The sequence below is a fragment of the Pseudophryne corroboree genome, chromosome 8 (genome assembly GCF_028390025.1).
Source record: "Pseudophryne corroboree isolate aPseCor3 chromosome 8, aPseCor3.hap2, whole genome shotgun sequence".
NCBI classification, from domain to species: domain Eukaryota; kingdom Metazoa; phylum Chordata; class Amphibia; order Anura; family Myobatrachidae; genus Pseudophryne; species Pseudophryne corroboree.
The window spans coordinates 169708746-169850794 of NC_086451.1; the positions used below are offsets into that span (position 1 = coordinate 169708746).

General features: G+C 46.0%; 1 long non-coding RNA gene, 36 other non-coding genes and 2 pseudogenes across 37 annotated transcripts in view; 18 read left to right on the top strand and 21 right to left on the bottom strand.

Annotated features, from left to right (window-relative positions):
• The first annotated feature begins 2801 nt into the window (after window positions 1-2801).
• On the top strand, window positions 2802-2965 carry LOC134951881 (U1 spliceosomal RNA). The gene has a single exon (XR_010184538.1). It is a non-coding gene; the product is annotated as a U1 spliceosomal RNA (small nuclear RNA).
• Window positions 2966-3117: 152 nt separating this feature from the next.
• LOC134952284 (U1 spliceosomal RNA) lies at window positions 3118-3280 on the top strand. The gene has a single exon (XR_010184842.1). It is a non-coding gene; the product is annotated as a U1 spliceosomal RNA (small nuclear RNA).
• A 10260-nt stretch (window positions 3281-13540) lies between these two features.
• On the top strand, window positions 13541-13697 carry LOC134953410 (U1 spliceosomal RNA). Its single transcript, XR_010185563.1, has one exon. It is a non-coding gene; the product is annotated as a U1 spliceosomal RNA (small nuclear RNA).
• Window positions 13698-13849: 152 nt separating this feature from the next.
• LOC134952533 (U1 spliceosomal RNA) lies at window positions 13850-14012 on the top strand. Its single transcript, XR_010185036.1, has one exon. It is a non-coding gene; the product is annotated as a U1 spliceosomal RNA (small nuclear RNA).
• A 670-nt stretch (window positions 14013-14682) lies between these two features.
• On the top strand, window positions 14683-14846 carry LOC134950801 (U1 spliceosomal RNA). The gene has a single exon (XR_010183656.1). It is a non-coding gene; the product is annotated as a U1 spliceosomal RNA (small nuclear RNA).
• Window positions 14847-21074: 6228 nt separating this feature from the next.
• LOC134952951 (U1 spliceosomal RNA) lies at window positions 21075-21237 on the top strand. Its single transcript, XR_010185315.1, has one exon. It is a non-coding gene; the product is annotated as a U1 spliceosomal RNA (small nuclear RNA).
• A 2605-nt stretch (window positions 21238-23842) lies between these two features.
• Window positions 23843-24006, top strand: LOC134950343 (U1 spliceosomal RNA). The gene has a single exon (XR_010183279.1). It is a non-coding gene; the product is annotated as a U1 spliceosomal RNA (small nuclear RNA).
• A 152-nt stretch (window positions 24007-24158) lies between these two features.
• Window positions 24159-24321, top strand: LOC134953498 (U1 spliceosomal RNA). Its single transcript, XR_010185601.1, has one exon. It is a non-coding gene; the product is annotated as a U1 spliceosomal RNA (small nuclear RNA).
• Window positions 24322-39397: 15076 nt separating this feature from the next.
• LOC134950524 (U1 spliceosomal RNA) lies at window positions 39398-39561 on the top strand. The gene has a single exon (XR_010183428.1). It is a non-coding gene; the product is annotated as a U1 spliceosomal RNA (small nuclear RNA).
• Window positions 39562-39713: 152 nt separating this feature from the next.
• On the top strand, window positions 39714-39876 carry LOC134952218 (U1 spliceosomal RNA). Its single transcript, XR_010184789.1, has one exon. It is a non-coding gene; the product is annotated as a U1 spliceosomal RNA (small nuclear RNA).
• Window positions 39877-40549: 673 nt separating this feature from the next.
• Window positions 40550-40713, top strand: LOC134951528 (U1 spliceosomal RNA). Its single transcript, XR_010184252.1, has one exon. It is a non-coding gene; the product is annotated as a U1 spliceosomal RNA (small nuclear RNA).
• A 152-nt stretch (window positions 40714-40865) lies between these two features.
• LOC134953185 (U1 spliceosomal RNA) lies at window positions 40866-41028 on the top strand. The gene has a single exon (XR_010185467.1). It is a non-coding gene; the product is annotated as a U1 spliceosomal RNA (small nuclear RNA).
• A 671-nt stretch (window positions 41029-41699) lies between these two features.
• Window positions 41700-41863, top strand: LOC134951258 (U1 spliceosomal RNA). The gene has a single exon (XR_010184032.1). It is a non-coding gene; the product is annotated as a U1 spliceosomal RNA (small nuclear RNA).
• A 152-nt stretch (window positions 41864-42015) lies between these two features.
• Window positions 42016-42178, top strand: LOC134952817 (U1 spliceosomal RNA). Its single transcript, XR_010185214.1, has one exon. It is a non-coding gene; the product is annotated as a U1 spliceosomal RNA (small nuclear RNA).
• A 2622-nt stretch (window positions 42179-44800) lies between these two features.
• LOC134950345 (U1 spliceosomal RNA) lies at window positions 44801-44964 on the top strand. Its single transcript, XR_010183280.1, has one exon. It is a non-coding gene; the product is annotated as a U1 spliceosomal RNA (small nuclear RNA).
• Window positions 44965-45116: 152 nt separating this feature from the next.
• LOC134953140 (U1 spliceosomal RNA) lies at window positions 45117-45279 on the top strand. The gene has a single exon (XR_010185451.1). It is a non-coding gene; the product is annotated as a U1 spliceosomal RNA (small nuclear RNA).
• A 15660-nt stretch (window positions 45280-60939) lies between these two features.
• On the top strand, window positions 60940-61103 carry LOC134950904 (U1 spliceosomal RNA). Its single transcript, XR_010183740.1, has one exon. It is a non-coding gene; the product is annotated as a U1 spliceosomal RNA (small nuclear RNA).
• A 403-nt stretch (window positions 61104-61506) lies between these two features.
• Window positions 61507-61667, bottom strand: LOC134952114 (U1 spliceosomal RNA). The gene has a single exon (XR_010184719.1). It is a non-coding gene; the product is annotated as a U1 spliceosomal RNA (small nuclear RNA).
• Window positions 61668-61819: 152 nt separating this feature from the next.
• LOC134951380 (U1 spliceosomal RNA) lies at window positions 61820-61983 on the bottom strand. The gene has a single exon (XR_010184131.1). It is a non-coding gene; the product is annotated as a U1 spliceosomal RNA (small nuclear RNA).
• Window positions 61984-62678: 695 nt separating this feature from the next.
• On the bottom strand, window positions 62679-62820 carry LOC134953626 (U1 spliceosomal RNA; annotated as a pseudogene).
• Window positions 62821-62953: 133 nt separating this feature from the next.
• LOC134952763 (U1 spliceosomal RNA) lies at window positions 62954-63120 on the bottom strand. The gene has a single exon (XR_010185194.1). It is a non-coding gene; the product is annotated as a U1 spliceosomal RNA (small nuclear RNA).
• Window positions 63121-63807: 687 nt separating this feature from the next.
• Window positions 63808-63970, bottom strand: LOC134953018 (U1 spliceosomal RNA). The gene has a single exon (XR_010185366.1). It is a non-coding gene; the product is annotated as a U1 spliceosomal RNA (small nuclear RNA).
• Window positions 63971-64122: 152 nt separating this feature from the next.
• On the bottom strand, window positions 64123-64286 carry LOC134951611 (U1 spliceosomal RNA). The gene has a single exon (XR_010184318.1). It is a non-coding gene; the product is annotated as a U1 spliceosomal RNA (small nuclear RNA).
• Window positions 64287-64959: 673 nt separating this feature from the next.
• On the bottom strand, window positions 64960-65122 carry LOC134952219 (U1 spliceosomal RNA). The gene has a single exon (XR_010184790.1). It is a non-coding gene; the product is annotated as a U1 spliceosomal RNA (small nuclear RNA).
• A 152-nt stretch (window positions 65123-65274) lies between these two features.
• Window positions 65275-65438, bottom strand: LOC134950526 (U1 spliceosomal RNA). Its single transcript, XR_010183429.1, has one exon. It is a non-coding gene; the product is annotated as a U1 spliceosomal RNA (small nuclear RNA).
• Window positions 65439-83714: 18276 nt separating this feature from the next.
• Window positions 83715-83877, bottom strand: LOC134952889 (U1 spliceosomal RNA). The gene has a single exon (XR_010185269.1). It is a non-coding gene; the product is annotated as a U1 spliceosomal RNA (small nuclear RNA).
• A 152-nt stretch (window positions 83878-84029) lies between these two features.
• On the bottom strand, window positions 84030-84193 carry LOC134950347 (U1 spliceosomal RNA). The gene has a single exon (XR_010183282.1). It is a non-coding gene; the product is annotated as a U1 spliceosomal RNA (small nuclear RNA).
• Window positions 84194-86803: 2610 nt separating this feature from the next.
• Window positions 86804-86966, bottom strand: LOC134953553 (U1 spliceosomal RNA). The gene has a single exon (XR_010185632.1). It is a non-coding gene; the product is annotated as a U1 spliceosomal RNA (small nuclear RNA).
• Window positions 86967-87118: 152 nt separating this feature from the next.
• LOC134951259 (U1 spliceosomal RNA) lies at window positions 87119-87282 on the bottom strand. Its single transcript, XR_010184033.1, has one exon. It is a non-coding gene; the product is annotated as a U1 spliceosomal RNA (small nuclear RNA).
• Window positions 87283-87953: 671 nt separating this feature from the next.
• Window positions 87954-88116, bottom strand: LOC134953019 (U1 spliceosomal RNA). The gene has a single exon (XR_010185367.1). It is a non-coding gene; the product is annotated as a U1 spliceosomal RNA (small nuclear RNA).
• Window positions 88117-88245: 129 nt separating this feature from the next.
• Window positions 88246-88399, bottom strand: LOC134953357 (U1 spliceosomal RNA; annotated as a pseudogene).
• A 7709-nt stretch (window positions 88400-96108) lies between these two features.
• On the bottom strand, window positions 96109-96272 carry LOC134953137 (U1 spliceosomal RNA). The gene has a single exon (XR_010185450.1). It is a non-coding gene; the product is annotated as a U1 spliceosomal RNA (small nuclear RNA).
• Window positions 96273-104089: 7817 nt separating this feature from the next.
• LOC134952534 (U1 spliceosomal RNA) lies at window positions 104090-104252 on the bottom strand. The gene has a single exon (XR_010185037.1). It is a non-coding gene; the product is annotated as a U1 spliceosomal RNA (small nuclear RNA).
• A 152-nt stretch (window positions 104253-104404) lies between these two features.
• LOC134951677 (U1 spliceosomal RNA) lies at window positions 104405-104568 on the bottom strand. Its single transcript, XR_010184373.1, has one exon. It is a non-coding gene; the product is annotated as a U1 spliceosomal RNA (small nuclear RNA).
• A 670-nt stretch (window positions 104569-105238) lies between these two features.
• LOC134952285 (U1 spliceosomal RNA) lies at window positions 105239-105401 on the bottom strand. The gene has a single exon (XR_010184843.1). It is a non-coding gene; the product is annotated as a U1 spliceosomal RNA (small nuclear RNA).
• A 152-nt stretch (window positions 105402-105553) lies between these two features.
• On the bottom strand, window positions 105554-105717 carry LOC134951882 (U1 spliceosomal RNA). The gene has a single exon (XR_010184539.1). It is a non-coding gene; the product is annotated as a U1 spliceosomal RNA (small nuclear RNA).
• A 674-nt stretch (window positions 105718-106391) lies between these two features.
• On the bottom strand, window positions 106392-106554 carry LOC134952638 (U1 spliceosomal RNA). Its single transcript, XR_010185120.1, has one exon. It is a non-coding gene; the product is annotated as a U1 spliceosomal RNA (small nuclear RNA).
• Window positions 106555-106706: 152 nt separating this feature from the next.
• On the bottom strand, window positions 106707-106870 carry LOC134950881 (U1 spliceosomal RNA). Its single transcript, XR_010183722.1, has one exon. It is a non-coding gene; the product is annotated as a U1 spliceosomal RNA (small nuclear RNA).
• A 29393-nt stretch (window positions 106871-136263) lies between these two features.
• LOC134947585 (uncharacterized) overlaps window positions 136264-142049 on the top strand; it is a 254924-nt gene continuing 249138 nt past the window's right edge. The window contains exon 1 of the long non-coding RNA XR_010182638.1: window positions 136264-136406. This is a non-coding gene — a long non-coding RNA (uncharacterized LOC134947585). The remainder of the gene's footprint in view (window positions 136407-142049) is intronic.

The following is a 142049-nucleotide window of genomic DNA, read 5'->3' on the forward strand; positions in this document are numbered from 1 at the left end:
TGCAAATTAAATCACGGAGCCAGTTGGTTTGTGGGTGGCTCTGGTGACTGGGTGGTTGGGTGGGTGGTGTGTCGGAGGTGGAGCACATGCAAATGATTGTGTATCATCCAGCTAGTGAGAGAGAAAACTCATGCAGGAGTGTGCCTGCTTGTCAGTGGGTTATGCACCTTGCCAGACGTCAAATCTACATAGAGCAGCTGGAGGGGACAAGAGCAGGTTTGCAAAATATAGATAGAAGAGCATATATGCTGGCACATTCTCCATGATTGTGTCAGCTTATGTTTTGGTGCACTGCACTTTCCTCCAATAAGTTTTAGCCATTTTTGTTAAGCTCAAGTGTAGTTGCTTCTCGGCCTTTTGGCTGTGATCTTGTATCGTGGTTGAAGGGTCTGCTGGAGGGAGGGATTGTTTTCTTCATTGGCGAAAGACCAAAGATATTCCAGGATGGAAGGCTTGGGAACACTATCCGTTTTTCAGTTGTGGAAGAGCACAGAGGTCGGATTGGACTACATTCTATAGTAAAGGATACCTTTCTATTTATTGCCCCTCCCCTTATATGTGTCTGTGTTACAATAAAGCTTCGGTCTTGTGATTCCCTCACCCTCTTACACTCCACACACATAGCCTTATTAACTGTTGTATTATTGTATAGTTTAAATGTATAGTGCAGTTCATGATTTATAGTGTAGGCTGGCCTGTGCTGTAGTTCTTGAACTGTACTATACCGACAGCATTTGTATTGTGTTTTGGCTGTGCTGCAACACAGTACTTATGTGTGTAATGTTTATGTATGTTTTTTTGCTTCTTTATGTCAATAAAGACTGCTTTTTCAATCCAATATCTGAAAACAATCAATGTTTATCTTTGATGGCAATAGAAGTGGTATGATATTTGCTGCTTTTGAAAGGCAATATCTGATATGTCCCCTATCTGGGAACCATATATTAAATGGCTTTTCAGAAAAGGAAGATGGTAGAAGAGCTTTCAGTACTTGTTGGACCGATGCACATTTCCTATTCTAGCCTCCAAAAACAGATTCAGTTGCATTTTCCAGTGTGTTTTAAATGCGCCTTTGCAAATGTCTTACATCGACAAACTTATTTAGTACTATTTTGCAAATAGGGTTACATTGTTGCAACATTGTGTTCCCTAATTGCTTGATTTTTTAAATGCAACAATTGATAAAGACACCTGATAACTGCTCTGTGGAGTCTTATTTTGCGTCTACTTCTTATCTACATTTAATTCCCTACCTCTAATCAAGGCATTTTTAAATGCTGGGGGCTGCCAGGACGTGAGGCCTACCTAGACTTTAGATCTGAATTTGAATGTACTTGTGAACTAACTTAATTTCCTACTTCTAAATTCATTCCTAAATTCACTACTTACATGAATCCTGTAGTTGGGCATTTTGGGACTTCGATTGTGGGCATTGTTTTGTGTCCAGACCAGCAGCAGGTGGTGTGCATTTGCTGGAAAGGCATCGAAGACCTCCGATATGCTGCATCTCCCTCAAGTGGCTGTCGGCAAATGCCTGCTAGACACCCCATTTCAAGCTGATTGTGACATCACGGTACATGCATCATAGAACAGGCATGCTAGAACATGGGTCTTCAACCTGCGACCCTCCAGCTGCTGTGGAACTACACATCCCAGCATGCCCTGCCTCAGTTTTAGCATACCTTAATAGCAAAACTGTGGCAGGGCATGCTGGGATGTGTAGTTTCACAGCAGCTGGAGGGCCACAGGATGAAGACCCATGTGCTAAAGCCAAGCCGCAGGTACATTGAATGCTAGCAAGCTGAATATTTAAATCCTTTTTATTCCGCAGCATTCGAATGTGGAAGATTCCATGGAACCAGAGATCCTTCCATTGAGAAGGACATGCTGCCTGGATGACTACACTGTGCAAATTAAATCACGGAGCCAGTTGGCTTGTGGGTGGCTCTGGTCACTGGGTGGTTGGGTGGGTGGAGTGTCGGAGGTGGAGCACATGCAAATGATTGTGTATCATCCAGCTAGTGAGAGAGAAAACTCATGCAGGAGTGTGCCTGCTTGTCAGTGGGTTATGCACCTTTCCAGACGTCAAATCTACATGGAGCAGCTGGAGAGGACAAGAGCAGGTTTGCAAAATATAGACAGAAGAGCTCTCCAGCCTAGTTTGCTGTCTGTTTCCACTTCTCTTTTCTTGAGCCGCTCCCTTCTATGCCCTAGCGCACTATCCTGACTTCTCCCATCTGCTTACTTTGTGCCTTCCAACGCACAATGCGAACTACAGGTAGTGCTGCAGGGCCCACACCCTTTTACTTGCCATACAGAGCAGCTCTGGAGCTGTTACAGTGCCCAGCTGCTGCAAGAAATCAGCTTGAATGCTTCAGGGGCTCGGGCATTGCCAACATGAGCCCCACACCGAAGGAGGGTGGGGGTGTTTAATGCGAACTAAGGGTCATCCAAGCGCCGCAAAAGGCCGCCATTCACTGCATACCCCTTTTCTCTTTTCATATGCAGATGAGGGTTCCAGCCAACTTTGGCCCACTGCTTGGATGACATCACTGTATGCAAATCCGTCTTCTGCAGACCTTCCCCCAGGAATGCTTGTACTAGTTGTTGCATTTGGTTTGTTGTTTGGGGGTGCTTCAGTATTAGGCAGCCTTCTGCCCTCCCATGTTCATCTGAAAATATGTGTTCTCCCTGCAGTTGTTGTCCCCAGATGAGAGTTCCCTTGTGCTGCCTCAGTTGAATCTCCTTTACTTGACAGAGATGTGCCTGAGCAGCGGCCCTCCCCAGCCCTATCCCAAATCATACTTATTTTGCATAGGAGATATCATGGTAATGAAGACTGTTATCCCAGGGTGAGGTTCATTCATTGCATTCTGGGTATGCTGACCCCTGTGATTTCCCCAAATGTGGGAAACTCGACTTCATTATTTGTGGTAGTGGGGGACTGTGTTTGTGCTTTCCTCTGGTCAGCTCTGGTAAAAGTCAGATTTATTTGTCTCAGATCTTCCTCTAGCCTTGTTCTTCTTTCGAGAGTTCCCTTGTGCTGACTCAGTTGGATCTCCTTCACTTGACAGGGAAGTGCCCGAGCAGTGACCCTACCCAGCTCTAGCCCAACTCCTACTTACCTGCCAGGTGAGATACTATGATCATGAAGGTGCTTCTCCCAGGGCAAGGCTCACCCATTGCACTCTGGGTGTGCTGCTCTTGCGATTTCCCCAAATGTGGGAAACTTGACTGCATAATTTGTGTTTCCCCTGGTCGGCTCTCGTATAATTCAGATCTCTTTGTCTCAGGTCTCTCTCCAGCCTAGTTTGCTGTCTGTTTCCACTTCTCTTTTCTTGAGCCGCTCCCTTCTATGCCCTTGCGCACTATTATGACCTCTCCTGTCTGCTTACTTTGTGCCTTCCAACGTCAATGCAAACTACAGGTAGTGCTGCAGGGCCCACACCCTTTTACATGCTTTACAGAGCAGCTCTGGAGCTGTTACAGTGCCCAGCTGCTGCAAGAAATCAGCTTGAATGCTTCAGGGGCTGGGGCATAGCCAACATGAGCCCCACACCGAAGGAGGGTGGAGGTGTTTAATGTGAATTAGGGGTCATCCAAGCGCCGCAAAAGGCCGCCATGCCCTGCACATCCCTTTTTTCTTTTCATATGCAGACGAGGGTTGAAGCCAACTTTGACCCACTGCTTGGATGACATCACCATATGCAAATCCATCTGCTGCAGGCCTTCCCCCAGGAATGCTTGCACTAGTTGTTGCATTTGGTTTGTTGTTTGGGGGTGCTTCAGTATTAGGCAGCCTTCTGCCCTCCCATGTTCATCTGAAAATATGTGTTCTCCCTGCAGTTGTTGTCCCCAGATGAGAGTTCCCTTGTGCTGCCTCAGTTGAATCTCCTTTACTTGACAGAGATGTGCCTGAGCAGCGGCCCTCCCCAGCTCTATCCCAAATCATACTTATTTTGCATAGGAGATACCACTGTCGAAGTCAGAAAAATGTCTTAATGCACACTGCCATATTTGCACCGCACACTGGTCCGTGCTGCGCATGCGTACGCTCTCCCGTGGAAGCGCATACCCGCAATAGCGTGCACTCGCACGCGCAGTATGCGCATTTACGGTAGAGTTTATGTGATCGTAGCGTGCGACTCATTCGTTACAAAAGTTCACAATTAATGTAGTTTATAGATCATGTTCCCCTCAATAGTTTCTGTAAGTTTGGTTTAGATACAATGTCCCAGAGCTGAGGAATCCCTCTTTGCATCGCACGAAGGGTCTAACAGGAATCATACTGCAGTGTTTGGTACCCATCGGAAGAGTATTTAATTAGCAATATTCCGGTGTTGGTTTGGAGAGTATTAATCGCTCGTGCGAATAGTTATGGACATAAGAAGTTTATGTCCATTTCTATGATTTGCACATACTCAGGTATGCGGCGGGAAACCCAGTTCCCCACCCACCTGAGCTGTTGGAAATTGTCACAGCCCACCTGTATGAATCACCCTATGACCTTTTGTTATGATACAGGGCCGAATTCCTTCGGCCAATGGACAATGGGATTGTAGGACCAGGAGATTGCATTGTGTGTGGGGCATAAATAGGCAGGCCGACCACATCCAGCTCTCACTCTCTCATCAACGGTTATCTGCTGATAATCGGGAGCTGGATATCGAGGCGCAGGCGATCATACCCTTTGTGCGTAAGTTCTCTCCGTAATCATTGTCTTTCTGTGAGCCAATTTCTCTCTCTCTCTCTCTCTGTGTCTATTTCTCTCTCTCTATTCTCTCTTTTCTCTCATATCTCCCCTAGACTAAACTTTATAGTATTGTATTGTATTGTGTTAGACCAGGATAGCATTGTAGTTTATCCCTTAGTTAGGTGTTTGGTTAGGAAGTCTTTGTTATATTGTAGTGTATCATTTGTACTGTGTTACTCTTTTACAAGTATACTAGATATAATACAGATAATAGGCTTTGGAACCCTAAACCAGTATCAGTGTATTTACTATAGTGTTAAGTGTTCACTTGAGCGTCGGTGACGCTCAAACAGCTTTGTAGATAGTCAGGTTACACAAGGTTGCATTTACACCCTGTACTCACATTAAGGTATTCTGTGTGTTTCATCGGTATAAGGTTTAACATCAAGGTATAGTGTTGTGAGCGTCTGCACCGCTGGTGACCTCCTCGTGGTCTCTAGCGTATGCTACGTTACAGCGAATCTTTCCCCTAGACATAACCAATAACGTGTCCTGTGATCGCTGGGCCGTGAGCGAACGTGACGCTTGAGCGTCTCGCCTACGGCTGAGCGATCTTTACGCAAATAGCGTATCATTACGGTATTTCTTAAGTAAACAGCGTACAGTGTTCTTAGCTTCATAAAGGGTTGTTTATACGACAAGGAATTTAGCATTGTCAATTGCGGGCTCGTCCTATACTTCTCATATCTGCACTAGGTAGATCAGCAGACATTATCCCTCCAGCAAAGGGTGGGAGGTTGTCTCACAGTGCTGACGGGATAAGCGTCTGCTTCGCTTAGATAAAGAGTGCTGAAGGAATCCGGTAACCGGAAGTAAGAACAAAACGCTTGTGTCTTTTTGAAACTGTTTATTTTTCTTTTGTCTTGCGTACGCATACATTTATCTGCATTTCTGTTTCATTTTCGTATATCACTATTCCTGTTTGCCAAATTTTATAGTTGATAGAAAGGGCTAAAAGGAGATTTGCTGTTATTTAATAAATAGAGGTAATAGTTAAAGTATAGAACAAACACACGGTTTGTCTGAGATACAAGGCAGTCAGTGTGGATTGCGGTAGATGATCAGGGATCATCTACATTGATAAATAAATATATTGTGTTACGGTGGATCCTTTGCATTGCGTACACGTGTCGCTAACAAAGACTAGCGTACGCAATCCAAAAGGCAGACGCACGCAGCGTACACTACGCAACGTAGCGTCTGGTTACGCCCACGTAGCCCAAGTCACGAAAAGTTGAATTAGCGCAAAGCGATAATTAGCGCAAAAGCGATAAGTAATGCACAGCGGTAAATAACGCGACGCGGTAAATAACGCAAATCTATTTTTGGAAAATCTGAAATTTAGTTTAACAGATCCTGCTCCTAATTGGTAACACTCTTGGCCTGAAGACAATTTCTGCGCAGAAATAGATATAGAAACAAAAGTGTACATGTGTTGAGTGAGTGTGTTTTGTATACAAAAGTTTATACAATTTTAAAGGTGGAACCAAAAGGAAAGTCGGGTACTCGTCAAGGAACATACGTGTAAGTGACATATACGGTGGCTAGGGAGGCATCTCTGGTTAAATAATATTTGAGCATTAGAGTATAGCGGACCATAAGGTAACAAGACCAGGAGGTCATAAGGAACAAGACCAGGAGGTCGTAAGGTAAAAGGTCCGCTATAAAAGTCCAGTGGCACAACGCCTGGGGTGTTGGTGCAGAACCCATATAGGCCATACAAGCTCTGGTTGAAGGAATCGCGGCCGGAAACATCGATTCCATTGGTCTTTCAGTACATGACAAATAGTGCTCGTGTACTGAACGATTGGACCGCACGTAATTGTGTGCAGTAGTTAGTAATCTGACCTAAATACCATTAGAGTAAAGTGGTCACAAACGCTATTTGTACACTCTGACGTGATTTGTGTAATTTTTTATTTTTTGGGAAGGGAAGTTCGCTGGTCACTCAGGAACTATCCAACAACCGATACTTGCTGGGGACTGGTAGGTCCAGCACGCCCCAGTAAGTAAAGGTTCACAGGGGCCCTGGGTTGGGTACCACAGCTCTGGTTTACAGTGATTGCGGCATAGGCCAACGTGGGCGAGAAGTAAGTGGGGTACTTGATAAACCACCACCGCCGGCCTGCCCAAGGACATCTTGGTTTGTTTGTAAGGGTGCGCTGAAAGCCTTGATATTCAAGGAGGAATAAGCAACGCCTGCAGATTATGGGGGCCATTTGTTCCGGTAGGGGGCGATCAACCCAGGTTCAGGTTGATTCAGAGAACCGATCCATCGGGTCGGCACGATATGTGATGTGTAAGAAATATGGAAATCACGCTGAAGTTTTTTGTGATGAATGGGAGAGAATGACTGTACAAGACAGGGACAAGTTCCCAAGAATAGGTAGCTTCAGTCCAGAGGTGTTACAAAATTTAAGGAGGAGGATAAGTCTCGTTGAACCAACGAAGAGACAAAATAAACATTATGAATATTTACAGTTATGGCAACAGGAAAGTGAATTACAAAGAGAGTCTATTGACTTTTCTGACTCTTATCTTGAGAGGAGAGACATGGCATCGGGAGAGGAGTTGATTGCGGAGAGAAAAGCACAAGGGTGGAACAATAAAAACGCTCTTAGCAACTGTAATATAGATTATAAGAATAAGTGTAATAAATGTAACAATGATTATTGTAATACTGTTGAATGTACAACTATTAACCTGTGCCAGTTGCACCCCATGTCAAACCTCCCTCAGGAATACAAACAAGACAGTGAGCCCAGAACGATGTCAGCACCTCTTCCAACAACCATCACAGAAGCCATCCAGGTGGACACGACCAAATGGGTAAAGGCAATAATCGAACCCCCTAACGGAGGGTCAGGTGAGGTCGTGTCCACAGGTACGTACAATGTTTCATATCACGCACAAACAGATGTACCCCATATTGTAAGGCCAACACAAGATGATGGAACTGAGCTCAATCTGGCCAGGGTGATCTCAGTCCCCAATGGGAAGACTGACGATCAGGGAATCATTCCCGTCAAGGACAGTGCAATGCGCTGTCTCTTGTCCCGGACCGAATTGAGATCAATTGTGTCTGAATTTCCTGATCCTAGGAAAAATCTAGCCAAATGTCAAAGTTTTATAAAAGAACTAGGAAACGCCACAGAACCCACCAACAAAGAGTGGCGGACAGTGCTGAGGGCATGTTTGCCCTCCAGGGTTGACCCTGAAAAGTTCATTGCTGATTGTAAATTAAACACAGAGGTACCTTGTACGGAGGAACACAATCAGGAATGTATTAGGCAGATTAACCGACAGTTAGGAATATATTTCCCAGCTGCTGTCAAGTGGAATGAAATTTTCTCCATAAGACAAAACGAAAGGGAAAATGTTTCTAATTATTTCAATCGAGCACTGCAAATAATGGCTGGAAACACTGGGATCACAGACATCAAGACAAATGCACAACATAGAGGAATAGCGGTTAAGGTATTAATGAATGGTTTAAAAGATGAATTAAAAACAAGGGTACAGACCACCAACCCAAACTGGAGAGATATCTCGGTGACTGCACTAAGAGAGGCCGTCATCAATCAGGATCAGAATATCACCAGATACAGAGAGTCACAAAGAGATAAGTTAATGGCAGCAAAAATACAGGCCCAAACCACAAGACCACCCCAACAAAAGCCCCACACCCCTGCGAGAAATCCAGATATGGTAGTCTGTTACCATTGTCATAGAAAGGGACACATTGCAAGAGATTGTAGATCACGAGAAAGACAACACCATAATCATAAAATCCAAGGAACCAGGGAAGTACAGGGGAAACGATTGATGATGATGAGCATCCGAGCGTTTGAGGAGGCATCAAATCAGCCAAGACCCCATTTCACTGACACTTGGAGGAAGCCCAGGATTTGTTACCATTGTAGGAGAGAAGGGCATTATGCCCACAACTGCAACAGCCCACATAAAGTTAGACCCCCTAGACCAAGAAATGAGCAAAATTACAACACACACCATTATAATCAAGAATCACATAGGCAGGAAAGGTGATTGTTAGGAATGGAGGCAAGCCTGAGGTAACGGTTAATGAAGTGGGAGGTCATTCACTGAAGACACAGGAATGACCAGGTTAAACGTTGTAAATGTATTTGTGAAAAAAATGTTTTTCTCTTTTCTCACTCTCTATCCCCATCTCTGACGATTATTGGTAAGAATTCAAACATTGCATATTCGCCTGGTCCTTGCAGAAGTCTACCAAACCCCAGCATGACCTATCCACCACAATGTATTCTGGCCAGATACAGACAATGGAATAATGCAAGTGCTGGTGGGGAGGGACTGCTCAAGGAGACCATTAGACACGTAGATACGACAGCCTGGTAGTCTGACAATGTTTTCTTAATGTTGACAAATGTTTAAAAATGCTTTGTTTCTCTTCTCTTATTGGTGGTTATTGTCGGGTTATGTAATGTATATATGCACATGAATTGTTCTCTATCTCTTTTGTTTTTTTTTGTTTTTGTGTTCTCTCTCTCCTCACTCATGTTTCCATGATTTAAAGATACTATGTCACCCCTCAGTTGGACCAATGGTAATGCCAGATTTTTTTTTCTCCTTACAGAAAGATCGCCGGTTAGGAAGGAATATTGCATCACCAGAATGTTCGTTTGGAAGACTGAGAGACAGCACCTTTTGAGAGGACAGCAGAACAAGAAGAACAACAAGACGAGAGAACTTATTATCGTAACGAGTTCTCCCCCCCCCTCAAATTGATTTTTTGTACCCCATTACAAATTTCTTCTTTTCTCCTCCTGTAAGATGGACTTGCCCCGAGAGACTGTGATATGGATTTTCCCGTTAACCATGATGTTGACCAGAGCAGTCTGTTTCGGTGAGAGTACCAGTGAGGTCGAGAAAGGATCCAGAAAGGTCCTGATGACTGAGACGGAGGTGTAAATTTCCAATAGCAACCCAATCACCAAGCAAAGGCGAGTACCGGGCACGATCTAACAACCATGTTATTTGTAAACAACTGTGAAGGAATGTTAGTTCAAAAAGAAAGTTGTATCTGTAGGCTCTGTAACAAAGAAATGCCAATCTAGTTTTAATATCCATATGGACCGGCATCCATTGAGTGACTATCACTCTCTAGTGGGTAACGTGTTGAACCAAACAGATTGTTGGGTATGCTCTCAAGTACCTCAGGGTCACAGCAAATCAGGGCTAGTACCATTTCCTTTAACGTTAGGGGAGGTACTTGAGCTAAGTGGTGGGAGACCGGTGGACCGGAGGTTTAACATCTTCAGCCCTCCTAGTTTGAAGCTCCACCAATACCATGTGGATAGGTCCCTCATATGTTTTAACATCTCCAATCCCCGTAAGCCGGGAAATTGGGAAGTGTCATGGAGCAACCTTACCATGACCTTTTCACACAGAGCAGATAGAATGCCTACAGATACAGAGCTCGTACGCCACATAGCCAGTAGAGGAAAATCTTTCCGGTATCGATATACCTTAGGGAATAGGATTACTAGAGTTGGAGAGGTATCACCAGGATACTGTGCACATATCGTACAAACTGATACGTGCATTAGACAGATGGAAGAATTAGGGTCAGGAGATTTCACCTGGAAGGTTTGTAACATGGTCATGTCCTTCTCCGTCCCTTATGTTCTCCCCGATGATGCATATTTCATATGCGGGAGAAAGGCGTACAAGTGGCTTGCCCCAAACTCTGAAGGATTGTGTTATATTGGAAAAGTATTGCCTGAAGTGATGACTGTTACACATGACAAAATGAAGGACATACACCGTGGTGCCCAAGCTCCTTATACTCACACTCATTACGAACACCGAGTTAAAAGACAACTGTCAGAAAGATTAGAGCATCCGGCCTCTGATCTTATCCATGAATCCACCGGGATTCAGGTTCTGGTAGCGTTAGATTTCACTCGCACCGCTCGAGGTGTGATGAATTATAAATACATTTCCGCACTCGCCAATTTGTTAGATAATATCACTGAAATGTATGATGACACGTTTAGATACACTGGAAGAGAACTTCAAGCTTACAAAACAGAACTAGTTCAGCATAGGATGGTTCTTAATTATCTTACAGCAGTAACAGGCGGATATTGTGTTACATTGGCAACACAGTACGGCATAAAGTGTTGCACGTATATCACAAATAGCACCGAGGATCCGGTAGAGGTCATAGACCAAAAGATGGACGATATTCTCCAATTGAAGCGGGAATTTCGTCGAAAACACAATCTCACCCTTGCTGCTGTAGGTAATGAGCTGACTGGTTGGGTGTCATGGTTGAACCCGCGAAATTGGTTCTCCGGTTTGGGAGACTGGGCTCAAGGAGTCATAATGGATGTTGGAAAGTTTCTCCTATGTATCTTGGGTGTCGTTATATCTATTGGATTGATATTTAGATGCGGGCAGGCTTTAATGAGGTGCAAACAAAGTACAAAAGTGATGAGCTTGAGGAGCGAGGAAACTGTAATTAACCTGGATTTGATTTATGACCCAATGCTAGAAACCATGACGTAATGATGTAATGAGTATACGGTCCGTCTTTCACCCATTTCTATGTTTTCCTCCGAGGTACAAAGACCCACGTAGACGAAAGATTTGATGAGCCAAGGGGCCGACAACGGAAAGATGGAAAGAAGAAGAGCAGACGACCCGATATACAAGATTTTGATGGACAATGCCATGGGTACCCCAGTTTCCCTAGGAACTTTAAAATCACGCTAGCCCAACATTTTTTGTAAATCCATGGACGTTGTTTGCTTTACTCACGATTTATGAGCAAAAGCACAAAGAAGAAGACTCCAATCAACCGACACCAATCAAGACCTCAATCAACGAACGTACATTAACCTGACATAGAATATCATTGCATTTTTCGTAAGTGTTCTTTATCTTCATCTCTGCAACCCTCAGGTAATAACACACATAGCCGATAGGGAATACAGGCACAGATAGCAGCAACCACATACCCCCCCAATTCATGTATCATCAACTAAAATGTGCATCCCCATTGTGTTACAACCACAGCCGAAATGAGCTCGGTAGAGTTTGACAGCCCATCCACAGACCTGTACCACAGGATAAGAAGGAATTCAAATGTATACTTCGCAATACCTCGAAGCTTGATTTACCACACGTACGGCACGATGATACATGACCCTCCAAACATGGACTCATACACACATGCTTCTACTTTCTCACTAGGTCATACCCTCTTCACACCTACTCCATTCTTCTTCCTTTCCCCACCATGGAAATCAATTAACCCCTGACTTACATTTTTCTCCTTAAATATTTTGTGGCAGTTATTATTGACTGCCAAAGGGTGGACTGTCGAAGTCAGAAAAATGTCTTAATGCACACTGCCATATTTGCACCGCACACTGGTCCGTGCTGCGCATGCGTACGCTCTCCCGTGGAAGCGCATACCCGCAATAGCGTGCACTCGCACGCGCAGTATGCGCATTTACGGTAGAGTTTATGTGATCGTAGCGTGCGACTCATTCGTTACAAAAGTTCACAATTAATGTAGTTTATAGATCATGTTCCCCTCAATAGTTTCTGTAAGTTTGGTTTAGATACAATGTCCCAGAGCTGAGGAATCCCTCTTTGCATTGCACGAAGGGTCTAACAGGAATCATACTGCAGTGTTTGGTACCCATCGGAAGAGTATTTAATTAGCAATATTCCGGTGTTGGTTTGGAGCGTATTAATCGCTCGTGCGAATAGTTATGGACATAAGAAGTTTATGTCCATTTCTATGATTTGCACATACTCAGGTATGCGGCGGGAAACCCAGTTCCCCACCCACCTGAGCTGTTGGAAATTGTCACAGCCCACCTGTATGAATCACCCTATGACCTTTTGTTATGATACAGGGCCGAATTCCTTCGGCCAATGGACAATGGGATTGTAGGACCAGGAGATTGCATTGTGTGTGGGGCATAAATAGGCAGGCCGACCACATCCAGCTCTCACTCTCTCATCAACGGTTATCTGCTGATAATCGGGAGCTGGATATCGAGGCGCAGGCGATCATACCCTTTGTGCGTAAGTTCCCTCCGTAATCATTTTCTTTCTGTGAGCCAATTTCTCTCTCTCTCTCTCTCTGTGTCTATTTCTCTCTCTCTATTCTCTCTTTTCTCTCATATCTCCCCTAGACTAAACTTTATAGTATTGTATTGTATTGTGTTAGACCAGGATAGCATTGTAGTTTATCCCTTAGTTAGGTGTTTGGTTAGGAAGTCTTTGTTATATTGTAGTGTATCATTTGTACTGTGTTACTCTTTTACAAGTATACTAGATATAATACAGATAATAGGCTTTGGAACCCTAAACCAGTATCAGTGTATTTACTATAGTGTTAAGTGTTCACTTGAGCGTCGGTGACGCTCAAACAGCTTTGTAGATAGTCAGGTTACACAAGGTTGCATTTACACCCTGTACTCACATTAAGGTATTCTGTGTGTTTCATCGGTATAAGGTTTAACATCAAGGTATAGTGTTGTGAGCGTCTGCACCGCTGGTGACCTCCTCGTGGTCTCTAGCGTATGCTACGTTACAGCGAATCTTTCCCCTAGACATAACCAATAACGTGTCCTGTGATCGCTGGGCCGTGAGCGAACGTGACGCTTGAGCGTCTCGCCTACGGCTGAGCGATCTTTACGCAAATAGCGTATCATTACGGTATTTCTTAAGTAAACAGCGTACAGTGTTCTTAGCTTCATAAAGGGTTGTTTATACGACAAGGAATTTAGCATTGTCACCATGGTCATGAAGATTGTTTTCCCAGGGTGAGGTTCATTCATTGCATTCTGGGTATGCTGACTCCTGTGATTTCCCCAAATGTGGGAAACTTGGTTGCATTATTTGTGGTAGTGGGGGACTGTGTTTGTGCTTTCCTCTGGTCAGCTCTGGTAAAAGTCAGATTTCTTTGTCTCAGATCTTCCTCTAGCCTTGTTCTTCTTTCGAGAGTTCCCTTGTGCTGACTCAGTTGGATCTCCTTCACTTGACAGGGGGGTGCCCGAGCTGCGACCCTCCCCAGCTCTAGCCCAACTCCTACTTACCTGCCAGGTGAGATACTATGATCATGTAGGTGCTTCTCCCAGGGCAAGGCTCACCCATTGCACTCTGGGTGTGCTGCCCCTGTGATTTCCCCAAATGTGGGAAACTTGACTGCATAATTTGTGTTTCCCCTGGTCGGCTCTCGTATAATTCAGATCTCTTTGTCTCAGGTCTCTCTCCAGCCTAGTTTGCTGTCTGTTTCCACTTCTCTTTTCTTGAGCCGCTCCCTTCTATGCCCTTGCGCACTATTCTGACCTCTCCTGTCTGCTTACTTTGTGCCTTCCAACGCACAATGCAAACTACAGGTAGTGCTGCAGGGCCCACACCCTTTTACATGCTTTACAGAGCAGCTCTGGAGCTGTTACAGTGCCCAGCTGCTGCAAGAAATCAGCTTGAATGCTTCAGGGGCTGGGGCATAGCCAACATGAGCCCCACACCGAAGGAGGGTGGAGATGTTTAATGCGAATTAGGGGTCATCCAAGCGCCGCAAAAGGCCGCCATTCCCTGCACATCCCTTTTTTCTTTTCATATGCAGACGAGGGTTGAAGCCAACTTTGACCCACTGCTTGGATGACATCACCATATGCAAATCCATCTGCTGCAGGCCTTCCCCAGGAATGCTTGCACTAGTTGTTGCATTTGGTTTGTTGTTTGGGGGTGCTTCAGTATTAGGCAGCCTTCTGCCCTCCCATGTTCATCTGAAAATATGTGTTCTCCCTGCAGTTGTTGTCCCAAGATGAGAGTTCCCTTGTGCTGCCTCAGTTGAATCGCCTTTACTTGACAGAGATGTGCCTGAGCAGCGGCCCTCCCCAGCCCTATCTCAAATCATACTTATTTTGCATAGGAGATACCATGGTCATGAAGATTGTTCTCCCAGGGTGAGGTTCATTCATTGCATTCTGGGTATGCTGACCCCTGTGATTTCCCCAAATGTTGGAAACTCGACTGCATTATTTGTGGTAGTGGGGGACTGTGTTTGTGCTTTCCTCTGGTCAGCTCTGGTAAAAGTCAGATTTCTTTGTCTCAGATCTTCCTCTAGCCTTGTTCTTCTTTCGAGAGTTCCCTTGTGCTGCCTCAGTTGGATCTGTTAGGGTCTCCTGCCCTGTGCTGCCACGTCGTCATGGCAACCGGGAGACAAGTGCTAGTGGAGTAACCTGAGCGCAGCTGATACTCCGGTTCGGGTCTTTTGCTGTGCAGTGGTTATAGGCTCTGTGCACGGCAGGGGATCCGGTGCTGGTTTTTGTGCTCACAGTCTGTGAGGTCTGAGTGGGGCGTGGACAGCACCTGCTTTATAAGGCCTCTTTTCAGGGTAAGCAGATGCTGCTGAATCTCTGTTGGTTAGTCAGTTCATGAAAGTTAGCCAGTACTGTGTAGCTTTGTATTGTTTGTTGCTTACTGCAAATAGGCCTGGGAATTTGGTATTACACTCTGCCAATCCAGACCTAGCAGTAAGACTGGAGTCAGTCGTTTAGCTTGCTGGGGTTCTGTTATTACTCTGTGAACTTAGCAAGTTTGCGGCTGTATTCTAACACTTGCCTGTCTAATCCTGTCTCACTGTGCTAGGTGTCAGGGGTCAGTTTAGTGGCAGTAAGCTTAAACCTGTGCACTGCAAGTGAGAATCAGGATTGTGGAGGCTCTCCTTGTGTCTATCATTCCATCTCTGACCAAGGAGTTTACTGCCACACCCGTTGGTAACCCTTTAGGGTTTTGCTGTTGCCCTTAGCAACAGCATTTCGGGTTCTCTACGTATTAAAACACAACATCTTGCTTTTTACATCTGAGCAGTTCTAATACAAGGGAGATACCCAGTTCCTTAGCCTCTGGGCTTCTCTGTTCACTGTGTGTGTATTTTGTTACCCTATCACCTTCTGTGTACGTTATGTCATATTCCCCAGTTTGTCTGTGAGTCCATTTGTGTTGCATAACAGTTCAAACACCAGTACATTCCTGCAGACACTGGAGTGCATAACAGTTCTGACACTAGTACTTTCCTGCAGGCACTGGTGTGCATAACATATTCAGCAGCCTAATACTCCTGTTGAAATTTTGTGGGAATATGGAGCATACCCCTCAAAATACGTTGCAACAGGTGGTCGATCAGGTGCAGGTCCTGACTCGACAATTTAATGATTTGTCCATTAAAATGCACACCTCCCAGGCTGCTGGCGGAGCTCCCGCAGCAGCAGCACCTGCAGGGGTTAAGGAGCCGAAAGTAAATCTCCCGGATCGTTTTTCTGGAGATCGCTCGCAGTTCTTTTGTTTCAAGGAGAGCTGCAAGCTATACTTCCGGCTTAGGCCTCAGTCTTCTGGGTCGGAGATTCAGCGGGTGGGCATAGTGATTTCCTTGCTACAAGGAGACCCACAGGTCTGGGCATATGGGTTGCAGCCTGACTGTCCGTCGCTTAAAAGTGTTGATGCTTTTTTTACGGCACTGGGCATGTTGTATGATGACCCTGACAAGACGGCCTCAGCCGAGGCTCAGATTTCGATCCTTAAGCAAGGGCGAAGGCCAGTTGAGGTTTACTGTACGGAGTTTCGGAGGTTGGCCCATGATACCCAGTGGAATGACCCAGCCCTGAGACACCAGTACCGAAGAGGTCTTTCTAACCAGATAAAGGACCAACTGGTACAATATCCCTTGCCTGATAGCTTGGATCAGCTCATGCAGTTATCCATCCGGGTGGATAGACGGCTGAGAGAGCGTAGGCTTGAAAGGGAGACTGAGATTTCCTTCCTTCCCAAGGGAACCTCAGACTCTGAGGAATTTTCTGAGGAGCCTATGCAGATTGGGGCTACCCGCCTCTCCTCGCATGAGAAGACGCGGAGGAGACAGCAGGGGTTGTGTTTGTACTGTGGGAATAAAGGTCATGTGGTAGTATCATGCCCAGAAAATCCGGAAAACTTCAGGGCCTGAGGGTGATGGGAAATATCCTGTCAGGCCAGAAGTCAGAATTTCCCAAGAAGACTTTTATCATTCCGGTGACCTTGAAGATCCTCGGTCAAACTGTCAAGACTGAGGCCTTTGTGGACAGTGGGGCCGACGGGGTTTTTATGGACCGCCAATTCGCCCTAAAACACTCTGTTCCCTTAGTACCCTTGGCATCGGAAATTGAGATTTGTGGGTTAAACGGGGAACCATTATCCCAAGGTAAAATTACCTCTTGCACTAGCCAGATTTCTTTGTTTATTGGAGCCACACACTCTGAAAAATTGTCCTTTTATGTGACTGTCTGTACTTTTGCCCCATTGCCCCATTGGTGTTGGGGTTACCCTGGTTAAGGGCCCACAATCCTCAATTTGACTGGGTCTCTGGGGAGATTCTTAGTTGGGGTACTGATTGTTTCAGGAGTTGCTTGAGCCTTCCAGTCAGGCTCTCGCAGCTAAGTTTGCCAGGATTGCCAGGGTGTTATGCAGATTTTGCGGACGTGTTCTCCAAAAAAGTTGCAGAGGTACTACCTCCCCATCGCCCCTATGACTGTGCCATTGATTTGTTGCCAAATGCTAAGCTTCCCAAGAGCAGGTTGTACTCCCTGTCACGTCCTGAGACTCAGGCTATGGCAGAGTACATTCAGGAGAACTTGGCTAAGGGATTTATCAGACCTTCACAGTCTCCAGTTGGGTCGGGGTTCTTCTTCGTGGGTAAAAAGGACGGTTCGTTGCGACCCTGCATCGACTTCAGGGAATTGAACCGTATCACGATTAAAAACTCATACCCACTGCCTCTCATTTCGGTCTTGTTTGACCAGCTTCGTACTGCCACCATTTTTTCTAAGATTGACCTACGCGGTGCGTACAATCTAATCCGAATAAGAGAGGGGGATGAATGGAAGACTGCCTTTAATACCCACTCAGGGCATTATGAATATTTGGTGATGCCTTTTGGGCTCTGTAATGCCCCGGCAGTCTTCCAGGATTTCATGAATGATGTGCTCAGGGAATATTTGGATAGATTCTTAGTTGTATACTTAGATGACATCCTAATCTTCTCCCATTCCCTGGAGGAACATCGGAAGCATGTACGCTTAGTCCTCCAGAAACTCAGAGACCACCGGCTTGGGGCGAAGCTGGAGAAGTGCGAATTTGAAGTTCAGCAAATCGCATTTCTAGGATATATTATCTCCCCAGAAGGTTTCCAAATGGAGGGTTCCAAGGTACAGGCAGTCCTGGATTGGGTGCAGCCCACTAGTTTGAAGGCGCTTCAGCGTTTCCTGGGCTTTGCGAATTTTTATAGACGATTTATCGCTGGATTTTCGTCTATAGTGGCGCCCTTGGTGGCACTCACTAAGAAAGGGGCGGATGTTGCTCACTGGTCTTGTGAGGCTAAAGCGGCTTTTGCCCGTCTCAAAAGGGCATTTGTTTCGGCCAAGGTGCTGCGACACCCAGATCCAGAGCGTCCTTTTGTGGTGGAGGTGGATGCCTCTGAGATGGGTATTGGGGCAGTGCTTTCTCAGATGGGAGTGTCTGATAATCGCCTTCATCCCTGTGCTTACTTTTCCCGTAAATTTTCGCCTGCCGAGATGAATTATGACGTGGGTAACCGGGAATTGTTGGCTATTAAGGATGCACTCGAGGAGTGGAGACACTGGCTTGAGGGGGCTAAGTTTGTGGTCTCAATTCTCACTGACCATAAGAATCTGGCATATTTAGAGTCAGCGAAGCGTCTCAATGCCAGGCAGGCACGATGGGCTTTGTTTTTTGCTCGCTTTAATTTTTTGATAACATATCGCCCTGGGTCAAAAAACATCAAGGCTGATGCGCTCTCGTGGAGTTTTGCTCCAATCCAGGAGACCACCGAGGAGCCGTTGCCCATTGTTTCCCCATCATGTATTAAAGTGGGCATTACCCAGGACCTCTTATCATTAGTCCTTAGAGCACAGGAGCAGGCTCCTCCAGACCTTCCGGTAGGTCTTTTGTTTGTGCCTCCTAGGTTAAGACAGCGAGTGTTCCTGGAATTCCATGCCAAGAAGTCGGCAGGTCACCCGGGTATTGCCAGAACTCGGGAGTTGCTATCTAGGGCGGTGTGGTGGCCCTCGGTGGCTAAGGATGTGGATCAGTGGGTTCGGGCATGTGACATCTGTGCCCGAAATAAGACTCCTAGAGGGGTTCCTGTTGGCCCATTACATCCACTCTCTATCCCATCTAAGCCATGGACCCACATTTCAATGGATTTTGTGGTGGACTTGCCCAAATCCTCGGGGATGACAGCCATCTGGGTTGTCGTTGACAGGTTTTCGAAGATGGCGCACTTCGTTCCACTGGTTGGGCTGCCATCAGCCAGACGCCTGTCTGAATTATTTATGCTGCATGTTGTGCGTCTCCACGGGTTGCCACTTGATGTGGTCTCTGACCGCGGATCCCAGTTTGTGGCCAAATTCTGGAGGGCATTTTGTTCCGATCTCCAGATTTCTGTCAGCTTGTCGTCAGGCTACCATCCGCAGTCTAATGGGCAGACTGAAAGGGTGAACCAGTCCTTGGAGCAGTTCCTCAGGTGTTATGTCTCCAAGTGTCAGACTGACTGGGTTGCTCATCTGTCCATGGCGGAGTTTGCCTATAACAACGCGGCTCACTCTGCTACAGGGATCTCTCCCTTCCTTTGTGTGTATGGGCATCATCCTAAGGCCAATTCTTTTGACCCCCTGGACTCCACGCCTGGTGGTTCCTCTGTGGTTTCGGTCCTTAGAGGTATTTGGCGGAAAGTGAAGAAAGCCCTTGTGTCTGTGTCATTAGTGACCAAAAGGGTTTTTGATAAGCGGAAAAGACCCTGCAGCTTCAAATTAGGAGACTTCGTCTGGTTGTCTACCAAGAATTTGAAGTTGAGACAGCCATCTCATAAGTTAGGGCCCCGGTTCATCGGCCCTTATAAGATCACCAGGGTTATCAATCCGGTGGCATTTCAGTTAGATCTGCCCCGTTCTTTGGGTATCAATAAAACATTTCATTGTTCCCTTTTAAAACGGGCGATTAGTAATCCTTCTTCCAGTGGAAGACCTTCCCCTCTTCTGATACGTGGCCAGAGGGAGTTTGTTGTTGAAAGGATTCTTGACTCCAAGGTGGTTCGGGGTCGGCTGTCATTTTTGGTGCACTGGAAGGGGTATGGCCCGGAGGAGCGGTCGTGGGTGCGCAGTTGTGATCTTCATGCCCCCAGACTGATACGCTCTTTCTTCTCGCAGTTCCCCGATAAACCCGGTGGTAGGGGTTCTTTTACCCCTCGTCAGAGGGGGGGTACTGTTAGGGTCTCCTGCCCTGTGCTGCCACGTCGTCATGGCAACCGGGAGACAAGTGCTAGTGGAGTAACCTGAGCGCAGCTGATACTCCGGTTCGGGTCTTTTGCTGTGCAGTGGTTATAGGCTCTGTGCACGGCAGGGGATCCGGTGCTGGTTTTTGTGCTCACAGTCTGTGAGGTCTGAGTGGGGCGTGGACAGCACCTGCTTTATAAGGCCTCTTTTCAGGGTAAGCAGATGCTGCTGAATCTCTGTTGGTTAGTCAGTTCATGAAAGTTAGCCAGTACTGTGTAGCTTTGTATTGTTTGTTGCTTACTGCAAATAGGCCTGGGAATTTGGTATTACACTCTGCCAATCCAGACCTAGCAGTAAGACTGGAGTCAGTCGTTTAGCTTGCTGGGGTTCTGTTATTACTCTGTGAACTTAGCAAGTTTGCGGCTGTATTCTAACACTTGCCTGTCTAATCCTGTCTCACTGTGCTAGGTGTCAGGGGTCAGTTTAGTGGCAGTAAGCTTAAACCTGTGCACTGCAAGTGAGAATCAGGATTGTGGAGGCTCTCCTTGTGTCTATCATTCCATCTCTGACCAAGGAGTTTACTGCCACACCCGTTGGTAACCCTTTAGGGTTTTGCTGTTGCCCTTAGCAACAGCATTTCGGGTTCTCTACGTATTAAAACACAACATCTTGCTTTTTACATCTGAGCAGTTCTAATACAAGGGAGATACCCAGTTCCTTAGCCTCTGGGCTTCTCTGTTCACTGTGTGTGTATTTTGTTACCCTATCACCTTCTGTGTACGTTATGTCATATTCCCCAGTTTGTCTGTGAGTCCATTCGTGTTGCATAACAGTTCAAACACCAGTACATTCCTGCAGACACTGGAGTGCATAACAGTTCTGACACTAGTACTTTCCTGCAGGCACTGGTGTGCATAACAGGATCTCCTTCACTTGACAGGGGGGTGCCTGAGCAGCGACCCTCCCCAGCTCTAGCCCAACTCCTACTTACCTGCCAGGTGAGATACTATGATCATGAAGGTGCTTCTCCCAGGGCAAGGCTCACCAATTGCACTCTGGGTGTGCTGCTCCTGCGATATCCCCAAATGTGGGAAACTTGACTGCATAATTTGTGTTTCCCCTGGTCGGCTCTCGTATAATTCAGATCTCTTTGTCTCATGTCTCTCTCCAGCCTAGTTTGCTGTCTGTTTACACTTCTCTTTTCTTGAGCCACTACCTTCTATGCCCTTGCGCACTATCTTGACTTCTCCCGTCTGCTTACTTTGTGCCTTCCAACGCACAATGCGAACTACAGGTAGTGCTGCAGGGCCCACACCCTTTTAGTTGCCTTACAGAGCAGCTCTGGAGCTATTACAGTGCCCAGCTGCTGCAAGTAATCAGCTTGAATGCTTCAGGGGCTGGGGCATAGCCAACATGAGCCCCACACCGAAGTAGGGTGGAGGTGTTTAATGCGAACTAGGGGTCATCCAAGCGCCGCAAAAGGCCGCCATGCCCTGCACGCCCCTTTTCTCTTTTCATATGCAGACGAGGGTTGAAGCCAACTTTGACCCACTGCTTGGATGACATCACCATATGCAAATCCATCTGCTGCAGGCCTTCCCCCAGGAATGCTTGTACTAGTTGTTGCATTTGGTTTGTTGTTTGGGGGTGCTTCAGTATTAGGCAGCCTTCTGCCCTCCCATGTTCATCTGAAAATATGTGTTCTCCCTGCAGTTGTTGTCCCCAGATGAGAGTTCCCTTGTGCTGCCTCAGTTGAATCTCCTTTACTTGACAAGGGAGGCATTTTGGATTTTTTCTTTGGGTACCCTTACACCTGATGGTCTGAATGAGAGCATCGAACTGAACAACATTGGCAGTCTCTGAAGATTTTATCTATTGATTTACCTAATATATTATTTATTGAATATCCATTTATTGTATGTTTAATAAATAAACAAAATTATTAGAAGTAGCTATTTTGGAAACAGCTTTCCTCTTAGGATGAAACTGTATAATCCTGTTGTGTGTGTTCCTTTAAAGTTCTTTAGTAAAATCCACTAGTAATGAACATCAGATTTCTTCCTCCATCCTCTTTTTACACTTTCTCTTGGTTCTATATATATATATTTTTTTTCTATTTTTTTTCCCTCCTTCTCCCAAAAGCCCCCCCCCCCCTGTTTTACATTTTAAAATCTTTAAATATTTAAATCTTCGAATCCTTAAATTATCTGTTTAATATTTATTTTTCTTCATTTCTTTTTGTTGTTTAAACAGCAATGTAATTATTCCAGGGGTTAAAATAATGAAATATAGAAATAATATTAACAAAAATTAAAGGTAAAAATGAATTGATAGAATGATCCCATTAAAAGTAAATAAATAATATGGATGTTAAGCTGAGCGGGTTGGATTCGAACATGGGACTAGCTGCATAGATTGCATTTGATGTTTCCCCTGCGCCACAAGAACTGCTTCAGTAGTGGCATGGATTTATGTTACCCTAAAAGGTTTTATATAAGTAAATGGGGATCCTTAGTGCTGAGTCTCTGAATTATTTATATGTGATTATAGATATGAGGTATTGATTGAAAGATTATAGGTTAATCTGTATATAGATTATATATTTTCTGTTATTTTTTAAACCACCTTGTTGCTTATTTTATTATTATTTTTAATCACCATGTTGCTTATTTTTATATTATGAAATGCCTTTATATGTGCAATTGCAATTAGAAAGTTGTTCCATATGTGGGTCATTACATGTATGCATCCAATTAGTACATGTATGTATCCAATCAACTAATTAGTAATGCTATTGGTCCGGTGCATTTTAAAAAGAGCCTGCTTGGCTGCTGATGTATCCTCTGACGAAACCGCTCTTGGATAACAGCGGAGAAACGCGTAAGGAAGGTGATTACCGGACACTCTGATTGCTGAGATATAAGCCCGTTCATGAACGAGCTACATCACGGCGGACGTCTGATGTAAAGACAGCGGTGAAGGGGAAAAAGCAATTTGAGACCGAGCAAAAGGAGGTCTCTACCCCACGGCAGGGAGAAATATCCCGACCGCGAGTGCCAATAAGATCCAGCCACGGTTAACGGGGGTCGTAGCATACCGCTGTGTTTCACCAACCATCACAGCGCTCTCCCCCTGTTTTCTTTCATTACTCACGTGAGTTACATATGAACTTTAACTGCAGTAAATAAGAGGCATTGGTTACAACTGTTGCTGTTCATCCACAAGAAGGAATTTAATGTATCAATTACAATTGGAAAGTAACGATTAAATTACAACAGCTGTATCCAGGAGGATTTTTTGGACACTTTAATAAACATTCCGTTGTCATCAAGGGCAATATGAAATAGATCCTGATTACATTTAGATATGGATAGTGGTGCCTATATATGTTGACTCCATTGTATTTTATTGAATGTGGGTTTCTTCTGTCTATATATATTTTTTAAAAATAAAGAGCTTGTACATTTTATTTTTTGCGCTCCCTTGATAACAAGTGTGATTATCTTTAAAATTTGGTTTATTATTGGTAGAACAGTACTACCTATGGGAGCAGCATTTTATAATATATGGTGAAAATTAATAGATGTATAAAGATTAAATAAGCAACAAATTGGTGAAATAGATACGTTTTGATAGGAGCGCTGGGTTCTATATATATATATTTACATTTGGTTATATATATGTATAGACTTTATAAATTCTTGACAGAGATGTGCCTGAGCAGCGGCCCTCCCCAGCCCTATCCCAAATCATACTTATTTTGCATAGGAGATACCATGGTCATGAAGATTGTTCTCCCAGGGTGAGGTTCATTCATTGCATTCTGGGTATGCTGACCCCTGTGATTTCCCCAAATGTGGGAAACTCGACTGCATTATTTGTGGTAGTGGGGGACTGTGTTTGTGCTTTCCTCTGGTCAGCTCTGGTAAAAGTCAGATTTATTTGTCTCAGATCTTCCTCTAGCCTTGTTCTTCTTTCGAGAGTTTCCATGTGCTGCCTCAGTTGGATCTCCTTCACTTGACAGGGGGGTGCCCGAGCAGCGACCCTCCCCAGCTCTAGCCCAACTCCTACTTACCTGCCAGGTGAGATACTATGATCATGAAGGTGCTTCTCCCAGGGCAAGGCTCACCAATTGCACTCTGGGTGTGCTGCTCCTGCGGTTTCCCCAAATGTTGGACACTTGACTGCATAATTTGTGTTTCCCCTGGTCGGCTCTCGTATAATTCAGATCTCTTTGTCTCAGGTCTCTCTCCAGCCTAGTTTGCTGTCTGTTTCCACTTCTCTTTTCTTGAGTTGCTCCCTTCTATGCCCTTGCGCACTATCCTGACTTCTCCCGTCTGCTTACTTTGTGCCTTCCAACGCACAATGCAAACTACAGGTAGTGCTGCAGGGCCCACACCCTTTTACTTGCCTTACAGAGCAGCTCTGGAGCTGTTACAGTGCCCAGCTGCTGCAAGAAATCAGCTTGAATGCTTCAGGGGCTGGGGCATAGCCCCACACCGAAGGAGGGTGGAGGTGTTTAATGCGAACTAGGGGTCATCCAAGCGCCGCAAAAGGCCGCCATGCCCTGCACGCCCCTTTTCTCTTTTCATATGCAGACGAGGGTTGAAGCCAACTTTGACCCACTGCTTGGATGACATCACCATATGCAAATCCATCTGCTGCAGGCCTTCCCCCTGGAATGCTTGCACTAGTTGTTGCATTTGGTTTGTTGTTTGGGGGTGCTTCAGTATTAGGCAGCCTTCTGCCCTCCCATGTTCATCTGAAAATATGTGTTCTCCCTGCAGTTGTTGTCCCCAGATGAGAGTTCCCTTGTGCTGCCTCAGTTGAATCTCCTTTACTTGACAGAGATGTGCCTGAGCAGCGGCCCTCCCCAGCTCTATCCCAAGTCATACTTATTTTGCATAGGAGATACCATGCATCTATACATACATGCGCTAACACCTGGGCATACACTGATGTACCCACACCTAATATCCATACATACACGCCCTGACACCTGGACATACACCAACATTCCCACACCTGCATCTATACATACACATGCTGACACCTGGACATACACCAACATACAAGCACCTGCATCTATATATACACGCGCTGACAAATGGACATACACCGACGTACCCACACTTGCATCTATACATACATGCACTGACATCTGGACATACAAGCACCTGCATCTATACATACACGCGCTGACACCTGAACCTACACTGACGTTCCCACACCTGCATCTATACATACACATTCTGACACCTGGACATACACAGACGTACCCACACCTGCATCTATACATACACGCGTTGACACCTGGACGTACACTGACGTACACACACCTACATCTATATATGCATGGATGCAAATGTGGGTACGTCTGTATACGTCCAGTTGTTAGCATGTGTATGTATAGATGTTAGGTGTGGGTACATCAGTGTATGTCCAGGTGTCAGCACATGTATGTATAGATTCACATGTGGGTACGTTGGTGTACGTTTAGGGGTCAGCGTGTTTATGTATAGATGTTGGTGTGTGTATGTCAGTGTACGTACAGATATAGGTGTGTGTATGTATGTATGTATGTATGTATGTATGTATATGTATAGAGGAAGGTGTGATACATACATATAACACATACATGATAGATACATACATATATCACACACACGATAGATAGATAGATAGATAGATAGATAGATAGATAGATAGATAGATAGATAGAACACATACATACATGATAGATACATATATACACACACATACGATAGATAGATAGATAGATAGATAGATAGATAGATAGATACATATATATATATATATATATATATCACAAACATATATGATTCATACATATATCACACTCACATACATGATACATACATGAGAAAGACCTGGGAAGGTGATGAGGCCCGGGCCCCCTGCTGATGTTGCGTTGAGGAAGGCAGTGTTCCAGGGCGGATGCCAGTCGGGGAGAGCGCCGCGCAGCCCGGGAAAAATACTGCTGAGGAGCTACATCTGGAAGAGCCCCAGGGAGGGAGAGTGTCACATGCCCCATCCTGCAGGCCTGCACATGGGAAGGGAGGTCTCTGGCCACACATACTCACCCTGCTGCTGAAGCCCCGCTGCTGTCCCCATCAGCGCTCTCCAGCGGGGAGCGGGGCCAGGATGAACCTCAACCTGTGAGAACTATCTTCATGATCAAGAGATCTCATATGCAAGATAAGTATGTGTTGGGAAAGGGCTGGGGAGGGCGGCTGCTCGGGCACACCCTCGTCAAGTTAAGGAGATTTAACTGAGGAAGCACAAGGGAACTCTCGTCTGGGGACAACAACTGCAGGGAGACCACATCTTTTCAGATGAACATGGGAGGGCGGAAGGCTGCCTAATACTGAAGCACCCTCAGACATTAAACCATATGCAACAACTATTGCAAGCATTCCTGGGGGAAGGTCTGCAGCAGACGGATTTGCATTCAGTGATGTCATCCAAGCAGTGGGCCAAAGTTGGCTGGAACCTTCATCTGTATATGAAAAGAGAAAAGGGGCATGCGGGGCATGGCGGTCTTTTGCGGCGCTTGGATAACCCCAAGTTTGCATTAAACACCCCCACCCTCCTTCGGTGTGGGGCTCATGTTGGCCATGCCCAAGCCCCTGAAGCATTCAAGCTGATTTCTTGCAGCAGCTGGGCTCTACAAGACAAGTAAAAGGGTGTGGGCCCTGCAGCACCACCGGTAGTTTGCATACACACATATATAGGACAGCATCTCTTATATGCCCCAGGGTCAATAAAATAGTATCCTTGTCTAGGCTATCCATCCCCTCAGATAAGGCATTTGTCCATGCCGCTACAGCACTACACACCCAGGTCGACGCAATTGCCGGTCTGAGTAAGGTACCTGAATGTGTATAAATGGACTTCAGGGTAATCTCCTGTTTGCGGTCAGCACACTCTTTGAGGGTAGCCGTATCCTGGGACGGGAGGGCTACCTTCTTGGATAAGCGTGTTAATGCTTTGTCCACCCTAGGGGAGGATTCCCATCGTAACCTATCCGTTGATGGGAAAGGATACGCCATAAGATTCCTTTTGGAAATCTGCAGTCTTTTATCTGGAGATTTCCAAGCTTTTTTACATAACTCGTTCAGCTCGTGTGAGGGGGGAAAGGTTACCTCAGGCTTCTTTCCCTTGTACATATGTACCCTCTTGTCAGCGACAGGGGGTTACTCTGTGATGTGCAAAACATCTTTTATTGCCATAATCATAAATCGAATGGATTTTGCCAATTTTGGCTGTAACTTTGCATCATCGTAATCGACACTGGAGTCAGAATCCGTGTCGGTATCTGTGTCAACAAACTGGGATAGTGGGCGCTTATGAGACCCTGACAGTCCCTGCAACATAGGATCAGGCATGGGTTGAGACCCTGACTGTCCCAAAGCTTCTGCCTTGTCTAATCTTTTGTGCAATGAGTTTACACTAGCATTTAAAACATTCCACATATCCATCCAATCAGCTGTCGGCAGAGAAACCACATTCATTTGCTCCCGCTCCTCTCTAATATAGCCTTCTTCCTCAGACATGTCGACACACGTGTACCGACACACCACACACACAGGGAATGCTTTTTCTGAAGACAGTTTCCCCACAAGGCCCTTTGGAGAGACAGAGAGGGAGTATGCCAGCACACACCCCAGCGCTATATAACCCAGGAATAAAACAGTAACTTAATGTTTGCCCAGTAGTGCTGCTGTATGTAATTTGCGAATTATGTGCCCCCCCCCCCCCTCTTTTCAACCCTCTTGTCTAACGTGGTATAAGCAGGGTAGAGTCCGGGGAGCTTCCTCTCAGCGGTGCTGTGGAGAAAAAATGGCGCTGGTGAGTGCTGAGGGAGAAGCCCTGCCCCCTTGGAGGCGGGCTTTTGTCCCGCTTAAACTGTAAAATTGGTGGGGGCTCATACATTTATACAGTGCCCAGCTGTATATATGTTATATTTTTGCGAAAGAGGTTTATATTGCTGCCCAGGGCGCCCCCCCTGCGCCCTGCACCCTTACAGTGACCGGAGTATGTGAGGTGTATGGGAGCAAAGGCACACAGCTGCAGTGCTGTGCGTTACCTCAGTGAAGATCATGAAGTCTTCTGCCGCCTCTGAAGTCTTCTTTTCTTCTCATACTCACCCGGCTTCTATCTTCCGGCTCTGCGAGGGGGACGGCGGCGCGGCTCTGGGACGGACGGCGAGGGTGAGATCCTGCGTACCAATCCCTCTGGAGCTAATGGTGTCCAGTAGCCTAAGAAGCAGGACCTTGCAACTCAGAGAGTAGGGCTGCTTCTCTCCCCTCAGTCCCTCGATGAGGGAGTCTGTTGCCAGCAGTGCTCCCTGAAAATTAAAAACCTAACAAAATACTTTCTGTCAGAAAGCTCAGGAGAGCTCCTGAAAAGCACCCAGTCTCCACTGGGCACAGTATCAAACTGAGGTCTGGAGGAGGGGCATAGAGGGAGGAGCCAGTGCACACCCAGAACTAAAGTCTTTCTTAAAGTGCCCATGTCTCCTGCGGAGCCCGTCTATCCCCATGGTCCTTACGGAGTCCCCAGCATCCTCTAGGACGTTAGAGAAAATAGGATTTTAATACCTACTGGTAAATCCTTTTCTCTTATTCCGTAGAGGATGCTGGGCACCCGTCCCAGTGCGTACTGTGTCTGCAGTTATTAAATGGCCCTTAACTCCAGAACATTTATGTGGAGACAACTTTCCTGACTTGACCATCTTCCTTTGATGTTTTCCCCCTGTGTGACTGCTCCCCAGCCTCGGAGGGTTGCATCCGTGGTCCCTAGGATCCCGTCCTGGATCCCAAACCATCGCCCCTCTAGGTGGTGAGAACTGTGCAGCCACCAATGGAGTGAGATTCTGGTCTTGGAAGACAGGATTATCCTCCGGTGCATGTGTAGGTGGGATCTGGACCACTTGTCCAACAGGTCCCACTGGAACACTCTGGCATGGAGCCTGCCAAACTGAATGGCCTCGTAGGCCGCAACCATCTTCCCCAGCAACCGAATGCATTGATGGATTAACACTCTTGCTGGTTTCAGAATTTGTTTGACCAGACTCTGGATCTCCAGAGCCATTCCACTAGAAGAAAACCTCTTCTGTGTCCAGTATCACTCCCAAAAACAACAACCGCGTCATTAGGACCAACTGCGATTTTGGCAAGTTTAGGAGCCAACCATGTTGTTAAAGAACTGTCAGGGAGAGTAGATGTTTTGCACCAACTGGTACCGGGATCTCGCCTTTATCAGGAGATCATCCAAGTACGGGATAATTGTGACTCCTTGCTTGCGAAGGAGAACCATCATTTCCGCCATCACCCTGGTGAAAATCCTCGGAGCCGTGGACAGACCAAACGGCAACGTCTGAAATTGGTAATGACAATCCTGAATTGCAAACCTCAGGTAGCTTGATGCAGTGGCTAAATGGGAACATGTAAGTAGGCATCCTTTATGTCTACCAAAACCATGAAATCTCCTTTATCCCCCGGACTGGAGATCACTACCCTGAGAGATTCCATCTTGAAATTGAATTTCTTTAGGTAGAAATTAAGGGATTTCAGATTTAAGATTGGTCTGACTGAGCCGTCCGGCTTCGGGACCACGAAGAGGCTTGAATAAAAACCTTCTCCCTGCTGACTAAGGCTGATTTGAACAATCGGTGAGGGGGAACTTCTTGAAACCCCAGTTTGTACCCTTGGGACACTATTTGTAAAACCCACGAGTCCAGGTCCGAATGAATCCAGAACTGACTGAAGAGTTTTAGACGTGCCCCCCAGTGGCTGAACTAGCGAGCAGTGGGCCCATGTGCGACAAAATGGCTTGGGCCCCCCCCCCCATCCCATCCCATCCAAGTCCACCCCCTCACCCCTGGAGAGGATCTGGTGAGGGGGCCTGCTCAGGGAAGTGGATACCTAGCAACAGTGCCGTAACTAGACATTTTAGCAGTGTGTGCAAGAAACGGCATTGGAGCCCCACCCCTGCATGCAAAACAGGGGCAGTGCGCGCCGTAGGCGCGCGCAAAAAACATAGTGGCGTGGCTTCGTGGTTAAGGGGTGTGGCCACAAAATAATACCAATTCATAAAACGGTGCACAGTAGTCTCCATTATTCAAATTACGCCGCACAGTAGCACCACTACACCAGGTAGAGACCCTTTTACACCTTACGGCGGACAGATTCCTCTTTTTACACATTACAGCAGACAGCGTCCTCTTTTTACACATTACAGCAGACAGCGTCCCCTTTTTACACATTACGGCAGACAGCATCCCCCTTTTTTACACAACGGCAGACAGTGTGCCCTTGTTACACATAGCGGCAGACAGCGTACATTTTTTTCACATAACGGCAGACAGCCTGCCCTTGTTAAACATAGCGGCAGACAGCGTACACTTTTTACACATAACGGCAGACAGCCTGCCCTTGTTAAACATAGCGGCAGACAGCGTACACTTTTTTCACATAACAGCAGTCAGCCTGCCCTTGTTACACATAATGGCAGACATCGTACACTTTTTACACATTACAGCAGACAGCTTGCCCTTGTTACACATTACAGCAGATAGCTTGCCCTTGTTACACATTATGGCAGACAGCGTGCCCTTGTTACACATTACGGCAGACAGCATCCCCCTTGTTACACATTGCGGCAAGCAGATTCCCCCTTTTTACACATTGCGGCAAGCAGCTTCCCCCTTTTTACACATTGCGGCAGGCAGATTCCCCCTTTTTACACATTGCGGCAGGCAGTCCCCCTTTTTACACATAGCTGCAGGCAGATTCCCCCTTTTTACACATAGCGGCAGGCAGATTCCCCCTTTTTACACATTGCGGCAGGCAGTCCCCCTTTTTACACATAGCTGCAGGCAGATTCCCCCTTTTAACACATAGCTGCAGGCAGATTCCCCCCTTTTACACATAGCTGCAGGCAGATTCCCCCTTTTTACACATAGCGGCAGGCAGATTCCCCCTTTTTACACATAGCGGCAGGCAGATTCCCCCTTTTTACACATAGCGGCAGGCAGATTCCCCCTTTTTACACATAGCGGCAGGCAGTCCCAACAAAGAAAGAAAGAGACGAAAGAAAGAAAGAAAGAAAGAAAGAAAGAAAGAAAGAAAGAAAGAAAGAAAGAAAGAAAGAAAGAAAGAAAGAAAGAAGAATTATACTTACCCTCTCCGCTGGCTCAGGCTCCTCGTGCAGCTTGACGATTCCCGGGCAGTAGAGAAGGAGGAGGAGGGAGGTGGAGGAGGGAGCCGCAGCAGCGCTGTGTTATTGGTGGAGGCGCTGCTGCTGCTGCCCCTCTGCTTCACTATAGGCTGTTCTCGGAAGACAGCCTATAGTGAAGCAGAGGGGCAGCAGCAGCGCCTCCACCAGTAACAAAGCGCTGCTGCGGCTCCTTCCTTCACCTCCCTCCTCCTCCTCCTTTCCCCCGTGCCGCTGCTCCTCTCATCTCCAAGCGACCCTCCTCCCTCTTCGTGTGTTACAGAGGTGGCAGCGTGTCTGGTGCTGCGGCTGCTGCCCGTAGTGCCCTGGCCTGATCTGTTCGTTACGACGGGCGGGCGGCGGGAGTCGCAGGACGCAGACCCGACGGGAGCGCTGGTGTGCGGCTGCGGCATGATACAATGAGTCATTGTGACTCATTGTAATGCCGGCGGCTGTGGGCCCTTGAGTGCGGCGGGGCCCCAGTGCAATGCACTGCCTGCCCTGCCAGTAGTTCCGCCCCTGGTGCCCCCCACTGGTGTGGGCTCCTGCAAGAGAGCCCCAGCGTCATGCAGTGGATTTGGCAGAAGCAGAGGACTCTGCTCCTGCGATCTTGAAGAGGCTTCTTGGAGTCAGCATCAGCATTCCCTTGGTGAATCCACAATGCCCTCCTATCCGAGACTGCCATGAAATTGGCCCGTGAGCACTTGTGCCCGGTGTAGGATTTTTAAATATGTGTAGTTTACTGTATGCAAGGGTTTAAAACCTTTTAGGAACTGATATCTAAGGTGTATTACATGTAGTTTAAAAAAAACAAAAAAGGTTTATTTTATGGCAGTAGTTTCCAAACTGGGGTTCTTGCACTGGTAGCATAGTTTGGTGGTCCAGGACCAATTAAAATTATTTATACTTTATTAAATTGCCAAAACCATTCCCTCACAACATAACTGAACCTGAGGATGACATGCTATAAACACAATTTACTTAATTTTATATTTTTTTCTGAATTTCTCAATAAAAAAAACTTTGGCCTAGGGGTGCCGTGAAACAAATTTTGATACTATTTATTTATATAGTGCTCTTTCTCCAACAGGACTCAAGGCGCTTGAGATATGGCTTCTGGAACTGAACACAGGATTCTAAATGTGGCTGTACCAAGGACCTATACAGTGGCATTACAGGTTGAGTATCCCTTATCCAAAATGCTTGGGACCAGAGGAATTTTGGATATCGGATTTTTCTGTATTTTGGAATAATTGCATACCATAACGAGATATTATGGTGATGGGACCTAAATCTAAGCACAGAATGCATTTATGTTTCATATATACCATATACACACAGCCTGAAGGTCATTTTAGCCAATATTTTTTATAACTTTGTGCATTAAACAAAGTGTGTGTACATTCACAGAATTCATTTATGTGTCATATACACCTTATACACACAGTCTGAAGTTCATTTAATACAATATTTTTAATAACTTTGAGTATTAAACAAAGTTTGTGTACACTGAGCCATCAAAAAACAAAGGTTTCACTATCTCAGTCTCACTCAAAAAAGTCCGTATTTCGGAATATTCCGTATTTCGGAATATTTGGATATGGGATACTCAACCTGTATTACTTTTTTCTGCTACTGGTTCTTTACCTATGCAAACAAGCATCTGACTTGCCTTTCCTATTGCTTTGTTACATTGCTCACCTGAAATAGTAATACTTAGATAGCTTTCCTCTTGCCATTATAATGCCCTTAATATTATAGTTAGCCTTTGTATTTTTGAGACGTGTATGATTTTGCATTTTTTGGCATTAAATGTTGCCATGTTCTTGACCATTCCTCTAGTCCAGGGGCGGAACTGCCAGAGACAACGGAGTCAGTTGCCGCCGGGCTCCAGCCCTAAAGGGGCTTCCTCCATTGCCCTCCGGCTGTTACGTGCCCTTCCTACTAAATAGACAAAGGCGCTACCAGCAGGGTCTCGCAGTTTGTACATTCCATGCCGTAACACCCTTCTTTCCACCTTTTTAAAGACCCAGCCCAGCAGCCTCGCCGCTGCCACCACCGCTAGCTGCAGCACTGCCAGCGGTGGGGTGCCCCTGCTTCTTCTCACACCACAGATAGCTGGGCAGCACTGCAACTGCCTGCCTGATTGCTCCGCCCCCTTCCGGCTCCCAAGCACCTCTGCTGCCCAGTGATACAGGAGCCTGCTGCTAGGAAGAAGTGGCCGAGCTTCAGCAAGCGAGTCTGGACACTGGCGGAGGAAGCCATGATAACCAGATAATGGGGAGTGGAGAGCCAGTTCCAAGGTAATACTTTATACAGCTGGTTGAGATCCTGGTCGGTGGATATGGATTCCAAGAAAACCCTGGAGGTGCTTCCTTTCAAGGGAGACACTCTCTTTGGAGAAGACCTCAATAAGATTGTAGCTGATCTGGCTACTGCTAAAACAGCTTGCCTACCTAGTATGACTCCTACCACGCAGAAGGCTAAAAGTACTTTCCCTTGGCCCTTTCATCCTCAAGGTAAAGCGTACCCAAGGTCAGGCATACCCAAAGCAAGCTCATGCTTCCAGACCTGCCAAGCCCAGACTGAAGCAAGCCTGGGCTGCCCATCAGCCTGCTTCCAAAACGGACAAGCCTGCCGCATGACGGTGCAGGCCTCCCTCTGGGGGATCCCAGGGTGGGGGGCCCGACTTCTAGGTTTGGCATAATTCTAAGCTAGAGAATTCTGTTTGGAGCTCACCTTGTACTTTGTGAAGAAATAATCAGCATTGTGGCTGAGCAGATACATGTAGTGTGTGGCTGCAAACTGCATGGATCTGCTGCGTTGTAATGCTGATACTTTTTTTTTCAAAGTACCAATAGCTTCATATAATGTTCACAATTTTTATGCAGGATCAAATAGCTCAATAGGTAGGGTGTTTGATTAGAATTCAACAGGTTATAGGTTTGAATCCTGGGTATGGTAGTTTGAGATGTGTTATTTAATAAAGTATGTTGTTCTGACTGCCGGCATCTTATCACCTGGGATATCATACTAAATAAATGGAGTTGATCAATTTTTTTTAATTTTTTTTTTAAACTAGGGACAATTTCCAGATACTTTTCTTTATAACTGAGATTGCCCCCTGGAACTTCACATCAGTTGACAACTATGCATGAGTGGGCAGTGCTTGCTCTGGATCTGCCCACCCATTTATGTGCCGTCATAAAAGAAAGCACAACTGACAGTTATCCTGGGCGTACACTACACAATTATCTGTCAGGCTATCTATCCAGTCTGGATGGATGGAATGAAAATCTGGTAATGTATAGGAGCAAATGTCAATTAACCATTTGCTCCCAAACACTAGAAAAGTGGTCAAAAATGGTCATTACACAAATTGGTTAAACCCAAAATTTAACCAATTTGTTTAGGGGACCATTTTTGTCCATTTTCTAGTGTTTGAGAGTAAATCGTTGATAGTCATTTGCTCACATAGATAACCGGATTTCTATTCCAACCAGCCAGTGTTGGAGATATGGTCTGCCAGATTACATAATGCATACCAGAGCCATAACTAGACTTTTTGGTGCCCTGTGACAGATAATTATATGCCCCCCCCCCCTCCCCATTTTTGCAATACGGACAAAAGGCGCATGCCTTGTGGGGAAGGGGCATAACAAGATTGGTCTCAGAGAAAGCACATGAGATATGAAGATATATCTAGTATACTTGACACTCAATGGTTTGTGGTATTGCCGGGGTGCCCTCCTTAAATGCATATACAGTCACACATGGCGTGTTTGTGCAAATGGCATATCAGCAGTCAGCACTAACTGGTGACATGCCATTTGTACAAGTAAGCCATGTGTGACTAGTATATAAACATACTTTATTAAATAACACCTCAAACTATCATACCCAGGATTCAAACCTATAACCTGTTGAATTCTAATCAAATACCCTACCCATTGAGCTACTTGATCCTGCATCTATTCTAACCTCCAAAAACAGATTCAGTTGCATTTTCCAGCGTGTTTTGTTTGCGCCTTTGCAAATGTCTTACATTGACAAACTTATTTAGTACTATTTTGCAAATAGGGTTACATTGTCGCAACATTGTGTTCCCTAATTGCTTGATTTTTTTAAATGCAACAATTGATAAAGACACCTGATAATTGCTCTGTGGAGTCTTATTTTGTGTCTACTTCTTATCTACATTTAATTCCCTACCTCTAATCAAGGCATTTTTAAATGCTGGGGGCTGCCAGGACGTGAGGCCTACCTAGACTTTAGATCTGAATTTGAATGTACTTGTGAACTAACTTAATTTCCTACTTCTAAATTCATTCCTAAATTCACTACTTATATTAATCCTGTAGTTGGGCATTTTGAGCCTTCAATTGTGGGCATTGTTTTGTGTCCAGACCAGCAGCTGGTGGTGTGCATTTTGCTGGAAAGGCATCGAAGACCTCCGATATGCTGCATCTCCTGATGTGTGTCTCCCTCAAGTGGCTGTCAGCAAATGCATGCTAGACACCCCATTCCAAGCTGATTGTGACATCACGGAACATGCATCATAGAACAGGCATGCTAGAATATGGGTCTTCAACCTGCGACCCTCCAGCTGCTGTGGAACTACATATACCAGCATGCCCTGCCTCAGTTTTAGCATACCTTAATAGCAAAACTGTGGCAGGGCATGCTGGGATGTGTAGTTTCACAGCAGCTGGAGGGCCACAGGATGAAGACCCATGTGCTAGAGCCAAGCCGCAGGTACATTGAATGCTAGCAAGCTGAATGTTTAAATCATTTTTGTTCCGCAGCATTCCAATGCGGAAGATTCCATGGAACCAGAGATTATTCCATTGAGAAGGACATGCTGCCTGGATGACTGCACTGTGCAAATTAAATCACGGAGCCAGTTGGCTTGTGGGTGGCTCTGGTGACTGGGTGGTTGGGTGGGCGGTGTGTCGGAGGTGGAGCACATGCAAATGAATGTGTATCATCCAGCTAGTGAGAGTGAAAACTCATGCAGGAGTGTGCCTGCTTGTCAGTGGGTTATGCACCTTGCCAGGCGTCAAATCTACATGGAGCAGCTGGAGGGGACAAGAGCAGGTTTGCAAAATATAGATAGAAGAGCATATATGCTGGCGCATTCTCCTATATTGTGTCAGCTTATGTTTTGGTGCACTGCACTTTCCTTCACTAAGTTTTAGCCATTTTGGTTAAACGCAAGTGTAGTTGCTTCTCGCCCTTTTGGCTGTGATCTTGTATCGTGGTTGTAGAGTCTGCTGGAGGGATTGTTTTCTTCATTGGCGAGAGACTGAAGATATTCCAGGATGGAAGGCTTGGGAACACTATCCGTTTTTCAGTTGTGGAAGAGTTGAAAGACCGGATTGGACTACATTCTATAGTAAAGGATATCTTTGTATTTATTAATCCTCCCTTTATATGTGTCTGTCTTTCAATAAAGCTTCGGGCTTGTGATTCCTTCACCCTCTTACACTCCACACCCATAGCCTTATTAACTGTTGTATTATTGTATTGTTTAAATGTATAGTGCAGTTCATGATTTATAGTGTAGGCTGGCCTGTGCTGTAGTTCTTGAACTGTACTATACCGACAGCATTTGTATTGTGTTTTGGCTGTGCTGCAACACGGTACTTATGTGTGTAATGTTTATGTATGTTTTTTTGCTTCTTTATGTCAATAAAGACTGCTTTTTCAATCCAATATCTGAAAACAATCAATGTTTATCTTTGATGGCAATAGAAGTGGTATGATATTTGCTGCTTTTGAAAGGCAATATCTGATATGTCCCCTATCTGGGAACCATATATTAAATGGCTTTTCAGAAAAGGGAGATGGGAGAAGAGCTTTCAGTACTTGTAGGACCAATGCTCATTTCCTATTCTAGCCTCCAAAAACAGATTCAGTTGCATTTTCCAGCAAGTTTTGGATGCGCCTTTGCAAATGTCTTACATCGACAAACTTATTTAGTACTATTTTGCAAATAGGGTTACATTGTTGCAACATTGTGTTCCCTAATTGCTTGATTTTTTAAATGCAACAATTGATAAAGACACCTGATAACTGCTCTGTGGAGTCTTATTTTGTTTCTACTTCTTATCTACATTTAATTCTCTACCTCTAATCAAGGCATTTTTAAATGCTGGGGGCTGCCAGGACGTGAGGCCTACCTAGACTTTAGATCTGAATTTGAATGTACAAAGGGAGATGGTAGAAGAGCTTTCAGTACTTGTAGGACCGATGCACATTTCCTATTCTAGCCTCCAAAAACAGATTCAGTTGCATTTTCCAGCGTGTTTTGGATGCGCCTTTGCAAATGTCTTACATCGACAAACTTATTTAGTACTATTTTGCAAATAGGGTTACATTGTTGCAACATTGTGTTCCCTAATTGCTTGATTTTTTAAATGCAACAATTGATAAAGACACCTGATAACTGCTCTGTGGAGTCTTATTTTGTGTCTACTTTTTATCTACATTTAATTCTCTACCTCTAATCAAGGCATTTTTAAGTGCTGGGGGCTGCCAGGACGTGAGGCCTACCTAGACTTTAGATCTGAATTTGAATGTACTTGTGAACTAACTTAATTTCCTACTTCTAAATTCATTCCTAAATTCACTACTTACATGAATCCTGTAGTTGGGCATTTTGGGACTTCGATTGTGGGCATTGTTTTGTGTCCAGACCAGCAGCAGGTGGTGTGCATTTGCTGGAAAGGCATCGAAGACCTCCGATATGCTGCATCTCCTGATGTGTGTCTCCCTCAAGTGGCTGTCAGCAAATGCCTGCTAGACACCCCATTCCAAGCTGATTGTGACATCACGGTACATGCATCATAGAACAGGCATGCTAGAACATGGGTCTTCAACCTGCGACCCTCCAGCTGCTGTGGAACTACACATCCCAGCATGCCCTGCCTCAGTTTTAGCATACCTTAATAGCAAAACTGTGGCAGGGCATGCTGGGATGTGTAGTTTCACAGCAGCTGGAGGGCCACAGGATGAAGACCCATGTGCTAAAGCCAAGCCGCAGGTACATTGAATGCTAGCAAGCTGAATATTTAAATCCTTTTTATTCCGCAGCATTCCAATGTGGAAGATTCCATGGAACCAGAGATCCTTCCATTGAGAAGGACATGCTGCCTTGATGACTACACTGTGCAAATTAAATCACGGAGCCAGTTGGCTTGTGGGTGGCTCTGGTCACTGGGTGGTTGGGTGGGTGGTGTGTCAGAGGTGGAGCACATGCAAATGATTGTGTATCATCCAGCTAGTGAGAGAGAAAACTCATGCAGGAGTGTGCCTGCTTGTCAGTGGGTTATGCACCTTTCCAGACGTCAAATCTACATGGAGCAGCTGGAGAGGACAAGAGCAGGTTTGCAAAATATAGACAGAAGAGCTCTCCAGCCTAGTTTGCTGTCTGTTTCCACTTCTCTTTTCTTGAGCCGCTCCCTTCTATGCCCTTGCGCACTATCCTGACTTCTCCCATCTGCTTACTTTGTGCCTTCCAACGCACAATGCGAACTACAGGTAGTGCTGCATGGCCCACACCCTTTTACTTGCCATACAGAGCAGCTCTGGAGCTGTTACAGTGCCCAGCTTCTGCAAGAAATCAGCTTGAATGCTTCAGGGGCTGGGGCATAGCCAACATGAGCCCCACACCGAAGGAGGGTGGAGGTGTTTAATGCGAACTAGGGGTCATCCAAGCGCCGCAAAAGGCCGCCATGCCCTGCACGCCCCTTTTCTCTTTTCATATGCAGACGAGGGTTGAAGCCAACTTTGACCCACTGCTTGGATGACATCACCATATGCAAATCCATCTGCTGCAGGCCTTCCCCCAGGAATGCTTGCACTAGTTGTTGCATTTGGTTTGTTGTTTGGGGGTGCTTCAGTATTAGGCAGCCTTCTGCCCTCCCATGTTCATCTGAAAATATGTGTTCTCCCTGCAGTTGTTGTCCCCAGATGAGAGTTCCCTTGTGCTGCCTCAGTTGAATCTTCTTAACTTGACAGAGATGTGCCTGAGCAGCGGCCCTCCCCAGCCCTATCCCAAATCATACTTATTTTGCATAGGAGATACCATGGTCATGAAGATTGTTCTCCCAGGGTGAGGTTCATTCATTGCATTCTGGGTATGCTGACCCCTGTGATTTCCCCAAATGTGGGAAACTTGACTGCATTATTTGTGGTAGTGGGGGACTGTGTTTGTGCTTTCCTCTGGTCAGCTCTGGTAAAAGTCAGATTTCTTTGTCTCAGATCTTCCTCTAGCCTTGTTCTTCTTTCGAGAGTTCCCTTGTGCTGCCTCAGTTGGATCTCCTTCACTTGACAGGGGGGTGCCCAAGCAGCGACCCTCCCCAGCTCTAGCCCAACTCCTACTTACCTGCCAGGTGAGATACTATGATCATGAAGGTGCTTCTCCCAGGGCAAGGCTCACCCATTGCACTCTGGGTGTGCTGCCCCTGTGATTTCCCCAAATGTGGGAAACTTGACTGCATAATTTGTGTTTCCACTGGTCGGCTTTCATATAATTCAGATCTCTTTGTCTCAGGTCTCTCTCCAGCCTAGTTTGCAGTCTGTTTCCACTTCTTTTTTTTTGAGCTCCTCCCTTCTATACCATTGTGCACTATCCTGATTTCTCCTCCTGTCTGCTTACTTTGTGCCTTCCAATGCACAATGCAAACTACAGGTAGTGCTGCAGGGCCCACAAACTTTTACTTGCATTACAGAGCAGCTCTGGAGCTGTTACAGTGCCAAGCTGCTGCAAGAAATCAGCTTGAATGCTTCAGGGGCTGGGGCATTGCCAACATGAGCCCCACACCGAAGGAGGGTGGGGTGTTTAATGCGAACTAAGGGTCATCCAAGCGCCGCAAAAGGCCGCCATTCCCTGCATACCCCTTTTCTCTTTTCATATGCAGATGAGGGTTCCAGCCAACTTTGGCCCACTGCTTGGATGACATCACTGTATGCAAATCCGTCTTCTGCAGACCTTCCCCCAGGAATGCTTGTACTAGTTGTTGCATTTGGTTTGTTGTTTGGGGGTGCTTCAGTATTAGGCAGCCTTCTGCCCTCCCATGTTCATCTGAAAATATGTGTTCTCCCTGCAGTTGTTGTCCCCAGATGAGAGTTCCCTTGTGCTGCCTCAGTTGAATCTCCTTTACTTGACAGAGATGTGCCTGAGCAGCGGCCCTCCCCAGCTCTATCCCAAATCATACTTATTTTGCATAGGAGATACCATGGTCATGAAGATTGTTCTCCCAGGTTGAGGATCATTCATTGCATTCTGGGTATGCTGACCCCTGTGATTTCCCCAAATGTGGGAAACTTGACTGCATTATTTGTGGTAGTGGGGGACTGTGTTTGTGCTTTCCTCTGGTCAGCTCTGGTAAAAGTCAGATTTCTTTGTCTCAGATCTTCCTCTAGCCTTGTTCTTCTTTCGAGAGTTCCCTTGTGCTGCCTCAGTTGGATCTCCTTCACTTGACAGGGGGGTGCCCGAGCTGCGACCCTCCCCAGCTCTAGCCCAACTCCTACTTACCTGCCAGGTGAGATACTATGATCATGTAGGTGCTTCTCCCAGGGCAAGGCTCACCCATTGCACTCTGGGTGTGCTGCCCCTGTGATTTCCCCAAATGTTGGACACTTGACTGCATAATTTGTGTTTCCCCTGGTCGGCTCTCGTATAATTCAGATCTCTTTGTCTCAGGTCTCTCTCCAGCCTAGTTTGCTGTCTGTTTCCACTTCTCTTTTCTTGAGCCGCTCCCTTCTATGCCCTTGCGCACTATTCTGACCTCTCCTGTCTGCTTACTTTGTGCCTTCCAACGCACAATGCAAACTACAGGTAGTGCTGCAGGGCCCACACCCTTTTACATGCTTTACAGAGCAGCTCTGGAGCTGTTACAGTGCCCAGCTGCTGCAAGAAATCAGCTTGAATGCTTCAGGGGCTGGGGCATAGCCAACATGAGCCCCACACCGAAGGAGGGTGGAGATGTTTAATGCGAATTAGGGGTCATCCAAGCGCCGCAAAAGGCCGCCATGCCCTGCACGCCCCTCTTCTCTATTCATATGCAGATGAGTGTTGAAGCCAACTTTGACCCACTGCTTGGATGACATCACCATATGCAAATCCATCTGCTGCAGGCCTTCCCCCAGGAATGCTTGCACTAGTTGTTGCATTTGGTTTGTTGTTTGGGGGTGCTTCAGTATTAGGCAGCCTTCTGCCCTCCCATGTTCATCTGAAAATATGTGTACCTCCTGCAGTTGTTGTCCCCAGATGAGAGTTCCCTTGTGCTGCCTCAGTTGAATCTCCTTTACTTGACAGAGATGTGCCTGAGCAGCGGCCCTCTCCAGCCCTATCCCAAATCATACTTATTTTGCATAGGAGATACCATGGTCATGAAGATTGTTCTCCCAGGGTGAGGTTCATTCATTGCATTCTGGGTATGCTGACCCCTGTTATTTCCCCAAATGTGGTAAACTTGACAGCATTATTTGTGGTAGTGGGGGACTGTGTTTGTGCTTTCCTCTGGTCAGCTCTGGTAAAAGTCAGATTTCTTTGTCTCAGATCTTCCTCTAGCCTTGTTCTTCTTTCGAGAGTTCCCTTGTGCTGCCTCAGTTGGATCTCCTTCACTTGACAGGGGGGTGCCCGAGCAGCGACCCTCCCCAGCTCTAGCCCAACTCCTACTTACCTGCCAGGTGAGATACTATGATCATGAAGGTGCTTCTCCCAGGGCAAGGCTCACCAATTGCACTCTGGGTGTGCTGCTCCTGCGATATCCCCAAATGTGGGAAACTTGACTGCATAATTTGTGTTTCCCCTGGTCGGCTCTCGTATTATTCAGATCTCTTTGTCTCATGTCTCTCTCCAGCCTAGTTTGCTGTCTGTTTACACTTCTCTTTTCTTGAGCCACTACCTTCTATGCCCTTGCGCACTATCTTGACTTCTCCCGTCTGCTTACTTTGTGCCTTCCAACGCACAATGCGAACTACAGGTAGTGCTGCAGGGCCCACACCCTTTTAGTTGCCTTACAGAGCAGCTCTGGAGCTATTACAGTGCCCAGCTGCTGCAAGTAATCAGCTTGAATGCTTCAGGGGCTGGGGCATAGCCAACATGAGCCCCACACCGAAGTAGGGTGGAGGTGTTTAATGCGAACTAGGGGTCATCCAAGCGCCGCAAAAGGCCGCCATGCCCTGCACGCCCCTTTTCTCTTTTCATATGCAGACGAGGGTTGAAGCCAACTTTGACCCACTGCTTGGATGACATCACCATATGCAAATCCATCTGCTGCAGGCCTTCCCCCAGGAATGCTTGTACTAGTTGTTGCATTTGGTTTGTTGTTTGGGGGTGCTTCAGTATTAGGCAGCCTTCTGCCCTCCCATGTTCATCTGAAAATATGTGTTCTCCCTGCAGTTGTTGTCCCCAGATGAGAGTTCCCTTGTGCTGCCTCAGTTGAATCTCCTTTACTTGACAAGGGAGGCATTTTGGATTTTTTCTTTGGGTACCCTTACACCTGATGGTCTGAATGAGAGCATCGAACTGAACAACATTGGCAGTCTCTGAAGATTTTATCTATTGATTTACCTAATATATTATTTATTGAATATCCATTTATTGTATGTTTAATAAATAAACAAAATTATTAGAAGTAGCTATTTTGGAAACAGCTTTCCTCTTAGGACGAAACTGTATAATCCTGTTGTGTGTGTTCCTTTAAAGTTCTTTAGTAAAATCCACTAGTAATGATGAACATCAGATTTCTTCCTCCATCCTCTTTTTACACTTTCTCTTGGTTCTATATATATATTTTTTTTTTCTATTTTTTTTCCCCCTCCTTCTCCCAAAAGGCCCCCCTCCCCCCCCCCCCTCCCTGTTTTAAATTTTAAAATCTTTAAATATTTAAATCTTCGAATCCTTAAATTGTCTGTTTAATATTTATTTTTTCTTCATTTCTTTTTGTTGTTTAAACAGCAATGTAATTATTCCAGGGGTTAAAATAATGAAATATAGAAAAAATATTAACAAAAATTAAAGGTAAAAATGAATTGATAGAATGATCCCATTAAAAGTAAATAAATAATATGGATGTTAAGCTGAGCGGGTTGGATTCGAACATGGGACTAGCTGCATAGAGTGCATTTGATGTTTCCCCTGCACCACAAGAACTGCTTTAGTAGTGGCATGGATTTATGTTACCCTAAAAGGTTTTATATAAGTAAATGGGGATCCTTAGTGCTGAGTCTCTGAATTATGTATATGTGATTATAGATATGAGGTATTGATTGAAAGATTATAGGTTAATCTGTATATAGATTATATATTTTCTGTTATTTTTTAAACCACCTTGTTGCTTATTTTATTATTATTTTTAATCACCATGTTGCTTATTTTTATATTATGAAATGCCTTTATATGTGCAATTGCAATTAGAAAGTTGTTCCATATGTGGGTCATTACATGTATGCATCCAATTAGTACATGTATGTATCCAATCAACTAATTAGTAATGCTATTGGTCCGGTGCATTTTAAAAAGAGCCTGCTAGGCTGCTGATGTATCCTCTGACGAAACCGCTCTTGGATAACAGCGGAGAAACGCGTAAGAAGGTGATTACCGGACACTCTGATTGCTGAGATATAAGCCCGTTCATGAACGAGCTACATCACAGCGGACGTCTGATGTAAAGACAGCGGTGAAGGGGAAAAAGCAATTTGAGACCGAGCAAAAGGAGGTCTCTACCCCACGGCAGGGAGAAATATCCCGACCGCGAGTGCCAATAAGATCCAGCCACGGTTAACGGGGGTCGTAGCATACCACTGTGTTTCACCAACCATCACAGCGCTCTCCCCCTGTTTTCTTTCATTACTCACGTGAGTTACATATGAACTTTAACTGCAGTAAATAAGAGGCGTTGGTTACAACTGTTGCTGTTCATCCACAAGAAGGAATTTAATGTATCAATTACAATTGGAAAGTAACGATTAAATTACAACAGCTGTATCCAGGAGGATTTTTTGGACACTTTAATAAACATTCCGTTGTCATCAAGGGCAATATGAAATAGATCCTGATTACATTTAGATATGGATAGTGGTGCCTATATATGTTGACTCCATTGTATTTTATTGAATGTGGGTTTCTTCTGTCTATATATATTTTTTAAAAATAAAGAGCTTGTACATTTTATTTTTTGCGCTCCCTTGATAACAAGTGTGATTATCTTTAAAATTTGGTTTATTATTGGTAGAACAGTACTACCTATGGGAGCAGCATTTTATAATATATGGTGAAAATTAATAGATGTATAAAGATTAAATAAGCAACAAATTGGTGAAATAGATACGTTTTGATAGGAGCGCTGGGTTCTATATATATATATTGACATTTGGTTATATATATGTATAGACTTTATAAATTCTTGACAGAGATGTGCCTGAGCAGCGGCCCTCCCCAGCCCTATCCCAAATCATACTTATTTTGCATAGGAGATACCATGGTCATGAAGATTGTTCTCCCAGGGTGAGGTTCATTCATTGCATTCTGGGTATGCTGACCCCTGTGATTTCCCCAAATGTGGGAAACTCGACTGCATTATTTGTGGTAGTGGGGGACTGTGTTTGTGCTTTCCTCTGGTCAGCTCTGGTAAAAGTCAGATTTATTTGTCTCAGATCTTCCTCTAGCCTTGTTCTTCTTTCGAGAGTTTCCTTGTGCTGCCTCAGTTGGATCTCCTTCACTTGACAGGGGGGTGCCCGAGCAGCGACCCTCCCCAGCTCTAGCCCAACTCCTACTTACCTGCCAGGTGAGATACTATGATCATGAAGGTGCTTCTCCCAGGGCAAGGCTCACCCATTGCACTCTGGGTGTGCTGCACCTGCGGTTTCCCCAAATGTTGGACACTTGACTGCATAATTTGTGTTTCCCCTGGTCGGCTCTCGTATAATTCAGATCTCTTTGTCTCAGGTCTCTCTCCAGCCTAGTTTGCTGTCTGTTTCCACTTCTCTTTTCTTGAGTTGCTCCCTTCTATGCCCTTGCGCACTATCCTGACTTCTCCCGTCTGCTTACTTTGTGCCTTCCAACGCACAATGCAAACTACAGGTAGTGCTGCAGGGCCCACACCTTTTTACTTGCCTTACAGAGCAGCTCTGGAGCTGTTACAGTGCCCAGCTGCTGCAAGAAATCAGCTTGAATGCTTCAGGGGCTGGGGCATAGCCCCACACCGAAGGAGGGTGGAGGTGTTTAATGCGAACTAGGGGTCTTCCAAGCGCCGCAAAAGGCCGCCATGCCCTGCACGCCCCTTTTCTCTTTTCATATGCAGACGAGGGTTGAAGCCAACTTTGACCCACTGCTTGGATGACATCACCATATGCAAATCCATCTGCTGCAGGCCTTCCCCCAGGAATGCTTGCACTAGTTGTTGCATTTGGTTTGTTGTTTGGGGGTGCTTCAGTATTAGGCAGCCTTCTGCCCTCCCATGTTCATCTGAAAATATGTGTTCTCCCTGCAGTTGTTGTCCCCAGATGAGAGTTCCCTTGTGCTGCCTCAGTTGAATCTCCTTTACTTGACAGAGATGTGCCTGAGCAGCGGCCCTCCCCAGCTCTATCCCAAGTCATACTTATTTTGCATAGGAGATACCATGCATCTATACATACATGCGCTAACACCTGGGCATACACTGATGTACCCACACCTAATATCCATACATACACGCCCTGACACCTGGACATACACCAACATTCCCACACCTGCATCTATACATACACATGCTGACACCTGGACATACACCAACATACAAGCACCTGCATCTATATATACACGCGCTGACAAATGGACATACACCGACGTACCCACACTTGCATCTATACATACATGCACTGACATCTGGACATACAAGCACCTGCATCTATACATACACGCGCTGACACCTGAACCTACACTGACGTTCCCACACCTGCATCTATACATACACATTCTGACACCTGGACATACACAGACGTACCCACACCTGCATCTATACATACACGCGTTGACACCTGGACGTACACTGACGTACACACACCTACATCTATATATGCATGGATGCAAATGTGGGTACGTCTGTATACGTCCAGTTGTTAGCATGTGTATGTATAGATGTTAGGTGTGGGTACATCAGTGTATGTCCAGGTGTCAGCACATGTATGTATAGATTCACATGTGGGTACGTTGGTGTACGTTTAGGGGTCAGCGTGTTTATGTATAGATGTTGGTGTGTGTATGTCAGTGTACGTACAGATATAGGTGTGTGTGTATGTATGTATGTATGTATGTATGTATGTATATGTATAGAGGAAGGTGTGATACATACATATAACACATACATGATAGATACATACATATATCACACACACGATAGATAGATAGATAGATAGATAGATAGAACACATACATACAAGATAGATACATACATACATACATGATAGATACATATATACACACACACACATACGATAGATAGATAGATAGATACATATATATATATATATATATATATATATCACAAACATATATGATTCATACATATATCACACTCACATACATGATACATACATGAGAAAGACCTGGGAAGGTGATGAGGCCCGGGCCCCCTGCTGATGTTGCGTTGAGGAAGGCAGTGTTCCAGGGCGGATGCCAGTCGGGGAGAGCGCCGCGCAGCCCGGGAAAAATACTGCTGAGGAGCTACATCTGGAAGAGCCCCAGGGAGGGAGAGTGTCACATGCCCCATCCTGCGCGGCACACTCTGCAGGCCTGCACATGGGAAGGGAGGTCTCTGGCCACACATACTCACCCTGCTGCTGAAGCCCCGCTGCTGTCCCCATCAGCGCTCTCCAGCGGGGAGCGGGGCCAGGATGAACCTCAACCTGTGAGAACTATCTTCATGATCAAGAGATCTCATATGCAAGATAAGTATGTGTTGGGAAAGGGCTGGGGAGGGCGGCTGCTCGGGCACACCCTCGTCAAGTTAAGGAGATTTAACTGAGGAAGCACAAGGGAACTCTCGTCTGGGGACAACAACTGCAGGGAGACCACATCTTTTCAGATGAACATGGGAGGGCGGAAGGCTGCCTAATACTGAAGCACCCTCAGACATTAAACCATATGCAACAACTATTGCAAGCATTCCTGGGGGAAGGTCTGCAGCAGACGGATTTGCATTCAGTGATGTCATCCAAGCAGTGGGCCAAAGTTGGCTGGAACCCTCATCTGTATATGAAAAGAGAAAAGGGGCATGCGGGGCATGGCGGTCTTTTGCGGCGCTTGGATAACCCCAAGTTTGCATTAAACACCCCCACCCTCCTTCGGTGTGGGGCTCATGTTGGCCATGCCCAAGCCCCTGAAGCATTCAAGCTGATTTCTTGCAGCAGCTGGGCTCTACAAGACAAGTAAAAGGGTGTGGGCCCTGCAGCACCACCGGTAGTTTGCATACACACATATATAGGACAGCATCTCTTATATGCCCCAGGGTCAATAAAATAGTATCCTTGTCTAGGCTATCCATCCCCTCAGATAAGGCATTTGTCCATGCCGCTACAGCACTACACACCCAGGTCGACGCAATTGCCGGTCTGAGTAAGGTACCTGAATGTGTATAAATGGACTTCAGGGTAATCTCCTGTTTGCGGTCAGCACACTCTTTGAGGGTAGCCGTATCCTGGGACGGGAGGGCTACCTTCTTGGATAAGCGTGTTAATGCTTTGTCCACCCTAGGGGAGGATTCCCATCGTAACCTATCCGTTGATGGGAAAGGATACGCCATAAGAATCCTTTTGGAAATCTGCAGTCTTTTATCTGGAGATTTCCAAGCTTTTTCACATAACTCGTTCAGCTCGTGTGAGGGGGGAAAGGTTACCTCAGGCTTCTTTCCCTTGTACATATGTACCCTCTTGTCAGCGACAGGGGGTTACTCTGTTATGTGCAAAACATTTTTTATTGCCATAATCATAAATCGAATGGATTTTGCCAATTTTGGCTGTAACTTTGCATCATCGTAATCGACACTGGAGTCAGAATCCGTGTCGGTATCTGTGTCAACAAACTGGGATAGTGGGCGCTTATGAGACCCTGACAGTCCCTGCAACATAGGATCAGGCATGGGTTGAGACCCTGACTGTCCCAAAGCTTCTGCCTTGTCTAATCTTTTGTGCAATGAGTTTACACTAGCATTTAAAACATTCCACATATCCATCCAATCAGCTGTCGGCAGAGAAACCACATTCATTTGCTCCCGCTCCTCTCTAATATAGCCTTCTTCCTCAGACATGTCGACACACGTGTACCGCCACACCACACACACAGGGAATGCTTTTTCTGAAGACAGTTTCCCCACAAGGCCCTTTGGAGAGACAGAGAGGGAGTATGCCAGCACACACCCCAGCGCTATATAACCAAGGAATAAAACAGTAACTTAATGTTTGCCCAGTAGTGCTGCTGTATGTAATTTGCGAATTATGTGCCCCCCCCCCCCTCTTTTCAACCCTCTTGTCTAACGTGGTATAAGCAGGGTAGAGTCCGGGGAGCTTCCTCTCAGCGGTGCTGTGGAGAAAAAATGGCGCTGGTGAGTGCTGAGGGAGAAGCCCCGCCCCCTCGGAGGCGGGCTTCTGTCCCGCTTAAACTGTAAAATTGGTGGGGGCTCATACATTTATACAGTGCCCAGCTGTATATATGTTATATTTTTGCGAAAGAGGTTTATATTGCTGCCCAGGGCGCCCCCCCTGCGCCCTGCACCCTTACAGTGACCGGAGTATGTGAGGTGTATGGGAGCAAAGGCACACAGCTGCAGTGCTGTGCGTTACCTCAGTGAAGATCATGAAGTCTTCTGCCGCCTCTGAAGTCTTCTTTTCTTCTCATACTCACCCGGCTTCTATCTTCCGGCTCTGCGAGGGGGACGGCGGCGCGGCTCTGGGACGGACGGCGAGGGTGAGATCCTGCGTACCAATCCCTCTGGAGCTAATGGTGTCCAGTAGCCTAAGAAGCAGGACCTTGCAACTCAGAGAGTAGGGCTGCTTCTCTCCCCTCAGTCCCTCGATGAGGGAGTCTGTTGCCAGCAGTGCTCCCTGAAAATTAAAAACCTAACAAAATACTTTCTGTCAGAAAGCTCAGGAGAGCTCCTGAAAAGCACCCAGTCTCCACTGGGCACAGTATCAAACTGAGGTCTGGAGGAGGGGCATAGAGGGAGGAGCCAGTGCACACCCAGAACTAAAGTCTTTCTTAAAGTGCCCATGTCTCCTGCGGAGCCCGTCTATCCCCATGGTCCTTACGGAGTCCCCAGCATCCTCTAGGACGTTAGAGAAAATAGGATTTTAATACCTACTGGTAAATCCTTTTCTCTTATTCCGTAGAGGATGCTGGGCACCCGTCCCAGTGCGTACTGTGTCTGCAGTTATTAAATGGCCCTTAACTCCAGAACATTTATGTGGAGACAACTTTCCTGACTTGACCATCTTCCTTGGATGTTTTCCCCCTGTGTGACTGCTCCCCAGCCTCGGAGGGTTGCATCCGTGGTCCCTAGGATCCCGTCCTGGATCCCAAACCATCGCCCCTCTAGGTGGTGAGAACTGTGCAGCCACCAATGGAGTGAGATTCTGGTCTTGGAAGACAGGATTATCCTCCGGTGCATGTGTAGGTGGGATCCGGACCACTTGTCCAACAGGTCCCACTGGAACACTCTGGCATGGAGCCTGCCAAACTGAATGGCCTCGTAGGCCGCAACCATCTTCCCCAGCAACCGAATGCATTGATGGATTAACACTCTTGCTGGTTTCAGAATTTGTTTGACCAGACTCTGGATCTCCAGAGCCATTCCACTAGAAGAAAACCTCTTCTGTGTCCAGTATCACTCCCAAAAACAACAACCGCGTCATTAGGACCAACTGCGATTTTGGCAAGTTTAGGAGCCAACCATGTTGTTAAAGAACTGTCAGGGAGAGTAGATGTTTTGCACCAACTGGTACCGGGATCTCGCCTTTATCAGGAGATCATCCAAGTACGGGATAATTGTGACTCCTTGCTTGCGAAGGAGAACCATCATTTCCGCCATCACCCTGGTGAAAATCCTCGGAGCCGTGGACAGACCAAACGGCAACGTCTGAAATTGGTAATGACAATCCTGAATTGCAAACCTCAGGTAGCTTGATGCAGTGGCTAAATGGGAACATGTAAGTAGGCATCCTTTATGTCTACCAAAACCATGAAATCTCCTTTATCCCCCGGACTGGAGATCACTACCCTGAGAGATTCCATCTTGAAATTGAATTTCTTTAGGTAGAAATTAAGGGATTTCAGATTTAAGATTGGTCTGACTGAGCCGTCCGGCTTCGGGACCACGAAGAGGCTTGAATAAAAACCTTCTCCCTGCTGACTAAGGCTGATTTGAACAATCGGTGAGGGGGAACTTCTTGAAACCCCAGTTTGTACCCTTGGGACACTATTTGTAAAACCCACGAGTCCAGGTCCGAATGAATCCAGAACTGACTGAAGAGTTTTAGACGTGCCCCCCAGTGGCTGAACTAGCGAGCAGTGGGCCCATGTGCGACAAAATGGCTTGGGCCCCCCCCCCCCATCCCATCCCATCCAAGTCCACCCCCTCACCCCTGGAGAGGATCTGGTGAGGGGGGCCTGCTCAGGGAAGTGGATACCTAGCAACAGTGCCGTAACTAGACATTTTAGCAGTGTGTGCAAGAAACGGCATTGGAGCCCCACCCCTGCATGCAAAACAGGGGCAGTGCGCGCCGTAGGCGCGCGCAAAAAAACATAGTGGCGTGGCTTCGTGGTTAAGGGGTGTGGCCACAAAATAATACCAATTCATAAAACGGTGCACAGTAGTCTCCATTATTCAAATTACGCCGCACAGTAGCACCAGGTAGAGACCCTTTTACACCTTACGGCGGACAGATTCCTCTTTTTACACATTACAGCAGACAGCGTCCTCTTTTTACACATTACAGCAGACAGCGTCCCCTTTTTACACATTACGGCAGACAGCATCCCCCTTTTTTACACAACGGCAGACAGTGTGCCCTTGTTACACATAGCGGCAGACAGCGTACATTTTTTTCACATAACGGCAGACAGCCTGCCCTTGTTAAACATAGCGGCAGACAGCGTACACTTTTTACACATAACGGCAGACAGCCTGCCCTTGTTAAACATAGCGGCAGACAGCGTACACTTTTTTCACATAACAGCAGTCAGCCTGCCCTTGTTACACATAATGGCAGACATCGTACACTTTTTACACATTACAGCAGACAGCTTGCCCTTGTTACACATTACAGCAGACAGCTTGCCCTTGTTACACATTATGGCAGACAGCGTGCCCTTGTTACACATTACGGCAGACAGCATCCCCCTTGTTACACATTACGGCAGGCAGATTCCCCCTTGTTACACATTGCGGCAAGCAGATTCCCCCTTTTTACACATTGCGGCAAGCAGCTTCCCCCTTTTTACACATTGCGGCAGGCAGATTCCCCCTTTTTACACATTGCGGCAGGCAGTCCCCCTTTTTACACATAGCTGCAGGCAGATTCCCCCTTTTTACACATAGCGGCAGGCAGATTCCCCCTTTTTACACATTGCGGCAGGCAGTCCCCCTTTTTACACATAGCTGCAGGCAGATTCCCCCTTTTAACACATAGCTGCAGGCAGATTCCCCCCTTTTACACATAGCTGCAGGCAGATTCCCCCTTTTTACACATAGCGGCAGGCAGATTCCCCCTTTTTACACATAGCGGCAGGCAGATTCCCCCTTTTTACACATAGCGGCAGGCAGATTCCCCCTTTTTACACATAGCGGCAGGCAGTCCCAAGAAAGAAAGAGAAGAAAGAAAGAAAGAAAGAAAGAAAGAAAGAAAGAAAGAAAGAAAGAAAGAAAGAAAGAAAGAAAGAAAGAAAGAAAGAAAGAAAGAAGAATTATACTTACCCTCTCCGCTGGCTCAGGCTCCTCGTGCAGCTTGACGATTCCCGGGCAGTAGAGAAGGAGGAGGAGGGAGGTGGAGGAGGGAGCCGCAGCAGCGCTGTGTTATTGGTGGAGGCGCTGCTGCTGCTGCCCCTCTGCTTCACTATAGGCTGTTCTCGGAAGACAGCCTATAGTGAAGCAGAGGGGCAGCAGCAGCGCCTCCACCAGTAACAAAGCGCTGCTGCGGCTCCTTCCTTCACCTCCCTCCTCCTCCTCCTCTCCCCCGTGCCGCTGCTCCTCTCATCTCCAAGCGACCCTCCTCCCTCTTCGTGTGTTACAGAGGTGGCAGCGTGTCTGGTGCTGCGGCTGCTGCCCGTAGTGCCCTGGCCTGATCTGTTCGTTACGACGGGCGGGCGGCGGGAGTCGCAGGACGCAGACCCGACGGGAGCGCTGGTGTGCGGCTGCGGCATGATACAATGAGTCATTGTGACTCATTGTAATGCCGGCGGCTGTGGGCCCTTGAGTGCGGCGGGGCCCCAGTGCAATGCACTGCCTGCCCTGCCAGTAGTTCCGCCCCTGGTGCCCCCCACTGGTGTGGGCTCCTGCAAGAGAGCCCCAGCGTCATGCAGTGGATTTGGCAGAAGCAGAGGACTCTGCTCCTGCGATCTTGAAGAGGCTTCTTGGAGTCAGCATCAGCATTCCCTTGGTGAATCCACAATGCCCTCCTATCCGAGACTGCCATGAAATTGGCCCGTGAGCACTTGTGCCCGGTGTAGGATTTTTAAATATGTGTAGTTTACTGTATGCAAGGGTTTAAAACCTTTTAGGAACTGATATCTAAGGTGTATTACATGTAGTTTAAAAAAAACAAAAAAGGTTTATTTTATGGCAGTAGTTTCCAAACTGGGGTTCTTGCACTGGTAGCATAGTTTGGTGGTCCAGGACCAATTAAAATTATTTATACTTTATTAAATTGCCAAAACCATTCCCTCACAACATAACTGAACCTGAGGATGACATGCTATAAACACAATTTACTTAATTTTATATTTTTTTCTGAATTTCTCAATAAAAAAAACTTTGGCCTAGGGGTGCCGTGAAACAAATTTTGATACTATTTATTTATATAGTGCTCTTTCTCCAACAGGACTCAAGGCGCTTGAGATATGGCTTCTGGAACTGAACACAGGATTCTAAATGTGGCTGTACCAAGGACCTATACAGTGGCATTACAGGTTGAGTATCCCTTATCCAAAATGCTTGGGACCAGAGGAATTTTGGATATTGGATTTTTCTGTATTTTGGAATAATTGCATACCATAACGAGATATTATGGTGATGGGACCTAAATCTAAGCACAGAATGCATTTATGTTTCATATATACCATATACACACAGCCTGAAGGTCATTTTAGCCAATATTTTTTATAACTTTGTGCATTAAACAAAGTGTGTGTACATTCACAGAATTCATTTATGTGTCATATACACCTTATACACACAGTCTGAAGTTCATTTAATACAATATTTTTAATAACTTTGAGTATTAAACAAAGTTTGTGTACACTGAGCCATCAAAAAACAAAGGTTTCACTATCTCAGTCTCACTCAAAAAAGTCCGTATTTCGGAATATTCCGTATTTCGGAATATTTGGATATGGGATACTCAACCTGTATTACTTTTTTCTGCTACTGGTTCTTTACCTATGCAAACAAGCATCTGACTTGCCTTTCCTATTGCTTTGTTACATTGCTCACCTGAAATAGTAATACTTAGATAGCTTTCCTCTTGCCATTATAATGCCCTTAATATTATAGTTAGCCTTTGTATTTTTGAGACGTGTATGATTTTGCATTTTTTGGCATTAAATGTTGCCATGTTCTTGACCATTCCTCTAGTCCAGGGGCGGAACTGCCAGAGACAACGGAGTCAGTTGCCGCCGGGCTCCAGCCCTAAAGGGGCTTCCTCCATTGCCCTCCGGCTGTTACGTGCCCTTCCTACTAAATAGACAAAGGCGCTACCAGCAGGGTCTCGCAGTTTGTACATTCCATGCCGTAACACCCTGCTTTCCACCTTTTTAAAGACCCAGCCCAGCAGCCTCGCCGCTGCCACCACCGCTAGCTGCAGCACTGCCAGCGGTGGGGTGCCCCTGCTTCTTCTCACACCACAGATAGCTGGGCAGCACTGCAACTGCCTGCCTGATTGCTCCGCCCCCTTCCGGCTCCCAAGCACCTCTGCTGCCCAGTGATCCAGGAGCCTGCTGCTAGGAAGAAGTGGCCGAGCTTCAGCAAGCGAGTCTGGACACTGGCGGAGGAAGCCATGATAACCAGATAATGGGGAGTGGAGAGCCAGTTCCAAGGTAATACTTTATACAGCTGGTTGAGATCCTGGTCGGTGGATATGGATTCCAAGAAAACCCTGGAGGTGCTTCCTTTCAAGGGAGACACTCTCTTTGGAGAAGACCTCAATAAGATTGTAGCTGATCTGGCTACTGCTAAAACAGCTTGCCTACCTAGTATGACTCCTACCACGCAGAAGGCTAAAAGTACTTTCCCTTGGCCCTTTCATCCTCAAGGTAAAGCGTACCCAAGGTCAGGCATACCCAAAGCAAGCTCATGCTTCCAGACCTGCCAAGCCCAGACTGAAGCAAGCCTGGGCTGCCCATCAGCCTGCTTCCAAAACAGACAAGCCTGCCGCATGACGGTGCAGGCCTCCCTCTGGGGGATCCCAGGGTGGGGGGCCCGACTTCTAGGTTTGGCATAATTCTAAGCTAGAGAATTCTGTTTGGAGCTCACCTTGTACTTTGTGAAGAAATAATCAGCATTGTGGCTGAGCAGATACATGTAGTGTGTGGCTGCAAACTGCATGGATCTGCTGCGTTGTAATGCTGATACTTTTTTTTTCAAAGTACCAATAGCTTCATATAATGTTCACAATTTTTATGCAGGATCAAATAGCTCAATAGGTAGGGTGTTTGATTAGAATTCAACAGGTTATAGGTTTGAATCCTGGGTATGGTAGTTTGAGATGTGTTATTTAATAAAGTATGTTGTTCTGACTGCCGGCATCCTATCACCTGGGATATCATACTAAATAAATGGAGTTGATCAATTTTTTTTTATTTTTTTTTTAAACTAGGGACAATTTCCAGATACTTTTCTTTATAACTGAGATTGCCCCCTGGAACTTCACATCAGTTGACAACTATGCATGAGTGGGCAGTGCTTGCTCTGGATCTGCCCACCCATTTATGTGCCGTCATAAAAGAAAGCACAACTGACAGTTATCCTGGGCGTACACTACACAATTATCTGTCAGGCTATCTATCCAGTCTGGATGGATGGAATGAAAATCTGGTAATGTATAGGAGCAAATGTCAATTAACCATTTGCTCCCAAACACTAGAAAAGTGGTCAAAAATGGTCATTACACAAATTGGTTAAACCCAAAATTTAACCAATTTGTTTAGGGGACCATTTTTGTCCATTTTCTAGTGTTTGAGAGTAAATCGTTGATAGTCATTTGCTCACATAGATAACCGGATTTCTATTCCAACCAGCCAGTGTTGGAGATATGGTCTGCCAGATTACATAATGCATACCAGAGCCATAACTAGACTTTTTGGTGCCCTGTGACAGATAATTATATGCCCCCCCCCCCCTCCCCATTTTTGCAATATGGACAAAAGGCGCATGCCTTGTGGGGAAGGGGCATAACAAGATTGGTCTCAGAGAAAGCACATGAGATATGAAGATATATCTAGTATACTTGACACTCAATGGTTTGTGGTATTGCCGGGGTGCCCTCCTTAAATGCATATACAGTCACACATGGCGTGTTTGTGCAAATGGCATATCAGCAGTCAGCACTAACTGGTGACATGCCATTTGTACAAGTAAGCCATGTGTGACTAGTATATAAACATACTTTATTAAATAACACCTCAAACTATCATACCCAGGATTCAAACCTATAACCTGTTGAATTCTAATCAAATACCCTACCCATTGAGCTACTTGATCCTGCATCTATTCTAACCTCCAAAAACAGATTCAGTTGCATTTTCCAACGTGTTTTGTTTGCGCCTTTGCAAATGTCTTACATCGACAAACTTATTTAGTACTATTTTGCAAATAGGGTTACATTGTCGCAACATTGTGTTCCCTAATTGCTTGATTTTTTTAAATGCAACAATTGATAAAGACACCTGATAATTGCTCTGTGGAGTCTTATTTTGTGTCTACTTCTTATCTACATTTAATTCCCTACCTCTAATCAAGGCATTTTTAAATGCTGGGGGCTGCCAGGACGTGAGGCCTACCTAGACTTTAGATCTGAATTTGAATGTACTTGTGAACTAACTTAATTTCCTACTTCTAAATTCATTCCTAAATTCACTACTTACATTTATCCTGTAGTTGGGCATTTTGAGCCTTCAATTGTGGGCATTGTTTTGTGTCCAAACCAGCAGCTGGTGGTGTGCATTTGCTGGAAAGGCATCGAAGACCTCCGATATGCTGCATCTCCTGATGTGTGTCTCCCTCAAGTGGCTGTCAGCAAATGCATGCTAGACACCCCATTCCAAGCTGATTGTGACATCACGGAACATGCATCATAGAACAGGCATGCTAGAATATGGGTCTTCAACCTGCGACCCTCCAGCTGCTGTGGAACTACATATACCAGCATGCCCTGCCTCAGTTTTAGCATACCTTAATAGCAAAACTGTGGCAGGGCATGCTGGGATGTGTAGTTTCACAGCAGCTGGAGGGCCACAGGATGAAGACCCATGTGCTAGAGCCAAGCCGCAGGTACATTGAATGCTAGCAAGCTGAATGTTTAAATCATTTTTGTTCCGCAGCATTCCAATGCGGAAGATTCCATGGAACCAGAGATTATTCCATTGAGAAGGACATGCTGCCTGGATGACTGCACTGTGCAAATTAAATCACGGAGCCAGTTGGCTTGTGGGTGGCTCTGGTGACTGGGTGGTTGGGTGGGCGGCGTGTCGGAGGTGGAGCACATGCAAATGAATGTGTATCATCCAGCTAGTGAGAGTGAAAACTCATGCAGGAGTGTGCCTGCTTGTCAGTGGGTTATGCACCTTGCCAGGCGTCAAATCTACATGGAGCAGCTGGAGGGGACAAGAGCAGGTTTGCAAAATATAGATAGAAGAGCATATATGCTGGCGCATTCTCCATGATTGTGTCAGCTTATGTTTTGGTGCACTGCACTTTCCTTCACTAAGTTTTAGCCATTTTGGTTAAATGCAAGTGTAGTTGCTTCTCGCCCTTTTGGCTGTGATCTTGTATCGTGGTTGAAGAGTCTGCTGGAGGGATTGTTTTCTTCATTGGCGAGAGACTGAAGATATTCCAGGATGGAAGGCTTGGGAACACTATCCGTTTTTCAGTTGTGGAAGAGTTGAAAGACCGGATTGGACTACATTCTATAGTAAAGGATATCTTTGTATTTATTAATCCTCCCTTTATATGTGTCTGTCTTTCAATAAAGCTTCGGGCTTGTGATTCCCTCACCCTCTTACACTCCACACACATAGCCTTATTAACTGTTGTATTATTGTATTGTTTAAATGTATAGTGCAGTTCATGATTTATAGTGTAGGCTGGCCTGTGCTGTAGTTCTTGAACTGTACTATACCGACAGCATTTGTATTGTGTTTTGGCTGTGCTGCAAAACGGTACTTATGTGTGTAATGTTTATGTATGTTTTTTTGCTTCTTTATGTCAATAAAGACTGCTTTTTCAATCCAATATCTGAAAACAATCAATGTTTATCTTTGATGGCAATAGAAGTGGTATGATATTTGCTGCTTTTGAAAGGCAATATCTGATATGTCCCCTATCTGGGAACCATATATTAAATGGCTTTTCAGAAAAGGGAGATGGGAGAAGAACTTTCAGTACTTGTAGGACCGATGCTCATTTCCTATTCTAGCCTCCAAAAACAGATTCAGTTGCATTTTCCAGCGTGTTTTGGATGCGCCTTTGCAAATGTCTTACATCGACAAACTTATTTAGTACTATTTTGCAAATAGGGTTACATTGTTGCAACATTGTGTTCCCTAATTGCTTGATTTTTTAAATGCAACAATTGATAAAGACACCTGATAACTGCTCTGTGGAGTCTTATTTTGTGTCTACTTCTTATCTACATTTAATTCTCTACCTCTAATCAAGGCATTTTTAAATGCTGGGGGCTGCCAGGACGTGAGGCCTACCTAGACTTTAGATCTGAATTTGAATGTACTTGTGAACTAACTTAATTTCCTACTTCTAAATTCATTCCTAAATTCACTACTTACATGAATCCTGTAGTTGGGCATTTTGGGACTTCGATTGTGGGCATTGTTTTGTGTCCAGACCAGCAGCAGGTGGTGTGCATTTGCTGGAAAGGCATCGAAGACCTCCGATATGCTGCATCTCCTGATGTGTGTCTCCCTCAAGTGTCTGTCAGCAAATGCCTGCTAGACACCCCATTCCAAGCTGATTGTGACATCACGGTACATGCATCATAGAACAGGCATGCTAGAACATGGGTCTTCAACCTGCGACCCTCCAGCTGCTGTGGAACTACACATCCCAGCATGCCCTGCCTCAGTTTTAGCATACCTTAATAGCAAAACTGTGGCAGGGCATGCTGGGATGTGTAGTTTCACAGCAGCTGGAGGGCCACAGGATGAAGACCCATGTGCTAGAGCCAAGCCGCAGGTACATTGAATGCTAGCAAGCTGAATGTTTAAATCCTTTTTGTTCCGCAGCATTCCAATGCGGAAGATTCCATGGAACCAGAGATTATTCCATTGAGAAGGACATGCTGCCTGGATGACTGCACTGTGCAAATTAAGTCACGGAGCCAGTTGGCTTGTGGGTGGCTCTGGTGACTGGGTGGTTGGGTGGGCGGTGTGTCGGAGGTGGAGCACATGCAAATGAATGTGTATCATCCAGCTAGTGAGAGTGAAAACTCATGCAGGAGTGTGCCTGCTTGTCAGTGGGTTATGCACCTTGCCAGACGTCAAATCTACATGGAGCAGCTGGAGGGGACAAGAGCAGGTTTGCAAAATATAGATAGAAGAGCATATATGCTGGCGCATTCTCCATGATTGTGTCAGCTTATGTTTTGGTGCACTGCACTTTCCTCCACTAAGTTTTAGCTATTTTGGTTAAACGCAAGTGTAGTTGCTTCTCGCCCTTTTGGCTGTGATCTTGTATCGTGGTTAAAGAGTCTGCTGAAGGGATTGTTTTCTTCATTGGCAAAAGACCAAAGATATTCCAGGATGGAAGGCTTGGGAACACTATCCGTTTTTCAGTTGTGGAAGAGTTGAAAGACCGGATTGAATTACATTCTATAGTAAAGGATATCTTTGTATTTATTAATCCTCCCTTTATATGTGTCTGTCTTTCAATAAAGCTTCGGGCTTGTGATTCCCTCACCCTCTTACACTCCACACCCATAGCCTTATTAACTGTTGTATTATTGTATTGTTTAAATGTATAGTGCAGTTCATGATTTATAGTGTAGGCTGGCCTGTGCTGTAGTTCTTGAACTGTACTATACCGACAGCATTTGTATTGTGTTTTGGCTGTGCTGCAACACGGTACTTATGTGTGTAATGTTTATGTATGTTTTTTTGCTTCTTTATGTCAATAAAGACTGCTTTTTCAATCCAATATCTGAAAACAATCAATGTTTATCTTTGATGGCAATAGAAGTGGTATGATATTTGCTGCTTTTGAAAGGCAATATCTGATATGTCCCCTATCTGGGAACCATATATTAAATGGCTTTTCAGAAAAGGGAGATGGGAGAAGAGCTTTCAGTACTTGTAGGACCAATGCTCATTTCCTATTCTAGCCTCCAAAAACAGATTCAGTTGCATTTTCCAGCGTGTTTTGGATGCGCCTTTGCAAATGTCTTACATCGACAAACTTATTTAGTACTATTTTGCAAATAGGGTTACATTGTTGCAACATTGTGTTCCCTAATTGCTTGATTTTTTAAATGCAACAATTGATAAAGACACCTGATAACTGCTCTGTGGAGTCTTATTTTGCGTCTACTTCTTATCTCCACTATTCTGACTTCTCCTGTCTGCTTACTTTGTGCCTTCCAACGCACAATGCGAACTACAGGTAGTGCTGCAGGGCCCACACCCTTTTAGTTGCCTTACAGAGCAGCTCTGGAGCTATTACAGTGCCCAGCTGCTGCAAGTAATCAGCTTGAATGCTTCAGGGGCTGGGGCATAGCCAACATGAGCCCCACACCGAAGTAGGGTGGAGGTGTTTAATGCGAACTAGGGGTCATCCAAGCGCCGCAAAAGGCCGCCATGCCCTGCACGCCCCTTTTCTCTTTTCATATGCAGACGAGGGTTGAAGCCAACTTTGACCCACTGCTTGGATGACATCACCATATGCAAATCCATCTGCTGCAGGCCTTCCCCCAGGAATGCTTGCACTAGTTGTTGCATTTTGTTTGTTGTTTGGGGGTGCTTCAGTATTAGGTAGCCTTCTGCCCTCCCATGTTCATCTGAAAATATGTGTTCTCCCTGCAGTTGTTGTCCCCAGATGAGAGTTCCCTTGTGCTGCCTCAGTTGAATCTCCTTTACTTGACAGAGATGTGCCTGAGCAGCGGCCCTCCCCAGCCCTATCCCAAATCATACTTATTTTGCATAGGAGATACCATGGTCATGAAGATTGTTCTCCCAGGGTGAGGTTCATTCATTGCATTCTGGGTATGCTGACCCCTGTGATTTCCACAAATGTGGGAAACTCGACTGCATTATTTGTGGTAGTGGGGGGCTGTGTTTGTGCTTTCCTCTGGACAAAGTTGGCTTCAACCCTTGTCTGCATATGAAAAGAGAAAAGGGGCGTGCAGGGCATGGCAGCCTTTTGCGGCGCTTGGATGACCCCTAGCTCGCATTAAACACCTCCACCCTCCTTCGGTGTGGGGCTCATGTTGGCTATGCCCCAGCCCCTGAAGCATTCAAGCTGATTTCTTGCAGCAGCTGGGCACTGTAACAGCTCCAGAGCTGCTCTGTAAGGCAAATAAAAGGGTGTGGGACCTGCAGCACTACCTGTAGTTCGCATTGTGCGTTGGAAGGCAAAAAGTAAGCAGACGGGAGAAGTCAGGATAGTGCGCAAGGGCATAGAAGGGAGGGGCTCAAGAAAAGAGAAGTGGAAACAGACAGCAAACTAGGCTGGAGAGAGACCTGAGACAAAGAGATCTGAATTATACGAGAGCCGACCAGGGGAACACAAATTATGCAGTCAAGTTTCCCACATTTGGGGAAATCGCAGGAGCAGCACACCCAGAGTGCAATGGGTGAGCCTTGCCCTGGGAGAAGCACCTTCATGATCATAGTATCTCACCTGGCAGGTAAGTAGGAGTTGGGCTAGAGCTGGGGAGGGTCGCTGCTCGGGCACCCCCTTCTCAAGTGAAGGAGATCCAACTGAGGCAGCACAAGGAAACTCTTGAAAGAAGAACAAGGCTAGAGGAAGATCTGAGACAAAGAAATCTGACTTTTACCAGAGCTGACCAGAGGAAAGCACAAACACAGTCACTCACTACCACAAATAATGCAGTCAAGTTTCCCACATTTGGGGAAATCACAGGGGTCAGCATACCCAGAATGCAATGAATGAACCTCACCCTGGGAGAACAATCTTCATGACCATGGTATCTCCTATGCAAAATAAGTATGATTTGGGATAGGGCTGGGGAGGGCCGCTGCTCAGGCACATCTCTGTCAAGTAAAGGAGATTCAACTGAGGCAGCACAAGGGAACTCTCATCTGGGGACAACAACTGCAGGGAGAACACATATTTTCAGATGAACATGGGAGGGCAGAAGGCTGCCTAATACTGAAGCACCCCCAAACAACAAACCAAATGCAACAACTAGTACAAGCATTCCTGGGGGAAGGTCTGCAGAAGACGGATTTGCATACGGTGATGTCATCCAAGCAGTGGGCCAAAGTTGGCTGGAACCCTCATCTGCATATGAAAAGAGAAAAGGGGTATGCAGGGCATGGCGGCCTTTTGCGGCGCTTGGATGACCCCTAGTTCGCATTAAATACCCCCACCCTCCTTCTGTGTGGGGCTCATGTTGGCCATGCCCCAGCCCCTGAAGCATTCAAGCTGATTTCTTGCAGCAGCTGGGCACTGTAACAGCTCCAGAGCTGCTCTGTAAGGCAAGTAAAAGGGTGTAGGCCCTGCAGCACTACCTGTAGTTTGCATTGTGCATTGTAAGGCACAAAGTAAGCAGACGGGAGGAGAAGTCAGAATAGTGCACAAGGGTATAGAAGGGAGGGGCTCAAGAAAAAAGAAGTGGAAACAGACAGTAAACTAGGCTGGAGAGAGACCTGAGACAAAGAGATCTGAATTATATGAGAGCCGACCAGGGGAAACACATATTACGCAGTCAAGTTTCCCACATTTGGAGAAATCACAGGGGCAGCACACCCAGAGTGCAATGGGTGATCCTTGCCCAGGGAGAAGCAACTTCATGATCATAGTATCTCACCTGGCAGGTAAGTAGGAGTTGGGCTAGAGCTGGGGAGGGTCGCTGCTCGGGCACCCCCCTGTCAAGTGAAGGAGATCCAACTGAGGCAGCACAAGGGAACTCTCGAAAGAAGAACAAGGCTAGAGGAAAATCTGAGACAAAGAAATCTGACTTTTACCAGCGCTGACCAGAGGAAAGCACTACCACAAATAATGCAGTCGAGTTTCCCACATTTAGGGAAATCACAGGGGTCAGCATACCCAGAATGCAATGAATGAACCTCACCCTGAGAGAACAATCTTCATGACCATGGTATCGCCTATGCACAATAAGTATGATTTGGGATAGGGCTGGGGAGGGCCGCTGCTCAGGCACATCTCTGTCAAGTTAAGGAGATTCAACTGAGGCAGCACAAGGGAACTCTCATCTGGGGACAACAACTGCAGGGAGAACACATATTTTCAGATGAACATGGGAGGGCAGAAGGCTGCTTAATACTGAAGCACCCCCAAACAACAAACCAAATGCAACAACTAGTGCAAGCATTCCTGGGGGAAGGCCTGCAGCAGATGGATTTGCATATGGTGATGTCATCCAAGCAGTGGGTCAAAGTTGGCTTCAACCCTCGTCTGCATATGAAAAGATAAAATTGGCATGCAGGGCATGGCGGCCTTTTGCGGTGCTTGGATGACCCCTAGTTCGCATTAAACACCTCCACCCTCCTTCGGTGTGGGGCTCATGATGGCTATGCCCCAGCCCCTGAAGCATTCAAGCTGATTTCTTGCAGCAGCTGGGCACTGTAACAGCTCCAGCTTTTACTTGCCTTACAGCTGCTCTGTAAGGCAAGTAAAAGGGTGTGGGCCCTGCAGCACTACCTGTAGTTTGCATTGTGCGTTGGAAGGCACAAAGTAAGCAGACGGGAGAAGTCAGGATAGTGCGCAAGGGCATAGAAGGGAGCAACTCAAGAAAAGAGTAGTGGAAACAGACTGCAAATTAGGCTGGAGAGAGACCTGAGACAAAGAGATCTGAATTATACGAGAGCCGACCAGGTGAAACACAAATTATGCAGTCAAGTGTCCAACATTTGGGGAAACCGCAGGAGTAGCACACCCAGAGTGCAATGGGTGAGCCTTGCCCTGGGAGAAGCACCTTCATGATCATAGTATCTCACCTGGCAGGTAAGTAGGAGCTGGGCTAGAGCTGGGGAGGATCGCTGCTCGGGCACCCCCCTGTCAAGTGAAGGAGATCCAACTGAGGCAGCACAAGGGAACTCTCGAAAGAAGAACAAGGCTAGAGGAAGATCTGAGACAAAGAAATCTGACTTTTACCAGAGCTGACCAGAGGAAAGCACAAACACAGTCCCTCACTACCACAAATAATGCAGTCCAGTTTCCCACATTTGGGGAAATCACAAGGGTCAGCATACCCAGAATGCAATGAATGAACCTCACCCTGGGAGAACAATCTTCATGACCATGGTATCTCCTATGCAAAATAAGTATGATTTGGGATAGAGCTGGGGAGGGCCGCTGCTCAGGCACATCTCTGTCAAGTAAAGGAGATTCAACTGAGGCAGCACAAGGGAACTCTCATCTGGGGACAACAACTGCAGGGAGAACACATATTTTCAGATGAACATGGGGGGGCAGAAGGCTGCCTAATACTGAAGCACCCCCAAACAACAAACCAAATGCAACAACTAGTGCAAGCATTCCTGGGGGAAGGCCTGCAGCAGATGGATTTGCATATGGTGATGTCATCCAAGCAGTGGGTCAAAGTTGGCTTCAACACTCATCTGCATATGAATAGAGAAGAGGGGCGTGCAGGGAATGGCGGCCTTTTGCGGCGCTTGGATGACCCTTAGTTCGCAATAAACACCCCACCCTCCTTCGGTGTGGGGCTCATGTTGGCAATGCCCCAGCCCCTGAAGCATTCAAGCTGATTTCTTGCAGCAGCTTGGCACTGTAACAGCTCCAGAGCTGCTCTGTAATGCAAGTAAAAGTTTGTGGGCCCTGCAGCACTACCTGTAGTTTGCATTGTGCATTGGAAGGCACAAAGTAAGCAGACAGGAGGAGAAATCAGGATAGTGCACAAGGGTATAGAAGGGAGGGGCTCAAAAAAAAAGAAGTGGAAACAGACTGCAAACTAGGCTGGAGAGAGACCTGAGACAAAGAGATCTGAATTATATGAAAGCCGACCAGTGGAAACACAAATTATGCAGTCAAGTTTCCCACATTTGGGGAAATCACAGGGGCAGCACACCCAGAGTGCAATGGGTGAGCCTTGCCCTGGGAGAAGCACCTTCATGATCATAGTATCTCACCTGGCAGGTAAGTAGGAGTTGGGCTAGAGCTGGGGAGGGTCGCTGCTTGGGCACCCCCCTGTCAAGTGAAGGAGATCCAACTGAGGCAGCACAAGGGAACTCTCGAAAGAAGAACAAGGCTAGAGGAAGATCTGAGACAAAGAAATCTGACTTTTACCAGAGCTGACCAGAGGAAAGCACAAACACAGTCCCCCACTACCACAAATAATGCAGTCAAGTTTCCCACATTTGGGGAAATCACAGGGGTCAGCATACCCAGAATGCAATGAATGAACCTCACCCTGGGAGAACAATCTTCATGACCATGGTATCTCCTATGCAAAATAAGTATGATTTGGGATAGGGCTGGGGAGGGCCGCTGCTCAGGCACATCTCTGTCAAGTTAAGAAGATTCAACTGCGGCAGCACAAGGGAACTCTCATCTGGGGACAACAACTGCAGGGACAACACATATTTTCAGATGAACATGGGAGGGCAGAAGGCTGCCTAATACTGAAGCACCCCCAAACAACAAACCAAATGCAACAACTAGTGCAAGCATTCCTGGGGGAAGGCCTGCAGCAGATGGATTTGCATATGGTGATGTCATCCAAGCAGTGGGTCAAAGTTGGCTTCAACCCTCGTCTGCATATGAAAAGAGAAAAGGGGCGTGCAGGGCATGGCGGCCTTTTGCGGCGCTTGGATGACCCCTAGTTCGCATTAAACACCTCCACCCTCCTTCGGTGTGGGGCTCATGTTGGCTATGCCCCAGCCCCTGAAGCATTCAAGCTGATTTCTTGCAGAAGCTGGGCACTGTAACAGCTCCAGAGCTGCTCTGTATGGCAAGTAAAAGGGTGTGGGCCCTGCAGCACTACCTGTAGTTCGCATTGTGCGTTGGAAGGCACAAAGTAAGCAGATGGGAGAAGTCAGGATAGTGCGCAAGGCCATAGAAGGGAGCGGCTCAAGAAAAGAGAAGTGGAAACAGACAGCAAACTAGGCTGGAGAGCTCTTCTGTCTATATTTTGCAAACCTGCTCTTGTCCTCTCCAGCTGCTCCATGTAGATTTGACGTCTGGAAAGGTGCATAACCCACTGACAAGCAGGCACACTCCTGCATGAGTTTTCTCTCTCACTAGCTGGATGATACACAATCATTTGCATGTGCTCCACCTCTGACACACCACCCACCCAACCACCCAGTGACCAGAGCCACCCACAAGCCAACTGGCTCCGTGATTTAATTTGCACAGTGTAGTCATCCAGGCAGCATGTCCTTCTCAATGGAAGGATCTCTGGTTCCATGGAATCTTCCACATTGGAATGCTGCGGAATAAAAAGGATTTAAATATTCAGCTTGCTAGCATTCAATGTACCTGCGGCTTGGCTTTAGCACATGGGTCTTCATCCTGTGGCCCTCCAGCTGCTGTGAAACTACACATCCCAGCATGCCCTGCCACAGTTTTGCTATTAAGGTATGCTAAAACTGAGGCAGGGCATGCTGGGATGTGTAGTTCCACAGCAGCTGGAGGGTCGCAGGTTGAAGACCCATGTTCTAGCATGCCTGTTCTATGATGCATGTACCGTGATGTCACAATCAGCTAGGAATGGGGTGTCTAGCAGGCATTTGCTGACAGCCACTTGAGGGAGACACACATCAGGAGATGCAGCATATCGGAGGTCTTCGATGCCTTTCCAGCAAATGCACACCACCTGCTGCTGGTCTGGACACAAAACAATGCCCACAATCGAAGTCCCAAAATGCCCAACTACAGGATTCATGTAAGTAGTGAATTTAGGAATGAATTTAGAAGTAGGAAATTAAGTTAGTTCACAAGTACATTCAAATTCAGATCTAAAGTCTAGGTAGGCCTCACGTCCTGGCAGCCCCCAGCACTTAAAAATGCCTTGATTAGAGGTAGAGAATTAAATGTAGATAAAAAGTAGACACAAAATAAGACTCCACAGAGCAGTTATCAGGTGTCTTTATCAATTGTTGCATTTAAAAAATCAAGCAATTAGGGAACACAATGTTGCAACAATGTAACCCTATTTGCAAAATAGTACTAAATAAGTTTGTCGATGTAAGACATTTGCAAAGGCGCATCCAAAACACGCTGGAAAATGCAACTGAATCTGTTTTTGGAGGCTAGAATAGGAAATGAGCATTGGTCCTACAAGTACTGAAAGCTCTTCTCCCATCTCCCTTTTCTGAAAAGCCATTTAATATATGGTTCCCAGATAGGGGACATATCAGATATTGCCTTTCAAAAGCAGCAAATATCATACCACTTCTATTGCCATCAAAGATAAACATTGATTGTTTTCAGATATTGGATTGAAAAAGCAGTCTTTATTGACATAAAGAAGCAAAAAAACATACATAAACATTACACACATAAGTACCGTGTTGCAGCACAGCCAAAACACAATACAAATGCTGTCGGTATAGTACAGTTCAAGAACTACAGCACAGGCCAGCCTACACTATAAATCATGAACTGCACTATACATTTAAACAATACAATAATACAACAGTTAATAAGGCTATGGGTGTGGAGTGTAAGAGGGTGAAGGAATCACAAGCCCGACGCTTTATTGAAAGACAGACACATATAAAGGGAGGATTAATAAATACAAAGATATCCTTTACTATAGAATGTAGTCCAATCCGGTCTTTCAACTCTTCCACAACTGAAAAACGGATAGTGTTCCCAAGCCTTCCATCCTGGAATATCTTCAGTCTCTCGCCAATGAAGAAAACAATCCCTCCAGCAGACTCTTCAACCACGATACAAGATCACAGCCAAAAGGGCGAGAAGCAACTACACTTGCGTTTAACCAAAATGGCTAAAACTTAGTGAAGGAAAGTGCAGTGCACCAAAACATAAGCTGACACAATCATGGAGAATGCGCCAGCATATATGCTCTTCTATCTATATTTTGCAAACCTGCTCTTGTCCCCTCCAGCTGCTCCATGTAGATTTGACGCCTGGCAAGGTGCATAACCCACTGACAAGCAGGCACACTCCTGCATGAGTTTTCACTCTCACTAGCTGGATGATACACATTCATTTGCATGTTGTCACAAACTGAGGGCTGGTGCTGACCAGGGGGAAGCCTCAGTTGTAGGGGCTGAGGTATATGTGTACCTGGGAGGCAGTACAGGGTTCTTAGACAAGCAGGGAACCTTTAGAACAAATGCCCGAAGGCGTGACCAAGACAATGAAGGAAAGTTCAAAGGTTTATTAAACACAGTTCAGAGGAATACGGATGACTTGGTACAGGTAACAGGAATCACAGTTCAGAGAAATACTTGGGATCGATGGCGGAGCACCGATGGAGACTTGGGATCGATGGCGGAGCACCGATGGAGACTTGGGATCGATGGCGGAGCACCGATGGAGACTTGGGATCGATGGCGGAGCACCGATGGAGACTTGGGATCGATGGCGGAGCACCGATGGAGACTTGGGATCGATGGCGGAGCACCGATTGAGACTTGGGATCGATGGCGGAGCACCGATGGTGACTGGGGATCGATGGCGGAACACCGATGGCGACTGGGGATCGATGGCGGAACACCGATGGTGACTTGGGATCGATGGCGGAACACCGATGGTGACTGGGGATCGATGGCGGAACACCGATGGTTACTGGGGATCGATGGCGGAACACCGATGGTTGCTGGCAGGGCAGAGCACCGCTGGAAGCTAGAAGCTGGAAGCCGGTCTCAGGTAACTGCCAGTCACAGGGAGCAATGTAGACACTGCAGAGTCAGGCTGTACAGCAGAGAAAGTCCATGGAAGGACTGCACACTGGAATCACTGAAGACAATTGAAGCACTGACAAATCTTTCCAGCCCAGGAACAAGATATTTATACCAGCTGGGAAACAGGGATTGGCTGGCTGATTAAGCAGAGTCCAGAGTGCAGCTGCTGGGTAATCAGGCCGAGAGCAGAGTACAGCTGATAGGCTGAAAAGTAACATGTGATGAAAACAAACATGGCTGCGCCCATGTTTGAACTTGGAGGGAAAGACTGTTTGTAACTTGCATGTGAAACTTAACCCTGATGCTGCCAGAATCACAGTAAAGAGATTAGAAACAATGAGATGCAGCGTGCTGCACACAGACAGTGCAGATGGAATCCAGGCTTGGAACACTGGGACAGTCTCAGGAGACATTTGGAAGGTAAATACTGATAAGGAATTACCTGGATCGTGACAGCACCCCCTCCTTTAGGAGTGGCCCCAGGACACTTCTTATAAATTCTTTACCTGAACAAACGGAAGGATCTAGATTGAATCCTGATGAACTTGAACTGGCTGGAACCAGATGAGACTGTACTGGACCTATGGACGAGACCAGATTGAGTCCAGACAAACTTGAACCAGCTGAGACCGGCGGAGACTTTGGGCCGACGGATAGGACAGGATTGAGTTTGGAGACCGTTGAATCAGCTGGAACTGAAGGAGTCTTTGGACCTACGGATGGAACCGGATTGGGTCCACAGATATCGGAATCGGCTGGAACTGAAGGAGTCAGAATCCGGTTAGAACCGGAATGAGTTGTATCAGAGTGTTCAGTTAGACCATCCTGGACATGGTCCATGCTGGATGCCAACAGGGTGGTGCTCTCTGAAGACGGCAAACTGGAGTTCATAACTGCATCTGTAGCACAAAAATTTCCATCTGGGAACTTGGCTCTGGATACTTCCCTTGGGGCTGAAACTTTGGTGACCCCTCCTGGGGTTGACGAATCAGACACCTCTCTCAGGGTTGTTTTCTCCAGCACCCCTCCTGGGGTTGACAGATCATAAACTCCTTTTTGAGAAGACTCATATGCCCCTACTAGAGCTTGAACATTGGATACCCCTCCTGGGGTTGTAGACACAGACGCCCCTTCTTGGGCTGTAGACACAGACGCCCCTTCTTGGGCTGTAGACACAGACGCCCCTGAACCACGGAGGGTTACTTGTATTCCATCCAGCCGAGAGGAGAGGTCCTGGAGACAGCGGATCACATGGCCCTGTGCAGTCTCCTGACGTTCAAGGCAGGCTGCAAGTTCTTGCATCGGCCTGGTCGCTTGGACCTGGTCTCCGGCCGGATCCATTGGGTCAGTGCTTACTGTCACAAACTGAGGGCTGGTGCTGACCAGGGGGAAGCCTCAGTTGTAGGGGCTGAGATATATGTGTACCTGGGAGGCAGTACAGGGTTCTTAGACAAGCAGGGAACCTTTAGAACAAATGCCCGAAGGCGTGACCAAGACAACGAAGGACAGTTCAAAGGTTTATTAAACACAGTTCAGAGGAATACGGATGACTTGGTACAGGTAACAGGAATCACAGTTCAGAGAAATACTTGGGATCGATGGCGGAGCACCGATGGAGACTTGGGATCGATGGCGGAGCACCGATGGAGACTTGGGATCGATGGCGGAGCACCGATGGAGACTTGGGATCGATGGCGGAGCACCGATGGAGACTTGGGATCGATGGCGGAGCACCGATGGAGACTTGGGATCGATGGCGGAGCACCGATGGAGACTGGGGATCGATGGCGGGACACCGATGGTGACTGGGGATCGATGGCGGAACACCGATGGCTACTAGGGATCGATGGCGGAACACCGATGGTGACTTGGGATCGATGGCGGAACACCGATGGTGACTGGGTATCGATGGCGGAACACCGATGGTTACTGGGGATCGATGGCGGAACACCGATGGTTGCTGGCAGGGCAGAGCACCGCTGGAAGCTAGAAGCTGGAAGCCGGTCTCAGGTAACTGCCAGTCACAGGGAGCAATGTAGACACTGCAGAGTCAGGCTGTACAGCAGAGAAAGTCCATGGAAGGACTGCACACTGGAATCACTGAAGACAATTGAAGCACTGACAAATCTTTCCAGCCCAGGAACAAGATATTTATACCAGCTGGGAAACAGGGATTGGCTGGCTGATTAAGCAGAGTCCAGAGTGCAGCTGCTGGGTAATCAGGCCGAGAGCAGAGTACAGCTGATAGGCTGAAAAGTAACATGTGATGAAAACAAACATGGCTGCGCCCATGTTTGAACTTGGAGGGAAAGACTGTTTGTAACTTGCATGTGAAACTTAACCCTGATGCTGCCAGAATCACAGTAAAGAGATTAGAAACAATGAGATGCAGCGTGCTGCACACAGACAGTGCAGATGGAATCCAGGCTTGGAACACTGGGACAGTCTCAGGAGACATTTGGAAGGTAAATACTGATAAGGAATTACCTGGATCGTGACACATGTGCTCCACCTCCGACACACCGCCCACCCAACCACCCAGTCACCAGAGCCACCCACAAGCCAACTGGCTCCGTGATTTAATTTGCACAGTGCAGTCATCCAGGCAGCATGTCCTTCTCAATGGAATAATCTCTGGTTCCATGGAATCTTCCGCATTGGAATGCTGCGGAACAAAAATGATTTAAACATTCAGCTTGCTAGCATTCAATGTACCTGCGGCTTGGCTCTAGCACATGGGTCTTCATCCTGTGGCCCTCCAGCTGCTGTGAAACTACACATCCCAGCATGCCCTGCCACAGTTTTGCTATTAAGGTATGCTAAAACTGAGGCAGGGCATGCTGGTATATGTAGTTCCACAGCAGCTGGAGGGTCGCAGGTTGAAGACCCATATTCTAGCATGCCTGTTCTATGATGCATGTTCCGTGATGTCACAATCAGCTTGGAATGGGGTGTCTAGCATGCATTTGCTGACAGCCACTTGAGGGAGACACACATCAGGAGATGCAGCATATCGGAGGTCTTCGATGCCTTTCCAGCAAAATGCACACCACCAGCTGCTGGTCTGGACACAAAACAATGCCCACAATTGAAGGCTCAAAATGCCCAACTACAGGATTAATATAAGTAGTGAATTTAGGAATGAATTTAGAAGTAGGAAATTAAGTTAGTTCACAAGTACATTCAAATTCAGATCTAAAGTCTAGGTAGGCCTCACGTCCTGGCAGCCCCCAGCATTTAAAAATGCCTTGATTAGAGGTAAGGAATTAAATGTAGATAAGAAGTAGACACAAAATAAGACTCCACAGAGCAATTATCTGGTGTCTTTATCAATTGTTGCATTTAAAAAAATCAAGCAATTAGGGAACACAATGTTGCGACAATGTAACCCTATTTGCAAAATAGTACTAAATAAGTTTGTCGATGTAAGACATTTGCAAAGGCGCAAACAAAACACGCTGGAAAATGCAACTGAATCTGTTTTTGGAGGTTAGAATAGATGCAGGATCAAGTAGCTCAATGGGTAGGGTATTTGATTAGAATTCAACAGGTTATAGGTTTGAATCCTGGGTATGATAGTTTGAGGTGTTATTTAATAAAGTATGTTTATATATTAGTCACACATGGTTTACTTGTACAAATGGCATGTCACCAGTTAGTGCTGACTGCTGATATGCCATTTGCACAAACACGCCATGTGTGACTGTATATGCATTTAAGGAGGGCACCCCGGCAATACCACAAACCATTGAGTGTCAAGTATACTAGATATATCTTCATATCTCATGTGCTTTCTCTGAGACCAATCTTGTTATGCCCCTTCCCCACAAGGCATGCGCCTTTTGTCCATATTGCAAAAATGGGGAGGGGGGGGGGGCATATAATTATCTGTCACAGGGCACCAAAAAGTCTAGTTATGGCTCTGGTATGCATTATGCATTCTGGCAGACCATATCTCCAACACTGGCTGGTTGGAATAGAAATCCGGTTATCTATGTGAGCAAATGACCATCAACGATTTACTCTCAAACACTAGAAAATGGACAAAAATGGTCCCCTAAACAAATTGGTTAAATTTTGGGTTTAACCAATTTGTGTAATGACCATTTTTGACCACTTTTCTAGTGTTTGGGAGCAAATGGTTAATTGACATTTGCTCCTATACATTACCAGATTTTTATTCCATCCATCCAGACTGGATAGATAGCCTGACAGATAATTGTGTAGTGTACGCCCAGGATAACTGTCAGTTGTGCTTTCTTTTATGACGGCACATAAATGGGTGGGCAGATCCAGAGCAAGCACTGCCCACTCATGCATAGTTGTCAACTGATGTGAAGTTCCAGTGGGCAATCTCAGTTATAAAGAAAAGTATCTGGAAATTGTCCCTAGTTTAAAAAAAAAATAAAAAAAAATTGATCAACTCCATTTATTTAGTATGATATCCCAGGTGATAGGATGCCGGCAGTTAGAACAACATACTTTATTAAATAACACATCTCAAACTACCATACCCAGGATTCAAACCTATAACCTGTTGAATTCTAATCAAACACCCTACCTATTGAGCTATTTGATCCTGCATAAAAATTGTGAACATTATATGAAGCTATTGGTACTTTGAAAAAAAAAGTATCAGCATTACAACGCAGCAGATCCATGCAGTTTGCAGCCACACACTACATGTATCTGCTCAGCCACAATGCTGATTATTTCTTCACAAAGTACAAGGTGAGCTCCAAACAGAATTCTCTAGCTTAGAATTATGCCAAACCTAGAAGTCGGGCCCCCCACCCTGGGATCCCCCAGAGGGAGGCCTGCACCGTCATGCGGCAGGCTTGTCCGTTTTGGAAGCAGGCTGATGGGCAGCCCAGGCTTGCTTCAGTCTGGGCTTGGCAGGTCTGGAAGCATGAGCTTGCTTTGGGTATGTCTGACCTTGGGTACGCTTTACCTTGAGGATGAAAGGGCCAAGGGAAAGTACTTTTAGCCTTCTGCGTGGTAGGAGTCATACTAGGTAGGCAAGCTGTTTTAGCAGTAGCCAGATCAGCTACAATCTTATTGAGGTCTTCTCCAAAGAGAGTGTCTCCCTTGAAAGGAAGCACCTCCAGGGTTTTCTTGGAATCCATATCCACCGACCAGGATCTCAACCAGCTGTATAAAGTATTACCTTGGAACTGGCTCTCCACTCCCCATTATCTGGTTATCATGGCTTCCTCCGCCAGTGTCCAGACTCGCTTGCTGAAGCTCGGCCACTTCTTCCTAGCAGCAGGCTCCTGGATCACTGGGCAGCAGAGGTGCTTGGGAGCCAGAAGGGGGCGGAGCAATCAGGCAGGCAGTTGCAGTGCTGCCCAGCTATCTGTGGTGTGAGAAGAAGCAGGGGCACCCCACCGCTTGCAGTGCTGCAGCTAGCGGTGGTGGCAGCGGCGAGGCTGCTGGGCTGGGTCTTGAAAAAGGTGGAAAGAAGGGTGTTACGGCATGGAATGTACAAACTGCGAGACCCTGCTGGTAGCGCCTTTGTCTATTTAGTAGGAAGGGCACGTAACAGCCGGAGGGCAATGGAGGAAGCCCCTTTAGGGCTGGAGCCCGGCGGCAACTGACTCCGTTGTCTCTGGCAGTTCCGCCCCTGGACTAGAGGAATGGTCAAGAACATGGCAACATTTAATGCCAAAAAATGCAAAATCATACACGTCTCAAAAATACAAAGGCTAACTATAATATTAAGGGCATTATAATGGCAAGAGGAAAGCTATCTAAGTATTACTATTTCAGGTGAGCAATGTAACAAAGCAATAGGAAAGGCAAGTCAGATACTTGTTTGCATAGGTAAAGAACCAGTAGCAGAAAAAAGTAATACAGGTTGAGTATCCCATATCCAAATATTCCGAAATACGGAATATTCCGAAATACGGACTTTTTTGAGTGAGACTGAGATAGTGAAACCTTTGTTTTTTGATGGCTCAGTGTACACAAACTTTGTTTAATACTCAAAGTTATTAAAAATATTGTATTAAATGAACTTCAGACTGTGTGTATAAGGTGTATATGACACATAAATGAATTCTGTGAATGTACACACACTTTGTTTAATGCACAAAGTTATAAAAAATATTGGCTAAAATGACCTTCAGGCTGTGTGTATATGGTATATATGAAACATAAATGCATTCTGTGCTTAGATTTAGTTCCCATCACCATAATATCTCGTTATGGTATGCAATTATTCCAAAATACAGAAAAATCCGATATCCAAAATTCCTCTGGTCCCAAGCATTTTGGATAAGGGATACTCAACCTGTAATGCCACTGTATAGGTCATTGGTACAGCCACATTTAGAATCCTGTGTTCAGTTCCAGAAGCCATATCTCAAGCGCCTTGAGTCCTGTTGGAGAAAGAGCACTATATAAATAAATAGTATCAAAATTTGTTTCACGGCACCCCTAGGCCAAAGTTTTTTTTATTGAGAAATTCAGAAAAAAATATAAAATTAAGTAAATTGTGTTTATAGCATGTCATCCTCAGGTTCAGTTATGTTGTGAGGGAATGGTTTTGCCAATTTAATAAAGTATAAATAATTTTAATTGGTCCTGGACCACCAAACTTTGCTACCAGTGCAAGAACCCCAGTTTGGAAACTACTGCCATAAAATAAACCTTTTTTGTTTTTTTTAAACTACATGTAATACACCTTAGATCTCAGTTCCTAAAAGGTTTTAAACCCTTGCATACAGTAAACTACACATATTTAAAAATCCTACACCGGGCACAAGTGCTCACGGGCCAATTTCATGGCAGTCTCGGATAGGAGGGCATTGTGGATTCATCAAGGGAATGCTGATGCTGACTCCAAGAAGCCTCTTCAAGATCGCAGGAGCAGAGTCCTCTGCTTCTGCCAAATCCACTGCATGACGCTGGGGCTCTCTTGCAGGAGCCCACACCAGTGGGGGGCACCAGGGGTGGAACTACTGGCAGGGCAGGCAGTGCATTGCACTGGGGCCCCGCCGCACTCAAGGGCCCACAGCCGCCGGCATTACAATGAGTCACAATGACTCATTGTATCATGCCGCAGCCGCACACCAGCGCTCCCGTCGGGTCTGCGTCCTGCGACTCCCGCCGCCCGTCGTAACGAACAGATCAGGCCAGGGCACTACGGGCAGCAGCCGCAGCACCAGACAGGCTGCCGCCTCTGTAACACACGAAGAGGGAGGAGGGTCGCTTGGATATGAGAGGAGCAGCGGCACGGGGGGGAGGAGGAGGAGGAGGGAGGTGAAGGAAGGAGCCGCAGCAGCGCTTTGTTACTGGTGGAGGCGCTGCTGCTGCCCCTCTGCTTCACTATAGGCTGTCTTCCGAGAACAGCCTATAGTGAAGCAGAGGGGCAGCAGCAGCAGCGCCTCCACCAATAACACAGCGCTGCTGCGGCTCCCTCCTCCACCTCCCTCCTCCTCCTTCTCTACTGCCCGGGAATCGTCAAGCTGCACGAGGAGCCTGAGCCAGCGGAGAGGGTAAGTATAATTCTTTTCTTTCTTTCTTTCTTTCTTTCTTTCTTTCTTTCTTTCTTTCTTTCTTTCTTTCTTTCTTTCTTCTCTTTCTTTCTTTGTTGGGACTGCCTGCCGCTATGTGTAAAAAGGGGGAATCTGCCTGCCGCTATGTGTAAAAAGGGGGAATCTGCCTGCCGCTATGTGTATAAAGGGGGAATCTGCCTGCCGCTATGTGTAAAAAGGGGGAATCTGCCTGCAGCTATGTGTAAAAGGGGGGAATCTGCCTGCAGCTATGTGTTAAAAGGGGGAATCTGCCTGCAGCTATGTGTAAAAAGGGGGACTGCCTGCCGCAATGTGTAAAAAGGGGGAATCTGCCTGCCGCTATGTGTAAAAAGGGGGAATCTGCCTGCAGCTATGTGTAAAAAGGGGGACTGCCTGCCGCAATGTGTAAAAAGGGGGAATCTGCCTGCCGCAATGTGTAAAAAGGGGGAAGCTGCTTGCCGCAATGTGTAAAAAGGGGGAATCTGCTTGCCGCAATGTGTAACAAGGGGGAATCTGCCTGCCGTAATGTGTAACAAGGGGGATGCTGTCTGCCGTAATGTGTAACAAGGGCACGCTGTCTGCCATAATGTGTAACAAGGGCAAGCTGTCTGCTGTAATGTGTAACAAGGGCAAGCTGTCTGCTGTAATGTGTAAAAAGTGTACGATGTCTGCCATTATGTGTAACAAGGGCAGGCTGACTGCTGTTATGTGAAAAAAGTGTACGCTGTCTGCCGCTATGTTTAACAAGGGCAGGCTGTCTGCCGTTATGTGTAAAAAGTGTACGCTGTCTGCCGCTATGTTTAACAAGGGCAGGCTGTCTGCCGTTATGTGAAAAAAATGTACGCTGTCTGCCGCTATGTGTAACAAGGGCACGCTGTCTGCCGTTGTGTAAAAAAGGGGGATGCTGTCTGCCGTAATGTGTAAAAAGGGGACGCTTCTGCTGTAATGTGTAAAAAGAGGACGCTGTCTGCTGTAATGTGTAAAAAGAGGAATCTGTCCGCCGTAAGGTGTAAAAGGGTCTCTAGAAAGGAAGGCTGCGCTTGAGAGGAAATGAGCAATATCCACTAAATGTACTCAATTAATAACAATTTATTAAAAACATATATTTACTTAAAAAACAGTGATATTATGTGCAATTACATTATACCATATGCATGCTATGGAGTTGTAAATTTTACCCAGGTGTTATTCCGGACATGTATCATAAGACTCTGGAGGATCTGTTCCAAATATTGCCCAAAGACGGTTTATAACCAGTAATTTTCCACTATATAAGTCCCATTCAAATGGTACCAGAAGAGTCCTTTGTAAATTCCTTTGAAAAAGCTGCAAGGCATATGCAGCGAAACGCGTCAGGTTATCTGGATACTGCATGCTTTGAGCACGACTATCTTCAACCGGATCTGAACCAGCCCACAACAATTTCCAGCTACCCAGAGGAACTCCAGAGAGGCACCATCCAAACACCGCATTGCATGAGGTACCCACAAACTTTGGGACATTTACATCTTTTAAAATCCTCTAGCGGTCCATGGAATTTACAAAGGACTCTTCTGGTACCATTTTTGCATGCAGGGGTGGGGCTCCAATGCCGTTTCTTGCACACACTGCTAAAATGTCTAGTTACGGCACTGTTGCTAGGTATCCACTTCCCTGAGCAGGCCCCCCTCACCAGATCCTCTCCAGGGGTGAGGGGGTGGACTTGGATGGGAAGGGATGGGGGGGGGCCCAAGCCATTTTGTCGCACATGGGCCCACTGCTCGCTAGTTCCGCCACTGGGGGGCTCGTCTAAAACTCTTCAGTCAGTTCTGGATTCATTCGGACCTGGACTCGTGGGTTTTACAAATAGTGTCCCAAGGGTACAAACTGGGGTTTCAAGAAGTTCCCCCTCACCGATTGTTCAAATCAGCCTTAGTCAGCAGGGAGAAGGTTTTTATTCAAGCCTCTTAGTGGTCCCGAAGCCGGACGGCTCAGTCAGACCAATCTGAAATCTGAAATCCCTTAATTTCTACCTAAAGAAATTCAATTTCAAGATGGAATCTCTCAGGGTAGTGATCTGCAGTCCGGGGGATAAAGGAGATTTCCTGGTTTTGGTAGACATAAAGGATGCCTACTTACATGTTCCCATTTAGCCACTGCATCAAGCTACCTGAGGTTTGCAATTCAGGATTGTCATTACCAATTTCAGACGTTGCCGTTTGGTCTGTCCACGGCTCCGAGGATTTTCACCAGGGTGATGGCGGAAATGATGGTTCTCCTTCGCAAGCAAGGAGTCACAATTATCCCGTACTTGGATGATCTCCTGATAAAGGCGAGATCCAGGTACCAGTTGGTGCAAAACATCTACTCTCCCTGACAGTTCTTTAACAACATGGTTGGCTCCTAAACTTGCCAAAATCGCAGTTGGTCCTAATGACGCGGTTGTTGTTTTTGGGAGTGATACTGGACACAGAAGAGGTTTTCTTCTAGTGGAATGGCTCTGGAGATCCAGAGTCTGGTCAAACAAATTCTGAAACCAGCAAGAGTGTTAATCCATCAATGCATTCGGTTGCTGGGGAAGATGGTTGCGGCCTACGAGGCCATTCAGTTTGGCAGGCTCCATGCCAGAGTGTTCCAGTGGGACCTGTTGGACAAGTGGTCCGGATCCCACCTACACATGCACCGGAGGATAATCCTGTCTTCCAAGACCAGAATCTCACTCCATTGGTGGCTGCACAGTTCTCACCACCTAGAGGGGCGATGGTTTGGGATCCAGGACGGGATCCTAGGGACCACGGATGCAACCCTCCGAGGCTGGGGAGCAGTCACACAGGGGGAAAACATCCAAGGAAGATGGTCAAGTCAGGAAAGTTGTCTCCACATAAATGTTCTGGAGTTAAGGGCCATTTAATAACTGCAGACACAGTACGCACTGGGACGGGTGCCCAGCATCCTCTACGGACTAAGAGAAAAGGATTTACCAGTAGGTATTAAAATCCTATTTTCTCTAAAGTCCTAGAGGATGCTGGGGACTCCGTAAGGACCATGGGGATAGACTGGCTCCACAGTAGACATGGGCACTTTAAGAAAGACTTTAGTTCTGGGTGTGCACTGGCTCCTCCCTCTATGCCCCTCCTCCAGACCTCAGTTTGATACTGTGCCCAGTGGAGACTGGGTGCTTTTCAGGAGCTCTCCTGAGCTTTCTGACAGAAAGTATTTTGTTAGGTTTTTAATTTTCAGGGAGCACTGCTGGCAACAGACTCCCTCATCGAGGGACTGAGGGGAGAGAAGCAGCCCTACTCTCTGAGTTGCAAGGTCCTGCTTCTTAGGCTACTGGACACCATTAGCTCCAGAGGGATTGGTACGCAGGATCTCACCCTCGCCGTCCGTCCCAGAGCCGCGCCTCCGTCCCCCTCGCAGAGCCGGAAGATAGAAGCCGGGTGAGTATGAGAAGAAAAGAAGACTTCAGAGGCGGCAGAAGACTTCATGATCTTCACTGAGGTAACGCACAGCACTGCAGCTGTGTGCCTTTGCTCCCATACACCTCACATACTCCGGTCACTGTAAGGGTGCAGGGCGCAGGGGGGGCGCCCTGGGCAGCAATATAAACCTCTTTCGCAAAAATATAACATATATACAGCTGGGCACTGTATATATGTATGAGCCCCCACCAATTTTACAGTTTAAGCGGGACAAAAGCCCGCCTCCAAGGGGGCGGGGCTTCTCCCTCAGCACTCACCAGCGCCATTTTTTCTCCACAGCACCGCTGAGAGGAAGCTCCCCGGACTCTACCCTGCTTATACCACGTTAGACAAGAGGGTTAAAAAGAGGGGGGGGGGGGGGGCACATAATTCGCAAATTACATACAGCAGCACTACTGGGCAAACATTAAGTTACTGTTTTATTCCTGGGTTATATAGCGCTGGGGTGTGTGCTGGCATACTCCCTCTCTGTCTCTCCAAAGGGCCTTGTGGGGAAACTGTCTTCAGAAAAAGCATTCCCTGTGTGTGTGGTGTGTCGGTACACGTGTGTCGACATGTCTGAGGAAGAAGGCTATATTAGAGAGGAGCGGGAGCAAATGAATATGGTGTCTCCGCCGACAGCTGATTGGATGGATATGTGGAATGTTTTAAATGCTAGTGTAAACTCATTGCACAAAAGATTAGACAAGGCAGAAGCTTTGGGACAGTCAGGGTCTCAACCCATGCCTGATCCTATGTTGCAGGGACTGTCAGAGTCTCATAAGCGCCCACTATCCCAGTTTGTTGACACAGATACCGACACGGATTCTGACTCCAGTGTCGATTACGATGATGCAAAGTTACAGCCAAAATTGGCAAAATCCATTCGATTTATGATTATGGCAATAAAAAATGTTTTGCACATAACAGAGTAACCCCCTGTCGCTGACAAGAGGGTACATATGTACAAGGGAAAGAAGCCTGAGGTAACCTTTCCCCCCTCACACGAGCTGAACGAGTTATGTGAAAAAGCTTGGAAATCTCCAGATAAAAGACTGCAGATTTCCAAAAGGATTCTTATGGCGTATCCTTTCCCATCAACGGATAGGTTACGATGGGAATCCTCCCCTAGGGTGGACAAAGCATTAACACGCTTATCCAAGAAGGTAGCCCTCCCGTCCCAGGATACGGCTACCCTCAAAGAGTGTGCTGACCGCAAACAGGAGATTACCCTGAAGTCCATTTATACACATTCAGGTACCTTACTCAGACCGGCAATTGCGTCGACCTGGGTGTGTAGTGCTGTAGCGGCATGGACAAATGCCTTATCTGAGGGGATGGATAGCCTAGACAAGGATACTATTTTATTGACCCTGGGGCATATAAGAGATGCTGTCCTATATATGTGTGTATGCAAACTACCGGTGGTGCTGCAGGGCCCACACCCTTTTACTTGTCTTGTAGAGCAGCTCTGAAGCTGTTACAGTGCCCAGCTGCTGCAAGAAATCAGCTTGAATGCTTCAGGGGCTTGGGCATGGCCAACATGAGCCCCACACCGAAGGAGGGTGGGGGTGTTTAATGCAAACTTGGGGTTATCCAAGCGCCGCAAAAGACCGCCATGCCCCGCATGCCCCTTTTCTCTTTTCATATACAGATGAGGGTTCCAGCCAACTTTGGCCCACTGCTTGGATGACATCACCGAATGCAAATCCGTCTGCTGCAGACCTTCCCCCAGGAATGCTTGCAATAGTTGTTGCATATGGTTTAATGTCTGAGGGTGCTTCAGTATTAGGCAGCCTTCCGCCCTCCCATGTTCATCTGAAAAGATGTGGTCTCCCTGCAGTTGTTGTCCCCAGACGAGAGTTCCCTTGTGCTTCCTCAGTTAAATCTCCTTAACTGGACGAGGGTGTGCCCGAGCAGCCGCCCTCCCCAGCCCTTTCCCAACACATACTTATCTTGCATATGAGATCTCTTGATCATGAAGATAGTTCTCACAGGTTGAGGTTCATCCTGGCCCCGCTCCCCGCTGGAGAGCGCTGATGGGGACAGCAGCGGGGCTTCAGCAGCAGGGTGAGTATGTGTGGCCAGAGACCTCCCTTCCCATGTGCAGGCCTGCAGAGTGTGCCGCGCAGAATGGGGCATGTGACACTCTCCCTCCCTGGGGCTCTTCCAGATGTAGCTCCTCAGCAGTATTTTTCCCGGGCTGCGCGGCGCTCTCCCCGACTGGCATCCGCCCTGGAACACTGCCTTCCTCAACGCAACATCAGCAGGGGGCCCGGGCCTCATCACCATCCCAGGTCTTTCTCATGTATGTATCATGTATGTGTGTGTGATATATGTATGAATCATATATGTTTGTGATAGATATATATATCTATCTATCGTTTGTGTGTGTATATATGTATCTATCATGTATGTATGTATGTATGTATGTATCTATCTTGTATGTATGTGTTCTATCTATCTATCTATCTATCGTGTGTGTGATATATGTATGTATCTATCATGTATGTGTTATATGTATGTATCACACCTTCCTCTATACATATACATACATACATACATACACACACCTATATCTGTACGTACACTGACATACACACACCAACATCTATACATAAACACGCTGACCCCTAAACGTACACCAACGTACCCACATGTGAATCTATACATACATGTGCTGACACCTGGACATACACTGATGTACCCACACCTAACATCTATACATACACATGCTAACAACTGGACGTATACAGACGTACCCACATTTGCATCCATGCATATATAGATGTAGGTGTGTGTACGTCAGTGTACGTCCAGGTGTCAACGCGTGTATGTATAGATGCAGGTGTGGGTACGTCTGTGTATGTCCAGGTGTCAGAATGTGTATGTATAGATGCAGGTGTGGGAACGTCAGTGTAGGTTCAGGTGTCAGCGCGTGTATGTATAGATGCAGGTGCTTGTATGTCCAGATGTCAGTGCATGTATGTATAGATGCAAGTGTGGGTACGTCGGTGTATGTCCATTTGTCAGCGCGTGTATATATAGATGCAGGTGCTTGTATGTTGGTGTATGTCCAGGTGTCAGCATGTGTATGTATAGATGCAGGTGTGGGAATGTTGGTGTATGTCCAGGTGTCAGGGCGTGTATGTATGGATATTAGGTGTGGGTACATCAGTGTATGCCCAGGTGTTAGCGCATGTATGTATAGATGCATGGTATCTCCTATGCAAAATAAGTATGACTTGGGATAGAGCTGGGGAGGGGCGCTGCTCAGGCACATCTCTGTCAAGTAAAGGAGATTCAACTGAGGCAGCACAAGGGAACTCTCATCTGGGGACAACAACTGCAGGGAGAACACATATTTTCAGATGAACATGGGAGGGCAGAAGGCTGCCTAATACTGAAGCACCCCCAAACAACAAACCAAATGCAACAACTAGTGCAAGCATTCCTGGGGGAAGGCCTGCAGCAGATGGATTTGCATATGGTGATGTCATCCAAGCAGTGGGTCAAAGTTGGCTTCAACCCTCGTCTGCATATGAAAAGAGAAAAGGGGCGTGCAGGGCATGGCGGCCTTTTGCGGCGCTTGGATGACCCCTAGTTCGCATTAAACACCTCCACCCTCCTTCGGTGTGGGGCTATGCCCCTGCCCCTGAAGCATTCAAGCTGATTTCTTGCAGCAGCTGGGCACTGTAACAGCTCCAGAGCTGCTCTGTAAGGCAAGTAAAAGGGTGTGGGCCCTGCAGCACTACCTGTAGTTTGCATTGTGCGTTGGAAGGCACAAAGTAAGCAGACGGGAGAAGTCAGGATAGTGCGCAAGGGCATAGAAGGGAGCAACTCAAGAAAAGAGAAGTGGAAACAGACAGCAAACTAGGCTGGAGAGAGACCTGAGACAAAGAGATCTGAATTATACGAGAGCCGACCAGGGGAAACACAAATTATGCAGTCAAGTGTCCAACATTTGGGGAAACCGCAGGAGCAGCACACCCAGAGTGCAATGGGTGAGCCTTGCCCTGGGAGAAGCACCTTCATGATCATAGTATCTCACCTGGCAGGTAAGTAGGAGTTGGGCTAGAGCTGGGGAGGGTCGCTGCTCGGGCACCCCCCTGTCAAGTGAAGGAGATCCAACTGAGGCAGCACATGGAAACTCTCGAAAGAAGAACAAGGCTAGAGGAAGATCTGAGACAAATAAATCTGACTTTTACCAGAGCTGACCAGAGGAAAGCACAAACACAGTCCCCCACTACCACAAATAATGCAGTCGAGTTTCCCACATTTGGGGAAATCACAGGGGTCAGCATACCCAGAATGCAATGAATGAACCTCACCCTGGGAGAACAATCTTCATGACCATGGTATCTCCTATGCAAAATAAGTATGATTTGGGATAGTGCTGGGGAGGGCCGCTGCTCAGGCACATCTCTGTCAAGAATTTATAAAGTCTATACATATATATAACCAAATGTCAATATATATATATATAGAACCCAGCGCTCCTATCAAAACGTATCTATTTCACCAATTTGTTGCTTATTTAATCTTTATACATCTATTAATTTTCACCATATATTATAAAATGCTGCTCCCATAGGTAGTACTGTTCTACCAATAATAAACCAAATTTTAAAGATAATCACACTTGTTATCAAGGGAGCGCAAAAAATAAAATATACAAGCTCTTTTTTTTTAAAAAATATATATAGACAGAAGAAACCCACATTCAATAAAATACAATGGAGTCAACATATATAGGCACCACTATCCATATCTAAATGTAATCAGGATCTATTTCATATTGCCCTTGATGACAACGGAATGTTTATTAAAGTGTCCAAAAAATCCTCCTGGATACAGCTGTTGTAATTTAATCGTTACTTTCCAATTGTAATTGATACATTAAATTCCTTCTTGTGGATGAACAGCAACAGTTGTAACCAACGCCTCTTATTTACTGCAGTTAAAGTTCATATGTAACTCACGTGAGTAATGAAAGAAAACAGGGGGAGAGCGCTGTGATGGTTGGTGAAACACAGCGGTATGCTACGACCCCCGTTAACCGTGGCTGGATCTTATTGGCACTCGCGGTCGGGATATTTCTCCCTGCCGTGGGGTAGAGACCTCCTTTTGCTCGGTCTCAAATTGCTTTTTCCCCTTCACCGCTGTCTTTACATCAGACGTCCGCCGTGATGTAGCTCGTTCATGAACGGGCTTATATCTCAGCAATCAGAGTGTCCGGTAATCACTTTCTCCGCTGTTATCCAAGAGCGGTTTCGTCAGAGGATACATCAGCAGCCTAGCAGGCTCTTTTTAAAATGCACCGGACCAATAGCATTACTAATTAGTTGATTGGATACATACATGTACTAATTGGATGCATACATGTAATGACCCACATATGGAACAACTTTCTAATTGCAATTGCACATATAAAGGCATTTCATAATATAAAAATAAGCAACATGGTGATTAAAAATAATAATAAAATAAGCAACAAGGTGGTTTAAAAAATAACAGAAAATATATAATCTATATACAGATTAACCTATAATCTTTCAATCAATACCTCATATCTATAATCACATATACATAATTCAGAGACTCAGCACTAAGGATCCCCATTTACTTATATAAAACCTTTTAGGGTAACATAAATCCATGCCACTACTAAAGTAGTTCTTGTGGCGCAGGGGAAACATCAAATGCACTCTATGCAGCTAGTCCCATGTTCGAATCCAACCCGCTCAGCTTAACATCCATATTATTTATTTACTTTTAATGGGATCATTCTATCAATTCATTTTTACCTTTAATTTTTGTTAATATTATTTCTATATTTCATTATTTTAACCCCTGGAATAATTACATTGCTGTTTAAACAACAAAAAGAAATGAAGAAAAAATAAATATTAAACAGACAATTTAAGGATTCGAAGATTTAAATATTTAAAGATTTTAAAATTTAAAACAGGGAGGGGGGGGGGAGGGGGGCCTTTTGGGAGAAGGAGGGAAAAAAAAATAGAAAAAAAATATATATATATAGAACCAAGAGAAAGTGTAAAAAGAGGATGGAGGAAGAAATCTGATGTTCATCATTACTAGTGGATTTTACTAAAGAACTTTAAAGGAACACACACAACAGGATTATACAGTTTCATCCTAAGAGGAAAGCTGTTTCCAAAATAGCTACTTCTAATAATTTTGTTTATTTATTAAACATACAATAAATGGATATTCAATAAATAATATATTAGGTAAATCAATAGATAAAATCTTCAGAGACTGCCAATGTTGTTCAGTTCGATGCTCTCATTCAGACCATCAGGTGTAAGGGTACCCAAAGAAAAAATCCAAAATGCCTCCCTTGTCAAGTAAAGGAGATTCAACTGAGGCAGCACAAGGGAACTCTCATCTGGGGACAACAACTGCAGGGAGAACACATATTTTCAGATGAACATGGGAGGGCAGAAGGCTGCCTAATACTGAAGCACCCCCAAACAACAAACCAAATGCAACAACTAGTACAAGCATTCCTGGGGGAAGGCCTGCAGCAGATGGATTTGCATATGGTGATGTCATCCAAGCAGTGGGTCAAAGTTGGCTTCAACCCTCGTCTGCATATGAAGAGAGAAAAGGGGCGTGCAGGGCATGGCGGCCTTTTGCGGCGCTTGGATGACCCCTAGTTCGCATTAAACACCTCCACCCTACTTCGGTGTGGGGCTCATGTTGGCTATGCCCCAGCCCCTGAAGCATTCAAGCTGATTACTTGCAGCAGCTGGGCACTGTAATAGCTCCAGAGCTGCTCTGTAAGGCAACTAAAAGGGTGTGGGCCCTGCAGCACTACCTGTAGTTCGCATTGTGCGTTGGAAGGCACAAAGTAAGCAGACGGGAGAAGTCAAGATAGTGCGCAAGGGCATAGAAGGTAGTGGCTCAAGAAATGAGAAGTGTAAACAGACAGCAAACTAGGCTGGAGAGAGACATGAGACAAAGAGATCTGAATTATACGAGAGCCGACCAGGGGAAACACAAATTATGCAGTCAAGTTTCCCACATTTGGGGATATCGCAGGAGCAGCACACCCAGAGTGCAATTGGTGAGCCTTGCCCTGGGAGAAGCACCTTCATGATCATAGTATCTCAAATGGCAGGTAAGTAGGAGTTGGGCTAGAGCTGGGGAGGGTCGCTGCTCGGGCACCCCCCTGTCAAGTGAAGGAGATCCAACTGAGGCAGCACAAGGGAACTCTCGAAAGAAGAACAAGGCTAGAGGAAGATCTGAGACAAAGAAATCTGACTTTTACCAGAGCTGACCAGAGGAAAGCACAAACACAGTCCCCCACTACCACAAATAATGCTGTCAAGTTTACCACATTTGGGGAAATAACAGGGGTCAGCATACCCAGAATGCAATGAATGAACCTCACCCTGGGAGAACAATCTTCATGACCATGGTATCTCCTATGCAAAATAAGTATGATTTGGGATAGGGCTGGAGAGGGCCGCTGCTCAGGCACATCTCTGTCAAGTAAAGGAGATTCAACTGAGGCAGCACAAGGGAACTCTCATCTGGGGACAACAACTGCAGGAGGTACACATATTTTCAGATGAACATGGGAGGGCAGAAGGCTGCCTAATACTGAAGCACCCCCAAACAACAAACCAAATGCAACAACTAGTGCAAGCATTCCTGGGGGAAGGCCTGCAGCAGATGGATTTGCATATGGTGATGTCATCCAAGCAGTGGGTCAAAGTTGGCTTCAACCCTCGTCTGCATATGAAAAGATAAAATTGGCATGCAGGGCATGGCGGCCTTTTGCGGTGCTTGGATGACCCCTAGTTCGCATTAAACACCTCCACCCTCCTTCGGTGTGGGGCTCATGATGGCTATGCCCCAGCCCCTGAAGCATTCAAGCTGATTTCTTGCAGCAGCTGGGCACTGTAACAGCTCCAGAGCTGCTCTGTAAGGCAAGTAAAAGGGTGTGGGCCCTGCAGCACTACCTGTAGTTTGCATTGTGCGTTGGAAGGCACAAAGTAAGCAGACGGGAGAAGTCAGGATAGTGCGCAAGGGCATAGAAGGGAGCAACTCAAGAAAAGAGAAGTGGAAACAGACTGCAAATTAGGCTGGAGAGAGACCTGAGACAAAGAGATCTGAATTATACGAGAGCCGACCAGGTGAAACACAAATTATGCAGTCAAGTGTCCAACATTTGGGGAAACCGCAGGAGTAGCACACCCAGAGTGCAATGGGTGAGCCTTGCCCTGGGAGAAGCACCTTCATGATCATAGTATCTCACCTGGCAGGTAAGTAGGAGCTGGGGAGAGTCGCTGCTCGGGCACCCCCCTGTTAAGTGAAGGAGATCCAACTGAGGCAGCACAAGGGAACTCTCGAAAGAAGAACAAGGCTAGAGGAAGATCTGAGACAAAGAAATCTGACTTTTACCAGAGCTGACCAGAGGAAAGCACAAATAATGCAGTCCAGTTTCCCACATTTGGGGAAATCACAGGGGTCAGCATACCCAGAATGCAATGAATGAACCTCACCCTGGGAAAACAATCTTCATGACCATGGTATCTCCTATGCAAAATAAGTATGATTTGGGATAGAGCTGGGGAGGGCCGCTGCTCAGGCACATCTCTGTCAAGTAAAGGAGATTCAACTGAGGCAGCACAAGGGAACTCTCATCTGGGGACAACAACTGCAGGGAGAACACATATTTTCAGATGAACATGGGAGGGCAGAAGGCTGCCTAATACTGAAGCACCCCCAAACAACAAACCAAATGCAACAACTAGTGCAAGCATTCCTGGGGGAAGGCCTGCAGCAGATGGATTTGCATATGGTGATGTCATCCAAGCAGTGGGTCAAAGTTGGCTTCAACACTCATCTGCATATGAATAGAGAAGAGGGGCGTGCAGGGCATGGCAGCCTTTTGCTGCGCTTGGATGACCCCTAGTTCGCATTAAACACCTCCACCCTCCTTCGGTGTGGGGCTCATGTTGGCTATGCCCCAGCCCCTGAAGCATTCAAGCTGATTTCTTGCAGCAGCTGGGCACTGTAACAGCTCCAGAGCTGCTCTGTAAGGCAAGTAAAAGGGTGTGGGCCCTGCAGCACTACCTGTAGTTCGCATTGTGCGTTGGATAGAGATGAGCGGGTTCGGTTCCTCGGAATCCGAACCCACCCGAACTTCAGCTTTTTTTACACGGATCCGAGCGACTCGGATCTTCCCGCCTTGCTCGGTTAACCCGAGCGCGCCCGAACGTCATCATGACGCTGTCGGATTCTCGCGAGGCTCGGATTCTATCGCGAGACTCGGATTCTATATAAGGAGCCGCGCGTCGCCGCCATTTTACACGTGCATTGAGATTGATAGTGAGAGGACGTGGCTGGCGTCCTCTCCGTTTAGAGAAGAAATAGATAGGAGAGTGAGAGTGAGACAGTGACACTTCATTTACTGGAGCTTAGGAGGAGTACTCAGACAGAGAGTGCAGAATTTTGCTGATAGTATTAGTTAGTTATACTAGTGACAGAGTGAGACAGTGACACTTCATTTACTGGAGCTTAGGAGGAGTACTCAGACAGAGAGTGCAGAATTTTGCTGATAGTATTAGTTAGTTATACTAGTGACTGACCAGTGACCACCAGTGCAGTTTTATATTATTTAATATAATCCGTTCTCTGCCTGAAAAAACGATACACAGTGACTCAGTCACATACCATATCTGTGCTCAGCCCAGTGTGCTGCTGCATCATCTATGTATAATATCTGACTGTGCTCACACAGCTTAATTGTGGGGGAGACTGGGGAGCAGTTAGGTTATAGCAGGAGCCAGGAGTACATAATAAAATTAAACAGTGCACACTTTTTTTCTGCAGGAGTGCCACTGCCAGTGTGACTGACCAGTGACCTGACCACCAGTATATAGTATACTATATTGTATTGTGAATGTCTGCCTGTAAAAGTTAAACACACGTTGTGTGACTTGTGTGGTGTTTTTTTATTCTATAAAATAAAAATCTCATTCTGCTGACAGACAGTGTCCAGCAGGTCCGTCATTATATAATATATACCTGTCCGGCTGCAGTAGTGATATATATATATTTTTTATATCATTATTTATCATCCAGTCGCAGCAGACACAGTACGGTAGTTCACGGCTGTAGCTACCTCTGTGTCGGCACTCGGCAGTCCATCCATAATTGTATACCACCTACCCGTGGTTTTTTTTTTTCTTTCTTCTTTATACATACTACATCTCATTATCATCCAGTCTATATTAGCAGCAGACACAGTACAGTACGGTAGTCCACGGCTGTAGCTACCTCTGTGTCGGCACTCGGCAGTCCGTCCATAATTGTATACCACCTACCCGTGGTTTTTTTTTTCTTTCTTCTTTATACATACTACATCTCATTATCAACCAGTCTATATTAGCAGCAGACACAGTACGGTATTCCACGGCTGTAGCTACCTCTGTGTCGGCACTCGGCAGTCCATCCATAATTGTATACCACCTACCCGTGGTTTTTTTTTCTTTCTTCTTTATACATACTACATCTCATTATCATCCAGTCTATATTAGCAGCAGACACAGTACAGTACGGTAGTCCACGGCTGTAGCTACCTCTGTGTCGGCACTCGGCAGTCCGTCCATAATTGTATACCACCTACCCGTGGTTTTTTTTTTCTTTCTTCTTTATACATACTACATCTCATTATCAACCAGTCTATATTAGCAGCAGACACAGTACGGTAGTCCACGGCTGTAGCTACCTCTGTGTCGGCACTCGGCAGTCCATCCATAATTGTATACCACCTACCCGTGGTTTTTTTTTCTTTCTTCTTTATACATACTACATCTCATTATCATCCAGTCTATATTAGCAGCAGACACAGTACAGTACGGTAGTCCACGGCTGTAGCTACCTCTGTGTCGGCACTCGGCAGTCCGTCCATAATTGTATACCACCTACCCGTGGTTTTTTTTTTCTTTCTTCTTTATACATACTACATCTCATTATCAACCAGTCTATATTAGCAGCAGACACAGTACGGTAGTCCACGGCTGTAGCTACCTCTGTGTCGGCACTCGGCAGTCCATCCATAATTGTATACCACCTACCCGTGGTTTTTTTTTCTTTCTTCTTTATACATACTACATCTCATTATCATCCAGTCTATATTAGCAGCAGACACAGTACAGTACGGTAGTCCACGGCTGTAGCTACCTCTGTGTCGGCACTCGGCAGTCCGTCCATAATTGTATACCACCTACCCGTGGTTTTTTTTTCTTTCTTCTTTATACATACTACATCTCATTATCATCCAGTCTATATTAGCAGCAGACACAGTACAGTACGGTAGTCCACGGCTGTAGCTACCTCTGTGTCGGCACTCGGCAGTCCGTCCATAATTGTATACCACCTACCCGTGGTTTTTTTTTTCTTTCTTCTTTATACATACTACATCTCATTATCATCCAGTCTATATTAGCAGCAGACACAGTACAGTACGGTAGTCCACGGCTGTAGCTACCTCTGTGTCGGCACTCGGCAGTCCGTCCATAATTGTATACCACCTACCCGTGGTTTTTTTTTCTTTCTTCTTTATACATACTACATCTCATTATCATCCAGTCTATATTAGCAGCAGACACAGTACAGTACGGTAGTCCACGGCTGTAGCTACCTCTGTGTCGGCACTCGGCAGTCCGTCCATAATTGTATACCACCTACCCGTGTTTTTTTTTTTCTTTCTTCTTTATACATACTACATCTCATTATCAACCAGTCTATATTAGCAGCAGACACAGTACGGTAGTCCACGGCTGTAGCTACCTCTGTGTCGGCACTCGGCAGTCCATCCATAATTGTATACTAGTATCTATCCATCTCCATTGTTTACCTGAGGTGCCTTTTAGTTGTGCCTATTAAAATATGGAGAACAAAAATGTTGAGGTTCCAAAATTAGGGAAAGATCAAGATCCACTTCCACCTCGTGCTGAAGCTGCTGCCACTAGTCATGGCCGAGACGATGAAATGCCAGCAACGTCGTCTGCCAAGGCCGATGCCCAATGTCATAGTACAGAGCATGTCAAATCCAAAACACCAAATATCAGTAAAAAAAGGACTCCAAAACCTAAAATAAAATTGTCGGAGGAGAAGCGTAAACTTGCCAATATGCCATTTAACACACGGAGTGGCAAGGAACGGCTGAGGCCCTGGCCTATGTTCATGGCTAGTGGTTCAGCTTCACATGAGGATGGAAGCACTCAGCCTCTCGCTAGAAAACTGAAAAGACTCAAGCTGGCAAAAGCAGCAAAGAACTGTGCGTTCTTCGAAATCCCAAATCCACAAGGAGAGTCCAATTGTGTCGGTTGCGATGCCTGACCTTCCCAACACTGGACGTGAAGAGCATGCGCCTTCCACCATTTGCACGCCCCCTGCAAGTGCTGGAAGGAGCACCCGCAGTCCAGTTCCTGATAGTCAGATTGAAGATGTCAGTGTTGAAGTACACCAGGATGAGGAGGATATGGGTGTTGCTGGCGCTGGGGAGGAAATTGACCAGGAGGATTCTGATGGTGAGGTGGTTTGTTTAAGTCAGGCACCAGGGGAGACACCTGTTGTCCGTGGGAGGAATATGGCCACTGACATGCCTGGTGAAAATACCAAAAAAATCAGCTCTTCGGTGTGGAAGTATTTCAACAGAAATGCGGACAACAGGTGTCAAGCCGTGTGTTGCCTTTGTCAAGCTGTAATAAGTAGGGGTAAGGACGTTAACCACCTCGGAACATCCTCCCTTATACGTCACCTGCAGCGCATTCATAATAAGTCAGTGACAAGTTCAAAAACTTTGGGGCGACAGCGGAAGCAGTCCACTGACCAGTAAATCCCTTCCTCTTGTAACCAAGCTCACGCAAACCACCCCACCAACTCCCTCAGTGTCAATTTCCTCCTTCCCCAGGAATGCCAATAGTCCTGCAGGCCATGTCACTGGCAATTCTGACGAGTCCTCTCCTGCCTGGGATTCCTCCGATGCATCCTTGCGTGTAACGCCTACTGCTGCTGGCGCTGCTGTTGTTGCTGCTGGGAGTCGATGGTCATCCCAGAGGGGAAGTCGTAAGCCCACTTGTACTACTTCCAGTAAGCAATTGACTGTTCAACAGTCCTTTGCGAGGAAGATGAAATATCACAGCAGTCATCCTGCTGCAAAGCGGATAACTGAGGCCTTGACAACTATGTTGGTGTTAGACGTGCGTCCGGTATCCGCCGTTAGTTCACAGGGAACTAGACAATTTATTGAGGCAGTGTGCCCCCGTTACCAAATACCATCTAGGTTCCACTTCTCTAGGCAGGCGATACCGAGAATGTACACGGACGTCAGAAAAAGACTCACCAGTGTCCTAAAAAATGCAGTTGTACCCAATGTCCACTTAACCACGGACATGTGGACAAGTGGAGCAGGGCAGGGTCAGGACTATATGACTGTGACAGCCCACTGGGTAGATGTATGGACTCCCGCCGCAAGAACAGCAGCGGCGGCACCAGTAGCAGCATCTCGCAAACGCCAACTCTTTCCTAGGCAGGCTACGCTTTGTATCACCGCTTTCCAGAATACGCACACAGCTGAAAACCTCTTACGGCAACTGAGGAAGATCATCGCGGAATGGCTTACCCCAATTGGACTCTCCTGTGGATTTGTGGCATCGGACAACGCCAGCAATATTGTGTGTGCATTAAATATGGGCAAATTCCAGCACGTCCCATGTTTTGCACATACCTTGAATTTGGTGGTGCAGAATTTTTTAAAAAACGACAGGGGCGTGCAAGAGACGCTGTCGGTGGCCAGAAGAATTGCGGGACACTTTCGGCGTACAGGCACCACGTACAGAAGACTGGAGCACCACCAAAAACTACTGAACCTGCCCTGCCATCATCTGAAGCAAAAAGTGGTAACGAGGTGGAATTCAACCCTCTATATGCTTCAGAGGTTGGAGGAGCAGCAAAAGGCCATTCAAGCCTATACAATTGAGCACGATATAGGAGGTGGAATGCACCTGTCTCAAGCGCAGTGGAGAATGATTTCAACGTTGTGCAAGGTTCTGATGCCCTTTGAACTTGCCACACGTGAAGTCAGTTCAGACACTGCCAGCCTGAGTCAGGTCATTCCCCTCATCAGGCTTTTGCAGAAGAAGCTGGAGACATTAAAGGAGGAGCTAACACGGAGCGATTCCGCTAGGCATGTGGGACTTGTGGATGGAGCCCTTAATTCGCTTAACAAGGATTCACGGGTGGTCAATCTGTTGAAATCAGAGCACTATATTTTGGCCACCGTGCTCGATCCTAGATTTAAAGCCTACCTTGGATCTCTCTTTCCGGCAGACACAAGTCTGCTGGGGTTGAAAGACCTGCTGGTGAGAAAATTGTCAAGTCAAGCGGAACGCGACCTGTCAACATCTCCTCCTTCACATTCTCCCGCAACTGGGGGTGCGAGGAAAAGGCTCAGAATTCCGAGCCCACCCGCTGGTGGTGATGCAGGGCAGTCTGGAGCGACTGCTGATGCTGACATCTGGTCCGGACTGAAGGACCTGACAACGATTACGGACATGTCGTCTACTGTCACTGCATATGATTCTCTTAACATTGAAAGAATGGTGGAGGATTATATGAGTGACCGCATCCAAGTAGGCACGTCACACAGTCCGTACTTATACTGGCAGGAAAAAGAGGCAATTTGGAGGCCCTTGCACAAACTGGCTTTATTCTACCTAAGTTGCCCTCCCACAAGTGTGTACTCCGAAAGAGTGTTTAGTGCCGCCGCTCACCTTGTCAGCAATCGGCGTACGAGGTTACATCCAGAAAATGTGGAGAAGATGATGTTCATTAAAATGAATTATAATCAATTCCTCCGCGGAGACATTGACCAGCAGCAATTGCCTCCACAAAGTACACAGGGAGCTGAGATGGTGGATTCCAGTGGGGACGAATTGATAATCTGTGAGGAGGGGGATGTACACGGTGATATATCGGAGGATGATGATGAGGTGGACATCTTGCCTCTGTAGAGCCAGTTTGTGCAAGGAGAGATTAATTGCTTCTTTTTTGGGGGGGGTCCAAACCAACCCGTCATATCAGTCACAGTCGTGTGGCAGACCCTGTCACTGAAATGATGGGTTGGTTAAAGTGTGCATGTCCTGTTTATACAACATAAGGGTGGGTGGGAGGGCCCAAGGACAATTCCATCTTGCACCTCTTTTTTCTTTTATTTTTCTTTGCGTCATGTGCTGTTTGGGGAGGGTTTTTTGGAAGGGCCATCCTGCGTGACACTGCAGTGCCACTCCTAGATGGGCCCGGTGTTTGTGTCGGCCACTAGGGTCGCTTATCTTACTCACACAGTCAGCTACCTCATTGCGCCTCTTTTTTTCTTTGCGTCATGTGCTGTTTGGGGAGGGTTTTTTGGAAGGGCCATCCTGCGTGACACTGCAGTGCCACTCCTAGATGGGCCCGGTGTTTGTGTCGGCCACTAGGGTCGCTTATCTTACTCACACAGTCAGCTACCTCATTGCGCCTCTTTTTTTCTTTGCGTCATGTGCTGTTTGGGGAGGGTTTTTTGGAAGGGCCATCCTGCGTGACACTGCAGTGCCACTCCTAGATGGGCCCGGTGTTTGTGTCGGCCACAAGGGTCGCTTATCTTACTCACACAGTCAGATACCTCATTGCGCCTCTTTTTTTCTTTGCGTCATGTGCTGTTTGGGGAGGGTTTTTTGGAAGGGACATCCTGCGTGACACTGCAGTGCCACTCCTAGATGGGCCCGGTGTTTGTGTCGGCCACTAGGGTCGCTTATCTTACTCACACAGCGACCTCTGTGCAAATTTTAGGACTAAAAATAATATTGTGAGGTGTGAGGTATTCAGAATAGACTGAAAATGAGTGTAAATTATGGTTTTTGAGGTTAATAATACTTTGGGATCAAAATGACCCCCAAATTCTATGATTTAAGCTGTTTTTTAGGGTTTTTTGAAAAAAACACCCGAATCCAAAACACACCCGAATCCGACAAAAAAAATTCGGTGAGGTTTTGCCAAAACGCGGTCGAACCCAAAACACGGCCGCGGAACCGAACCCAAAACCAAAACACAAAACCCGAAAAATTTCCGGCGCTCATCTCTAGCGTTGGAAGGCACAAAGTAAGCAGACGGGAGAAGTCAGGATAGTGCGCAAGGGCATAGAAGGGAGCGGCTCAAGAAAAGAAAAGTGGAAACAGACAGCAAACTAGGCTGGAGAGAGACCTGAGACAAAGACATCTGAATTATACGAGAGCCGACCAGGGGAAACACAAATAATGCAGTCAAGTTTCCAACATTTGGGGAAATCACAGGGGTCAGCATACCCAGAATGCAATGAATGAACCTCACCCTGGGAGAACAATCTTCATGACCATGGTATCTCCTATGCAAAATAAGTATGATTTGGGATAGAGATGAGCGACTCGGATCTTCCCGCCTTGCTCGGTTAACCCGAGCGCGCCCGAACGTCATCATGACGCTGTCGGATTCTCGCGAGGCTCGGATTCTATCGCGAGACTCGGATTCTATATAAGGAGCCGCGCGTCGCCGCCATTTTCACACGTGCATTGAGATTGATAGGGAGAGGACGTGGCTGGCGTCCTCTCCATTTAGATTATAAGAGACTGAGAGAGATTTACTGGAGCTGACTAGGAGGAGTACTGTTACTGTAGAAGTGTAGAGACTGAGTGGAGAGAGTTTACTAGTGAGGACAGTGCAGTTTACTTTATAATCCGTTCTCTGCCTGAAAAAAGCGATACACAGCACACAGTGACTCAGTCACATACCATATCTGTGTGCACTGCTCAGGCTCAGGCCAGTGTGCTGCATCATCTATTATCTATATATAATATTATATATATCTGTCTGACTGCTCAGCTCACACAGCTTATAATTGTGGGGGAGACTGGGGAGCACTACTGCAGTGCCAGTTATAGGTTATAGCAGGAGCCAGGAGTACATAATATATTATATAGTGAGTGACCACCAGACACACAGTGCAGTTTATTTAATATATCCGTTCTCTGCCTGAAAAAAGCGATACACACAGTGACTCAGTCAGTCACATACCATATCTGTGTGCACTGCTCAGGCTCAGGCCAGTGTGCTGCATCATCTATTATCTATATATAATATTATATATATCTGTCTGACTGCTCAGCTCACACAGCTTATAATTGTGGGGGAGACTGGGGAGCACTACTGCAGTGCCAGTTATAGGTTATAGCAGGAGCCAGGAGTACATAATATATTATATAGTGAGTGACCACCAGACACACAGTGCAGTTTATTTAATATATCCGTTCTCTGCCTGAAAAAAGCGATACACACAGTGACTCAGTCAGTCACATACCATATCTGTGTGCACTGCTCAGGCTCAGGCCAGTGTGCTGCATCATCTATATATATTATATATCTGTCTGACTGCTCAGCTCACACAGCTTATAATTGTGGGGGAGACTGGGGAGCACTACTGCAGTGCCAGTTATAGGTTATAGCAGGAGCCAGTAGTACATATTATATTAAAATTAAACAGTGCACACTTTTGCTGCAGGAGTGCCACTGCCAGTGTGACTGACCAGTGACCTGACCACACTGACCACCAGTATAGTTAGTAGTATACTTATATTGTGATTGCCTGAAAAAGTTAAACACTCGTCGTGTGACTTCACTTGTGTGTTTTTTTTTTTTTATTCTATAAAAATAAAACTCATTCTGCTGACAGACAGTGTCCAGCAGGTCCGTCATTATATAATATATAATATATACCTGTCCGGCTGCAGTAGTGATATATATATATTTTTTATATCATTTATCATCCAGTCGCAGCAGACACAGTACGGTAGTTCACGGCTGTGGCTACCTCTGTGTCTCTGCACTCGGCAGGCAGTCCGTCCATAATTGTAATACCACCTAACCGTGGATTTTTTTCATTCTTCTTTATACATACATAGTTACATAGACATCTTCTCTTTATCAACCAGTCTATATTAGCTGCAGACACAGTACAGTACGGTAGTTCACGGCTGTGGCTACCTCTGTGTCTGCACTCGGCAGGCAGTCCGTCCATAATTGTATACCACCTAACCGTGGTTTTTTTTCATTCTTCTTTATACATACATAGTTACATAGACATCTTCTCTTTATCAACCAGTCTATATTAGCTGCAGACACAGTACAGTACGGTAGTTCACGGCTGTGGCTACCTCTGTGTCTGCACTCGGCAGGCAGTCCGTCCATAATTGTATACCACCTAACCGTGGATTTTTTTCAGTCTTCTTTATACATACATAGTTACATAGACATCTTCTCTTTATCAACCAGTCTATATTAGCTGCAGACACAGTACAGTACGGTAGTTCACGGCTGTGGCTACCTCTGTGTCTGCAGTCGGCAGGCAGTCCATAATTGTATACTAGTATCCATCTCCATTGTTTACCTGAGGTGCCTTTTAGTTGTGCCTATTAAAATATGGAGAACAAAAATGTTGAGGTTCCAAAATTAGGGAAAGATCAAGATCCACTTCCACCTCGTGCTGAAGCTGCTGCCACTAGTCATGGCCGAGACGATGAAATGCCAGCAACGTCGTCTGCCAAGGCCGATGCCCAATGTCATAGTACAGAGCATGTCAAATCCAAAACACCAAATATCAGAAAAAAAAGGACTCCAAAACCTAAAATAAAATTGTCGGAGGAGAAGCGTAAACTTGCCAATATGCCATTTACCACACGGAGTGGCAAGGAACGGCTGAGGCCCTGGCCTATGTTCATGGCTAGTGGTTCAGCTTCACATGAGGATGGAAGCACTCAGCCTCTCGCTAGAAAAATGAAAAGACTCAAGCTGGCAAAAGCAGCACAGCAAAGAACTGTGCATTCTTCGAAATCCCAAATCCACAAGGAGAGTCCAATTGTGTCGGTTGCGATGCCTGACCTTCCCAACACTGGACGTGAAGAGCATGCGCCTTCCACCATTTGCACGCCCCCTGCAAGTGCTGGAAGGAGCACCCGCAGTCCAGTTCCTGATAGTCAGATTGAAGATGTCAGTGTTGAAGTACACCAGGATGAGGAGGATATGGGTGTTGCTGGCGCTGGGGAGGAAATTGACCAGGAGGATTCTGATGGTGAGGTGGTTTGTTTAAGTCAGGCACCCGGGGAGACACCTGTTGTCCGTGGGAGGAATATGGCCGTTGACATGCCAGGTGAAAATACCAAAAAAATCAGCTCTTCGGTGTGGAGGTATTTCACCAGAAATGCGGACAACAGGTGTCAAGCCGTGTGTTCCCTTTGTCAAGCTGTAATAAGTAGGGGTAAGGACGTTAACCACCTCGGAACATCCTCCCTTATACGTCACCTGCAGCGCATTCATAATAAGTCAGTGACAAGTTCAAAAACTTTGGGTGACAGCGGAAGCAGTCCACTGACCAGTAAATCCCTTCCTCTTGTAACCAAGCTCACGCAAACCACCCCACCAACTCCCTCAGTGTCAATTTCCTCCTTCCCCAGGAATGCCAATAGTCCTGCAGGCCATGTCACTGGCAATTCTGACGAGTCCTCTCCTGCCTGGGATTCCTCCGATGCATCCTTGCGTGTAACGCCTACTGCTGCTGGCGCTGCTGTTGTTGCCGCTGGGAGTCAATGGTCATCCCAGAGGGGAAGTCGTAAGCCCACTTGTACTACTTCCAGTAAGCAATTGACTGTTCAACAGTCCTTTGCGAGGAAGATGAAATATCACAGCAGTCATCCTACTGCAAAGCGGATAACTGAGGCCTTGACAACTATGTTGGTGTTAGACGTGCGTCCGGTATCCGCCGTTAGTTCACAGGGAACTAGACAATTTATTGAGGCAGTGTGCCCCCGTTACCAAATACCATCTAGGTTCCACTTCTCTAGGCAGGCGATACCGAGAATGTACACGGACGTCAGAAAAAGACTCACCAGTGTCCTAAAAAATGCAGTTGTACCCAATGTCCACTTAACCACGGACATGTGGACAAGTGGAGCAGGGCAGGGTCAGGACTATATGACTGTGACAGCCCACTGGGTAGATGTATGGACTCCCGCCGCAAGAACAGCAGCGGCGGCACCAGTAGCAGCATCTCGCAAACGCCAACTCTTTCCTAGGCAGGCTACGCTTTGTATCACCGCTTTCCAGAATACGCACACAGCTGAAAACCTCTTACGGCAACTGAGGAAGATCATCGCGGAATGGCTTACCCCAATTGGACTCTCCTGTGGATTTGTGGCATCGGACAACGCCAGAAATATTGTGTGTGCATTAAATATGGGCAAATTCCAGCACGTCCCATGTTTTGCACATACCTTGAATTTGGTGGTGCAGAATTTTTTAAAAAACGACAGGGGCGTGCAAGAGATGCTGTCGGTGGCCAGAAGAATTGCGGGACACTTTCGGCGTACAGGCACCACGTACAGAAGACTGGAGCACCACCAAAAACTACTGAACCTGCCCTGCCATCATCTGAAGCAAGAAGTGGTAACGAGGTGGAATTCAACCCTCTATATGCTTCAGAGGTTGGAGGAGCAGCAAAAGGCCATTCAAGCCTATACAATTGAGCACGATATAGGAGGTGGAATGCACCTGTCTCAAGTGCAGTGGAGAATGATTTCAACGTTGTGCAAGGTTCTGATGCCCTTTGAACTTGCCACACGTGAAGTCAGTTCAGACACTGCCAGCCTGAGTCAGGTCATTCCCCTCATCAGGCTTTTGCAGAAGTAGCTGGAGGCATTGAAGAAGGAGCTAAAAGGGAGCGATTCCGCTAGGCATGTGGGACTTGTGGATGCAGCCCTTAATTCGCTTAACAAGGATTCACGGGTGGTCAATCTGTTGAAATCAGAGCACTACATTTTGGCCACCGTGCTCGATCCTAGATTTAAAGCCTACCTTGGATCTCTCTTTCCGGCAGACACAAGTCTGCTGGGGTTGAAAGACCTGCTGGTGACAAAATTGTCAAGTCAAGCGGAACGCGACCTGTCAACATCTCCTCCTTCACATTCTCCCGCAACTGGGGGTGCGAGGAAAAGGCTCAGAATTCCGAGCCCACCCGCTGGCGGTGATGCAGGGCAGTCTGGAGCGACTGCTGATGCTGACATCTGGTCCGGACTGAAGGACCTGACAACGATTACGGACATGTCGTCTACTGTCACTGCATATGATTCTCTCAACATTGATAGAATGGTGGAGGATTATATGAGTGACCGCATCCAAGTAGGCACGTCACACAGTCCGTACTTATACTGGCAGGAAAAAGAGGCAATTTGGAGGCCCTTGCACAAACTGGCTTTATTCTACCTAAGTTGCCCTCCCACAAGTGTGTACTCCGAAAGAGTGTTTAGTGCCGCCGCTCACCTTGTCAGCAATCGGCGTACGAGGTTACATCCAGAAAATGTGGAGAAGATGATGTTCATTAAAATGAATTATAATCAATTCCTCCGCGGAGACATTGACCAGCAGCAATTGCCTCCACAAAGTACACAGGGAGCTGAGATGGTGGATTCCAGTGGGGACGAATTGATAATCTGTGAGGAGGGGGATGTACACGGTGATATATCGGAGGGTGAAGATGAGGTGGACATCTTGCCTCTGTAGAGCCAGTTTGTGCAAGGAGAGATTAATTGCTTCTTTTTTGGGGTGGTCCAAACCAACCCGTCATATCAGTCACAGTCGTGTGGCAGACCCTGTCACTGAAATGATGGGTTGGTTAAAGTGTGCATGTCCTGTTTTGTTTATACAACATAAGGGTGGGTGGGAGGGCCCAAGGACAATTCCATCTTGCACCTCTTTTTTCTTTTCTTTTTCTTTGCATCATGTGCTGATTGGGGAGGGTTTTTTGGAAGGGACATCCTGCGTGACACTGCAGTGCCACTCCTAGATGGGCCCGGTGTTTGTGTCGGCCACTAGGGTCGCTAATCTTACTCACACAGTCAGCTACCTCATTGCGCCTCTTTTTTTCTTTGCGTCATGTGCTGTTTGGGGAGGGTTTTTTGGAAGGGACATCCTGCGTGACACTGCAGTGCCACTCCTAGATGGGCCCGGTGTTTGTGTCGGCCACTAGGGTCGCTAATCTTACTCACACAGCTACCTCATTGCGCCTCTTTTTTTCTTTGCGTCATGTGCTGTTTGGGGAGGGTTTTTTGGAAGGGCCATCCTGCGTGACACTGCAGTGCCACTCCTAGATGGGCCCGGTGTTTGTGTCGGCCACTAGGGTCGCTAATCTTACTCACACAGCTACCTCATTGCGCCTCTTTTTTTCTTTGCGTCATGTGCTGTTTGGGGAGGGTTTTTTGGAAGGGACATCCTGCGTGACACTGCAGTGCCACTCCTAGATGGGCCCGGTGTTTGTGTCGGCCACTAGGGTCGCTTATCTTACTCACACAGCGACCTCGGTGCAAATTTTAGGACTAAAAATAATATTGTGAGGTGTGAGGTATTCAGAATAGACTGAAAATGAGTGTAAATTATGGTTTTTGAGGTTAATAATACTTTGGGATCAAAATGACCCCCAAATTCTATGATTTAAGCTGTTTTTTAGTGTTTTTTGAAAAAAACACCCGAATCCAAAACACACCCGAATCCGACAAAAAAAATTCGGTGAGGTTTTGCCAAAACGCGTTCGAACCCAAAACACGGCCGCGGAACCGAACCCAAAACCAAAACACAAAACCCGAAAAATTTCAGGCGCTCATCTCTAATTTGGGATAGGGCTGGGGAGGGCCGCTGCTCAGGCACATCTCTGTCAAGTAAAGGCGATTCTTGTGACAGTTGTCTTCAACAATATGCGCAACAAAACTTGAAGTGCAGCTATATCTAGTGTAAATAGAAGTGACCCCACACTTCAAAAACTGAACAATGGTGAAAAGAATTATTACACTTGAAAATTAGCGCTCATCAAATTATCATGTGAAATGGAATTATATTCAACTGGAAAAATTTTCATTCACCCTTATTAGTAGGTAGATCCTCATGAGATGATGGAACAGTCCATAGGACAACACAGATGGTATATCACCCAGGAGTTCACTGCAGCCCCAGCAGATGGAAATGGAAGACGTGCACTATCTCTCTGCTTTTAATCTGTATTGATCCTTGGACACTTTGGACACAACCATCCTTTGCTATCCTGCATGCTATTGGACTTCTGGAGAGATAGTGCACGTCTTCCATTTCCATCTGCTGGGGCTGCAGTGAACTCCTGGGTGATATACCATCTGTGTTGTCCTATGGATTTTATTACATGCTTATGTTCTTTTAATTTCTTGTAAGTTTTATCGGTGTATTAAAACCAGTGCGTGTTTTAAAGAAATACTACACTATGGTCGTTGTTTAATGGTGCCTCGTATTTCCAAAATTTCATTCCACTGGAGAAAGAGGCATCTATCGTTACAGGTCTCCTGGGATACTTATACATTGTGTTTGAATCTTTGGCTGATTTGAGGAACGTCTAGAGTATAAACTGTTCCATCATCTCATGAGGATCTACCTACTAATAAGGGTGAATGAAAATTTTTCCAGTTGAATATAATTCCATTTCACATGATAATTTGATGAGCGCTAATTTTCAAGTGTAATAATTCTTTTCACCAAGTAAAGGCGATTCAACTGAGGCAGCACAAGGGAACTCTCATCTTGGGACAACAACTGCAGGGAGAACACATATTTTCAGATGAACATGGGAGGGCAGAAGGCTGCCTAATACTGAAGCACCCCCAAACAACAAACCAAATGCAACAACTAGTGCAAGCATTCCTGGGGAAGGCCTGCAGCAGATGGATTTGCATATGGTGATGTCATCCAAGCAGTGGGTCAAAGTTGGCTTCAACCCTCGTCTGCATATGAAAAGAAAAAAGGGATGTGCAGGGAATGGCGGCCTTTTGCGGCGCTTGGATGACCCCTAATTCGCATTAAACATCTCCATTCTCCTTCGGTGTGGGGCTCATGTTGGCTATGCCCCAGCCCCTGAAGCATTCAAGCTGATTTCTTGCAGCAGCTGGGCACTGTAACAGCTCCAGAGCTGCTCTGTAAAGCATGTAAAAGGGTGTGGGCCCTGCAGCACTACCTGTAGTTTGCATTGTGCGTTGGAAGGCACAAAGTAAGCAGACAGGAGAGGTCAGAATAGTGCGCAAGGGCATAGAAGGGAGCGGCTCAAGAAAAGAGAAGTGGAAACAGACAGCAAACTAGGCTGGAGAGAGACCTGAGACAAAGAGATCTGAATTATACGAGAGCCGACCAGGGGAAACACAAATTATGCAGTCAAGTTTCCCACATTTGGGGAAATCACAGGGGCAGCACACCCAGAGTGCAATGGGTGAGCCTTGCCCTGGGAGAAGCACCTACATGATCATAGTATCTCACCTGGCAGGTAAGTAGGAGTTGGGCTAGAGCTGGGGAGGGTCGCAGCTCGGGCACCCCCCTGTCAAGTGAAGGAGATCCAACTGAGGCAGCACAAGGGAACTCTCGAAAGAAGAACAAGGCTAGAGGAAGATCTGAGACAAAGAAATCTGACTTTTACCAGAGCTGACCAGAGGAAAGCACAAACACAGTCCCCCACTACCACAAATAATACAGCCAAGTTTCCCACATTTGGGGAAATCACAGGGGTCAGCATACCCAGAATGCAATGAATGAACCTCAACCTGGGAGAACAATCTTCATGACCATGGTATCTCCTATGCAAAATAAGTATGATTTGGGATAGAGCTGGGGAGGGCCGCTGCTCAGGCACATCTCTGTCAAGTAAAGGAGATTCAACTGAGGCAGCACAAGGGAACTCTCATCTGGGGACAACAACTGCAGGGAGAACACATATTTTCAGATGAACATGGGAGGGCAGAAGGCTGCCTAATACTGAAGCACCCCCAAACAACAAACCAAATGCAACAACTAGTGCAAGCATTCCTGGGGGAAGGCCTGCAGCAGATGGATTTGCATATGGTGATGTCATCCAAGCAGTGGGTCAAAGTTGGCTTCAACCCTCGTCTGCATATGAAAAGAAAAAAGGGATGTGCAGGGCATGGCGGCCTTTTGCGGCGCTTGGATGACCCCTAATTCACATTAAACACCTCCACCCTCCTTCGGTGTGGGGCTCATGTTGGCTATGCCCCAGCCCCTGAAGCATTCAAGCTGATTTCTTGCAGCAGCTGGGCACTGTAACAGCTCCAGAGCTGCTCTGTAAAGCATGTAAAAGGGTGTGGGCCCTGCAGCACTACCTGTAGTTTGCATTGACGTTGGAAGGCACAAAGTAAGCAGACAGGAGAGGTCATAATAGTGCGCAAGGGCATAGAAGGGAGCGGCTCAAGAAAAGAGAAGTGGAAACAGACAGCAAACTAGGCTGGAGAGAGACCTGAGACAAAGAGATCTGAATTATACGAGAGCCGACCAGGGGAAACACAAATTATGCAGTCAAGTTTCCCACATTTGGGGAAATCGCAAGAGCAGCACACCCAGAGTGCAATGGGTGAGCCTTGCCCTGGGAGAAGCACCTTCATGATCATAGTATCTCACCTGGCAGGTAAGTAGGAGTTGGGCTAGAGCTGGGTAGGGTCGCTGCTCGGGCACTTCTCTGTCAAGTGAAGGAGATCCAACTGAGTCAGCACAAGGGAACTCTCGAAAGAAGAACAAGGCTAGAGGAAGATCTGAGACAAATAAATCTGACTTTTACCAGAGCTGACCAGAGGAAAGCACAAACACAGTCCCCCACTACCACAAATAATGAAGTCGAGTTTCCCACATTTGGGGAAATCACAGGGGTCAGCATACCCAGAATGCAATGAATGAACCTCACCCTGGGATAACAGTCTTCATTACCATGATATCTCCTATGCAAAATAAGTATGATTTGGGATAGGGCTGGGGAGGGCCGCTGCTCAGGCACATCTCTGTCAAGTAAAGGAGATTCAACTGAGGCAGCACAAGGGAACTCTCATCTGGGGACAACAACTGCAGGGAGAACACATATTTTCAGATGAACATGGGAGGGCAGAAGGCTGCCTAATACTGAAGCACCCCCAAACAACAAACCAAATGCAACAACTAGTACAAGCATTCCTGGGGGAAGGTCTGCAGAAGACGGATTTGCATACAGTGATGTCATCCAAGCAGTGGGCCAAAGTTGGCTGGAACCCTCATCTGCATATGAAAAGAGAAAAGGGGTATGCAGGGAATGGCGGCCTTTTGCGGCGCTTGGATGACCCTTAGTTCGCATTAAACACCCCCACCCTCCTTCGGTGTGGGGCTCATGTTGGCAATGCCCCAGCCCCTGAAGCATTCAAGCTGATTTCTTGCAGCAGCTAGGCACTGTAACAGCTCCAGAGCTGCTCTGTAATGCAAGTAAAAGTTTGTGTGCCCTGCAGCACTACCTGTAGTTTGCATTGTGCATTGGAAGGCACAAAGTAAGCAGACAGGAGGAGAAGTCAGGATAGTGCACAAGGGTATAGAAGGGAGGGGCTTAAAAAAAAAGAAGTGGAAACAGACTGCAAACTAGGCTGGAGAAAGACCTGAGACAAAGAGATCTGAATTATATGAAAGCCGACCAGTGGATACACAAATTATGCAGCCAAGTTTCCCACATTTGGGGAAATCACAGGGGCAGCACACCCAGAGTGCAATGGGTGAGCCTTGCCCTGGGAGAAGCACCTTCATGATCATAGTATCTCACCTGGCAGGTAAGTAGGAGTTGGGCTAGAGCTGGGGAGGGTCGCTGCTTGTGCACCCCCCTGTCAAGTAAAGGAGATCCAACTGAGGCAGCACAAGGGAACTCTCGAAAGAAGAACAAGGCTAGAGGAAGATCTGAGACAAAGAAATCTGACTTTTACCAGAGCTGACCAGAGGAAAGCACAGACACAGTCCCCCACTACCACAAATAATGCAGTCAAGTTTCCCACATTTGGGGAAATCACAGGGGTCAGCATACCCAGAATGCAATGAATGAACCTCACCCTGGGAGAACAATCTTCATGACCATGGTATCTCCTATGCAAAATAAGTATGATTTAGGATAGGGCTGGGGAGGGCCGCTGCTCAGGCACATCTCTGTCAAGTAAAGAAGATTCAACTGAGGCAGCACAAGGGAACTCTCATCTGGGGACAACAACTGCAGGGAGAACACATATTTTCAGATGAACATGGGAGGGCAGAAGGCTGCCTAATACTGAAGCACCCCCAAACAACAAACCAAATGCAACAACTAGTGCAAGCATTCCTGGGGGAAGGCCTGCAGCAGATGGATTTGCATATGGTGATGTCATCCAAGCAGTGGGTCAAAGTTGGCTTCAACCCTCGTCTGCATATGAAAAGAGAAAAGGGGCGTGCAGGGCATGGCGGCCTTTTGCGGTGCTTGGATGACCCCTAGTTCGCATTAAACACCTCCACCCTCCTTCGGTGTGGGGCTCATGTTGGCTATGCCCCAGCCCCTGAAGCATTCAAGCTGATTTCTTGCAGAAGCTGGGCACTGTAACAGCTCCAGAGCTGCTCTGTATGGCAAGTAAAAGGGTGTGGGCCCTGCAGCACTACCTGTAGTTCGCATTGTGCGTTGGAAGGCACAAAGTAAGCAGATGGGAGAAGTCAGGATAGTGTGCTAGGGCATAGAAGGGAGCGGCTCAAGAAAAGAGAAGTGGAAACAGACAGCAAACTAGGCTGGAGAGCTCTTCTGTCTATATTTTGCAAACCTGCTCTTGTCCTCTCCAGCTGCTCCATGTAGATTTGACGTCTGGAAAGGTGCATAACCCACTGACAAGCAGGCACACTCCTGCATGAGTTTTCTCTCTCACTAGCTGGATGATACACAATCATTTGCATGTGCTCCACCTCCGACACACCACCCACCCAACCACCCAGTGACCAGAGCCACCCACAAGCCAACTGGCTCCGTGATTTAATTTGCACAGTGTAGTCATCCAGGCAGCATGTCCTTCTCAATGGAAGGATCTCTGGTTCCATGGAATCTTCCAAATTGGAATGCTGCGGAATAAAAAGGATTTAAATATTCAGCTTGCTAGCATTCAATGTACCTGCGGCTTGGCTTTAGCACATGGGTCTTCATCCTGTGGCCCTCCAGCTGCTGTGAAACTACACATCCCAGCATGCCCTGCCACAGTTTTGCTATTAAGGTATGCTAAAACTGAGGCAGGGCATGCTGGGATGTGTAGTTCCACAGCAGCTGGAGGGTCGCAGGTTGAAGACCCATGTTCTAGCATGCCTGTTCTATGATGCATGTACCGTGATGTCACAATCAGCTTGAAATGGGGTGTCTAGCAGGCATTTGCCGACAGCCACTTGAGGGAGATGCAGCATATCGGAGGTCTTCGATGCCTTTCCAGCAAATGCACACCACCTGCTGCTGGTCTGGACACAAAACAATGCCCACAATCGAAGTCCCAAAATGCCCAACTACAGGATTCATGTAAGTAGTGAATTTAGGAATGAATTTAGAAGTAGGAAATTAAGTTAGTTCACAAGTACATTAAAATTCAGATCTAAAGTCTAGGTAGGCCTCACGTCCTGGCAGCCCCCAGCATTTAAAAATGCCTTGATTAGAGGTAGAGAATTAAATGTAGATAAGAAGTAGACACAAAATAAGACTCCACAGAGCAGTTATCAGGTGTCTTTATCAATTGTTGCATTTAAAAAATCAAGCAATTAGGGAACACAATGTTGCAACAATGTAACCCTATTTGCAAAATAGTACTAAATAAGTTTGTCGATGTAAGACATTTGCAAAGGCGCATCCAAAACACGCTGGAAAATGCAACTGAATCTGTTTTTGGAGGCTAGAATAGGAAATGAGCATCGGTCCTACAAGTACTGAAAGCTCTTCTCCCATCTCCCTTTTCTGAAAAGCCATTTAATATATGGTTCCCAGATAGGGGACATATCAGATATTGCCTTTCAAAAGCAGCAAATATCATACCACTTCTATTGCCATCAAAGATAAACATTGATTGTTTTCAGATATTGGATTGAAAAAGCAGTCTTTATTGACATAAAGAAGCAAAAAAACATACATAAACATTACACACATAAGTACCGTGTTGCAGCACAGCCAAAACACAATACAAATGCTGTCGGTATAGTACAGTTCAAGAACTACAGCACAGGCCAGCCTACACTATAAATCATGAACTGCACTATACATTTAAACAATACAATAATACAACAGTTAATAAGGCTATGGGTGTGGAGTGTAAGAGGGTGAGGGAATCACAAGCCCGAAGCTTTATTGAAAGACAGACACATATAAAGGGAGGATTAATAAATACAAAGATATCCTTTACTATAGAATGTAATTCAATCCGGTCTTTCAACTCTTCCACAACTTAAAAACGGATAGTGTTCCCAAGCCTTCCATCCTGGAATATCTTCAGTCTCTCGCCAATGAAGAAAACAATCCCTCCAGCAGACTCTTCAACCACGATACAAGATCACAGCCAAAAGGGCGAGAAGCAACTACACTTGCGTTTAACCAAAATAGCTAAAACTTAGTGGAGGAAAGTGCAGTGCACCAAAACATAAGCTGACACAATCATGGAGAATGCGCCAGCATATATGCTCTTCTATCTATATTTTGCAAACCTGCTCTTGTCCCCTCCAGCTGCTCCATGTAGATTTGACGTCTGGCAAGGTGCATAACCCACTGACAAGCAGGCACACTCCTGCATGAGTTTTCACTCTCACTAGCTGGATGATACACATTCATTTGCATGTGCTCCACCTCCGACACACAGCCCACCCAACCACCCAGTCACCAGAGCCACCCACAAGCCAACTGGCTCCGTGACTTAATTTGCACAGTGCAGTCATCCAGGCAGCATGTCCTTCTCAATGGAATAATCTCTGGTTCCATGGAATCTTCCGCATTGGAATGCTGCGGAACAAAAAGGATTTAAACATTCAGCTTGCTAGCATTCAATGTACCTGCGGCTTGGCTCTAGCACATGGGTCTTCATCCTGTGGCCCTCCAGCTGCTGTGAAACTACACATCCCAGCATGCCCTGCCACAGTTTTGCTATTAAGGTATGCTAAAACTGAGGCAGGGCATGCTGGGATGTGTAGTTCCACAGCAGCTGGAGGGTCGCAGGTTGAAGACCCATGTTCTAGCATGCCTGTTCTATGATGCATGTTCCGTGATGTCACAATCAGCTTGGAATGGGGTATCTAGCAGGCATTTGCTGACAGCCACTTGAGGTAGACACACATCAGGAGATGCAGCATATCGGAGGTCTTCGATGCCTTTCCAGCAAATGCACACCACCTGCTGCTGGTCTGGACACAAAACAATGCCCACAATCGAAGTCCCAAAATGCCCAACTACAGGATTCATGTAAGTAGTGAATTTAGGAATGAATTTAGAAGTAGGAAATTAAGTTAGTTCACAAGTACATTCAAATTCAGATCTAAAGTCTAGGTAGGCCTCACGTCCTGGCAGCCCCCAGCATTTAAAAATGCCTTGATTAGAGGTAGGGAATTAAATGTAGATAAGAAGTAGACGCAAAATAAGACTCCACAGAGCAGTTATCAGGTGTCTTTATCAATTGTTGCATTTAAAAAATCAAGCAATTAGGGAACACAATGTTGCAACAATGTAACCCTATTTGCAAAATAGTACTAAATAAGTTTGTCGATGTAAGACATTTGCAAAGGCGCATTTAAAACACACTGGAAAATGCAACTGAATCTGTTTTTGGAGGCTAGAATAGGAAATGTGCATCGGTCCAACAAGTACTGAAAGCTCTTCTACCATCTTTCTTTTCTGAAAAGCCATTTAATATATGGTTCCCAGATAGGGGACATATCAGATATTGCCTTTCAAAAGCAGCAAATATCATACCACTTCTATTGCCATCAAAGATAAACATTGATTGTTTTTAGATATTGGATTGAAAAAGCAGTCTTTATTGACATAAAGAAGCAAAAAAACATACATAAACATTACACACATAAGTACTGTGTTGCAGCACAGCCAAAACACAATACAAATGCTGTCGGTATAGTACAGTTCAAGAACTACAGCACAGGCCAGCCTACACTATAAATCATGAACTGCACTATACAATAATACAACAGTTAATAAGGCTATGTGTGTGGAGTGTAAGAGGGTGAGGGAATCACAAGACCGAAGCTTTATTGTAACACAGACACATATAAGGGGAGGGGCAATAAATAGAAATGTATCCTTTACTATAGAATGTAGTCCAATCCGTCCTCTGTGCTCTTCCACAACTGAAAAACGGATAGTGTTCCCAAGCCTTCCATCCTGGAATATCTTTGGTCTTTCGCCAATGAAGAAAACAATCCCTCCCTCCAGCAGACCCTTCAACCACGATACAAGATCACAGCCAAAAGGCCGAGAAGCAACTACACTTGAGCTTAACAAAAATGGCTAAAACTTAGTGGAGGAAAGTGCAGTGCACCAAAACATAAGCTGACACAATCATGGAGAATGTGCCAGCATATATGCTCTTCTATCTATATTTTGCAAACCTGCTCTTGTCCCCTCCAGCTGCTCTATGTAGATTTGACGTCTGGCAAGGTGCATAACCCACTGACAAGCAGGCACACTCCTGCATGAGTTTTCACTCTCACTAGCTGGATGATACACAATCATTTGCATGTGCTCCACCTCCGACACACCACCCACCCAACCACCCAGTCACCAGAGCCACCCACAAACCAACTGGCTCCGTGATTTAATTTGCACAGTGTAGTCATCCAGGCAGCATGTCCTTCTCAATGGAAGGATCTCTGGTTCCATGGAATCTTCCACATTGGAATGCTGCGGAACAAAAAGGATTTAAATATTCAGCTTGCTAGCATTCAATGTACCTGCGGCTTGGCTCTAGCACATGGGTCTTCATCCTGTGGCCCTCCAGCTGCTGTGAAACTACACATCCCAGCATGCCCTGCCACAGTTTTGCTATTAAGGTATGCTAAAACTGAGGCAGGGCATGCTGGGATGTGTAGTTCCACAGCAGCTGGAGGGTCGCAGGTTGAAGACCCATGTTCTAGCATGCCTGTTCTATGATGCATGTACCGTGATGTCACAATCAGCTTGGAATGGGGTGTCTAGCAGGCATTTGCTGACAGACACTTGAGGGAGACACACATCAGGAGATGCAGCATATCGGAGGTCTTCGATGCCTTTCCAGCAAATGCACACCACCTGCTGCTGGTCTGGACACAAAACAATGCCCACAATCGAAGTCCCAAAATGCCCAACTACAGGATTCATGTAAGTAGTGAATTTAGGAATGAATTTAGAAGTAGGAAATTAAGTTAGTTCACAAGTACATTCAAATTCAGATCTAAAGTCTAGGTAGGCCTCACGTCCTGGCAGCCCCCAGCATTTAAAAATGCCTTGATTAGAGGTAGAGAATTAAATGTAGATAAGAAGTAGACACAAAATAAGACTCCACAGAGCAGTTATCAGGTGTCTTTATCAATTGTTGCATTTAAAAAATCAAGCAATTAGGGAACACAATGTTGCAACAATGTAACCCTATTTGCAAAATAGTACTAAATAAGTTTGTCGATGTAAGACATTTGCAAAGGCGCATCCAAAACACGCTGGAAAATGCAACTGAATCTGTTTTTGGAGGCTAGAATAGGAAATGAGCATCGGTCCTACAAGTACTGAAAGCTCTTCTCCCATCTCCCTTTTCTGAAAAGCCATTTAATATATGGTTCCCAGATAGGGGACATATCAGATATTGCCTTTCAAAAGCAGCAAATATCATACCACTTCTATTGCCATCAAAGATAAACATTGATTGTTTTCAGATATTGGATTGAAAAAGCAGTCTTTATTGACATAAAGAAGCAAAAAAACATACATAAACATTACACACATAAGTACCGTGTTGCAGCACAGCCAAAACACAATACAAATGCTGTCGGTATAGTACAGTTCAAGAACTACAGCACAGGCCAGCCTACACTATAAATCATGAACTGCACTATACATTTAAACAATACAATAATACAACAGTTAATAAGGCTATGGGTGTGGAGTGTAAGAGTGTGAGGGAATCACAAGCCCGAAGCTTTATTGAAAGACAGACACATATAAAGGGAGGATTAATAAATACAAAGATATCCTTTACTATAGAATGTAATTCAATCCGGTCTTTCAACTCTTCCACAACTTAAAAACGGATAGTGTTCCCAAGCCTTCCATCCTGGAATATCTTCAGTCTCTCGCCAATGAAGAAAACAATCCCTCCAGCAGACTCTTCAACCACGATACAAGATCACAGCCAAAAGGGCGAGAAGCAACTACACTTGCGTTTAACCAAAATAGCTAAAACTTAGTGGAGGAAAGTGCAGTGCACCAAAACATAAGCTGACACAATCATGGAGAATGTGCCAGCATATATGCTCTTCTATCTATATTTTGCAAACCTGCTCTTGTCCCCTCCAGCTGCTCCATGTAGATTTGACGTCTGGCAAGGTCCATAACCCACTGACAAGCAGGCACACTCCTGCATGAGTTTTCACTCTCACTAGATGGATGATACACATTCATTTGCATGTGCTCCACCTCCGACACACCGCCCACCCAACCACCCAGTCACCAGAGCCACCCACAAGCCAACTGGCTCCGTGACTTAATTTGCACAGTGCAGTCATCCAGGCAGCATGTCCTTCTCAATGGAATCATCTCTGGTTCCATGGAATCTTCCGCATTGGAATGCTGCGGAACAAAAAGGATTTAAACATTCAGCTTGCTAGCATTCAATGTACCTGCGGCTTGGCTCTAGCACATGGGTCTTCATCCTGTGGCCCTCCAGCTGCTGTGAAACTACACATCCCAGCATGCCCTGCCACAGTTTTGCTATTAAGGTATGCTAAAACTGAGGCAGGGCATGCTGGGATGTGTAGTTCCACAGCAGCTGGAGGGTCGCAGGTTGAAGACCCATGTTCTAGCATGCCTGTTCTATGATGCATGTTCCGTGATGTCACAATCAGCTTGGAATGGGGTATCTAGCAGGCATTTGCTGACAGCCACTTGAGGTAGACACACATCAGGAGATGCAGCATATCGGAGGTCTTCGATGCCTTTCCAGCAAATGCACACCACCTGCTGCTGGTCTGGACACAAAACAATGCCCACAATCGAAGTCCCAAAATGCCCAACTACAGGATTCATGTAAGTAGTGAATTTAGGAATGAATTTAGAAGTAGGAAATTAAGTTAGTTCACAAGTACATTCAAATTCAGATCTAAAGTCTAGGTAGGCCTCACGTCCTGGCAGCCCCCAGCATTTAAAAATGCCTTGATTAGAGGTAGGGAATTAAATGTAGATAAGAAGTAGACGCAAAATAAGACTCCACAGAGCAGTTATCAGGTGTCTTTATCAATTGTTGCATTTAAAAAATCAAGCAATTAGGGAACACAATGTTGCAACAATGTAACCCTATTTGCAAAATAGTACTAAATAAGTTTGTCGATGTAAGACATTTGCAAAGGCGCATTTAAAACACACTGGAAAATGCAACTGAATCTGTTTTTGGAGGCTAGAATAGGAAATGTGCATCGGTCCAACAAGTACTGAAAGCTCTTCTACCATCTTCCTTTTCTGAAAAGCCATTTAATATATGGTTCCCAGATAGGGGACATATCAGATATTGCCTTTCAAAAGCAGCAAATATCATACCACTTCTATTGCCATCAAAGATAAACATTGATTGTTTTCAGATATTGGATTGAAAAAGCAGTCTTTTAATCCAAATAAAAACACAAACACACACAGCGTGACAGTAAAATTATTGAGACAGGCTGTAGCATGTGGGTGCATGTAACCCTATAAAAGTGATGGATTGGGTGACTATTACAATACCCACTGTTGCTGTCTGAAAAATTATGGATTTATAGATTGCTCTGCCGAGACATGTTTTTTTCTAAAATGCACCACAGGTATGGATGGATAGTATACTTGACGACACAGAGGTAGGTAGAGCAGTGGCCTACTGTACCGTACTGCTATATATTATATTATTTATTATTATTATTATCCTTTATTTATATGGCGCCACAAGGGTTCCGCAGTGCCCAATTACAGAGTACATAAACAAATAATCAAACAGGAAAACAGCAACTTACAGTTGACGACAATATAGGACAAGTACAGGGTAAATAAACATAGCTACATCAGAAGATGACACTGGAATAAGTATAAGGTGGCAGAAGACTGCTGGATTTGGTGCAGCTGAAGATTATTAAAGTAAGAAAAGAGTAAGCACATGAGGGAAGAGGGCCCTGCTCGTGAGAGCTTACATTCTAAAAGGGAGGGGTAGACAGACAGGGGTGAGACAGATGGGGTACATAGAGAGCGTGGAACAGAGGTTTAGGATGAGATTTGGCTGGGTTTGGTGAAGAATTGGGTCTTGAGAGCCCGTTTGAAGTTTTGTAGAGAGGTGGAGAGTCTGCGGGGGAGAGGTAGGGAATTCCAGAGAAGTGGTGCAGCACGTGAAAAATCTTGGAGGTAGGAGTGGGAGGAAGTAATCCGTAGGCAGGAGTCGGTGTGCATTAGCAGAGCGAAGAGGACGGGTGGGAGTGTAAAGCGAGATAAGATCAGAGATGTAGATGGGAGAGGAGTGGGTGAGGGCTTTGTAAGCAAGTGTGAGAAGCTTGAAATGGATTCTGAAAGGGAAGGGGAGCCAGTGAAGGACTAGTAAGAGAGGAGAGGTGGACGTAGTGCGTTTGGTGAGGAAAATGAGCCGGGAAGCAGCATTGAAGATAGATTGGAGTGGAGAGAGGTATTTGTCAGGAATGCCAGTCAGGAAGAGATTACAGCAGTCCAGTCTGGAGATGACCAGTGAGTGGATAAGAGTCTTAGTAGCATCCTGGGTCAGAAAGGGTCTGATCCTGGAAATATTTTTTAGATGAAAACGGCAGGTTTGTGAGAGGTGCTGAATGTGTGGTTTGAAGGAGAGGGAGGAGTCAAGGATTACTCCAAGACAGCGCACTTGGGGGGTAGAGGAGATAGTAGTGCCATCAATAGATAATGAGATTGTAGGAGGTGAGGTTATGCGGGAGGGAGGGAAGATGATCAGCTCGGTCTTAGACATGTTAAGTTTAAGAAAGAGCTGGGACATCCAGGAAGAGATAGCAGAGAGACAGTTGGAGATACGAGTGAGGAGAGTAGGGGAGAGGTCTGGAGAGGAAAGATAGATTTGAGTGTCATCAGCATAGAGATGATATTGGAAACCAAAAGAACTAATGAGCTTACTTAGTGAGGACGTATAGAGAGAGAAGAGAAGAGGACCAAGGACAGAACCTTGGGGTACCCCTACAGTTAGTGGAAGTGAGGGGGAGGTGGAGTCATGAGAGGAGACAGAGAATGAACGGTCAGAAAGGTAGGACGACAACCAAGAGAGGGCTGTGTTACGCAGACCAATGGAGTGAAGGATTTGCAGTAGGAGAGGATGGTCCACAGTGTCAAAAGCAGCAGAGAGATCAAGTAGAATAAGTAGAGAGTAGTGTCCCTTAGATTTAGCAGCATGGAGGTCATTGCATACTTTTGTAAGGGCAGTTTCAGTGGAGTGGAGAGGACGGAAGCCAGACTGGAATGGGTCAAGCAGTGAGTGTGAGGAAAGAAAGGAAGTAAGGCGGTTGTAGACAATACGCTCAAGGAGTTTGGAGGCAAAAGGGAGGAGAGAGATGGGTCGGTAGTTGGAGAGAGTGTTTGGATCAAGGGTAGGTTTTTTAAGAATAGGAGAGATGAGAGCGTGCTTGAAGGCAGAGGGGACAGTGCCTGATGAGAGGGAGAGATTAAGAAGGTGGGAAAGATGGGAAAAAGCAGAAGAAGAGAGGTGGCAAAGGAGGCGGGAGGGGATTGGGTCAAGTGGGGAGGTGGTGAGGGGACAGGAACGAATGAGGGCCATGACTTCCTCTCCAGATGCATGGGAGAAAGATGACAGAGTTGGTGCGAGGGATGGGGAGGGTTCGTAAGGGTTGGGAGAAGGCTGGTTACTGATAGTCTGGTGTGATGTGATGTCCTGACGTATGGAGTCAATTTTGGATGTGAAGTAAGTGGCAAAGTCAAGAGCAGAGAGTGAGGAAGGGAGACGAGGTGGAGGTGGGCAGAGGAGTGAGTTGAGAGTGGCAAAGAGGCGCCGGGGGTTGGAAGACTGGGAGGAGATGAGGTTCTTGAAGTATGACTGTTTAGCAAGAGAAAGGGCAGCACTGAAGGATGAGAGCATAAGTTTGAAATGGAGGAAGTCTGCCTTAGAGCGTGATTTCCTCCAGTGTCGCTCAGCCGTACGTGAGCATTTTTGCAGATATCTGGTGCATTTGGTGTGCCAGGGTTGAGGTGTTAATTTGTGAGGGTGAATAGTGGTTGGTGGAGCAACAGAGTCAAGAGCAGAAGTAAGGGAAGCATTGTATGTGGAAGTGGCTTGTTCAGGGCATGAGAGAGAGAGAATAGGAGAGAGAAGTGAGTCAAACAGGGAGGAAAGGAACGTGGTGTCAATAGCTTCAATGTTACGCTTAGTGATGGTAGCCTTAGGAGGTAGAGATGGGGAAGTCGAGAGAGATAGGTTGAAGGAGAGCAGGTGGTGGTCAGAGAGGGGAAATGGGGAGTTGGAAAAATCAGAAATATCACAGCGGTGAGTGAAGACCAGATCCAGTGAGCTCCCATTCACATGGGAGGGTGAGGAGGTCCACTGGGAGAGACCAAGTGAAGAGGTGAGGTTAAGGAGTTTAGAGGCAGGGGATTGTGTGGGGATGTCAATAGGGATGTTGAAATCGCCTAGGATAATGGTGGGAATGTCAGAAGAGAGGAAGTGAGGAAGCCAGGAAGCAAAGTTGTCGATTAATTTGGAAGCAGTGCCAGGGGGGCGGTAAATGACAGCTACTCTAAGATGGACTGGTTGGAAGAGGCATATGGCGTGGACCTCAAATGTAGAGAATATAAGGGATGGTTCTGGTGGTATGAGTTGGTAGGAGTAACTAGAAGGTAAAAGGACCCCAACACCACCCCCATGGCGACCCCCAGGTCGGGGTGTGTGTGTGAATGTAAGGCCCCCAGCAGAGAGAGCAGCAGCAGAAGTAGTGTCAGAGGGCGTAATCCAAGTTTCAGTAATGGCTAGTAGGTGTAGGGAGTTGGAAATGAAAAGGTCATGAGTGGGGACCAGTTTGTTATAAACAGATCTGGCATTCCAGAGAGCACAGGATAGGGGGTATGAGTTTGTGGGAGAGATGTGAATTAGATTTTCAGGGTTGCTGTAGCGATGAGGTGGGATTAAGTTTGAGGGCAGGGATGATGAGAGAGTAGTGATGGTACGGGTGCCTGAGCTAGGAGGGGAAACTGCAGGAGGTGGGCAGGGAGGGAGGTCAGTGTGATGTGGATGGGGGTGTGGGGAGGTGACAAGGAAGGGAGAGAGGGAGCAGGGCTGAGTTGTGGGGTAGCAGGACCATGGGGCAGAGGTGAATGAAAGTGGGGTAACAGGAAAGGTGGGGGAAGGAAACAGAGGGATGGAGGGGAGACAGAGGAGGGGAGAGAGGAGGAGGTGGAGGAGACTAGGGGGGAAGGCTAAAGATACATTATTAGGTAGACACTGAGTGATGTGGGGAGTATAAGAAAACATTGACATAGTGTTAAGTAGGTAAATAGGTTGAGGGAAAGTGGAAGTAGGAGAGGAGACTGTAAGGCAATCCGAGCAGAAGAATTGCAGAAATGCAGGTGAGAAAAGCAGTGTAGGCTCAAGGGGTGTAGATTTAGTATGAAATGAGTCAAAAGCGTAGATAAAGTGGGTGCAGAAAAGTATTTGGAGTGTAAGAAATGAAAGGATTGTGAGAGGTTTAAGAAGCAATGGTAATTATGTTAGATGTTTTAAGTGTTTGCAGGTAAAATTGCATTGGTGCAGCTGTGCTTAAAAAACAAAATTACAATAATACAGATACAGGCATTTGTAGGTGAAATGGATGGTTTATGAAATGTCCAAGTAAGGTAGTTCTGTGCTATGTAATCAGATGCAACAATCAGGAGGTGAGTGATCTGAGGAGTAAGTGACTCACATTTGTTATTAGTTCTTCAGTTTTCTTTGTTTTGTTAGATTGGTGTGCTTCTGTTTTCCTTCTTATTCACTTCGATTGAAGAACGCTGATTGAACACTGCTGTTATGTGTCAATTTTATCACGCTTTGATAAAAATGCACGCTTAGATCAATAAATGCACAGCCAAATGGCTTTGCACAGCCTACACCATTGGACTTAAGTAGAAGACTATTACAAGCGAAACCAATAATTGAAATCTGTAACCACACCCCACCCCCTCAAATGCCAGGCAATAAATTACCGTAAAAACAACAACCAGGCATTCCACAAAGATTAAACTGGGTCTATATCCAGTTTAATGTGCCGACATTATGGGGTCCTGCACCCCGGACCCATACCTAATATTAGGGACCCCCAGTGACGGAGAGGCCTTGTCGATCGGCCTGGGGGCTTAACCCTATATCTGCAGATATACGCAACCAAGATCTCCGTATTATCTGACTATTATGTAGGAATATTATTCACTCAGTGTGCATTAGGGAACCATTGTTTTTTCCTTCACAGAATTACCCCTCCCTTTTAGCACCTGAGTGACATCACTATCTGATTGAGCAGTTCACCATTTTTTTGCATTGTATTGAGAGGCATGAACGGGTCAGCATTAGGAGGGATTGCTGACTCTAGACTGCCATAGGGGGAAGTCAGGGGTATCCCCAGGTGAGCTGGCTCTCAGATGCTGTAGGTGCCATTACCATGTGGCCTTACACTGGGAATTCAACCCAGACATATTTGGAATTATTTATGGGGTGGGTGTGGGGTGTGGTGGCCCCTGTGTCGGTATCGCTGGGCTGCTTCAGGTCGGCACACCCTAACACTTTATTAACACTTATGAGTTTCCCTATCACTTTGTATATATTTTTGTATTATTTTAATCACACCACTCACATAGCACTTCTGTGCTTCTTATTAACCCTATTGACTCTCACCTGTGTGCTGACCTGGGGTAGCCGACCTGTGCCGACATTATGGGGTCCTGCACCCCGGACCCATACCTAATATTAGGGACCCCCAGTGACAGAGAGGCCTTGTCGATCGGCCTGGGGGCTTAACCCTATATCTGCAGATATACGCAACCAAGATCTCCGTATTATCTGACTATTATGTAGGAATATTATTCACTCAGTGTGCATTAGGGAACCATTGTTTTTTCCTAAACAGTCATACTTCAAGAACCTCATCTCCTCCCAGTCTTCCAACCCCCGGCGCCTCTTTGCCACTCTCAACTCACTCCTCTGCCCACCTCCACCTCGTCTCCCTTCCTCACTCTCTGCTCTTGACTTTGCCACTTACTTCACATCCAAAATTGACTCCATACGTCAGGACATCACATCACACCAGACTATCAGTAACCAGCCTTCTCCCAACCCTTACCAACCCTCCCCATCCCTCGCACCAACTCTGTCATCTTTCTCCCATGCATCTGGAGAGGAAGTCATGGCCCTCATTCGTTCCTGTCCCCTCACCACCTCCCCACTTGACCCAATCCCCTCCCGCCTCCTTTGCCACCTCTCTTCTTCTGCTTTTTCCCATCTTTCCCACCTTCTCAATCTCTCCCTCTCATCAGGCACTGTCCCCTCTGCCTTCAAGCACGCTCTCATCTCTCCTATTCTTAAAAAACCTACCCTTGATCCAAACACTCTCTCCAACTACCGACCCATCTCTCTCCTCCCTTTTGCCTCCAAACTCCTTGAGCGTATTGTCTACAACCGCCTTACTTCCTTTCTTTCCTCACACTCACTGCTTGACCCATTCCAGTCTGGCTTCCGTCCTCTCCACTCCACTGAAACTGCCCTTACAAAAGTATGCAATGACCTCCATGCTGCTAAATCTAAGGGACACTACTCTCTACTTATTCTACTTGATCTCTCTGCTGCTTTTGACACTGTGGACCATCCTCTCCTACTGCAAATCCTTCACTCCATTGGTCTGCGTAACACAGCCCTCTCTTGGTTGTCGTCCTACCTTTCTGACCGTTCATTCTCTGTCTCCTCTCATGACTCCACCTCCCCCTCACTTCCACTAACTGTAGGGGTACCCCAAGGTTCTGTCCTTGGTCCTCTTCTCTTCTCTCTCTATACGTCCTCACTAAGTAAGCTCATTAGTTCTTTTGGTTTCCAATATCATCTCTATGCTGATGACACTCAAATCTATCTTTCCTCTCCAGACCTCTCCCCTACTCTCCTCACTCGTATCTCCAACTGTCTCTCTGCTATCTCTTCCTGGATGTCCCAGCTCTTTCTTAAACTTAACATGTTGTCAAAGTCAGAAAAATGTTTCTATACACATTGCCATATTTGCACCTCACCCTGGTACGCGCTGCGCATGCATGCGCTTTCCCGTGAAGGCGCATACCCGCTACTGTGTGCACTCGCTCGCACTCGGTATGCGTATTTACGGTAAAGAGTATGTAGTCGTAGCGTGCGACTCATTCGTTACACATTTTTATAAATAATGTATTTTATAGATCATGGTCCCTTTGATAGATTCTGAAAGTTTGGTTAATATAGAATGTCCCTGAACGGAGGAATCCCTCTTTGTATTGTGCGAAGGGTCTAACAGGAGTCATACAGCAGTGTTTGGTACCCATCGGAAGAGTATTTAAATAGCAATATTCCGGTGTTGGTTTGGAGCGGATTAATCGCTCGTGCGAATAGTTATGGACATAAGAAGTTATGTCCATTTATTATTATTTGTTCTTACTTAGTCATGCACCTGAACAGTGGAGACAGGTATCAGTGGGTCTCAAATGGCTCTTTGACCTCAGAGATCCCCCAAACAATAGTTTGCATGTTGGGAGGGCCTCATAACTTTACATGCATAAGGTAAGCACCGGAATAGTAATTGAAGATCAATTGTACTCCAAATCAGTATCTTTCCCGCAGACGGAGTACAATAGCCTTTAATTACACTGAGCTTTGAGACTCAATGAGGAGGGCCAACACCTGTGTTTTCGAATGGATTAGGGTTTGTATCCAGGAGAATGAGGGCTGAGATGTCATTGTCTCAACTGAAAGTGGACATCATGAATATAGAACAAAACCCAGACAGGATTCTGTTTTGTATTCGTCAAACAATAGCTCTCCAGAAGACAGGAATGTGTTGGTCATCACCCATTGTGTTGCATAACCAAGGCCACTGATACAACACAGCCCACCTGTATGAATCAACCTATGACCTTTGTTATAATGCGAAGCCGAATTCCTGCGTCCAATGGACAATGAGATTGTAGGGACCATTGGATTGCATTGTGTGAGTAGCATAAAAGACGGGCCTGTGGCATCCAGCTGGCACTTCTCATCAAACGGTTCTCATTGCTGATAATCGGGAAGCTGGCAGTCCAGAGGCGCATGCGATCATACCCTTTGTGCGTAAGTTTTTCTCCGTAATCATATTGTCTTACTGTGAGCCAATCTCTCTCTCTCCGTCTCTCTCTCTCTCTCTCTCCCTTCTCTTTCTCTCGTATCTCCCATTGACTAGTATTGTATTGTATCAGATCAGCATAGTATTGTATTGTATTTCTTGTATAGGAAGTCTCTGTTATATTGTAGTGTATCATTTGTACTGTGATTCCTTTTTACAAGTATATTAGTTATAATACAGTTAATAGGCTTTGGACCCTAATCAAGTATCTGTGTATTTTTCTCATAGTGTTAAGTGTTCACTTGAGCGTCGGTGACGCTCAATCAGCTTTGTAGTTAGTCAGGTTACACAAGGTTGCACTTACACCCTGTATTCACATTAAGGTATTCTGTGTATTACTTTGATAAAAGGTTTAGACATAAAGGTATAGCGTTGTGAGCGTCTGCGCCGCTGGTGATCTCCTCGTGGTCTCGAGCGTCTGCTACGCCATAGCGAATCATTACGTTAGTCAACAGCCAATAGCGTGCCTGCCTGTGATCTCTGGGCCGTGAGCGAACGTGACGCTTGAGCGTCTCGCCTACGGCTAAGCGATCGTTACGCAACTAGCGTACCCTTACGGTACTTCTTAAGTAAACAGCGTACAGTGTTCTTAGACCTCATAAAGGGTTGTTTATACGACAAAAGAATTTAGCATTGTCAATTGGGGGACTCGTCCTGTCCTTCTCATATCTGCACTAGGTAGATCAGCAGACATTATCCCCCAGCAAAGGGTGGGAGGTTGTCTCGCAGTGCTGACGGGATAAGCGTCTGCTTCGCTTAGATAAAGAGTGCTGAAGGAATCCGGGAACCGGAAGTAAGAACAAAACGCTTGTGTCTTTTAAAACTGTTTACTTCTCTTCTGTCTTGCGTATACACGAACGCATACATATATATCTGCATTTCTTTTTCAATTTCGTATATCACTATTCCTGTTTGCCAATTTTTATAGTTGATAGAAAGTACTAAAAGAGACTTGCTGTTATTTCATAGTTTAAGAATAGAGGTAATAGTTAAAAGTGTAGACAAACATACAGGTTTGCCTGGGAGATAAGGCAAAGCCAGTGGGGTACGCGGTAGATGATCAGGGATCGTTTACATTGATAAAAGAAATTGTGTTACGGTGGATCTTTTGTTTTGCGTACACGTGTCTCTAACAAAGACTAGCGTACGCAACCCAAAGGCAGACGCACGCAGCGTACATTACGCAACGTAGCGTCCGGTTACGCCCACGTAGCTCAAGTTGTGAAAAGGCGATAAGTAACGCACAGCGGTAAGTAACGCGACGCGGTAAATAACGCAAATCTATTTTTGGAAAATTTGAAATTTAGTTTAACAGATCCTGCTCCTAATTGGTAACACAGCTGGGCTAAAGAAAATTTCTGCGCAGAAATAGATATAGAAACGAAAGTGTACATGTGTTGAGTGAGTGTGTTTTTATTACATAAGTTTATATAACTTAGAGGTTGAACCAAAAAGAAATCGGGTAGGACATACGTGTAAGTGACATATACGGTGGCTAAGGAGGCATCCTTGGTTAAATAAAATATGAGCATTAGAGTATAGCGGACCAGTATACAAGACCAGGAGGTCAGACCAGGAGGTCGTACAGAACAAGACCAGGAGGTCACAAGGTACAAGAAGGTCCGCTATAAAGGTACAAGAAGCACAACCCCGGGGGTTGGTGCTAAAACCCATATAGGCCATTGGAAGCTCTGGCTGAAGGAATTCGCAGCCGCAATTTTCGATTCCATTGATCTCTCAGTACATAACAGGTAGTGCTTATGTACTGAACGATTGTACCGCACGTAATTGTGTGCAGTAGTTAGTAATCTGACCTAATACCATTAGAGTAAAGTGGTCACAAACGCTATTTGTACATTTTGACGTGATTTGTGTAATTTTTTATTTTTAAAGGGAAGTTCGCTGGTCACTCAGGAACTATCTAACAACCCCACCTTTACTGGAAAGAGTAAGTGTCCTGCGGGTAACCCTCGTATGTTCCAGTAAACAGAAGGTTTCTGGTAGGGCCCTGTATCGAGTACGCCAGCACCATATCGGTGTGATCAGGTCGTATTGGTCGAGGTGGGCGAGTGAGTGGGGTACTCGGTAAACCGCCACCGCCGGCCTATTTTGAATAATTTGGTTTGCTGTAAGGGTTCGCTGAAGACCGTGATATAAAGATCAAAGGAGTAGTAAGCAACACCTGCAGATTATGGGGGCCAGTTGTTCAGGTAGGGGGCGATCAACCTCGGTTCGGGTTGATTCAGAAGACCGTCCAGTAGGATCGGCCAGGTACATAATGTGTGAGAAACATGGAAGTCACACAGAAGTTTTATGTGATGAATGGGAAAGAATGACTGTACATGATGGGGAGAAGTTCCCAAATATAGACAGCTTTAGCCCAAAAGTGTTACAAAATTTAAGGAGGAGGATATGTCTCATTGAACCAACAAAGAGACGAAGTAAACATTATGATTATTTGCAGTTATGGCAACAGGAAGGTGAATTACAAAGAGAGTCAATTGACTTTTCTGACTCTTATCTTGAGAAGAGAGACATGGCATCAGGGAGGATTGTGGTTGCGGAGAAAAGCACAAGGTTGAACAATAAAAACGCTCTTAGCAACTGTAGTATAGATCATAAGAATAAGTGTAATAAATGTAACAATGATTATTGTAATGTTGTTGAATGTACAACTATTAACCTATGCAAGTTGCACCCCATGTCAAACTTTCCCCAGGAATACAAACAAGAAAGTGAGCCCAGAACAATGTCGGCACCTCTTCCAGAAGCCATCCTACAAGACATCCAGGTGGACACGATCAAATCGGTAAAGGCAATAATCAAACCCCCTAACGGAGGGTCAGGTGAGGTCGTGTCCACAGGTACGTACAATGTTTTATATTACGCACAAACAAATGTACCCCATATTGTAAGACCAAAACAAGGTGATGTAATTGAGTTTAGTCCTGTCAGGGTGATCACAGTCCCCAATGGGAAGACTGACGATCAGGGAACCATTCCCGTCAAGGACAGTGCAATGCGCCATCCCTGGTCCCGGACAGAATTGAGATCAATCATATCTGATTACCCAGATCCTAGGAAAGATCTAACTGTATGATCAAAGATTCACAGAAGGTATATCAACTCCCTAGACAACGACATAATCATGGTATCCAAGGAATCAGGTAGGTACAGGGAAAGCGGTTGATGGTGATGAGCATCCAAGCGTTTGAGGAGGCATCAAATCAGCCAAGACCCCAGTTCACTGACACTTGGAGAAAGCCAAGGATCTGTTAAGAGAAGGGCATTATGCCAACAACTGTAATAACCCACATAAAGTTAGACCCCCTAGACCAAGAAATGAGCAAAATTACAACACACACCATTATAATCAGAGATCAGATAGGAGGAAATTTTGAGCCACACCCATGATAGGTAGTCAAGAAAGATGAGCATACGACGGATGGTAAGCCTGAGGTAACGGTTAACAAAGTGGGAGGTCATTCACTGAAGACACAGGAATGACCAGGTGAAAAGTTGTAAATGTATTTGTGAAAAATGTTTTTTTTTCTCTCTCTCTCTATCCCCATCTCTGACGAGTAGTGGTAAGAATTCACACATTGCATATCCACTTGGTCCTTGCAGAAGTCTACCAAACCCCAGCATGACCTCCGCCACAATGTATTTCTGGCCAGATACAGACAGTGGAGTAATGCAGGTACTGGTGGGGAGGGACTGCTCAAGGAGACCATTAGACACATAGATATGACAGCCTAATAAGTCTGACAATGTTTTTCTAATGCTAACAATGTTTTCTTAATGTTGACAATGTTTAAAAATGTTTTGTTTCTCTTTTCTTATTGATGGTTATTGTCGAGTTATGTAATGTATATATGCACATGAATTGTTCTCTATCTCTTTTGTTTTTTTTTGTTGTCTCTCTCTTCCCACTCATGTTTCCATGGTTTAAAGATGCTGTGTCACCCCTCAGTTGGACCAATGGTAATGCCAGATTTTTGCTCCTTACAGAAAGATCGCCGGCTAGGAAGGAATATTGCATCACCAGAATGTTCGTTTGGAAGACTGAGAGACAGCACCTTTGAGAGGACAGCAGAACAAGAAGAACAACAAGACGAGAGAACTTATTATCGTAACAAGTTCTCTCCCCCTCAAACTGTTTTCTTATACCCCCTTTACAAATTTCTTCTTTTCTCCTCCTGTAAGATGGACTTGCCCCAGGAGACTGTGATATGGATTTTCCTGTTGACCAAGATGTTGACCAGAGCAGTCTGTTTCGGTGAAAGTACCAGCGAGGTCGAGAAAGGATCCAGAAAGGTCCTGATGACTGAGACGGAGGTGTAAATTTCCAATAGCAACCCAATCACCAAGCAAAGGCGAGTACCGGGCACGATCTAACAACCATGTTATTTGTAAACAATTGTGAAGGATTGTTAGTTCAAAAAGAAAACTGTATCTGTAGGCTCTGTAACAATAATGCCAATCCAGTTTTAATATCCATATGGACCGGCATCCATTGAGTGACTATCACTCCTTAGTGGGTAACGTATTAAACCAAACAGATTGTTGGGTATGCTCTCAAGTACCTCAGGGTCATAGTAAATCAGGGCTAGTACCATTTCCTTTAACGGTAGGGGAGGTACTTGAGCTAAATGGTGGGAGACCGGTGGACAGGAGGTTTAATATCTCCAGCCCTCCTAGTTTGAAGCTCCACCAATACCATGTGGATAGGTCCCTCTTATGTTTCAACATCTCCAATCCCCGAAAGCTGGGAAATTGGGAAGTGTCATGGAGCAACTTAACCATGACCTTCTCGCATAGAGCAGATAGAATGCCTACAGATACAGAGCTTGTACGCCACATAGCCAGTAGAGGAAAATCTTTCCGGTATCGATATACCTTAGGAAATAGGATTACTAGAGTTGGAGAAGTATCACCAGGATACTGTGCACATATCGTACAAACTGATACGTGCATTAAGCAGATGGAAGAATTAGGGTCAGGAGAGTTCACCTGGAAGGTGTGTAATATGGTAATGTCCTTCTCCGTCCCATATGTTCTCCCCGATGATGCATATTTCATATGCGGGAGAAAGGCGTACAAGTGGCTTGCCCCAAACTCTGAAGGATTGTGTTATATTGGAAAAGTATTGCCTGAAGTGATGACTGTAACACATGACAAAATGAAAGACATACACCGTGGTGCCCAAGCTCCTTATACTCACACTCATTACGAGCACCGAGTTAAAAGACAACTGTCAGAAAGGTTGGAGCATCCGGCCTCTGACCTGATCCATGAATCCACCGGGATTCAGGTTCTGGTAGCGTTAGATTTCACTCGCACCGCTCGAGGAGTGTTGAACTATAGATACATTTCCGCACTCGCCAATTTGTTAGATAATATCACTGAAATGTATGATGACACGTTTAGATACACTGGAAGAGAACTTCAAGCTTATAAAACAGAACTGGTACAGCATAGAATGGTTCTTAATTACCTCACAGCAGTGACAGGCGGATATTGTGTTACATTGGCAACACAGTACGGTATAAAGTGTTGCACGTATATCACAAATAGCACCGAGGATCCGGTAGAGGTCATAGACCAAAAGATGGACGATATTCTCCAATTAAAGTGGGAATTTCGTCGGAAACACAATCTCACCCTTGCTGCTGTAGGTAATGAGCTGACTGGTTGGGTGTCATGGTTGAACCCGCGAAATTGGTTCTCCGGTTTAGGAGACTGGGCTCAAGGAGTCATAATGGATGTTGGAAAGTTTCTCCTATGTATTTTAGGTGTTGTTATATCTATTGGATTGATATTTAGATGCGGGCAGGCTTTAATGAGGTGCAAACAAAGTACAAGAGTGATGAGCTTGAGGAGTGAGGAAACTGTAATTAACCTGGATTTGATTTATGACCCAATGATAGAAACCATGATGTGATGAAAATGCGATTATAAGGTCCGTTTCTTTCACCTGTTTTTCTGCTTTTCCCCAAGATACAAAGACCCCCTTGGACGAGGAAGTTGACGAGACGCTATACAGACAACAGACAAGCACCAAAGATGAAGTTTTGACCACTTGAGAAATGGACATTTGATGAACTTTGCCATGGATCCCCAGTTTCCCTAGTATTCTTAAACTCACGCTAGCCCAACATTTTTGTAAATCTGATGGCACTGACAAAGCTATTTGCTCATGCCCAAGGAGCAATACAGCGCAAAGAAGACGACTCTCAACAGATACCGAACAAAACTTCAACAACAGATGTACATTTCCCTGACATAGAATACCACCGCATTTACCGTAATTATGTCTTTTCTTCATTTCTACAACCCTCAGGTAATGACACACATAGTCGATAGGGAATACAGGCACAGATATCAGCAACCACATACCTCCCCCATTCATGTATCATCAACTAAAATGTGCATCCCCATTTTGTTACAACTGAAAGCCGAAATGAGCTCGGTAAAGTTTGACAGCCCATCCACAGACCTGTACCACGGGATAAGAAGGAATTCAAATGTATACTTCGCAATACCTCGAAGCTTGATTTACCACACGTACGGCACGATGATACATGACCCTCCAAACATGGACTCATACACACATGCTTCTGCTTTCTCACTAGGTCATACCCTCTTCACACCTGCTCCACTCTTCTTCCTTACCCCACCATGGAAATCAATTAACCCCTGACTTACATTTATCTCCTTTTGAAATGTTTTAGAAGGTGGCAGTTATTATTGACTGCCAAAGGGTGGACTGTCAAAGTCAGAAAAATGTTTCTATACACATTGCCATATTTGCACCTCACCCTGGTACGCGCTGCGCATGCGTGCGCTTTCCCATGAAGGCGCATACCCGCTACTGTGTGCACTCGCTCGCACTCGGTATGCGTATTTACGGTAAAGAGTATGTAGTCGTAGCGTGCGACTCATTCGTTACACATTTTTATAAATAATGTATTTTATAGATCATGGTCCCTTTGATAGATTCTGAAAGTTTGGTTAATATAGAATGTCCCTGAACGGAGGAATCCCTCTTTGTATTGTGCGAAGGGTCTAACAGGAGTCATACAGCAGTGTTTGGTACCCATCGGAAGAGTATTAAAATAGCAATATTCCGGTGTTGGTTTGGAGCGGATTAATCGCTCGTGCGAATAGTTATGGACATAAGAAGTTATGTCCATTTATTATTATTTGTTCTTACTTAGTCATGCACCTGAACAGTGGAGACAGGTATCAGTGGGTCTCAAATTGCTCTTTGACCTCAGAGATCCCCCAAACAATAGTTTGCATGTTGGGAGGGCCTCATAACTTTACATGCATAAGGTAAGCACCGGAATAGTAATTGAAGATCAATTGTACTCCAAATCAGTATCTTTCCCGCAGACGGAGTACAATAGCCTTTAATTACACTGAGCTTTGAGACTCAATGAGGAGGGCCAACACCTGTGTTTTCGAATGGATTAGGGTTTGTATCCAGGAGAATGAGGGCTGAGATGTCATTGTCTCAACTGAAAGTGGACATCATGAATATAGAACAAAACCCAGACAGGATTCTGTTTTGTATTCGTCAAACAATAGCTCTCCAGAAGACAGGAATGTGTTGGTCATCACCCATTGTGTTGCATAACCAAGGCCACTGATACAACACAGCCCACCTGTATGAATCAACCTATGACCTTTGTTATAATGCGAAGCCGAATTCCTGCGTCCAATGGACAATGAGATTGTAGGGACCATTGGATTGCATTGTGTGAGTAGCATAAAAGACGGGCCTGTGGCATCCAGCTGGCACTTCTCATCAAACGGTTCTCATTGCTGATAATCGGGAAGCTGGCAGTCCAGAGGCGCATGCGATCATACCCTTTGTGCGTAAGTTTTTCTCCGTAATCATATTGTCTTACTGTGAGCCAATCTCTCTCTCTCCGTCTCTCTCTCTCTCTCTCTCCCTTCTCTTTCTCTCGTATCTCCCATTGACTAGTATTGTATTGTATTAGATCAGCATAGTATTGTATTGTATTTCTTGTATAGGAAGTCTCTGTTATATTGTAGTGTATCATTTGTACTGTGATTCCTTTTTACAAGTATATTAGTTATAATACAGTTAATAGGCTTTGGACCCTAATCAAGTATCTGTGTATTTTTCTCATAGTGTTAAGTGTTCACTTGAGCGTCGGTGACGCTCAATCAGCTTTGTAGTTAGTCAGGTTACACAAGGTTGCACTTACACCCTGTATTCACATTAAGGTATTCTGTGTATTACTTTGATAAAAGGTTTAGACATAAAGGTATAGCGTTGTGAGCGTCTGCGCCGCTGGTGATCTCCTCGTGGTCTCGAGCGTCTGCTACGCCATAGCGAATCATTACGTTAGTCAACAGCCAATAGCGTGCCTGCCTGTGATCTCTGGGCCGTGAGCGAACGTGACGCTTGAGCGTCTCGCCTACGGCTAAGCGATCGTTACGCAACTAGCGTACCCTTACGGTACTTCTTAAGTAAACAGCGTACAGTGTTCTTAGACCTCATAAAGGGTTGTTTATACGACAAAAGAATTTAGCATTGTCAATGTCTAAGACCGAGCTGATCATCTTCCCTCCCTCCCGCATAACCTCACCTCCTACAATCTCATTATCTATTGATGGCACTACTATCTCCTGTACCCCCCAAGTGCGCTGTCTTGGAGTAATCCTTGACTCCTCCCTCTCCTTCAAACCACACATTCAGCACCTCTCACAAACCTGCCGTTTTCATCTAAAAAATATTTCCAGGATCAGACCCTTTCTGACCCAGGATGCTACTAAGACTCTTATCCACTCACTGGTCATCTCCAGGCTGGACTGCTGTAATCTCTTCCTGACTGGCATTCCTGACAAATACCTCTCTCCACTCCAATCTATCCTCAATGCTGCTTCCCGACTCATTTTCCTCACCAAACGCACTACGTCCACCTCTCCTCTCTTACTAGTCCTTCACTGGCTCCCCTTCCCTTTCAGAATCCATTTCAAGCTTCTCACACTTGCTTACAAAGCCCTCACCCACTCCTCTCCCATCTACATCTCTGATCTTATCTCGCTTTACACTCCCACCCGTCCTCTTCGCTCTGCTAATGCACACCGACTCCTGCCTACGGATTACTTCCTCCCACTCCTACCTCCAAGATTTTTCACGTGCTGCACCACTTCTCTGGAATTCCCTACCTCTCCCCCTCAGACTCTCCACCTCTCTACAAAACTTCAAACGGGCTCTCAAGACCCACTTCTTCACCAAACCCAGCCAAATCTCATCCTAAACCTCTGTTCCACGCTCTCTATGTACCCCATCTGTCTCACCCCTGTCTGTCTACCCCTCCCTTTTAGAATGTAAGCTCTCACGAGCAGGGCCCTCTTCCCTCATGTGCTTACTCTTTTCTTACTTTAATAATCTTCAGCTGCACCAAATCCAGCAGTCTTCTGCCACCTGATACTTATTCCAGTGTCATCTGCTGATGTAGCTATGTTTATTTACCCTGTACTTGTCCTATATTGTCGTCAACTGTAAGTTGCTGTTTTCCTGTTTGATTATTTGTTTATGTACTCTGTAATTGGGCACTGCGGAACCCTTGTGGCGCCATATAAATAAAGGATAATAATAATAATAAATAATATAATATATAGCAGTACGGTACAGTATGCCACTGCTCTACCTACCTCTGTGTCGTCAAGTATACTATCCATCCATACCTGTGGTGCATTTTAGAAAAAAACATGTCTCGGCAGAGCAATCTATAAATCCATAATTTTTCAGACAGCAACAGTGGGTATTGTAATAGTCACCCAATCCATCACTTTTATAGGGTTACATGCACCCACATGCTACAGCCTGTCTCAATAATTTTACTGTCACGCTGTGTGTGTTTGTGTTTTTATTTGGGTATTTTTTGTTGTTGTAGAACTACAGGTACCAGCAAGCCTGTTATTTCCCCGCCTGCTGGTACTTGAGGTTCTCCAAGTACCAGCAAGCGGGGGAGGCTTGCTGGGCCTTGTAGTTCCACAACAACAAAAAAATATTCTTTTTTTACACACATGGCTATCAGCCCGGCACCCACCACCCAGGGGTGCTGGGGACAGCCTCGGGCTTCACCTCTGGCCCTTGGGTGCCTCGAGGGGAGGAACCTCTTGATTTAAGGGGTCCCCACTCCTCCAGGGAACCCCGGCCAGGGGTGACTAGTTGGAGGGGTAATGCCAGGGCCGCAGGGACCTACATAAAAGTGTCCCCCGGCTGTGGCATTATCTCTCTGGCTAGTGGAGCCCGGTGCTGGTTTTAAAAATATGGGGGACCCCTACATCTTTTGTCCCACGTATTTTTGGAACCTGGACCGTTCTAAGAGCCCGGTGCTGGTTGTCTAAATACGGGGAACCCCTGTCCAATTTTTCCCCCAGTATTTAAATAACCAGGACCGGCTCAAAGAGCCCGAGGCTGGTTATACTAAGGAGGGGGGACCTCACGCATTTTTTTTTAACCCATTCAGACCCTTCTCCTTTAAGTTAATGGAAGCCCTGGACAACAAAATTGCATTCATGTCCTCCTCCCTCACCCTTCCCAGTCCCAAACACTCATTTTTTTTTCTTTAAAAATGTATAATATATAACAAGAACAATGAGCAGGCAGGCAGCGGGCATTGGCGGCATCGGACTGAGATAGAAATTAGTGGTGGAGGGCTGGGTCAGTTGATTGTGGGAGAGTTTGTAAGCCATTGGCGGTGGCAGCGGGTATCGGCTCAGAGGCAGTAGCGGGCATTGGCTAAGGGTCATCGGCAGGATTCGGCGGAAATTATGGCTGTAGTGCCTCACTAGCCACTGACCTCACCGCACGCCACTGTGGGACAGATGTAACATGCAGAGAGAGGTAGATTTGGGAGGGGGAATGTCCTAGCATAACTGTTAATTGCAGTGTAATACTGTAATTCAGCTGTGCAGCATTTGTGGCTAAATGTCAAAGAAGCCAGTATTTACCCTGCATGCAAAACAATAAATGTATTTGAACATACCTCCCAACTATACCAATTTTTGCAGGACAGTCACTTTTTTTGGGAATGTCCAGCTAACCCAAACAACCCCCCCCCCCCCCTGTGGGGGCCGCAGTGTCCCATAGTCATGGGGAAGGGGGGGGGGTGGAAGGCTCCCTGTAGCTTGTTGCTCTGCAAATATGCACATTGTGGGTAATTCAGACCTGATCGCTAGGGTGTGTTTTTTGCATCCCTGTAATCAGGTAGTTGCCGCCTACAGCGGAAGGGAAAATTTGCTGTGCAGGTGTGTGATCACATGTGCACAAGAGCTGCACAGCTCAGCACTTACTCAGCCATTGAGGTGACGTCACAAATCCTCCCACAAAACGCCGGGTCCCTCCAGTGTTTTTCCGGACACTCCCTAGAAACATTCAGTTGCCACCCACACAAACACCCTCTTCTTGTCAATCTTCTTGTGATCTCCGGACCGTCGCACTTACGCATTGTGGCGCATACGCATGTGCAGTGCAGACCTGATTGCCCGCTGGGTGAAAATAAATTGAAGTGATCTGGTCTGAATAAGCCTCAATGTCTATTCACGGGAGACAGAGGGGCTGGGGCATGGCCAGCAGCTCACAGAGCACCTATAATGACAAAAATGGGAGACATGGCTCATGATCGCGATATACCTGCGAAGGTACGCCCTCTACTGATTGACAGGCAGAGGCATTCGCATTTTCTCCGGGGCACCCGGAGAAAATGTAGGCACACGCACAGGATGGACCCTGCGTATATGCCCCCATCCTCTTCATAGTTTTTGCGGTTGTAACGCGTATTACGATCCAAACTATGTCTTATATACACGAGCAGTGTGAAAATGGGGGTAATTCGATGGGGGTAATTCCAAGTTGATCACAGCAGGAATTTTGTTTGCAGTTGGGCAAAACCATGTGTACTGCAGGGGAGGCAGATATAACATGTGCAGAAAGAGTTAGATTTGGGTGAGTTATTTTGTTTCTGTGCAGGGTAAATACTGACTGCTTTATTTTTACACTGCAAATTAGATTGCAGATTGAACACACCACACCCAAATCTAACTCTCTCTGCACATGTTAAATCTGCCTTCCCTGCAGTGCACATAGGTGGTCATTCCGAGTTGTTCGCTCGGTAATTTTCTTCGCATCGCAGCGATTTTCCGCTTAATGCGCATGTGCAATGTTCGCACTGCGACTGCGCCAAGTAAATTTGCTATGCAGTTAGGAATATTACTCACGGTTTTTTCATCGTTCTGGTAAACGTAATGTGATTGACAGGAAGTGGGTGTTTCTGGGCGGAAACAGACCGTTTTAGGGGCGTGTGGGAAAAAATGCTACCGTTTCTGGGAAAAACGCGGTAATGGCTGGAGAAACGGAGGAGTGTCTGGGCGAACGCTGGGTGTGTTTGTGACGTCAAACCAGGAACGACAAGCACTGAACTGATCGCACTGGCAGAGTAAGTCTCGAGCTACTCAGAAACTGCACAGAGATGTCTTATCGCAATATTGCAAATCTTTCGTTCGCAATTTTAAGATGCTAAGATTCACTCCCAGTAGGCGGCGGCTTAGCGTGTGCAATGCTGCTAAAAGCAGCTTGCGAGCGAACAACTCGGAATGAGGGCCATGGGGGGTAATTCTGAGTTGATCGCAGCAGGATTTTTGTTAGCAGTTGGGCAAAACCATGTGCACTGCATTTACGAACAGATGATTTTTTATATAAATTTTAAAATGTTAGTAAATGTGTGTTTTTTTTCCAACCTGGAAGCCCAACATCGATTAAGATCGATCTTAAATAGACCCCTGGGTTTTAAGGATAACCATGGTTGAGTCCAATGGTTAATTCACATTGACCGAAGTTCTAATTAAGTCACCTGTGCTCAAGCATGATATCCTTAAAATCTGGATTGCAATGACAGCATTTGGGAACTATGCCTAAGGGTTTAATTTTTACATTTATCCACTGACAATAAATCTACCTACAATATCCCTGTAACTGTTATGATTACAGTATTTCACTAAATAATTTAATTTGCTGAACCTTCTGTAAAAAGAAATATTAAGATGCTGTAATTCCCAGATGCAGCAAATTTGTTAGCTAGTGGGCAAAACCATGTGCACTGCAGGGATGGGGGGGGGGGGCAAATATAACATTTGCAGAGAGATTTAGGTGGGTTATATTGTTTGTGTGCAGGGTAAATACTGGCTGTTTTGTTTTTACACTGCAATTTAGATTTCAGTTTGAACACACCGCACCAAAATCTAACTCTCTCTGCACATATTATACACCCCCCCCCCCCTGCAGTGTACATGGTTTTAGCTAATAAATTTGCTGCTGTGATCAGATCTGAGTTAAGCCCTATGTATTTGGCACTGGCAAAGGGTTAGAGGCCTTGCTGTAGAGCTCACACCTTTCTTATCATGCATTGTAATATTTCCTATGTCCTGATGTTGTGCTCTCTGCTCCATCCAAGTAAACAGCAATGTAGGGTGGCTATCAAAGAGCGTGAAGATTGCAGATTTCCTGGGATTAATGCTAAAGAATGCTATTATAGAGGCTGCTGCTTTAATTCAAGTGTCACTGGGGTTAAATGGTGTTTTTACCTTAAAAACACAGGTAGAGTATACAGTACAGTGGTAGAGTGGGAGCATGTAGTGCTATTAATTACAGATTTGATGGAGCTTAAACATGGATAAGGTCCATAGCTATAAGAGTTTATCTTGTGTATCCTTTATTCTTAGTCATGGTCAGATAAGATTAGAAAATACCATTTAAGTGGAAATTTCCTGTTAGCTGTTTTAGCTAAATTGCACCAGTTAAAAAAAAAAAAAAAAACTAAGCTGCTGTAATTCCTGGATGTTTCCTTACTGCATCAACAGGAAGTGACAAGAAACAATGTAATGTGGAACCGTACAGCAGAAGGGATTGCGGCTACCCCACAATAAGTGCAGCGGAATGTAAGAAGAGGAATTGTTGCTTTGACTGCAGCATTCCCGGGGTTAACTGGTGTTTCTTCAAGTCACAAGGTATGGAGCTGCTGTATAGTTACTCGCAAGTCAGTAGTTGTATGATGCTCACACCTGTTAAGCTGGATACACACAGAATGCCCTACACAGGGGGTGAAATGAGCGCCCCCCCACCCCCCGTACGCTCAGCACACATCACGCTGTGCTGAGCGGGGGGAGAGATGTGTGCTGAGCAGTTCGCTCAGCACACATCTCCCCAAAATCGGGCCGTGAATACGGACCTTTAAACTGGATCCATACTTAGATTATCTGTCCAATTTTTTTTTTTCTAGTTGAAACAAAATTATGCTAATATGTGGCAGCAAATGACAATTGACCATTTGCTCCAAAACACTGGAAAACATCCAAAAATGGTCATTTAGATAAATTGGTTAAATCCATTTCATTTAGCTAATTTATCCAAACTACCTTTATTGTATCTTTGTGGGTGAATGATGTGTGGGTCAGTGTTGAGGGTGGTGGAGGAGATGGGTAATAGGCACAGCAGGGTGTGGACAGTCAAATAGTGTGCTTAGAGGTTCAGAGTCATTGTATGAGACTCTGGCAACAGTGACTTGATGAGTCTGGTGTCCATAGGGTGGGACGCACTAACCTTTTTATGCTATTGAAATAGTTCTCCTCCTGACCGACGCAGTTCCTTGCTCCGAGGTTGGTGTATTGTCCTGTTGCAGCGCCTCTCCACTGTGGTCACAGTGAGCTGTGTGGTGTTGCTGGCGCATGCCAATCTCCCCCCAACCTCCCTCTGGCATTTCAGACCTACGTACGCATGATGGGATCTTGTATGATATGCGCGTGTGCTGTAGAGATGAAAGTGGCGGTGAGGAGGCAGATCGTGAGATGGGGAAACTTTGTGGACTGTTAGCGAAGGGGAGCACTGGGCAATCTGAGTTGCAAAGAGGGCAGCAGAAGAGGTTATTGCATGTGCACTGGTGACCGGTCCATCCTTGGTGGCTAGCCTCAGTGGTAAAGGGGTACATGAGCTAGTGTCCCTTGGTCAGCCATGTACCATGGCCACCTCCCTACCTCCTATATATTCTCCCTAATCTGTCACTTTGTTACGGTCTGCTGCTGGCACTGGTGTATCGTCCTGCAGATGCCGTCTCCGCCCATTGATGTGACTTCCCCCAGAGTTAGCCACACAGAGTGACAGATCTGGGAAAATATATAGGAGATCATTACTTTCACTTGCAGCCTACCTTATTTTTTGCAGCCTAGCATGCTCCTGACCCCTTCTCTCACTAATACTTTTACAACATTCATGAACTCATCTTAAGGTTTCTTTATTATTCAGTCACACTGTCTTGGATCCAAACCATTTCCTGTGGCATTGCAGTCAAACAATTGAGCTATTTACCCTTGCATAGAAAGGTATAATCTAAGCTAGAGAATTCTATTTGGAGCTCACCTTGTACTTTGTGAAGAAATAATCAGCATTGTGGCTGAGCAGATATATGGAGTGTGTGGCTGCACACTGCATTGATCTGCTGAGTTGCAATGCTAATAATATTTTTTTGCAAAGTACCAATAGCTTCATATAATGTTCACAATTTTTATGCAGGATCAAGTAGCTCAATGGGTAGGGTGTTTGATTAGAATTCAACAGGTTATAGGTTTGAATCCTGGGTATGGTAGTTTGAGGTGTTATTTAATAAAGTGTGTTTATATATTAGTCACACATGGCTTACTTGTACAAATGGCATGTCACCAGTTAGTGCTGACTGCTGATATGCCATTTGCACAAGCAAGCCATGTGTGACTGTATATGCATTTAAGGAGGGCCCCCCGGCAATACCACAAACCATTGAGTGTCAAGTATACTAGATATATCTTCATATCTCATGTGCTTTCTCTGAGACCAATCTTGTTATGCCCCTTCCCCACGAGGCATGCGCCTTTTGTCCATATTGCAAAAATAGTGGGGGGGGGGGCATATAATTCTCTGTCACAGGGCACTAAAAAGTCTAGTTATGGCTCTGGTATGCATTATGTAATCTGGCAGACCATCTCTCCAACACTGGCTGATTGGAATAGAAATCCGGTTATCTATGTGAGCAAATGACCATCAACGATTTACTCTCAAACACTAGAAAATGGACAAAAATGGTCCCCTAAACAAATTGGTTAAATTTTGGGTTTAACCAATTTGTGTAATGACCATTTTTGACCACTTTTCTAGTGTTTGGGAGCAAATGGTTAATCGACATTTGCTCCTATACATTACCAGATTTTTATTCCATCCATCCAGACTGGATAGATAGCCTGACAGATAATTGTGTAGTGTACGCCCAGGATAACTGTCAGTTATGCTTTCTTTTATGATGGCACACAAATGGGTGGGCAGATCCAGGGCAAGCACTGCCCACTCATGCATAGTTGTCAACTGATGTGAAGTTCCAGGGGGCAATCTCAGTTATAAATAAAAGTATCTGGAAATTGTCCCTAGTTTAATAAAAAAAAAAAAAAATTGATCAACTCCATTTATTTAGTATGATATCCCAGGTGATAGGATGCCGGCAGTCAGAATAACATGCTTTATTAAATAACACATCTCAAACTACAATACCCAGGATTCAAACCTATAACCTGTTGAATTCTAATCAAACACCCTACCCATTGAGCTATTTGATCCTGCATAAAAATTGTGAACATTATATGAAGCTATTGGTACTTTGAAAAAAAAAAGTATCAGCATTGCAACGCAGCAGATCCATGCAGTTTGCAGCCACACACTACATGTATCTGCTCAGCCACAATGCTGATTATTTCTTCACAAAGTACAAGGTGAGCTCCAAATAGAATTCTCTATCTTAGAATTATACCTTTCTATGCCAAACCTAGAAGTCGGGCCCCCCACCCTGGGATCCCCCAGAGGGAGGCCCGCCCCGTCATGCGGCAGGCTTGTCCGTTTTGGAAGCAGGCTGACGGGCAGCCCAGGCTTGCTTAAGTCTGGGCTTGGCAGGTCTGGAAGCATGAGCTTGCTTTGGGTATGCCTGACCATGGGTACGCTTTACCTGGAGGATGAAAGGGCCAAGGAAAAGTACTTTTAGCCTTCTGCGTGGTAGGAGTCATACTAGGTAGGCAAGTTGTTTTAGCAGTAGCCAGATCAGCTACAATCTTATTGAGGTCTTCTCCAAAGAGAGTGTCTCCCTTGAAAGGAAGCACCTCCAGGGTTTTCTTGGAATCCATATCCACCGACCAGGATCTCAACCAGCTGTATAAAGTATTACCTTGGAACTGGCTCTCCACTCCCCATTATCTGGTTATCATGACTTCCTCCGCCAGTTTCCAGACTCGCTTGCTGAAGCTCGGCCACTTCTTCCTAGCAGCAGGCTCCTGGATCACTGGGCAGCACAGGTGCTTGGGAGCCGGATGGGGGAGGAGCAATAAGGCAGGCAGCCTTTGGCACACACACACACCCACACACACCCACACACACCAAAAAAGAACATATCCCAGTTTAACATAACGCTATGTGGTGCAAGGTATGGAGCTGGTCACTTGTATCAGACCTCTGACATTTGCCTTTTCACCCATATTGCCTACTTTTTCTTGCAGGTTGTGTCTTAATTCAAGAAGTGTTCTAAGTACTTCAGCTTAGTATCTTTACTAACCCCTCTTTACCCCACACTACATAACTGACCCCTCTATACCCTACACTACATCACTGACCTTTCTCTATAACCATCACTGCATTACTGACCCCTCTTTACAGTACACTGACCTCTATATACCTGCTAGTACATCCCTGATGCCTATATTCCCTACGCTACATCCCTGATGCCTCTATTCCCTACGCCACATCCCTGACGCCTCTATTCCCTACGCCACATCCCTGATGCCTCTATTCCCTACGCCACATCCCTGACGCCTCTATTCCCTACGCCACATCCCTGACGCCTCTATTCCCTACGCCACATCCCTGACGCCTCTATTCCCTACGCCACATCCCTGACGCCTCTATTCCCTACGCCACATCCCTGACGCCTCTATTCCCTACGCCACATCCCTGACGCCTCTATTCCCTACGCCACATCCCTGACGCCTCTATTCCCTACGCCACATCCCTGACGCCTCTATTCCCTACGCCACATCCCTGACGCCTCTATTCCCTACGCCACATCCCTGACGCCTCTATTCCCTACGCCACATCCCTGACGCCTCTATTCCCTACGCCACATCCCTGACGCCTCTATTCCCTACGCCACATCCCTGACGCCTCTATTCCCTACGCCACATCCCTGACGCCTCTATTCCCTACGCCACATCCCTGACGCCTCTATTCCCTACGCCACATCCCTGACGCCTCTATTCCCTACGCCACATCCCTGACGCCTCTATTCCCTACGCCACATCCCTGACGCCTCTATTCCCTACGCCACATCCCTGACGCCTCTATACAGTACAATGCATTACTGATCCCTCTAGACCATACATCCTCATTACATCAGAGAGTTAGTGAAACACTGGAAAAAATAAGGGTATAAGTGGACTACAGAAACTGATGCTCTAAACAAAGGAGAGAGAGAGAGAGAGAGTAAAGCACAAGGGAAAGTGGGCAATTGGAACACCATAGAGAGAGGAGAGATAGAAATGCCTGAAAAAGTAAAGGGGGTTGGGTATGGCATCCGGCGCTCGGGATTCCAGAGGTCACATGATCCCCAATCCTAATACTAACCCTCTGGGGGGGTGGCGGATAGGGCTAACCCTCAGGGGGTGGCAGCTAGGGCTACCCCCCCCCCCCCCTCCTAGTGCCTTCCCTTACACCACCTCCCCTGGTCCGACTCCTAACCCTCCCTCCAATACTCACCTTCGGGATGTTGGCTGTCTGTGTGCCGGCACCAGTCTCCCAAGTGGTGTCAGGATTCCAACATCGGTCAAATGACCGCCGGTATACCGTCTGCCAGGGTGGTAAATGTATCCTGAGGACAGGTAGTGAGTGTGGAGGGATAGGTGGTTCAGTAAAATGTAACGGCTCAAACTGCGATCATTCACTGATAAATTGATTTATAGCTCTCCCTTTTTAACCATTGCAATTATAAAAGCAATGTTTTTTAAACTTTTAAATAAAGCTTGTTAGCATCCCCAGCACACTGTATATGCTGGGAGATGTAGTTCTCAATATGAAAACATTTAATTACTGTATGAACTCTAATCCCCCAACTGAAACCTGGATGGTGCTCCTGGCAAGTGACATCCTGGCCAAGGGGTAGATACGCCCTCTGAGGGTCAGGGCCAGCAACAGAAATCTTGGGCCCCAGTACACTGATATCTCTGGGGCCCCCTTAAGCCCCCCTTAACTTGGCAGAGGGATCTTTAAAAAAAAAATGGAGCCTTTGACTCGGACCGTCAGTGAGGCCGGCAGGTGGTTTTCATACTGGGCTATCCAGCTCTTCGGTGGCGGTGGCAGGGACATTCAGAAAAGGGCCAGCACAGCAACATGCATAATAATGGCAATACAGTATGGACCACAGGGACTGGACAAAGTGATGGGGTAAAAGGAGGGGGGAGGGTTTAGTTGGCCTGTTGACACTGCAGCATACTTACGACTGCAAGGGATATAGGACTCTTGAGTTCACGGGCCAATTTCATGGCAGTCTCGGATAGGAGGGCATTGTGGATTCACCAAGGGAATGCTGATGCTGA